General features: G+C 41.3%; 5 protein-coding genes and 1 long non-coding RNA gene across 21 annotated transcripts; 4 read left to right on the plus strand and 2 right to left on the minus strand.

Annotated features, from left to right (window-relative positions):
* The first annotated feature begins 9934 nt into the window (after window positions 1-9934).
* Window positions 9935-34422, plus strand: LOC143484151 (uncharacterized). 4 transcript variants are annotated; one of them, XM_076982730.1, is made up of 12 exons: window positions 9935-10044; window positions 10508-10607; window positions 23361-23420; window positions 24381-24425; window positions 25432-25555; window positions 26551-26753; window positions 28349-28393; window positions 29402-29525; window positions 30338-30462; window positions 30697-30764; window positions 30895-31085; window positions 31432-34422. In XM_076982730.1, the coding sequence occupies exons 3-12, from the start codon at window positions 23403-23405 to the stop codon at window positions 33267-33269; spliced, it is 2781 nt and encodes a 926-aa protein (XP_076838845.1). In that variant the 5' UTR covers window positions 9935-10044; window positions 10508-10607; window positions 23361-23402; the 3' UTR covers window positions 33270-34422. The 4 variants fall into 4 exon arrangements, with proteins under 4 accessions (XP_076838845.1, XP_076838844.1, XP_076838846.1 ...); XM_076982729.1 differs by lacking the exons at window positions 9935-10044; window positions 10508-10607 and adding an exon at window positions 21761-22059; XM_076982731.1 differs by lacking the exons at window positions 9935-10044; window positions 10508-10607; window positions 23361-23420 and adding an exon at window positions 21762-22059.
* Window positions 34423-36989: 2567 nt separating this feature from the next.
* Window positions 36990-74488, plus strand: LOC143484158 (uncharacterized). Of its 6 annotated transcripts, none has more exons than XM_076982750.1 (10): window positions 36990-37190; window positions 44435-44505; window positions 45399-45443; window positions 47429-47552; window positions 48481-48683; window positions 68066-68189; window positions 71763-71887; window positions 72115-72182; window positions 72282-72472; window positions 72819-74488. In XM_076982750.1, the coding sequence occupies exons 2-10, from the start codon at window positions 44488-44490 to the stop codon at window positions 74486-74488; spliced, it is 2568 nt and encodes an 855-aa protein (XP_076838865.1). In that variant the 5' UTR covers window positions 36990-37190; window positions 44435-44487. The 6 variants fall into 6 exon arrangements, with proteins under 6 accessions (XP_076838865.1, XP_076838866.1, XP_076838867.1 ...); XM_076982749.1 differs by lacking the exon at window positions 36990-37190 and adding an exon at window positions 45870-47234 and having other exon boundaries at window positions 44449-44505; XM_076982751.1 differs by lacking the exon at window positions 44435-44505.
* Window positions 74489-75071: 583 nt separating this feature from the next.
* On the plus strand, window positions 75072-101190 carry LOC143484149 (uncharacterized). Of its 8 annotated transcripts, XM_076982721.1 has the most exons (11): window positions 83096-83354; window positions 84528-84587; window positions 91219-91263; window positions 92271-92394; window positions 93199-93470; window positions 95255-95287; window positions 96281-96404; window positions 97194-97318; window positions 97553-97620; window positions 97751-97941; window positions 98286-101190. In XM_076982721.1, the coding sequence occupies exons 2-11, from the start codon at window positions 84570-84572 to the stop codon at window positions 100037-100039; spliced, it is 2754 nt and encodes a 917-aa protein (XP_076838836.1). In that variant the 5' UTR covers window positions 83096-83354; window positions 84528-84569; the 3' UTR covers window positions 100040-101190. The 8 variants fall into 8 exon arrangements, with proteins under 8 accessions (XP_076838834.1, XP_076838835.1, XP_076838840.1 ...); XM_076982719.1 differs by lacking the exons at window positions 83096-83354; window positions 84528-84587 and adding an exon at window positions 75072-75188; XM_076982720.1 differs by lacking the exons at window positions 83096-83354; window positions 84528-84587 and adding an exon at window positions 75072-75188 and having other exon boundaries at window positions 93268-93470.
* LOC143484579 (uncharacterized) lies at window positions 78892-84186 on the minus strand. Its single transcript, XM_076983381.1, has 3 exons — window positions 84179-84186; window positions 81612-82271; window positions 78892-81413 (listed from the first exon to the last, which is right to left on the minus strand). Exons 1-2 carry the CDS (start codon window positions 84184-84186, stop codon window positions 81638-81640), a joined length of 642 nt encoding a protein of 213 aa, XP_076839496.1. The 3' UTR covers window positions 78892-81413; window positions 81612-81637.
* A 2549-nt stretch (window positions 101191-103739) lies between the features above and the next one.
* On the plus strand, window positions 103740-117324 carry LOC143484154 (uncharacterized). The gene is made up of 11 exons (XM_076982734.1): window positions 103740-103958; window positions 105275-105334; window positions 106226-106270; window positions 108262-108385; window positions 109243-109445; window positions 111036-111080; window positions 112071-112194; window positions 112983-113107; window positions 113340-113407; window positions 113540-113730; window positions 114066-117324. The coding sequence occupies exons 2-11, from the start codon at window positions 105317-105319 to the stop codon at window positions 115901-115903; spliced, it is 2781 nt and encodes a 926-aa protein (XP_076838849.1). The 5' UTR covers window positions 103740-103958; window positions 105275-105316; the 3' UTR covers window positions 115904-117324.
* LOC143484232 (uncharacterized) lies at window positions 116664-118329 on the minus strand. Its single transcript, XR_013122577.1, has 2 exons — window positions 116940-118329; window positions 116664-116769 (listed from the first exon to the last, which is right to left on the minus strand). It is a non-coding gene; the product is annotated as an uncharacterized LOC143484232 (long non-coding RNA).
* Between the last annotated feature and the right edge of the window lie 6265 nt (window positions 118330-124594).

Below are 124594 nucleotides of genomic sequence, written 5' to 3' on the forward strand. Positions count from 1 at the left end.
ACAAACTCTCTTGAGGGGCTCAACAAAGAAGTCAACAGTGCTACCACAGCCGAAAAGTTCTTACAGAACCCGCGGTAATAGCCTGCCATACCCAGGAATCTGTGTAACTCGCGGCGAGTGGTGGGCACGGGGAAAGCCTGTATTGCAGTGACTTTCTCTTTTACTGGGCGCACCTGACCTTGGCCCACTTTCTTTCCTAAATATGTCACTGTGCCTTGTGCAAATTCACACTTAGCGAGATTAAGCGTTAAAGACGCTCCCTGCAGCTTGCTAAACACGGTGCGTAAAGTCTCCATATGTGATGTCCAATCGGTGGAATAAATCACTAGATCATCCAAGTACGCCGAACAATCAGGGACCCCAGCGAGCACCTTATTGACGAGCCTCTGAAATGTTGCAGGAGCATTTCTGAACCCAAAAGGCATTACCGTATATTGAAACAACGCGTCGGGGGTAATAAAAGCAGAAATCTCTGATGCTCGTGAAGTAAGCGGCACTTGCCAGTAACCCTTGAGGAGATCTAATTTGGAAACGAACTTGGCCGGACCAAGCTGATCTATGCAATCTTCCATTCTAGGAAGGGGGTATGAGTCTGGTACTGTTACCGCGTTAACCTTTCTGAAATCCGTACACAGTCTAAAACTGCCATCCGGTTTCGGTACAAGTAAACAGGGAGAACTCCACGCACTATGGCTATGTCTCGCGAGGCCGTGCTTAAGAAGGTAATCCACCTCACGACGCAAAGCAGCCCTTTTCTCAGCGTTCACCCTATAAGCATGTTGCCGAATAGGCCGAGACGTGGTGACCTCTACGTCATGCTCCAAAACCGTGGTTTGCGTTGGTACGTCACCAAAGATTAAAGGGAACTCAGCAATGAGGCGGACTAAGTTGGCTTTCTTAGTCTCGGATAAGTGAGACAGGGCATCGGGCAACTGGCGGATCATTTCCGAGTTTGACAATCTGCATGTTACAGCTGGTGTGAAGTCCCTTAGAGACGTTTCGCTCTCTGTTGATGGTACCTGACCGGGACAGGAAACCAGGACAGGTGTCTGTACTGCCTGCGGCTCCTCAGAAACGACTGAGGAGTCCAAACGCGGATGATACGCCTTCAGCATATTAATGTGGCAGACCCTACTTTTACGCCTCCTCTCAGGGGTGTCAATAACGTAATCCGTTTCACTCAGCTTCCTTTTTACGTTGTATGGGCCGGAAAACCGAGCTGTTAACGACGAACCAGGCATGGGCAAAAGTACTAACACCTTGTCCCCTGCCTTCAACTCTCTATACACAGCTTTCTTGTCGAACGTCTGTTTCATTCGACTCTGGGACCGATCGAACGTCGTTCGGGCCGTGTCATAAGCCTTATGTATCCTTTCCCGAAATGCGCTGACATATTCCAACACGTTTTTCTGAGTGCTTTCCGACAATAACATATCTTTTAGTAATTTCAGTGGGCCACGGACTGAATGGGCAAATACTAACTGTGCAGGGCTAAAACCGAGCGATTCCTGCACAGCCTCCCGTACAGCGAATAACACAAAGGGAACACCATCGTCCCAATCACGCTCAGTTTCAAAACAATACTTACGCAGCATTGATTTCAGCGTTTGATGAAACCGCTCCAGGGCTCCCTGTGATTCCGGATGATACGGACTGGCGGTTTGGGGACGTATGCCCAGTGTGTGCATTACCTGTTTAAACAACGTGGATGTGAAATTCGTCCCTTGGTCTGACTGTATTACCTTCGGCAAACCAAACGTGGTAAAGAACTTTATCATCGCTTTCACCACGGCGGAGGCAGTTATTCTCCGCAGGGGAATGGCCTCAGGGAATCTAGTGGCAGCACACATCAAGGTGAGCAGGTACTGGTTACCTGTTCTCGTTTTTGGTAGTGGTCCGACACAATCGATGATAACGTGCTCAAAAGGTTCCCCAATAACAGGAATCGGCCTCAGCGGAGCAAGAGGGATGACCTGGTTCGGCTTACCCGCACACTGACACGTATGACACGATCTACAATAACGCGTGACATCTGCTCTGAGCGCGGGCCAAAAGAAGTGCCTTAAAACACGCGTATAGGTTTTAGACACACCCAAATGGCCAGACCATGGACTATCGTGTGCGGCCTCAAGAATCAGCGGTCGGTAACGTGTAGGAACAACTATCTGGGACACTCCAGCATGGTCGTCCGTGCTGTGTGAGGGAAACCAAGTACGCATTAACACACCGTTTTGTAGCCCATAACGCACCTGTTTTCTCCTCCTTGCGTCGTCTGGCAACGCAGCCTCAGCCTCAGAGCCTGTTACGCCCCTCCCTGGTTTTAGGCTCTCGTCTAGGCTACAGGGGAGGAACAGCAACCATGGCCGGATCTAGGTGGCGAAATATTAGGCATGATACTGGAGAGAACCTCTTAAACCTGGTTTATTTACAACACTACAATGCACAACCACACTTCCACCAGACACAACCCACAACAAAACTCTATGTACAACTCATAAATTATATACACACACACCAACCTCTCACTGGTGCCACACAGGTATGGGAACGGAGGAGGCCGCCCAAGAAAAGAAATAAAAACAAAAACTCTAACTAAATCCCTAACTACTCCCACACATATATACACATACCGCTTTCTTAGTCCTACTAAAAGTACAGGGGTGGCGACCTCCGCTTACCTGATGTTTCTATACAGAGGTAACCTACGTGTTGCACGATGTAAATGCGCGCACGTACTTCCCTGTTCCCCAAACCTAGCGGCACCGCTCTCCCTCTCAAGTGTGGGAAAGGTGATTAAATACGCCCGTGTCAGGCGTAACAGCATCCAATAGGAACCTGGAGAAACACAAGAAAACACCCCCACACGCAGACACACACAGAACTCGAAGAAAACAAAGTTGGGCACGTAACACGTAACAGCCACCCATCTCAGCAGTGTTGCACTCAGTTTGGCAGTGGTAAGCACATACGTTAGAGGATTATTATCAGTATATACTACAAAATTTGGAGCATAATACAGATAATCTCTAAATCGCTCACAGATGGCCCATTTCATTGCTAAAAATTCTAGTTTACCAGAGTGTAGATGGTAATTCTTCTCTGGAGTAGAGAGAGTGCGGGAGCCATAAGCAATGACCCTCAGCTTCCCTTCTTGTCTTTGATACAGCACTGCACCGAGTCCTTCTTGTGAGGCGTCGCAGTGGAGTACGAACGGCTCTTCGAAGTTGGGGTAGCCCAGTACAGGGGGGCTAGACAGGTGATCTATCAGCTGACCAAGAACAATACTATGCTCCTCTGTCCACTTGATACGCTGATGTGAGGGCACCTGGGTTCGCTTGTTCTTTTGTGACACTGCTGTTCGCTTCTTGTGGTCAGCCCTGGCGTCCTGGCTTGACGTGTCAGAGCACAACAGGGCATACAGAGGCTTAGCAATGCGAGAGAAATTTGGGACGTATGCTCTGTAGTATGAGATGAAGCCAAGTAGTTTCCTCAACTCGCCCACGGTAGCTGGTTTTTGTTCCTTCATATCTTGCACTGGGGCCACCTCTGCTGGATCCATGGTGTAGCCGTCTTTTGTCACTATCTTTCCCAGGAATCTGACCTTGTCCTTGAACAGCTCACACTTCTTGGCAGTCAGTTTCACTCCACGTTGCTGATAACGTTGAAGCACTTTCCTCACATCATTCAGGTGGTTTTCAAAGGTTCGACTGTGACACAAGTTGTCATCTAAGTAGGGCTCACATACCTCATCTCGAAGGCCAACCAGGCATTCCTCCATGCTGCGTTGGAATTCAGACGGGGCTGACGACAAGCCGAATGGGATTCTTACCCACTCGTAGAGTCCCCAGGGTGTTATAAAGGCGGTGCGGGGCCTGCTACTCTCCTCCATGAAGCCCTGGTGATAGGCCTTGCCTTGGTCCAACACTGAGAACCAGGAACTACCATGCAAGCTGTCCAGCATGTCTTGGATGCGCGGAATGGGATGGCGATCAGGCAGCGACTTTTGGTTGAGCTCCCTATTATCGCAGCACAGACGGAGAGTCCCATCTTTCTTCCGCACACAGACAATAGGTGACGAGTAGTGTGATCGTGATTTCTGAATCCAGCCCCTGTTCAGTAGGTCCTCCAAGTACTGCTTGACGTCTCTGTGTAGGGGTTTAGGGACAGACACATAAGTACGCCGTACTGGTGTTTGGTCAGTGAGTCTGATTTTGAGTTGCAGAGAAGGGATGCAACCCACATCATTTTCATCTTTCGCGAAGGCTTGACACTCTTCCCTCAACATCTGTTTCACCTTGTGCCGCTGAACGAAGGGGAGGTGAGTGAGATCAATTGGTGGATCATACCTGTCTCTGTCATCCAGCTCCATTTTAGCAGGCTGGAGTTCCTCACTGCTGACTTTTGGGGGCGCCACAAGAGAGGCTGGGGAGACCACAACTGACTGGCTTCTGCAGGATAAACAGCTTTGACAAACTGGACTTGCCCCAGTACTGAGCGTGGGCTCAGGGCGATGTCGTGGCATGTTTTATTGGCGATAGGCAGGGCTAGGCGGGAGTATGTCCCTTTACTAAGTGATATCACATTCTCGGCCATACTGAGACCATCTGGCCAGGGGGCATGTTCGTAAGGCATGAAAATCGCTTCCTTACTGGCTATCAGGGGCCCTGTCCTCACAGAGCACCTCACCCTTTTCACTTGGCCAGCCAGTATCACCTCCCTCTGCCTTCCCATTCTCACCACACCATCGCTGCACTCAGGGTCACTGGCTTTTATTATTTTTACAAACATTTCAGTCTTTTTGCAGTCAAAAGAGAAAGCTGTGCTTACAGCCTGTGTTATTACCTCCTGTTATTACCACCCCACTCTTCAACAGCTGTTCGATGACGTTGTAGCCAAAGATTGGCTCCTCAGCTGCACCCTTCTCACTGGTCACCAGCATAGGCACTTGAAGCATGAACTGCGGGGCTTGCGCTGGCTCAAGTTGGAACTCCACTTCCACCCAGCCCCGAAACGGGATGTCTGTCTGGTTGACGGCTTTTCCTACTAAAGTGCCAGGGCCAAGTAGCTCTTCAGTGTCGCGAACTCTAACCTTTGGGATGTACTTCTTCCTCCAGGCTTCACTGATGAGGCACACTTGCGACCCCGTGTCCCATAATGCTTGAGTCCTGACGCCATTGAAGCAGCAGTTCACCATGCACTTCTTCCCAATGAGACGTAGCAGCTGAGATTGATATCGTGGAGAGATATGGCTGACGTACACTGATCCCGCAAAACGCTCACCTGGTCCATCTGCTGCTTGCAGTCTCTCTTCTAACTGTGGAATGCTGTCCCTCAGGGTCACCTGCGTGTCACGTGACTCATTGAGCGGTTCCTGAATGGCAGGGGCTACGTTTCCTATGCTTTGGCCAGAAATGTTCACAGTGTCACCGTTACCTCTATAACTCCGCTGACCCCTACAGCCTCGAGAGAGGTGTCCAGCTAGGCCACATTTGAAACAGTGGTCACATTGTTCCTCACTACCTCTCTCCTGACATCCCCTGCATGCCCGTCTGGTTCTGGGTTGGAGATGGTTCGGTGGCCGTGGTGACTGGTGAACATTCTTCCTCAGCTCCGCTACTTCCTCCCTCAGTTGCTTAACAGCCTCCATCAGTTCCATTTCCATTTTACTTTTTGCAGCAGTGACCTTTTGACTTTTGACATTGGCCCTGGCTGAGGCGTTCTGTCCGAATAACTCAACGGTGTCTGCTTGTGACTGATCCAGGGCTGTCTCTGCCAATAACTCGTTTACTCTGGCGGGTTTGACTGGGAGACTCCTTTTCATTTTCTGTTCTCTTTCCAAATCAACAGCGGCCGCATCATTCATTTTTTCTATCAGAGTCTCATCAGTCACGCTCTGGTCATCCATGTAACATTTTAGTTGTAGCTTGATATTGTCACTTAATAGCCCGGTGCTAAGTGACCTGAGAAATTTCTTCTGGATTAGGTTGGGGCTATACTGTACATCAGCACTAGAATCAGAAGCAGCTACCATCAATCTTTCTTTGAGTTCAATTGCACGAAATAGAAAGTTCTGAGGTGATTCTTTTGTATCTTGAGTGATATTCACAAGTCTGTGAAACATATCTGTCGTGCTATTTTCTTTGAAGTGAGCTTTCAGAATTATCTTTAAATGTGCCAGTGTCAAATGACTCTTGCTTTCCAGCATATCTCTTAAACTCAGTCCTGGGGAAGCAGCTTTCACTACCGCTTCCACAATTTCTGCATCACTGTGGCCTTTACGTTTTCCCGTATCAATTTGATGCATGAGACTGGTGTATGATAGCTTATCCTTCTGTCCCAGCTCACCTATTTGGCCGCTAATTCTGAATTCACGTCTGATGACCACTTCGGGAGCTCGGGGAGGGGGAGATTGAGGGTCAGTGGGCGAGCTAGTTGGCTTACTTATTTCCTCTCTTAGCTGATTCAATTCTTCCCCGATCATTTTTGTTGACTCTTGGAAGCGTATCTGTATTTTGGCATACCGTTTCTGTAACTCCTGTAGCTCACGCACGCTGGCACCTTTTTCCCCATCCCCTTCCGGTCCACTCTGCCTCAACATTTTAGTGGTATTTATCAATTCTCGGATAAATCGTTCTGCCGCATTTTCATCTTCATTTTCAATTGCTCTCTCCACCGTTTAATTTATTGTACGGATCAACGCATGCCTCTTTGTTGTGTCTGACGAAACTTTAGCTTGGCTACACACCTGCTTTAACTGCTCCAATGTCAACGGGCACAGTAGCTCCGTTAGCTGATCTTGCAGCTGCTCCAGCTCCATCTCGTGTGTTCAAACTTTGTTCCCTCAGACGGCTTTCGTCACGTTGATCCGCCCCACGTTGGGCGCCAAATTTTGTTGCACACTTAACACTAGAACTCCTGAGAATTCAGGATTCTGAGGACATCACCCCTCCTTCTTCTCCTTCTTGCCAGCAATTAGCAAAGCCAAACATCACCCTTTATTATGTTAATTCACAGAGCAAGACTGAGGCAGCAGCCTCACCCAGAAAGTCTCTGATCACAGAGATCACAGATCACAAACAAGCAGAAACACAAATGCTTCTATCAAATGCTTCTAACACAAATATAGATAGATAGATAGATAGATAGATAGATAGATAGATAGATAGATAGATAGATAGAGGTAGTATAAGAAATGTACAAAGAGCAAGATTCAAGCCTGCTGTTTAGATCACAAACAAGCAGAAACACAAATGCTTCTATCAAATGCTTCTAACACAAATATAGATAGATAGATAGTATAAGAAATGTACAAAGAGCAAGATTCAAGCCTGCTGTTTAGATCATAAACAAGCAGAAACACAAATGCTTCTATCAAATGCTTCTAACACAAATATAGATAGATAGATAGTATAAGAAATGTACAAAGAGCAAGATTCAAGCCTGCTGTTTAGATCATAAACAAGCAGAAACACAAATGCTTCTATCAAATGCTTCTAACACAAATATAGATAGATAGATAGTATAAGAAATGTACAAAGAGCAAGATTCAAGCCTGCTGTTTAGATCACAAACAAGCAGAAACACAAATGCTTCTATCAAATGCTTCTAACACAAATATAGATAGATATAGTATAAGAAATGTACAAAGAGCAAGATTCAAGCCTGCTGTTTAGATCACAAACAAGCAGAAACACAAATGCTTCTATCAAATGCTTCTAATACAAATATAGATAGATAGATAGATAGTATGAGAAATGTACAAAGAGCAAGATTCAAGCCTGCTGTTTAGATCACAAACAAGCAGAAACACAAATGCTTCTATCAAATGCTTCTAATACAAATATAGATAGATAGATAGATAGTATGAGAAATGTACAAAGAGCAAGATTCAAGCCTGCTGTTTAGATCACAAACAAGCAGAAACACAAATGCTTCTATCAAATGCTTCTAACACAAATATATATATATAGATAGATAGATAGATAGATAGATAGATAGATAGAGAGCACATGAATTTGTTTTCCTGTCTTTTCCTCTCCTTTTCCAGCCTGCTGTTTAGATCACAACATTTATCAGTGATGCAGTGATGCAACGCGACCATGCTAATTTTCGCTAGCAATGATATGGGATTTCCTATATAACATTAGCATCAAGCTAATTGCGCCATATAATTTCTTAGCTTTTCAAACGCGAATTCAAACGCGGAAACAGAAAGTGTTTGATTACAACAAATATTATATAGTATAGTATATGAAATATACAAAGAGCAAGATTCAAACATTTTTATTTATTTTTATTGTTTGACGGGACTCATTAGAGAAACTGTCGTCTCTACGTGCGATTGAATTGTAACTTTTGAAACACGAGTCTACAAATTTTCTGCCGTTTGTTGTAGTATCGGTAACATACAGTCTGCTTGTAACTTCAACTTTTTCGTGAAGTATCACGTTTGGTGTTTTGGTCATATGAGCTTGGGGGTGAGCCAGCTTGTGCTTTGGCAGGCGTATGAGCTGGGGGTGAGCTGCTTCCACCGCATTACCAAGACAATGGGCGTTAATCCCTTCACAGCAGGGGAGTGGGCTACATGGACCCTACCAAGCCCTGTGAAATTTTTCGCTTCTCTAGGAGCTCTAGTGTTAAATGAAAAAGGTCCTCAAGTGTGTTTAATTTCAAAGGGTTCGTCGTTTTATTTTCATTTCTCACTCAGCAAAATCCAGTTACATCGTTACCACCGCTACCTCTCCCTCGTCACGTCTCTCTTCGTTCGTTCTTCTTCTTTTTACCCGTAACCCGCTACTAGCTACTCGGATCTTAATCTGGTCTTTTACTGCCATCTTCTGGCGATAAAGTGCAACAGCACGATTAAGCTAGATACACATCAACTCATGACATAGCGACTGTCAAAACAAAGAACAAGAATGAGGGGATAACAAAAAGACCACCGTGGGGGGGTTGGGGTCCCACTACACTGGCTTGATCTGGACCGACGTTTCCTGGTCGGAGTAGTCCCAGTAGTTGAAGCTGGGATAGCCTGTTGGTCATCTCCCCTCTCTGTTTCTCGCACGAGACGCCGTTTAGTTCTGTCGATCTCTCGCTGGTCAATAATCCTCCGGTACCGTGTTGGATGGAAAGCCGCATCATCGGGAATTTCATCAAATCCAGTTCAAGAGTGTTTGAAACTTTCTGCTACATCTCTGCACTCACCCCTCAACTCTAGCCACTGCCGAAGACTATTTCGATAAGTATTCCACCTTGTGGTGGTGAAATTCTGTATTTCCTCATGCTTAACAGACGATATATGCATGTAACAAATCTTTTGTTTCGAAGATTTCTTTTTTTGAACACTTTCGGACGAGATTTCCTCTTCTTCGGTACTGCTGGATGAACGCGCTGCTACTACGTCTGCTTGTGTTTACTAGCTCAGCTGACATACCAGCGATCCGATTGGTCCATTCTGATGACGTCTCAACCGTGGCACCTCTCAAGAGCCAAAGTGTTATTACGCCTATCAGGCACTAGTCCTTCCATTAAATGCTGCGAACAAAAAAAGTACTGTATTTTGAGCGGCGAAACCTCAACATAACTCGTTCTTTTTTATGAGCTGAAGCGTGTTTGGTTCGGATAGCGCGGAGCGGAATTTCTTTTCTGAAGGACTTTTCGATGTTCACCTTACGGCCTAATAGCACCGATACTAAGCAAATTGGGTATAGTACCGTTTTTAATGATGAGGTATTGTGATACTACTCTAGTATTGGTATACCGTGCAACACTATTTCCTATGTCTGCTGCCAGTAAGTATAAAATTGATTTAATAAGGATGGCAGTTAGGTTTAAGTTTGAATGGTCTTATGACAAATATTCTAATTTACGTTCCAGAGTTTCAGAAGTGCGTGCTGACAAAACTTGTTGAATTGCTGGAAGAAATCAGACGGCTTGGACGAGCAGAACCTCATGACACTATCACATCAGCAGAATGGAAAAGGAGGAGGACTTCAACCAGTTAGAGGCTCAGCTTCAAAATTCTGACAAAACCGCAATCTTATGGTAAAACACATTTGGCCATTTAAATTGGCACTTTACATTTCAATTCAAAACATAATACATCAATTATTTTATTTAGGTTTGAAAATTAAGTAATTATTTACTTCACAAAAAGTGGGGATCGAGTAGGCATCGATACCCATACTGGTATCAGGTATAATGATAGTTGTTGATCATTTTAAATATTCTTCCTTGATATATTCCCATTGCCTAGTTTCAGTGCACAAGTTAGCGAAGCTGTTGTAGCCCAGTTTCTTGTGTGCAGTGTGTTTTGAATTAAACAGCTTTTCTGATAAGACAGAGCTAATTATACAATAATACTGCGTCTCACTGACATGTAACAAGTCTCTACATTGTAAGTATATAAATTGTAGACTTTGTACATGATGATCTTTACAGACTTAGATGGAGTCACCATGTAAGATTTCAGCTGTTATTTTGATCATCTGCTGTGCTTGATTTTCAGGCTCTTCACAGACTAATGGCAACATTTAACTTAAAGGGCCGCTCCAGAGGGTGTTCAAAAAGGTCATTTGAAGAAACTGCTTTGTACAACATTGTGATTGGTATGTATCACCATGACATGTATCATCTTGGTTAGAATGAACAAACTATTTAAAGGTATACATAGGCATGTGCGATATTCACAAAAATTATATCTTGAAATTTTCTGTAATAAAAAATATTTTGCTTTATTTAAAAATGTGTTTGTAAAAGTATTATATTTTACAAACTTGTACTTCTTAAAGGACATTAATATCCATCCATCCATCATATTCCTTTTATCCTGCTAGTCGGGGAGGAACGTGAAGGGGGGAACCACCCGTTCAATCACTAACACTCATAAATCTCATAAACCACAAAGCCCAAAATATACTCCCCAAAAAATGTCTCTAATTCCTGTTTTCCATTCTTCCTGTAGCCTTGAAACTAAATTTATTGTTCAACTACGTAAGTGTTACAGCACAACTGATCCGTATCTTTTTGTGGTTCAGCTGCTGTCAAGAAATGGGATGGCAAGGCCACAGATTTTGAAATCCGCAGAGCTGTGGGAGACCACCTAAAACAGGGGTCACCAACGTGGTGCCCTGGCTTGTTTTAGAGCTGCATCGTTTATGTTTTTGCTACTATTATAGATTGTCCGCGGGTGCAATTGACACTCGCACCCCCCGCTCAACAACTTTTCGTTAGATTGATGTGAATTCATCTGGTAGCACTCCGCAATAATTGGTCTCCAAGAAATAGCTCCCAGTTTCAAAAAGGTTGGTGACCCCTGACCTAAAACATGCTCCTGGCAGGGCGAGAAGTGAGGGCTACCAGACCACAACACCCTAATTTTACCCTAATTTATTTCTCTTAAGTGTGTTTGGTTGTGCTTTCATGTTAGTTTGTTTCAGTGTTAGTGTTATCGCGTGTTATCTCCTGTTGTTCAGTGTCATATGGTATTGTTGTGTTTTCGCCAATAAATATTATTTAAACTTGCAGTTGTCATGCCCTCCCTTTTCCGAAGTGTTCCGAAGGCGGCGAATATAAGTAATTAGTTTGCGTGGAGAGCAGGCCAATCAGAACCCCCTCTCTCTCCTTCCCACTCGCGATTAGAGAAGAAAAGCACGTTTCTGCGCTTCTGCGTGTGTGCGCGTTTGTGTGGGTCACTCGTTCTGATTTCCGGGAGATTATATGTGACTCGTGGGTATCAGGGAGACACTACCGAAATGCGGGAGACTCCCGCAGCTTCCGGGAGACTTGGGATGTCTGGTTTTTTTTTATGTAATGTACCTTTTTCTTCCATATAAAGTCATAATTAATCTGATTGATTTTTTAACAGCTTTGTTTGGAATGGCTAAGGAGTATGATGGATAAATACGTCTAGATATTGATTCCAATTTAACTAGAAAAACTCTGCCAAACACACTATTGTCCCTCAACAACCACAGTATCTACTTACACTTGTAAATTGCTGGCTCGCTGCTTTCCGCCATTTTGTTTTTCCTAACTTCGAACGTCTCAACTCCTCCGCTGCTCCAGTTGAATCATGGGATAGGACAGTGTGTTGCAATTGTAACCCACTCAAATTATTAATAATTAATCTAATCCACCCAAATGAATAAAATAATTTATTAAACACTACAAACCGAGCTAGTATTAACCTCCTCAGAAAATGATAATAAACTACATTAATTTAAAGAAAATAAATGGATAACTATATATATAAATAAATAAATAGAAAGAAAGAAAAAGAGGAGGGGGGGTATTTTACGCTGTCGCACCACGCTGCAGCACATGTTCAGTGCGAACGGCGAAACCAGGAGACTGGCGGGAGAGTATAGGGCTCATCAGCCAAAACGGTTTTCCTCCATATACCCTCACTAATACTCTGGTTCTGATAGGTAAGCCTTTTAAAGTACGTTTTGTACGGCATTTTGGGAGTTTTGTAACTTTTAAGTGATACGGTTTTGCTGTTTTATCAAGGTTATTAGCAGCATTGCAGGCTGCTGCTTCGTTGGCTGTATGCTAGGTTGTGAACAGACATGTTAAATTGTGCAGAAATTACAGGTTAATTTTAATAATGCACGGTGTTAGTTGCAAAACAATGAATACCTCTTGGTTATTGCTCATGCATTTATTTGAAAGATGTGTCTTTTTGGAGAATTTTGTAAATTAGTAGACAAAAATGTAAGCTAGTTTTTTTTTGTGTGTATGCATTTGTTCATACAGTTTTATGCTACTAACAGCTAAGAGAGTTATGTACTGCACAATTTGTTGTATTAATGAGTTCGGTCATGCAGCTGTAAATTTAGTAATGTATAGCAGTTAATTCATAAAATGTTTACGCTGTCGCACCACGCTGCAGCACATGTTCAGTGCGAACGGCGAAACCAGGAGACTGGCGGGAGAGTATAGGGCTCATCAGCCAAAACGGTTTTCCTCCATATACCCTCACTAATACTCTGGTTCTGATAGATTGGAGAGACATTGTTCTGTGGGACGGTGCCTTACGATGCTGGCTGGTTGCTGAAGACATCCAAACGGACACGTGAGGATTCGCTGTTGCTATTTTTTTTCTTGCCTTGTTCAGAAGGATCCAAGTAAGAGAGAGAGAGTGTTTCATATTCTTAAATTTTTTTAGTTTTTTTTTTTCTGCAGGTATATATATTTTTTAAGGCCTAAGGACTGCAATTTTTACTGATCACAGTAAAAAGAAAAGAGGGACTTCACCAAGGTGACTCGTCTGAATACAACTTAATGCTCATTTCACAGACAAGACTGTAGGGAGAAGGAGTTTATTTTATTTTTTGTATTGTTACATTGAGAGTAAAAAAAAATAATAATAATTCCTACCACGGTATGCTCGGGCCTGATAATTCTTTATTCAGAGTCTAAGGTAGTACATTGCTACCTGACCCACCTAAACAAATTTCTCCTTTACCTTTGTTGTTTACACAAGATGCTTTCAGTGTTCCTTGTGTACTGTTACACAATCACATACTTAAAAATGGCTGCCGATGCAGTACGTCATCCGGGTACGTTTCGAGTACTGGTTTAATGCATGCTGTGTATTCGGACGTACTAGGTTGCTCGCGTACTGCTTCTCGCGCACTATATAGTACTGTAGTAGATTTCGGACGGGACTTCTGACTGTGACGCGGCGAGATTAGTCAACTTTGAGTTCCGGTTCCGCTTCGTGGAATACCCCCCTGTGACTACCCGATCCGTACACCCTGCCCGATCCGTACCGAGCATGCGCGAGAAAATGTGCGCTTGCGCGTTGCGATTGGCCCAGGCACGTATCGGGCAGATATTTTGCGCATGCGTTAACACTTTACGACACTACTAGATGCGAAGTAGTGAACGGAGTGTGTGATCGTACGAGAAGCATTTGTAACACTCTCACCCTCAGTGCGGGGAAAACATGAAACTCCAGGCCTGGAAGTCGTGTGGTGTAGCATTAGCCGTCAGCATTCAGGACACCATACACTCGGAGGTGGGCAGCATGAGGGTTTATTGGCTACACGGACCATACGAAGCCAGGTCACACGGCTGTTACCCAATTACACATAAAAGGATGAAACAGCGTTGAGCCTCACAACAGTGTTACTGTAGTAATAGAGAGTCCACTAATACAGAATAGGAAGGTACGGACTAAAGCCGTTGTACAAGCATACCGTCTTCTTCCCCGGGACTTCTACTATATCTCACTCTCTCTCTTCAGGATCCTCCCCAAAGACACACCCCCTATGAACAAGTTATCTCTCCCTTAAAGGCACAGCGTAGCTGTAACCGTTACATTTCTCCCCCGACAAGAAAGAGGCTGACCCCAGCCGTACACAGTGAGGAACAGACCAACAAAAATTTTCATACATGGACAGGGTGAGAATTGTCAAAGCAATATTGAGAGAATATACACGTTAAAGCATACTCAACTGGCATACATGTCAGTAAATGCCACAAACTAAACAAAAAACATGCAAGCGCTCAAGTAAACCCTCTCTGTGTAATGCCCAATCAAATGTCGAACAGTTAGAACAGATGTAAACCACATTAGAACGTGCTTTTTTGATAAGTGAACATTAATGAATGGTAACAATATCAACAGCCCTTGAGCTCTACCTAGAGCATCACTTGACTAAATGTTCTTTCTGTCAGTATGGTAAGGGTTGGTCCACCTAGACGATGACCAACCTGATGTTACCCTGGGAACCCTTCTAGGCCTAAGGTTGTATGAACTAAAGGCGTCAGGGTCAACCTCACAGTCAGTCAGTGGGTTTTGTTCAAGGTATGGGCTTTCAGTTGTCATGACCGGGTCAGTTAAGGTCAGCTCAGTATTGGCAGAGTCATAGTCAGGTATGTCCTGTGGTTGAGTGCAGAATGAGTCAAAAATGTCCCTAGAGGACTCAGTAGGCATGTTTTCCGGAAAGGCTTGGTCTGGCTCACTGCAGTCAGGGTCCGACGAGTCCTCTTCTCTCTCCAAATCTGGGCACTCAACGTGAGGCTGTGTAAGCTTGTTAGGAGCAGCTGTGTCCCATGTATGGAAGGGCTGTAAGTTGACAACATGGAAGACACCAGCGTCTCGGCCTGTATCCACCTTTTCCAGCCTGTATGTCACGTCAGAAAGTTTTTGGGTTACACGAAATGGTCCGCAGTACACTGGGGCTAGCTTGGCTGTTAAATTTGCGACAGCGTCTGACCTAGGGTGAGTCTTGACTCTGACGAGCTCATCCAGCTGATATGACACAGGTCTACGTTTCTGGTCATAGTAGTGTTTGCGCCTTTCCTGGCTCATCTCCAATGCTTCTCTAGCATGATCATGTGCTTCCCTCAGCGAGGATCTTAGGCCCTCGGGGTATGAGACCTCAAGTTCTTCTGCACCCTCACCGGAAGGCTGTGTGATGAGGTCGAGCGGCGTTTCCAGTTCTCTTCCATAGAGCATCACTGATGGGCTGAGTCCAGTACTTTCATGTGGGGCAGTTCTCAGGGCAAAACAGATCTGAGGGATATACTTATCCCATGAAGAGTGTTTGTCGCCCACGTACGCACGAATGGCTGTCTTCAGGGTGCGATTAACACGCTCAGTTGCGTTTGTTTGTGGGTGGTATGCCGTTGTAAGTCTGTGTTCAGACCCAAGGGCGACCAGCACACGTTCAAAAAGATCACTAATAAAGGGTGTACCTCGATCGGAGATGAGGTATTTGGGGGTACCATGCCGAGCAAAAACTTCACTCACAAACTTACTGGCCGCAACCTGAGATGTTGCCTCCCTCACTGCATTAATCTCCACCCATTTTGAGAAATAGTCTATGAAGACAATGATGTGCACGTTCCCACAAGACGTACGTGGCAGAGGTCCCACAAAATCAACTCCGACATACTCCCAAGGTTTTCCAGGTGTAATGGGTACCATGAGACCAGCAGGCTTCCTCTGACTTGGCTTTGTGAGTTGGCAGACGGCACAGGATACCACATACTTTTTCGCATCAGAGGCCATCTTAGGCCAAAAGAACCTGAGCCTCAGTCGTGCCAGAGTCTTGGTGACTCCCAGGTGGCCCGCTGTGGGATGGTCGTGATAGTACTTGAGCAGTGTGCCCCTAATAGCAGTAGGCGCATACAGCTTGAGCTGTCTCAAAGGATGCAGGCCACAGCGCAATTTGGGGTCAAGGAAGTATAACAGCCCATCTTGCTCAATGTATGGAGTGCTCGACTCACTCGTACTGCCTCCAGGAGCGTTCTCCAAGTCGCGCAGCAGGGTGCCAGTCTCGTGGTCATTTAGCTGTAGTTGTCTCAGGTGGGAGCGGTCTTGCAGTAGCACTGGAGGGAGGGAACGAAGGTCAAGTCCCGCTATGGTGGCATAGTCTGGAAGGATGTCTAAAGGTGCATCAACGCTAGGCAGGGGGTTGCGGGACAGCGCATCGGGAACCCTATTCTGAACTCCTGGCTTGTGGACGATGCTGAAATCGAAGTCTTGGAGCCGGAGGGACCACCTTGCTAGTCTGCCGGAAGGGTTAGGACGGGACATCAGCCATCTCAGGCTACTTTGGTCAGTGATAACGGTCACGTGGAGACCTTCGACGTAGGGCCTGAAGTGCTCCAGGGCCCAGATGACTGCTAGGCATTCCTTTTCAGGTGTGGAATATGGCTTTTCTGCCTTGTGCAGTGTACGGCTTGCAAACGCTACAGCGACGTCTCGACCGTCCAGGTCTCTCTGCATTAGCGCAGCACCCAATCCCGCATCGCAAGCATCAGTGTGTATGAAAAAAGGGGTTGAGAAGTCAGGAAATCTCAAGATAGGTGCGGATGTTAGGCAGTTCTTCAAGGTATCCATGGCAGTTTGGCAGCTGCTGCCCCAAGAGAAAGACACATCATTCTTTGTGAGGTTGAACAGTGGTTCGGCAAGCTTGGCATAACCGGAGATAAACCGCCTGTAGTAGCTCGTCAATCCTAGGAACTGTCTAACCTCCTTCACGTTCTTCGGAGGTTTGAACTCCATCACGGCGCTTACCTTAGAAGGATCAGGCATAATGCCACTCGGTGTGACACGGTAGCCCAAGAAAGAAAGTTCGCTGAGGCAAAACTGACACTTGTTTAGTTTAAGAGACAGGCCAGCTGACTGGAGACGGGAGAGAACTTCGCTCAGGTCTTTCAGGTGCTGGTCAAAGGTTGGGGAAGCCACAACCACGTCATCCAGGTATACTGCGCAAATCTTGTAAGTGAGGCCAGCCAGAACTGTGTTCATGAGCCTCTGGAATGTTGCTGGTGCGTTACTGAGGCCAAAAGGAAGCACCTTGAACTGGTATAAACCCTGATGTGAAATGAAAGCAGTCTTGGGTCTTGAACTCTCCTGAACTGCCACCTGCCAGTATCCACGTGCCAGATCAATAGTAGAAAGAAATTTCCCCCTGGCTAAGAAATCCAGAGATTCATCGATCCTTGGGAGAGGATAAGAGTCTCTTACTGTGAGCTGGTTAAGTCCCCTGTAGTCAACACAGAACCTTGGTTCACCACAAGGTTTTTTCACAATGACCACTGGGGCGGCCCATGGACTGAAAGAGGGCTCAATGATGTCCTCCCCAAGCATCTTCCGTATCTGGTCAATTATTATTTTTTTTGCAGGTGATGTGCGGTAAGGCGGGAGACTGATGGGTCTACAATCACCTGTTTCGATGACATGCTCGGCCAAAGATGTGTGACCAAGGTGGCCATCAAAGAGATCATAGAACTGCTCCAGTAGTTCTTTTAGCTTTACTTTTTGTTCTGGACCCAGTGCAGCCGCCTCCACCTTGTCACTAAGAGCAGGAGCTGAGGCTTCAATGCCCATTATGTAGTCATTTAGGTCAGCTGAGGTACATGTGTCATCAGAATCAGGAGTGGGGTCAAGTTCATCACTGAACGTTACAGTTCTGGATGGGATGTGGATACTCAGTGAGGCGCGTTGCATGAAGTCCATTCCCAAAATCATTGGTGAGGACAAGTAGGGAATAATGACAAACCTGTGGTAAAAGCGTTTGCCCTGGAAACCTATTGAGAGCCATGTTATTCCTGAAGGTTCACAGGCAGCACCGTCAGCTAACTGTAAAGGTGGACCAGCCCATGGTTGAGTTTTGAGGCTGCCCGAGTTGTTAGGTGGGACCAGATTGGATCGCACGGCTGACAGCGAGGCGCCTGTGTCCAAGGTGGCAGGAATCGCTTCCCCTCTAAAGTTGACTTTAGTTTTAAAAGGAGTGTTCCAGAAGGCTTCAGAGGTGATGTCTTCCACATGCCCTAGATATGGCTGAGCTGAGTGAGGCAGGTCTATTGTTTGGGGGGAGGGGTGCCTCTGTGAAACACCCTCCCCCCTCTGAAGTTTCCCTGCGGCCTGCCTGAAGACCTTCTGCCACCAGAAAAGTTGTCGATATCCACGACAGGAATAGGAGTGACCGAGTTGGAGGGGCAGTTTATAGCATCAGATGGTATACTGGGACTGCTGTTATGACTCTTGGAGAAGGAATTACAGCGTGGACAGGTACGTGATGTGAAGCCAGGCAGAGAGCACTTGAAGCAATGTGTATCATCTGAGGGTTTAACCCTTTCCTGAGCACGCCGGCAGTGATGTCCACTGGATCCCAGAGTAGAATGAAGTTCATGGGCTTGCAAGAGAAGGTCCATAACTGATGCAATAGGTGTACCGTGAAGTGCCACTCTGTATCTCTCCAGAGTGTGCTTACATATAAGGTCAATCTGTTCCCGCTCTGGGGGGGGGCTTCGCAGTTTGCTAAACTCGCTCAGCATGTGGGCTACAAACGTGGGAAGTGGCTCATCGGTTGCCTGAATTCGGTCAAGAATCCCTCTCATGACTAGCTCTTGAAAGTCAGTTGGAAGAAAGACCTTCTTAAATAGGTCACAGAACTGTGTCCAAGTGACTATATGTGCTCTAAGGACAGTGAACCATTTTAGTGGCTCTTTGGCCAGAAAGCGTGGAAGTTCCAGGAAAACCTGTGTATCAGTCAGGTCGAAAGACATCCGATAGGCGTTCATGGACTGAAGCCAGTCGTCTGGCTGGACTTTACCATCGGCTGCGAACACAGTGGGCTCCAGCTTCGACTGGTGTAGAACAGACGCCAGGATCCTAGAAGTGTTATTCATTTCTGCAAGACACTGTGGAGAAGTGTAAGAAGCGCCACTAGACTGGGGGTCTTGGGCGGCACATCTATCCGTGGGGGAATGCGTTGGTACAGGCACTGTATAAGGTGTTGAGGATGTGACACACCCAGTATGATGATCAACCTCTACTCTGCTACTTGGGTGGCCCCACTGCTCAAGCATGCTTTTCTGTAACTCCAACGAGTCTGACAAACATTGTTGTAAAAGTCTTACCTCAGACCTCAGTGATTGGACTTGCTCAGTTAGACCTCTGCTGGACTGCCGTGGTAACCTCAGTCTGGGGGCAGTCTCAGGGTCAGGAAGGTCAGTCTGTGGGTCGAGGTCACTAAACATGTTGTATAGTTAAGGAGTGCTAAACAACGTAGAAAAAAAAATAAAAATAAAATAGTACTTTTTTTTTTTTTGAAAATGCAAACTAGGTTAATTACTTGCCCTGTAAACAGAACATTACAACAGTCTGAGTTTACGTTTGACACCGATGCACAACACAATAAGGAACTTAGCTTCTTATGTGTCAGTTCTGAGAAGTCAGCAACACGGAGGAACTCCGGTGCTGCACACAGCGCATGCGCAAAGATAGTGGAGAAAAGTTCAGTTTGCTGTAGCTTGGGAGAGTTGGAGGGAAGTAGTGAGAAAGAAAGAAAGAAAAAAAACGTTGCTCCACCAGGGTGAAATGAGACAGCAAAATTCTGTCTAAACTCTCTCTATAAAGTCAGTCGAAATCCATTCCAATCATAATACGCGAAGTCCGAAAGTCCCACAATAAGAGAGAGGTGCGGGAGGAAAAACCGCTCGTCTCGCGCGTTCCCGCCGATTCACTCGCACACTGCGCGGGAAAGAAATTATGTCCATTCACCGTCAGCGTAACTCCGTGAAACGGTCTCCTTTCTCCCACTCCAACTCAACCGACGGTCTCGTATGAAGGAAGTTCACCACACACACGGATACCTCCACGATATGCTCACGCGGCCGCCAGTCTCTTCGTCCCCAGCAGCAGATCACTCTCGTCCGGCTAACTCGCGTCGCGCCAGCCGTTAGCTTCCCGCTAGCTGCACGGAGGTGCCTCGGTAGTCTTTAGGCGGCGTTACTCACTCACCGAGGGTTCTTGGTTCTTCTAACAAGATGTTCGGGCGCCACTTGTAACACTCTCACCCTCAGTGCGGGGAAAACATGAAACTCCAGGCCTGGAAGTCGTGTGGTGTAGCATTAGCCGTCAGCATTCAGGACACCATACACTCGGAGGTGGGCAGCATGAGGGTTTATTGGCTACACGGACCATACGAAGCCAGGTCACACGGCTGTTACCCAATTACACATAAAAGGATGAAACAGCGTTGAGCCTCACAACATTGTTACTGTAGTAATAGAGAGTCCACTAATACAGAATAGGAAGGTACGGACTAAAGCCGTTGTACAAGCATACCGTCTTCTTCCCCGGGACTTCTACTATATCTCACTCTCTCTCTTCAGGATCCTCCCCAAAGACACACCCCCTATGAACAAGTTATCTCTCCCTTAAAGGCACAGCGTAGCTGTAACCGTTACACATTGTAATAAAAAATGAAGGATTTCAGATTTTATGGCGAGTTAAAGGAGTATATCTCCCACGGTTTATTCAAATCGACTTGTGATAAAAATATGCGACGTGAAATTCGTCGTGTATCTGAAAACTTTATAGTTGAAGGTAAGTTAAATTCAAACCATGTTCCTAAGTTAACAGTCTGTCCTGTCGTGGAATATAAAGTTCTTATAAATATATTTATAAATAACAATGGTGGAACGTTTTCTTTTTATGTTTAGATAACCGAATGTTTTACATCGGACCAAACTAAAATTATATGCGTTTGGTTATGTTGACTGAAGAGGAAAAGAGGTCTGCTCTGATCGAGTGTCATAATAACCCTGGCACCGGTGTTACCATCATGGTGTACGACGCACTAGAGACAGGGTTATTGCCGGTTACTTTTGGCCTACCTTTTGTTTGGTCCGATGTAAAATATTCGGTTATCTAAACATAAAAAGAAAACGTTCCACCATAGTTATTAACTTTATATTCCACGACAGGACCGACTGTTAACACATGGTTTGAATTTAACTTACCTTTAACTATAAAGTTTTCAGATACACGACGAATTTCGCGTCGTATATTTTTGTCACAAGTCGGTTTGAATAGCTCCTTTATACTCCTTTAACTCGCCATAAAATCTGAAATCCTTCATTTTATTACAACACTTCCTGCACCCCAAACCAATGTTCTCCCCAATGTAATCAATGTATAAATCTATATTAAAATGTATGTGTATGTATGTATTAATCCGCAGTTACAATTATAATAAATATAATTTATTATTATTTCTATTATTATTTAATTGTTATTGCTACTATTATTTTTAACTGTTTACAAAGGTGTCGTAAAATGTAACGTTAGTGTCGTAAAGTGCTAACGCATGCGCAAATATCTGCCCGATACGTGCCTGGGCCAATCGCAACGCGCATGCGCACATTTTCTCGCGCATGCTCGGTACGGATCGGGCAGGGTGTACGGATCGGGTAGTCACACCCCCCGGGTTTATTTGTTCCTCTCGCGAGATCTGGAGCAACATCCCGAATCTCCCGCATGCGCATTTAGCCCAACGGATCTAGAGCTGTTTTATCTGTGTTGGTTTTGGGAAGCAGCATCAACGCTGATCAGTCAGAGTTGAACATTTGGTTCACTGTTGGGTTCATACGCGAGTGTGAACGCTAAACCAACCCGGACTAAAACGCCACGGTGTTTAATGTGCTGCTTTGGTCCGGAGGGAACCGAACTGCGAATATAAACGCACCTTAAATCTCGCCGCCAGCACCAGTCACCTCAGTTTTCCTGACCAAGATTTAGCGGACCTGGTAGGTAGCTAGTTAGATAATTCAGCTCATCTACCTGGCTAGCCGTCTTTACACAACACTGTCCTGAAAGGATGTTCAAACAGACATGAGCGCAGTATCAGGAACTAGTCGTGTTTTGTTGGAGATGGGTTCTGCTTAAAGCACCAAGAACATTAATCTGAAGTTAGCGAGCTGGCTCTCCTAGCGCGGTTAGCCGAGTCACAGCTGTTGTGTCAGTAGCTGCAGTTTCCTCAGAACAATAATGGAAGTTGAGTTTCTAATTTGATTCAGCAGATACTGGACTGTCGAGTTCATTCACTAACAGTTGACTACATAACTAAACTATCTTTTCTTTTACCTTAGATGTTAAACGTTTTCTTTAGGATTCTGCCTTATTTGTACGGTATACGTTAATGGTGAACGAACTAGCGAGATACTGAATAAATGTCACTAGTTACTCTAACTGAACTGCTGATTGACAACATGTATTGGTTATACAGTTATACGTTATGATTATAACGAAATCATTTAACATGAAATCATTTACCATGGTTATCATACATCGTTTACATATACAGTAATATTACTGTATCTATACAGTAATAATAACATTACATAACAGTAATAATAATGCACAGCTGCTCCAGAGTCTACCACATCCATTTTCTTGATGGATATTTTCAGTAAAAAGTACATGATTGGTCTTTCTATAGATCCTACGAGCAGATCTCTTTGAACATTTATTGGTCATCCAGACCTCAACATTTCCTCTGTTGTTCCATATTTACTGACATTTCTTAATCATATTAGGATCTGAGTGATCTCCTGCTGTGTGGCCATCAGTTATTTTAAAGTTAAAAGCTCTGTGCAGCTGTCTAAAGGACTACTCATTTTTGGGAAAGGGTGTGTGGAGTCAAAGTTTTTATAAAGCTATGAAATTTAAATCTTTTGACCTTTCTTAACAATTACCGACCAAGCCATAGTCTTAACAAGCTATTTAACCTATTGGTGAAATTATTTATTTTAAATCTCTTGGCCTGTCCTAACTTGAAAATGTTTCACTTTGAAATTATACAGAACAATAATACAGTAATATTGTTGAAATGCGTTTTAGAGATCTACTCCTCTTATGATCACTTAACCATGGAAAATAACAGGAATTGTGACCAGTGGAGTCCAGATGTTTGCATGCCGCTATGTTTGTTCATTGTATGAAGTACTATGTTAATGAAATATGAGCTTGAAATAGAATGTATGTGTTGGTTCTGCATGATGTATTTTGAAATTATTTGTATATTTGATTTATCTATAATAATTTTCAGTTCCAAATAACCTTGGATAAAGAAGGTGGCTTACTTGTGAAGATGAGCTCTTGTGAAGAGGTGAGTTAGTAGATAAAGGAGTCAGTGTGTGTTGATGGGTTTATCAGTATAAAATATCACCCAACCTCCATTCTGCTATTCTATAGGCCTGTTTGTACGCCTTGGAGTCCAGATATTACTCTTTATAGAAGGCGTTTGGATATTAGATAGTAAACACATGTAAACATGGCATGTGGATTTTTAAGTTTTCAGGTTGGTCCATTTTTCCATTACATCATTGTGGCCATATATGACCTATATTACTATAACTCATAAACCATGTAGCCTAAGTGATCAACTCCTAATCTGAAACACTTTTAGAGATTGAGGTTCTTGTGAGGTATGGCGGGGGGCGCTACAGTATACAAAAACCTCTAAAATCATCAAAACTCGTGCTGCAATCCTGTTATGCACAATTCAAACAAGTATTGGATTTTGTAGGATGCCTAACGTAAGTTGTTGGGGGGGGGGGGGGTGGCGAACGTAAGTTGTTGAGCGGGGGTGGCAAACGTAACACTCATGACGGAGTGTTTTTTCAATAGCCCTGAAATAAATGCTCCGGTTTTTTTATTTGGTCAGTATCCAGTTAATCAGGAATGAGATTGGGTCCGGACAGGACTGCGTTCGGATCCGCCAGTTGAGTACCCCTGATCTAGATCAATGATATGAATAATTTTGCCAATACAATTTCTTTTGGTCTTTTGGGCCTTTCGTGCCTCATAAGTAAGCTTGACATTAAAAAGAACAGTTCATGCATTCATATCAAAGGTCAATCATTTGCTCAAAACTACTTATTGGTCTTCTTGGGCTGCTTAGGCCTGTAGGGACTATTCCTGCGCGAACTCGCAATCACCGCTTGCGTCTATATTTTTGAGTGTTGTTTTTAATAAGTAGAGATGGCATTCATTTTATGGGACTTTACCAACTGGAATCACTGAAACAATTAATTATTTATTAATTTATTTATTTTATCTTCTGCAGGTTCATGTTGACTTCTGCCAACAGTTTCCACAACAGTTAACTGAGGTAAAGGAACAGTCTTTGTCAGTTTTTGTACACATTTGTAGTGACAAACCATTGCTGTCTGGAAGTATAGCCTTCTTTATCAACTCTATTGTAATGAACAATAGTTTGGGCTTTTTAGGTCAGAATGATGCCAATTATGTATTACGTATCACTAGATCATTAAATGGAGTGGAAATGCAAGTTATGTTCTGTGTCTTTAGATGCCAGGGCAAAATTGTCTATTCAATATTATTTGCAGCATAGTCATTATTCAAGAGTTAATCCTCTTCCATGTATGTATGATTGTAATTTTCAGTCACTTAATTAATTGAAAACTATTAACACACGTTTTCAACATTCACTGTGCATTATGTCAGTTTTGTTTATCACGTAGGGGCACTTTGTAGTTGCACAATTACACACTGTCCCCCTTTCAGCCATTCAGTACCTCAACAAGACCAGCACAGAGCAGCTGGTGAACATGTTGGTCACCTTGTAGTTATAGTCAGAGAGGATGGCTCGTCTGTTGCTGTACAGTATGTGTTGGTCACTCTGGACTGCATGTTTTTGGGTGGTGAACTTCTCTCAGTCCATCTGTAACAGCTGCACTGCTATCTGATCCACTCACACCAGCATCACATACACTAATACATCACCACCATGTTAATGTCGCTGAAGTGATGAGAATGATCCGCCACCCAAATAATACCTGTCTGTGGTGGTCCTTAGGGTGTCCTGACTATTGAAGAAATGAGGTGAAATGAGGATGAAGTATGTAGAGAAACAAATGGCTACAGTGTTTAATCATAGAACTACAAAGACCTCTTACATGGTAAACAAACTATAAAATGAACAGTATGTGTAGATTAAAAAGGTGGTCATGAAATGTTATTTAATGTATTTGTTTTATTGATTTATTTTATTTAGTTTTCAGAGCTTATTGGGTTTTACAGCGTGCAAACAGCATAATTCAACTCCCTCTGAGTTTGTTTCATGAGTTTTGTTCCTTGATCATTACGTTTATAAGGATGTGAAGACAGAGGCCTGTACCACTGCAGATGAGGGAGGGACATCAGTCTCTGTGCACCTCAGCACCCCTATGGACCACCAGAATGGAACTGTCCAGAAGATGCCCAGATCCCATACGTCAGGTTAGCATATAAATGTGGCGGGTGTGAGTATTGAATCTTTGTGTGTATAGTGTTAATCCAATCTTGGGCTCTGTTGTACTCTCACTGATGAGTGTATATTGCAAGAGGTATCTTATGGAACTGTCTTCTCTCTGTCTCTCTCTCACACACACACACACACACACACACACACACACACACACACACACACATCCAGTTATACATGCTGAAGTTCAGTGGACTGATCAATCTTCCACTAGTTCTGAGCGATAAGTTGTACATTCATCGTGATCTGAACAAGCATGATAAACACGTTGCAAGACTCGAGGAATAAGAAAATATCACGTGTCCATTTTCTTACTTATTTGACCTATGAAATGAAATGTTCACCCTATTTGTCCAATCATATTAAGTCCCGATTGGTCGTTCGCTGCCCTCTGATTGGTCTACTCTTCATAGGCCATTTTAGAATTATTATCATCACTGAATGTTACGTGGCCATCTTACACTCTTTTGTTTTTCTTCATTTCTTGTACAGTAGTATCATAATTTCAGTTTGACTATGAAAATAAAATATCTGCTTCAGTTTGTGCATTTTAAATCTGATGCATCAAATATCAAAAAGTGTTTGAGGGTGTAACTCTTCCTCACTAAAGGAGTGGTGCACCAAAGCAGACATTTCCATCTCATTCTCCTGTATGATGACTTGCACTGAAAACTGTTTGACAAATGCATTTTTTTGTCCAAATTCATCAGACTTTTGTTCTCTTGACAGTCATGTACGATTTTCCAATTATTGTTAGCACATCATATTTTCAGTTTAACTGTACTGTTATTGTGTATTGTAGTGCCCTAATGTTGAAGCTTTAGCGGTCTATCTGTTATAGTTGTAAATGAGGTCTCTCTTGGTTATCAGTTCTTTTCTTTCTTGTCTCCTGCTATTCCAGACTCTCAGGAGCCGAGATCTTTTTTCAATGATACATGTGAAGTTCACAGTTCACCTGTCATCTTCCCAGGTACAACTGTTCCTGTGGGGGTCACAGATCCAGCCAGAGAGACACTTCCCTCTGGTCTGGAGGTTCGGAAGTCCAGTATTCCTGATGCCGGATTGGGAGTGTTTAACAAGGGTCAGACGATTGCGGTCGGTACACACTTTGGGCCCTACCAGAGAGAACTGACGGACAAAGAGGAGGCCATGAACAGTGGATTCTCCAGCATGGTGAGTCTCTTTCATAATATTATGTATTAATTATGTAGTTAATAATTAATACTAATTATTATTAGTAATAATTAATTAATCAGCAATGTATTTGAAATATGTCAGTTAGCATATAACATAGAAACAGCTATGTCATCAGAGCTCCTTTTTAAATGCCTAATATCTGCTGAGTTTCATGTAAATGCTGCAAGCTTGTTATGTTGTAACCAACACATTTTAGTGCTGTTGTCATGGCAAGAGACAGGCAGTTGACTTTGTCATACTGTAGTAGTATAATATTCACACTGAATAAAGTGTGTGTTCTTATACAGTACAATATTCACACTGAAAAGGTGTGTGTTCTTATATAATACAAAATTCACACTGAATAAAGTGTGTTCTTATACAGTACAATTTTCACACTGAATAAAGTGTGTGTTCTTATACAGTACAATATTCACACTGAATAAAGTGTGTTCTTATACAGTACAATATTCACACTGAATAAAGTGTGTTCTTATGTAGCTCCTTTAATTCCCAGACCTATTTCATGCTGTTTTCCTATAGCTTCTGCTCTTCTTTGTTCCTGTAGGACTTCTTGGACTCTGCATGTCTAACCTTGAGTTCCCCCTGTATATGCCTGAACTCTGTACTAGCTCTGTCTCTGAACACCCTCTTCTTTTGGTTGAGGATCTTCTTGACATCGCTAGTAATCCACGGCTTGTTGTTCGAAGAGCAATATACAGTTTTTGTAGGAACAGTATCCTCCATGCAGAAGTTTTAGTAGTCTGTTATGTAGTTTGTCATATGTATTTTGAGATATATAGTTTGTCATGCCATATATGACCTATATTACTATAACTCATAAACCATGTAAGTGATCAAATCTTAATCTGAAACACTTTTAGAGATTGAGGATTTTGTGAGGTATGCCAAGTTTGGTCCAAATCGACCTGGCAGGGGCGCTAAAGTACACAAAAACCTCTAAAATCATCAAAACACGCGCTTCAATCCTGTTATGAAGAATTGACAAGTAATGGGCCTTGTTTGATTCAGAACAATGAGCTAAATAACTTTGTAATTGCATCTTATATCAAAACATAGACTGCCTGACCAGAAATTAACCTTTTAATTCTCTAAGATGTCTTATTTTATTCATGTAATATCGGTATGATGGTACTTGGACTCAATCTACTGACCAAAGACTGGAAATGACTGAAAAGTATTGCTTACATAAAGCACTACACAAACCCAAAAATACACACAAAGCTAATCTCAGCATGTGATCTAGTTCAATGATCTGAATCATTTTGCCAATACAATTTCTTTTGGTCTTTTGGGCCTTTAGTGCCTCATAAGTAAGCTTGACATTAAAAAGAATAGTTCATGCATTCATATCAAAGGTCAATCATTTGCTCAAAAAAACTTATTGGTCCTCTTGGGCTGCTTAGGCCTGTAGGGCCTATTCCTGCGTGAACTCGCAATCACCGCTTGCGTCTATATTTTTGAGTGTTGTTTTTAATAAGTAGAGATGGCATTCATTTTATGGGACGTTACCAACTGGAATCACTGAAACAATTAATTATTTATTAATTTATTTATTTTATCTTCTGCAGGTTCATGTTGACTTCTGCCAACAGTTTCCACAACAGTTAACTGAGGTAAAGGAACAGTCTTTGTCAGTTTTTGTACACATTTGTAGCGACAAATCATTGCTGTCTGGAAGTATAGCCTTCTTTATCAACTCTATTGTAATGAACAATAGTTTGGGCTTTTTAGGTCACAATGATGCCAATTATGTATTACGTATCACTAGATCATTAAATGAAGTGGAAATGTAAGTTATGTTCTGTGTCTTTAGATGCCAGGGCAAAATTGTCTATACAATATTATTTGCAGCATAGTCATTATTCAAGAGTTAATCCTCTTCCATGTATGTATGATTGTAATTTTCAGTCACTTAATTAATTGAAAACTATTAACACACATGATTTCAACATTCACTGTGCATTATGTCAGTTTTGTTTACCACGTAGGGGCACTTTGTAGTTGCACAATTAGACACTGTCCCCCTTTCAGCCATTCAGTACCTCAACAGGACCAGCACAGAGCAGCTGGTGAACATGTTGGTCACCTTGTAGTTATAGTCAGAGATGATGGCTCGTCTGTTGCTGTACAGTATGTGTTGGTCACTCTGGACTGCATGTTTTTGGGTGGTGAACTTCTCTCAGTCCATCTGTAACACAGCTGCACTGCTATCTGATCCACTCACACCAGCATCACATACACTAATACATCACCACCATGTTAATGTCGCTGAAGTGATGAGAATGATCCGCCACCCAAATAATACCTGTCTGTGGTGGTCCTAGTGTGTCCTGACTATTGAAGAAATGAGGTGAAATGAGGATGAAGTATGTAGAGAAACAAATGGCTACAGTGTTTAATCATAGAACTACAAAGAGCTCTTACATGGCAAACAAACAATAAAATGAACAGTATGTGTAGATTAAGAAGGTGGTCATGAAATGTTATTTAATGTATTTGTTTTATTGATTTATTTTACAAGTTTTCAGAGCTTATTGGGTTTTACAGTGTGCAAACAGCATAATTCAACTCCCTCTGAGTTTGTTTCATGAGTTTTGTTCCTTGATCATTACGTCTATAAGGATGTGAAGACAGAGGCCTGTACCACTGCAGATGAGGGAGGGACATCAGTCTCTGTGCACCTCAGCACCCCTATGGACCACCAGAATGGAACTGTCCAGAAGATGCCCAGATCCCATACGTCAGGTTAGCATATATAAATGTAGCGGGTGTGAGTATTGAATCTTTGTGTGTATAGTGTAAATCCAATCTTGGGCTCTGTTGTACTCTCACTGATGAGTGTATATTGCAAGAGGTATCTAATGGAACCGTCTTCTCTCTCTCTCTCTCACACACACACACACACACACAAACGCATCCAGTTATACATGCTGAAGTTCAGTGGACTGATCAATCTTCCACTAGTTCTGAGCGATAAGTTGTACATTCATCGTGATATGAACAAGCACGGTAAACACATTGCAAGACTCGAGGAATAAGAAAACATCACATGTCCATTTTCTTTCTTATTTGATCTATGAATTGAAATGTTCACCCCATTTGTCCAATCATATTAAGTCCTGATTGGTCGTTCGCTGCTCTCTGATTGGACTATGAAAATAAAATATCTGCTTCAGTTTGTGCATTTTAAATCTGATGCATCAAATATCAAAAAGTGTTTGAGGGTGTAACTCTTCCTCACTAAAGGAGTGGTGCAAAAGAGCAGACATTTCCATCTCATTCTCCTGTATGATGTCCTGTCCAAATTCAATAGACTTTTGTTCTCTTGACGTATGATTTTCGGAACATCACATTTTCATTTTAACTGTACTGTTATTGTGTATTGTAGTGCCATAATGTTAAAGCTTTAGCAGTCTACCTGTTATAGTTGTAAATGAGGTCTCTTTTGGTTATCAGTTCTTTTCTTTCTTGTCTCCTGCTATTCCAGACTCTCAGGAGCAGAGATCTTTTTTCAATGATACATGTGAGGTTAACGGGTTTACCTGTCATCTTCCCAGGTACAACTGTTCCTGTGGGGGTCACAGATCCAGCCAGAGAGACACTTCCTTCTGGTCTGGAGGTTCAGAAGTCCAGTATTCCTGATGCTGGATTGGGAGTGTTTAATAAGTGTCAGACTATTGCGGTCGGTACACACTCAAAAACGTTTATTTGAAAAATATCCGTTACCATGTCACACATGGAACCACGAACCAGCTAGTATAAAATTCACTCTGAATAAAGTCTGATCTTATGTAGTACAACGCTGAATAAAGTGTGTGTTTTGAGATCCTTTAATGTGAGTGCATCAGTTGCCAATGATTTATTTTGCTTTTACAAATGTTTTGTGAGCCACATGAATTAAAATTTGTTTTTGCAGATATCCAAGATCAACCAGTGTGATGAGTACATAGATGTGAAGAGAGAGACTCACTCTAATTGGATGAGGTAGAGGATGCCGTACTGAAGTCTGCAGTTCATTGGCTGTTGATTGTCTGTTATAAATATCTGACTTGGTTATAAATCCTCCTGCAATCTTATGCATCCCTCTCATCATGGTGTTTGTGTTTTCTCTCAGATATGTGAATTGTGCTCGTAATGATGATGAGCAGAATCTGGCAGCCTTTCAGTATTATGGAGAGATTTTCTACCGTTGTTGTCGACCCATTGAATCAGGACAGGAGCTCCTGGTGTGGTACGGAGACAAGAACGCTGAAGATATCAACTTCACATTTGACTTCCTCTGGAACAAACAGTGTTCTACAGAAGGTTGTGATTTTGTTTTGCTCATTTTATCTTAAATGTATGATATCAGGTGAGAGTTTGCCCTACTTTAGCACATTTGATTTAGCTCAACATTCTTAATTCAGATATCAAGCTCAAAATGTGAGTTTGGGGCCTTTGACCTACAGAAACTGTCTAGGTCATTGTGTTATCAGGATAAACGTGACTGAAAATTTGCTGAGGTTAAGACATTTACAGGCAGTTTTGAGTTTTTGTTTCATTATTGCACTTAAATTTTATTTGACATAAAATAGTATAAATGTTGATCATTCCACTCCTAAAATTTGTCATAATTATAATACCTTTCACACTGATGTCTTTTTCTCTCTAGAAATGAATGCCGTCCATTCGCAGCTCTTCTCCTGCCCTGTGTGTCCATTTTCCTACACAGCTCAAGTTTACCTCCATAAGCACATCAGGAATTGCCACCATGAGGATTATGTCAGAATGTGGAAATCAGGAGAAATTAAAATTGAAAAGGACAGATTTCAATGCTCAGAGTGTGGGAAGCGTTTCAGTAAACAGAGTTATTTCCGAATTCACCAGCGCATTCACACAGGAGAGAAGCCGTATCAGTGCTCAGAGTGTGGGAAGTGTTTTACTGAACAGGGTAATCTCCGCCAACACCAGCGCATTCACACAGGAGTAAAGCCGTATTACTGCTCAGAGTGTGGGAAAGGTTTTACTCAAAAGAGTAGTTTGTACCAACATCAGCTAATTCACACAGGAGAGAAGCCTTTTCAGTGCTTAGTGTGTGAAAAGGGTTTTATCTTTCAGATTGATCTTGAAATACATAATCGCATTCACACAGGAGAGAGGCCATATCACTGCTCAGAGTGTGGGAAGAGTTTCACTCAACAGAGTCATCTCCGAAGTCACCAGCGCACACACACAAAAAAGAGGCCGTATTGTTGTTCAGAGTGTGGGAAGAGTTTCACTCAACAGTGTTATCTCCGCATTCACCAGCGCATTCACACAGGAGAGAAGCCGTATCAGTGCTCAGAGTGTGGGAAGTGTTTTCATGGAAAGAGTCATTTAAAAGAACACCAGCGCACCCACACAGGAGAGAAACCGTATTGTTGCTTAGAGTGTGGGAAGAGTTTCACTCAACCGGGTAGTCTACACCGACACCAGCGCATTCACACAGGAGAGAAGCCGTATCACTGTTCAGAGTGTGGAAAGAGTTTTAGAGAACAGAGTAATTTCAAACAACATCAACGCTTTCACACAGGAGAGAAGCCATATCACTGCTCAGAGTGTGGGAAGAGTTTTAGTCACCCAAGTACACTTTACATACACCAGCGCATTCACACAGGAGAGAAGCCGTATTGTTGCTCAGAGTGTGAGAAGAGTTTTTCTAAACAGAGTACTTTAAAAGAACATCAGCACATTCACACAGGAGAGAAGAAGCCGTATTGTTGCTCAGAGTGTGGAAAGAGTTTTTCTAAACAGAGTACTTTAAAAGAACATCAGCGAATTCACACAGGAGAGAAGCCGTATCACTGCTTAGAGTGTGGGAAGAGTTTTTCGGCGCAACACAGTCTTTACCAACACCAGCGCATTCACACAGGAGAGAAGCCGTATTGTTGCTCAGAATGTGGGAAGAGTTTTTCTAAACAGAGTACTTTAAAAGAACATCAGCGAATTCACACAGGAGAGAAGCCGTATCACTGCTTAGAGTGTGGGAAGAGTTTTTCGGCGCAACACAACCTTTACCAACACCAGCGCATTCACACAGGAGAGAAGCCGTATCACTGTTTAGAGTGTGGTACAAGTTTCAGGCAACGGAGTCATCTCTGCCGTCACCAGCGCATTCACTCACAAGAGAAGCCGTATCATTGCTCAGATTGTGGGAAGAGCTTTACTGAACAGAGAAGTTTCAAACAACATCAGCGCATTCACACAGGAGAGAAGCCGTATCAGTGCTCAGAGTGTGGGAAGTGTTTCACTCAAGAGGGTATTCTCCGCCATCACCTGCGTGTTCACACAGGAGAGAAGCCGTATCACTGCTTAGAGTGTGGGAAGAGTTTTTCGGCGCAATACAAACTTTACCGACACCAGCGCATTCATACAAGAGAAAAGCCGTATCTCTGCAAACAGTGTGGTAAGACTTTTACTCTGCAGAGAATTTTACAAAGACACCAGCGCATTCATATGGGACCCAAATAGGTAGCAGTCAAAACCACATCCCATGAAGAACTTCAAACCACACGACCTGAAGAGCTTTTAGCCACACCACATTTTTTTTGTCTGCTGAAGTTTTAATGTCTTTTGCACTATGAAATTGTAAAGCATTGGTGAAAAATGTGAAGTAGTCAATAATAAATTTGTTTTTAGTTACTGTTTAACATGGGTAAACATATCTATGTATCACTGCCACAGAAAGTGATGTCTATGATGTAAAAATTAAATATTGTCATTGTAATTGGGGTTTAAAGGATAGTGGTCTATATGATGTAAACTAAGCAGTGTTGTATAAAGTATTAGAGACCCATACTTGAGTAAAAGTACAAGTACACTATCAAAAAACTGACTTGAGTAGAAGTTGAAGTGTTCTAAGTATTGCAAGTAGTTTATTCTAAAATGTATTACTCAAGTACTGAAAGTAAAAAGTACAAGTATTGTGTTTTGAATTTATAAAAGAAAGCAAATTTGTCAAATTTGATTATCAATTGTTTTTATATATCACAATTGTTTTTTGTGTCAAAGACCACAAATACAAGTGTTCTGTAGGCCTATGTACAAACAAGTAGCAACTTAAAAAGGTCTGAACGCCACTTAAAAAGTTTTTGCAACTTTTTAAAACGTCTTTTGAACGTCCATTATTGACGTCAACTGAATGTCAGTAATAGACGTTCAAAAGACGTTTAAAAAAGACGTTGCAAAAATTTTCATTCTGGCTTTTCAGTGGACGTCTTTTAAACGTCTGACGAAGACGTTTAATTGACGTCTTTTGGACGTGTCTTTGCTCAGTGGGCTAGAGCTGTTTTATCTGTGTTGGTGTTGGGAAGCAGCATCAACGCTGATCAGTCAGAGTTGAACATTTGGTTCACTGTTGGGTTCATACGCGAGTGTTAGTGATGGCAAACCGAAGCTTTGTGAAGCACTGAAGCTTTCCTACGAAATGATTTGAAAAAAGGATCCTTACTCGAAGCTTCATGACACAGTGCACAGTACCGTCATCTGGTGGCCAAAACCATGAAGTGCTTCATGTATCTTGTGGTTTGAAGACAAGGGAACTGTTTTTTTTTACAGCATAAACTGTTTAAATGCATTAAAATTTTGACATTTGTTGTTTCAATAAAGGCAACTGATAAAACTACATTGTTTGTTGTGCATGTATTCCAAATCTAACTGCTGGGTTGAGCAGAATGCTGAGAAAAAGGAGTGATGGCTGAATAATAAAAATCCGTGATTTTAAAATTATGAAAGAGAACATTTGATAATGGTGCACATCTTGGTTTCCAAAACAATAAAAAATGTTTTAGTGATTTGATGACATGAAACACTACACACAAATATGATGGATTTTATACATTTAAAATATAATTCATAATTGGTGCACAGCCTATTATCTCACAGACTTACAAAGTGTCATTAATTGCTATTAATAAGGTAATTGTCTTTATTCTTATATATTTTTAATAACCTTATTTGATGGCAAAAGTTCGAAGTGTTTCCAGACTTCAGAACGGCCTCTTTTTGGCAATGGTTCCATTCTACTCGCGAATTTCTTTCTCTCTCTCCCTCTCCCGCTGTCTCTCTCTCTCTATCGCTGTTGCTACGCTCTCTCCCGACCCTCGAAGTGCCCGCGAAGATTTGCTCTCTTGAATCAGTCCCTGAAGCAGGTTGCGTGCCGAAACGAAGCTTCAGACGTCAGCGGTCACGTGATCATTGTGGAATGACTCAAGCATCGATACAGTGGTTCGAAGCAATGGGCTTTTGTGTAGTGATGGCAAAACGAGGCTTCATGAACCAATGGGGCTTTCCATCTAAAAGGTTCACCAAAAGGTTCATTACCCGAAACCTCGTTGACTCGTTCTCACTAGTGACACCTGCTGTGCAAAAGGATATATAACAGACTCAATTAATTCTGAGTCAGAGAAAACTGGAATGTCTGTGTATAAAATAAAATATTTTTGCCACGTCCCAATGAATATAAAAGTGTGTTTTTACATGGAAATATTATTATTTGAGTGATGTGATGTTGAACAAGTAAAATAAATACTTAAAATAAATGCTTGTGGAACTGGGAGTACAAGAGTGCTTATGGAACTGAAAGACAGGAAACTGCAACAGATGGAACAAATAAATTACTGATTTTATTTTTTTTAAAGAAGCTTTTTAACAGTGTTGGGGTTGAGTCGATTCCTTTTCTTAGACGCCTTAGAAGTCTACCTAGCTTACAACTAGCTTAAAGTCTATAATAATATGAATAATAAATAATAGCTGATCTAATCTATTTTATAACAGAACTTTAACCACTAACTCTAACTAATTAACCAATGCACACCTCTCACAACACCAACTTAAAACCCACCAAGGTTCCGCAAGGCTCAAACTAGAGTCCTGCACCGGGTCGGGTACGGGTACAGGCAAATAGATGCTGAAACGGGTGGGTTTTACACGCACCGCAATTTAACGGGTGGGTATGCGGGCGGGTAAGTTAAATACGGGCCATCTAAGGACGAATCGTTCGATGTTCTTTTGTGGTGGAAAGTACACCAAGACGATTTCCCCAACCTGGCAACAACTGCCCGAAGTGTCCTCTCCATCCCCGCATCCAGCGCTGCGAGTGAGAGATTTTTCCTCCGCTGGTTTTGTGATCCAAGAGCGCAGAACGCAGCTCAAACCTGCGACTGTGGACGATATACTGTTCCTGCACAGTAACCTAGGATAGATTTGTGAACCTATACGATTTTATTTAGTTGTTATACTGGCATTTGTTCCCTCCCGTTTTGCATTATGTTATGTGTTATGGCACCGGTTGGCTACATACATTTTCTTGTGTTTTACCAGTTGCTACTTTTAGATAGGAATACTGTTCCAGCACAGCAACCTTAGATTTTATTTTGTGTTGTACTGACGTTTTTCAGGGCCGGCGCTAGAACATATACAGTGAGGGGGCATCAGAAAATTTCGGGGGGGCGAACGTAAGCCCCCCGCACACAGCGAGCAACTAGCTGAGCAAACGGTCACGCGTGCCCGTTTGCTCAGCTAGTTGCTCGCCGTGTGCGGACGCTTGAGACAGAATTCTCTGCCTCTTGAGCCTGTGAGACATTTATCTACGTGTTTGATATTTTCTGGCACGCGTGCCCGAAATCTCACCGTGTGCGCTGGCTCGCCTGAGCAATTTGGCTCAGCAACTTTTCGTCACCAGCCAATTGGAAGCTCGCTTGGAGTCACATGACACTTCGGCGTTAACGCCATTAACGGTGATCACTAATAAAAAGTAAAGAAAGAAGTTGAACAAATAATAAATAACAACCATGAGATATAAGATAGTTATCATGGCTTATTACATCGAGTTACCGTGTCGCCGGCCCTGCGTTTTTTCAGAGGCGCATTGAAAAATAAAGTGCTCTATAGGAATACTTTCGATTTGTGTGATTTTTCACGGGCACGGGTGGGTAACGGGTAGAATATTAACGGTCCGGCCGGGTACAGATTTAACTTTGAAATAGCCACGGGTTCGCGGGTGGGTGGGTGCTGTACTCTGCGGATATGGGTGAGTGCGGGTCTGTGGCTCAAACCCGCTTTATGTGGTTGTGACACTCAAAATGAAACGATGACGTCGCCCACAGAATCCGAGGCCTCGTTTGTCATCAGTCACGTGATTTTTACGGTAACGACACACGCCTCGAACCGGGGCTTCATCTGGCACGCCCCTTTTTGCTCGATACAGGCTCCGATGCGTCGCTTCAAATGTTACATCACTAGTGAACGCTAAACCAACCCGGACTAAAACGCCACGGTGTTTAATGTGCTGCTTTGGTCCGGAGGGAACCGAACTGCGAATATAAACGCACCTTAAATCTCGCCGCCAGCACCAGTCACCTCAGTTTTCCTGACCAAGATTTAGCGGACCTGGTAGGTAGCTAGTTAGATAATTCAGCTCATCTACCTGGCTAGCCGTCTTTACACAACACTGTCCTGAAAGGATGTTCAAACAGACATGAGCGGAGTATCAGGAACTAGTCGTGTTTTGTTGGAGATGGGTTCTGCTTAAAGCACCAAGAACATTAATCTGAAGTTAGCGAGCTGGCTCTCCTAGCGCGGTTAGCCGAGTCACAGCTGTTGTGTCAGTAGCTGCAGTTTCCTCAGAACAATAATGGAAGTTGAGTTTCTAATTTGATTCAGCAGATACTGGACTGTCGAGTTCATTCACTAACAGTTGACTACATAACTAAACTATCTTTTCTTTTACCTTAGATGTTAAACGTTTTCTTTAGGATTCTGCCTTATTTGTACGGTATACGTTAATGGTGAACGAACCAGATACTGAATAAATGTCACTAGTTACTCTAACTGAACTGCTGATTGATAACATGTATTGGTTATACAGTTATACGTTATGATTATGAAACCATGAAATAATTTAACACGGTTATCATACATCGTTTATATATACAGTAATGTATTTCATACAGCAACATGAAAATGTTTGGGTTTCCATAGTTAAAACGTCTATTCCTGTGATTATTTATGTGAGTAAGATGACCAGATATCCAAAATGCATAAAGTTAAAGATGACGTTTAATATTTTATTACTGTGTTCAGGCATCATGCATGGTCAGCACTGAACCTCACCTTTGTCACCACAGCTTGTAAACATTTATTTGAGATGTGTACACTGTAGGGTAGAACAATGCACAGCTACTCCAGAGTCTACTACAGCCATTTTCTTGATGGATATTTTCAGTAAAAAGTACATGATTGGCCTTAACAATTACTGACCAAGCCATAGTGTTAACAAGCTATTTAACCTCTTGGTAAAATTATTATTTTTTAATCTCTTAAGCCTGGTTTATACTTTCGCGAGCGACCGTAGCGCGCGGCTCCGCCCACCTCGCGCGACCCTGCGCGAGCGGTGTAGGCGTTTATACTTTCGCGAACGTCGCGAGCGTCGCTGCAGTGTTCTCCGAAACGATAGGTGGCAGTGGAGAATAAAAAACCCATGCAAAACCACGAGGCTGAAGTTGGTTACTTATTCGCAGTTTGAGATTCGTTTGGTTACTTATTCGCAGCTCCGTATTCGGCGGCTGAAGTTGGTTACTTATTCAAAAAGGTTATGTTCACGATGCGTGTTTGCTGCGCACTTTGTTTAAAAGCGATAGATTAAACGTTACATGAAACGAGCGTAGGAGCAGACGTTTAAGAGGTTATTGTTTCCCATACTGATTTTGTGAATGTAAAAAATAAAAATAAAATGAAAGCATTTCATTTGTAAAATGGTTTCTATTTCAAGTCGTTTCAATTGTATGCAGTTTGTACATGATGATTGAATTCGTCAACATTTCTAACGTAAGGAAACATATTCTTAGAGTTGAAAACTAAAAACACAGTAATGCTGTTCTAGAACACAAATAATCGGAAGAAGAAATACCAGCACACAACATGGCATATTGAGCAGTGGGCAGATAGGTGAACGCATTTTAAAGGGGCAGTTTCAGAGGATTATTGAAAGCCTTATTGATGGTGGGCCAGAGAAATAACAAATGCATCATGAAGAACAGGTCATTCCCTAAGAGAGGAACCTGATTTTAGCCTGATCCAACATCATTTTATACCTTAAATCTAACTGGAAACACGGCATATTGAGTAGATAAGTGCACAGAGAGCGCACTGAAATGGTTCAGAGGGGCAATTTCAGAGGTGTGCTGTATGCCTATAAGGCGTCGGGCCAGACAAATAACACATGCATCATACATAACTAGTGCCTATATGTATGAGCAACCTGATTTTGGCCTGGCCCAGAATCATTTTATGCCTCAAATCTAACTGGAAACATGGCATATTGAGTAGTTAAGTGCACAGGTGAAATGGATCAGAGGGGCATGTTCAGAGGCCTGCTGTATGCCTGTAATGTCTTGGGCCAGGCAAAACTCAATTGTATCATACATAACTAGTTCCTATATGTAAGGGAAACCTGTTTTGAGCCTGGCCCAGAATCATTTTAGCCCTCAAATTTAACTGGAAACACGACATATTGAGTAAAGCGCAAAGGTGAAATGGGTCAGATGGCCAAGTTCAGAGGCCTGCTGTATGCCTGTAATGTCTTGGGCCAGGCAAAACTCAATTGTATCATACATAACTAGTTCCTATATGTAAGAGAAACCTGTTTTTGGCCTGGCCCAGAATCATTTTAGCCCTCAAAATCAGGCCAAAATCAGGTTTCTCTTACATATAGTAAAGCGTTATGTATGATGCATATGTTATTTGCCTGGCCCAATGCCTTACATGTATACAGCAGGCCTCTGAAATCCACCTCATGAACCATTTCACCTGTGCGCTTAGTCAATATGCCATTTTGCCATTTAGATTTGAGGGCTAAAATGATTCTGGGCCAGGCCAAAATCAGGTTCATCATACATAAAGGAACTAGTTATGTATGATACAATTGAGTTTTGCCTGGCCCAAGACATTACAGGCATACAGCAGGCCTCTGAAATTGCCCCTCTGAACTATTTCACCTGTGCGCTTTACTCAATATGCCATGTTTCCAGTTAGATTTGAGGGCTAAAATGATTCTGGGCCAGGCCAAAACCAGGTTCGTCATACATATAGGAAGTAGTTGTGTATGATTTAATTGAGTTTTGCCTGGCCCAAGACATTACAGGCATACAGCAGGCCTCTGAAATTGCCCCTCTGAACTATTTCACCTGTGCGCTTTACTCAATATGCCATGTTTCCAGTTAGATTTGAGGGCTAAAATGATTCTGGGCCAGGCCAAAACCAGGTTCGTCATACATATAGGAAGTAGTTGTGTATGATTTAATTGAGTTTTGCCTGGCCCAAGACATTACAGGCATACAGCAGGCCTCTGAACTTGGCCCTGTGAACCATTTCACCTGTGCTTAACTACCCAATATGCCATGTTTGCAGTTAGATTTGAAGCATAAAATCATTCTGGGCCAGGCCAAAACCAGGTTCCTCATACATATGGGAACTAGTTATGCATGATACAATTGAGTTTTGCCTGGCCCAAGACATTACAGGCATACAGCAGGCATCTGAACTTGGCCCTGTGAACCATTTCACCTGTGTGCTTAACTACCCAATATGCCATGTTTGCAGTTAGATTTGACACATAAAATAATTCTGGGCCAGGCCAGAACCAGGTTCCTCATACATATAGCCACTAGTTATGTATGATACAATTGAGTTTTGCTTGGCCCAAGACATTACAGGCATACAGCAGGCCTCTGAACTTGGCCCTGTGAACCATTTCACCTGTGTACTTAACTACCCAATATGTCATGTTTGCAGTTAGATTTGACACATAAAATGATTCTGGGCCAGGCCAGAACCAGGTTCCTCATACATATAGGCACTAGTTATGTATGATACAATTGAGTTTTGCCTGGCCCAAGACATTACAGGCATACAGCAGGCCTCTGAACTTGGCCGTCTGACCCATTTCACCAATGCGCTTTACTCAATATGCCATGTTCGCAGTTAGATTTGAGGGCTAAAATGATTCTGGGCCAGGCCAAAAACAGGTTTCTCTTACATATAGGAACTAGTTATGTATGATTCAATTGAGTTTTGCCTGGCCCAAGACAGTACAGGCATACAGCAGGCCTCTGAACTTGGCCGTATCACCCATTTCACCTGTGTGCTTAACTACTCAATATGTCATGTTTCCAGTTAGATTTGAGGGCTAAAATGATTCTGGGCCAGGCCAAAATCAGGTTCCTCATACATATGGGAACTAGCTATGTATGATACAATTGAGCTTTGCCTGGCCCAAGACATTACAGGCATACAGCAGGCCTCTGAACTTGGCCCTGTGAACCATTTCACCTGTGCTTAACTACCCAATATGCCATGTTTGCAGTTAGATTTGACACATAAAATGATTCTGGGCCAGGCCAGAACCAGGTTCCTCATACATATAGGACCTAGTTATGTATGATACAATTGAGTTTTGCCTGGCCCAAGACATTACAGGCATACAGCAGGCCTCTGAACTTGGTCATCTGACCCATTTCACCTTTGCGCTTTACTCAATATGCCGTGTTTCCAGTTAAATTTGAGGGCTAAAATGATTCTGGGCCAGGCTCAAAACAGGTTTCCCTTACATATAGGAACTAGTTATGTATGATACAATTGAGTTTTGCCTGGCCCAAGACATTACAGGCATACAGCAGGCCTCTGAACATGCCCCTCTGATCCATTTCACCTGTGCACTTAACTACTCAATATGCCATGTTTCCAGTTAGATTTGAGGCATAAAATGATTCTGGGCCAGGCCAAAATCAGGTTGCTCATACATATAGGCACTAGTTATGTATGATGCATGTGTTATTTGTCTGGCCCGACGCCTTATAGGCATACAGCACACCTCTGAAATTGCCCCTCTGAACCATTTCAGTGCGCTCTCTGTGCACTTATCTACTCAATATGCCGTGTTTCCAGTTAGATTTAAGGTATAAAATGATGTTGGATCAGGCTAAAATCAGGTTCCTCTCTTAGGGAATGACCTGTTCTTCATGATGCATTTGTTATTTCTCTGGCCCACCATCAATAAGGCTTTCAATAATCCTCTGAAACTGCCCCTTTAAAATGCGTTCACCTATCTGCCCACTGCTCAATATGCCATGTTGTGTGCTGGTATTTCTTCTTCCGATTATTTGTGTTCTAGAACAGCATTACTGTGTTTTTAGTTTTCAACTCTAAGAATATGTTTCCTTACGTTAGAAATGTTGACGAATTCAATCATCATGTACAAACTGCATACAATTGAAACGACTTGAAATAGAAACCATTTTACAAATGAAATGCTTTCATTTTATTTTTATTTTTTACATTCACAAAATCAGTATGGGAAACAATAACCTTTTAAATGTGTGCTCCTACGCTCGTTTAATGTAAAGTTTAATCTATCGCTTTTAAACAAAGTGCGCAGCAAACACGCATCGTGAACATAACCTTTTTGAATAAGTAACCAACTTCAGCCGCCGAATACGGAGCTGCGAATAAGTAACCAAACGAATCTCAAACTGCGAATAAGTAACCAACTTCAGCCTCGTTGCAAAACCGGTGAAAGAACATTTTTACCTGACCAGAGACCGTATATATACACATCTGGCATCAAACGTAATTATGGCTTTGCAGTGTTGTCCTAAACGATACGTTAACAAATACGAGCCTCTTGTAATTCCAGGACGAAACATGAGAGAACGTGAAGACGTTAACGTCTGGGCGTTTTGAAAATAAACAACCATTAAATAATGTGATAAAAAAGCGAATTATTTCGATTCATTTCGAGTATATGTATAAATATTTAACTTAATTAAGTTTAACGTGCTGGGAAATATTGAAATGGACCTTTAAAGTGACGTACAAGTGCTTTAATTCCACCTTGTATAGGTGTATGAACCCGGCAAACATGACTTTTGTCTATCGCGCTGAAGCGCGGCGCGCGCGAAGTTACAAAATTCGAGAGGTGCTTGACGGCCCGCGAGGCCCTCGCGCACGGGCGGAGCCACAGCGATTACGTCATTTTCGCCGCGCGGACCCTCGCGCCGCTCGCGGCGCATCAAGTATAAACCAGGCTTTAGCCTGTCCTAACTTGAAAAATATTTCACTTTGAAATTATACAGAACAATAATACAGTAAACTTGTTGAAATACTGTACAAAGTCTTTCATCTTAATTTGATGCGTTTTAGAGATCCACTCCTCTTAGGATCACTTAACCATGGAAAATAACAGGAATTGTGACCTAGTGATGAGAAGATGATACCTCAAGGAGTGTATCGACACTACACAAACTGTGTTGACACAGTATTGACACTGTGTTGGTCACTCAATAGTGACCCCTGCAGTATTTATAATATCATTGCAGGTAAACAAAATGAAAAGTTGAAAAAGCATCCTGAAAACACATCAACTCGTGAAATATTTAATCGACATTCGTTTACTTAAAATATGATCTCATCATTTTATAATTTCATTAGCTCAATTTTTTTAGTCCAAAATTTGCTTAAAACCTTGTGTAAAGGCTAAACCAACTGCAAAGTATAGCAAATTTGTCTAATAAAATTCAGCTAAAATGTGCAACTTATGTAAGGATTTTCATTAATGAAAAAGAAAAATAATATAAAACACAAAAAAATGACTAGAAATTCATTAATTTATGTATTTTTATTGAGGAACAAAAGTTTTTGAAGTGTGTTGGGTCCAAGGCGATTTCTCCTCTTAGATACAAGTTCTCCTGCCTTAGAAAAAACTCTTTCACAGGGTACAGACGAAGATGGTGTGCATAAATATCTATGTGCGATGGAGAGGGGCTGACAGTCTTTGATGATCATGTTGATCACAGCCTAATCCACAGCTTGCTTGTTAGGAAATGTAAGGACATTTTTTTGCCTTATTAAAGTACTGACAAGTTTACAATTTTTAACACACCTGTGGTACTCTCACCAGTATGTGCTGATTCTTCATTGCCATGCCGAGCTCTATAATGCCTCAGCATTGATGAAGTGCTCTTATTGATGTAAGACAGCTCCGTGGAGCAGAGTTGACACTTCACCTACAATAAAATAAAATAAAAAGTAACTTTTTATGAATACAATTAAAAACCCTTACCAGAAAAGAGTACAAACATATTTAATAAAAAATAATGTCCAAAGGAGAAACAATACCTTATTTGGCGTCAAAAGATCAAAATGATTCCAGACAGTGGAAAATTTTCTGGTTCGATCCGTGAGGGCAAAAATACAAAATCTAAAAGTAACAGTAAAACTCCATCCAACAAACCCGCGACATGCCGATACAGTTCGTTTCCTTATAAACACAATTTGGCGCTGCACATCCAAACGATACGCTTCTTGTATCGGTCACGTGATTTTTGTTTAAAGCAATACACGCTCCAATACGGGGTTTCACTCTCGTGCGCTCGGCACAGTGTTTACGCACCAGTATCGTTCTTCCCATCACTATTGTGACCAGTGGAGTCCAGATGTTTGCATGCCGCTATGTTTGTTCATTGTATGAAGTACTATGTTAATGAAATATGAGCTTGAAATAGAATGTACAGTATGTGTTGGTTCTGCATGATGTATTTTGAAATTATTTGTACATTTGATTTATATATAATCATTTTCAGTTCCAAATAACCTTGGATAAAGAAGGTGGCTTACTTGTCTGACACTTGGGAAAATGAGCTCTTGTGAAGAGGTGAGTTAGTAGGTAAAGGAGTCAGTGTGTGTTGATGGGTTTATCAGTATAAAATATCACCCAACCTCCATTCTGCTATCCTATATGCCTGTTTGTACGCCTTGGAGTCCAGATATTACTCTTTATAGAAGGCGTTTGGATATTAGATAGTAAACATGGCATGTGAATTTTTAAGTTTTCAGGTTGGTTCATTTTTCCATTACATCATTGTGGCCATATATGACCCATATTACTATAACTCATAAACCATGTAGCCTAAGTGATCAACTCCTAATCTGAAACACTTTTAGAGATTGAGGTTCTTGTGAGGTATGACGGGGGTCGCTACAGTATACAAAAACCTCTAAAATCATCAAAACTCGTGCTGCAATCCTGCTATGCACAATTCAAACAAGTAATGGACCTTGTATGATTCAGAACAATGAGCTAAATAACTTTGGAATTGCATCTTATGACAAAACGTACACTGCCTGACCAGCAAGTAACCATTTAATTCTCTAAGATGTCTTATTTTATTTATGTCTACTAACCAAAGACTGTAACTGACTGAAAAGTATTGCTTACATAAAATACATGTGATCTAGTTCAGTGATCTGAATCATTTTGCCAATACAATTTCTTTTGGGCCTTTAGTGCCTCATAAGTAAGATTGACATTAAAAAGAACAGTTCATTCATTCATATCAAAGGTCAATCATTTGCTCAAAACAACGTTTGGTCCTCTTAGGAGGCCCTCTTGTAGGGTCTTTTCCTGCGTGAACTCACAATCACCACTTGCGTCTATATTTTTGAGTGTTGTTTTTAATAAGTAGAGATGGCATTCATTTTATGGGACATTACCAACTAGAATCACTGAAACAATTAATAATTAATTATTTTTTTAATCTTTTGCAGGTTCATGTTGACTTCTGCCAACAGTTTCCACAACAGTTAACTGAGGTAAAGGAACAGTCTTTGTCAGTTTTTGTACTCATTTGTAGCGACAAATCATTGCTGTCTGGAAGTATAGCCTTCTTTATCAACTCTATTGTAATGAACAATAGTTTGGGCTTTTTAGGTCAGAATGATGCCAATTATGTATTACGTATCACTAGATCATTAAATGGAGTGGAAATGCAAGTTATGTTCTGTGTCTTTAGATGCCAGGGCAAAATTGTCTATTCAATATTATTTGCAGCATAGTCATTATTCAAGAGTTAATCCTCTTCCATGTATGTATGATTGTAATTTTCAGTCACTTAATTAATTGAAAACTATTAACACACATGTTTTCAACATTCACTGTGCATTATGTCAGTTTTGTTTACCATGTAGGGGCACTTTGTAGTTGCACAATTACACACTCTCCCCCTTTCACCCATTCAGGACCCCAACAGGACCAGCACAGAGCAGCTGGTGGACATTTTGGTCACCTTGTAGTTATAGTCAGAAATGATGGCTCGTCTGTTGCTGTACAGTATGTGTTGGTCACTCTGGACTGCATGTTTTTGGGTGGTGAACTTCTCTCAGTCCATCTGTAACACAGCTGCACTGCTATCTGATCCACTCACACCAGCACCACATACACTAATACATCACCACCATGCTAATGTCGCTGAAGTGATGAGAATGATCTGCCACCCAAATAATACCTGTCTGTGGTGGTCCCAGTGTGTCCTGACTATTGAAGAAATGGTGTGAAAGGAGGATGAAGTATGTAGAGAAACAAATGGCTACAGTGTTTAATCATAGAACTACAACTACATAAACAGACATGGGTCAACTTACATTAAACAGCACAGATATTCACATACATAATCAATAATCACATGAGCATTGACATTACATGACAATCTCGGAGCCGCAGGGGCTCATGGGTAGCTAGCGTCGTCCCCCATTGGACCGACGCTACAGTATAAACGCTTCCACTGTTCGCGCGAGGTGTGCGGAATCACTATGTCACTCGCGAAAGTATAAACCAGGCTTTAGCGGCTCGCTAGGCTTGTAAACAAACCACGCAGCACGAAGATGTATCAGTGTGTCGCCCTCAGAGCTGATGAGGTAACCGGGCCACGACACACACCGTTAGTGCAGGTGAGAGTGGACCGGCTGGGGAGCCGCATGAAACCAGGCAAAGAGCCGCATGTGGCTCACGAGCCGCAGGTTGGCCACTCCTGTACTAGGCCTACATATCGTTTCGGACAACATTGCAAAGAATGTGACACAGCAAGATTAAACACTTCCGCCATTTGCGGAGGTTCACGTGAGGTGTGCGGAATAAACCTGCAAAATAGAATTATTCTGGATTCATTACACAGTAAAAAACAAAACAAATTAACGTGCTGCTGTTCAGAGAGACACTACATTTCTGTATTTTAATCTTAATTTATCGTGGTTCACGACGATATCGGGATATCCAATAATGTTATCGCACATCGCAATTCTAGTCCATATCGTGCACCCCTACTCTGGACACAACTATTTTTGGGTGGTGAACTTCTCTCAGTCCATCTGTGACACAGCTGCACTGCTATCTGATCCACTCACACCAGCACCACATACACTAATACATCACCACCATGTTAATGTCGCTGAAGTGATGAGAATGATCCGCCACCCAAATAATATCTGTCTGTGGTGGTCCTTAGGGTGTCCTGACTATTGAAGAAACTGTGTGAAAGGAGGATGAAGTATGTAGAGAAACAAATGGCTACAGTGTTTAATCATAGAACTACAAAGACCTCTTACATGGTAAACAAACAATAAAATTAACAGTAAGTGTAGATTAAAAAGGTGGTCATGAAATGTTATTTAATGTATTTGTTTTATTTATTTCTTTTACAAGTTTTCAGAGCTTATTGGGTTTTACAGTGTGCAAACAGCAAAATTCAACTCCCTCTGAGTTTGTTTCATGAGTTTTGTTCCTTGATCATTACGTCTATAAGGATGTGAAGACAGAGGCCTGTACCACTGCAGATGAGGGAGGGACATCAGTCTTTGTGCACCTCAGCACCCCTATGGACCACCAGAATGGAACTGTCCAGAAGAAGCCCAGATCCCATACGTCAGGTTAGCATATAAATGTGGCGGGTGTGAGTATTGAACCTTTGTGTGTATAGTGTTAATCCAATCTTGGGCTCTGTTGTACTCTCACTAATGAGTGTATATTGCAAGAGGTATCTAATGGAACCGTCTTCTCTCTCTCACACACACATACACACACACACACACACACGCAAACGCATGCAGTTATACATGCTGAAGTTCAGTGGACTGATCAATCTTCCACTAATTCTGAGCGATAAGTTGTACATTCATCGTGATATGAACAAGCATGATAAACACATTGCAAGATTCGAGGAATAATTTGACCTATGAAATTAAATGTTAACCCCAATCATATTAAGTCCTGATTGCCCATTCGCTGCCCTCTGATTGGTCTACTCTTCATAGGCCTTTTTAGAATCATTATCATCACTGAATATTACGTGGCCATCTTACACTCTTTTGTTTTTCTTCATTTCTTGTACAGTAGTATCATAATTTCAGTTTGACTATGAAAATAAAAATATCTGCTTTAGTTTTTCATTTTAAATCTGATGCATCAAATATCAAAAAGTGTTTGAGGGTGTAACTCTTCCTCACTAAAGGAGTGGTGCACCAAACCAGACATTTCCATCTCATTCTCCTGCACTGAAAACTGTTTGACATGCAATTTTGTTTGTCCAAATTCATCAGACTTTTATTGTCTTGACAGTCATGTACGATTTTCCAATTATTGTTAGCACATCACATTTTCAGTTTAACTGTACTGTTATTGTGTATTGTAGTGCCCTAATGTTAAAGCTTTAGCAGTCTACCTGTTATATCTTTAAATGAGGTCTTTCTGTGTATCAGTTTTTGCCTTTCTTGTCTCCTGCTATTCCAGACTCTCAGGAGCAGCAATCTTATTTCAACGATACATGTGAAGTTCACGATTCACCTGTCATCTTCCCAGGTACAACTGTTCCTGTGGGGGTCACAGATCGAGCCAGAGAAACACTTCCCTCTGGTCTGGAGGTTCGGAAGTCCAGTATTGCTGAAGCTGGATTGGGAGTGTTTAACAAGGGTCAGACTATTGCGGTCGGTACACACTTTGGGCCCTACCAGAGAGAACTGACGGACAAAGAGGAGGCCATGAACAGTGGATTCTCCAGCATGGTGAGTCTTTCATAATATTATGTATTAATTATGTAGTTAATAATTAATACTAATTATTGTCATTAGTAATAATTAATTAATCAGCAATGTATTTGAAATATGTCAGTTAGCATATAAGCAGCTATGTCATCAGAGCTCCTTTTTAAATGCTTAATATCTGCTGAGTTTCATGTAAATGCTGCAAGCTTGTTATGTTGTAACCAACACATTTTAGTTCTGTTGTCATGGCAAGAGACAGGCAGTTGACTTTGTCATACTGTAGTAGTATAATATTCACACTGAATAAAGTGTGTGTTCTTAAAGTTATAAAGTTTTTGAAGCAACAGTAATCTCCATGCAGAAGTTTTAGTAGTCTGTTATGTAGTTTGTCATATGTATTGTGATATTTATACACTGCTCAAAAAAAAAGGGAACACTTAAACAACACAATATAACTCCAAGTCAACCACACTTCTGTGAATCCAACCTGTTCAGTTAGGAAGCAACACTGATTGTGAATCAATTTCACCTGCTGTTGTGCAAATGGAATAGACAACAGGTAGAAATGAGAGGCAATTAGCAAGACCCCCCCTATAAAAGAGTGGTTCTGCAGGTGGGGACCACAGACCACTTCTTAGTACCTATGCTTTCTGGCTGATGTTTTGGTCACTTTTGAATGTTGGTGGTCCTTTCACACTCGTGGTAGCATGAGACGGACTCTACAACCCACACAAGTGGCTCAGGTAGTGCAGCTCATCCAGGATGGCACATCAATGCGAGCTGTGGCAAGGTTTGCTGTGTCTGTCAGCGTAGTGTCCAGAGGCTGGAGGCGCTACCAGGAGACAGGCCAGTACACCAGGAGACGTGGAGGAGGCCGTAGGAGGGCAACAACCCATCAGCAGGACCGCTACCTCCGCCTTTGTCAGTGATGTCAGTAACGCGTTATTTAGTAACGTGTTACTCTAATCTAACCACTTTTTTCGGTAACGAGTAATAATCCAGTAATCAGATTAAAGTTACTTATCCAAGTAACTGTGCGTTACTATTTTTATTTTCCTTAGTAAAAATTAGGGGCGGGCATAGATAATTTTTTTAAAATCTAGATTAGTCTCACTGAAATCTTAAAACTAATCTAGATTAATCTAGATTAATCTATATTAAAATGGCTCATATGCATGCTACCCAAGTAATGACTAAAAGTCAGTTTTTGAGATAGGGTTTCTTAATACAGAGGGTGCATTAGACCAGGGGCTCATCTCCTGTTTCCAAAATGCATCAATGACTGCTTGAGAAAGCTGTTCTACTTTGATACTTGAAGAAAAAAAACATGCTCAATAAAATGTAGGCTACTCGTGTTCAACGGTTTATTCAGTTAAACATGAATTTGTAAGCCTACATACTGTACATTAAAAGGGGTTGATAACATGTTTATTCAGCTCAACATGATATTTGAAATGTAAGCCAACATTTAGTACATTTAACCTCACGGACGTTATTTGGGGGGGACTTTTTCAAAAGCCGGTTTTGGTCCTCTGCAGTTTTAACGGTTAAAAAGAAATATTTAAATAGTGACGAATCTAGCGCTAGGACCATGCAGAAAACGACCGCTCCGAGCTCCGCTCCGGTAACACTTTACGTTCCTAAAAATGAATTTTCCATGAAGCAGACCTGGCGACTTCGTGGCTGCATCCATGTAAACACACGTACGATTTGTAATTCACAGGTTTGAAAACTCGTTCTCGCCCCTACTGTGCAATTTGGTTAGGAATACAGCCGAGCTAAACTATCAAGGTGAAAGTCATCATAGTTTGCTTACCCATTTTGACCCAGTTCCCAACCCAACTTTAAGAATAGATTAACGGCGATAATTTTTATATCGCCCGATAAGATTATCAAATTAACGAACGCCGTTAACGGCCCACCACTAGTAAAAATATATTTTTGCTTTCTTCTTGGTCAGTTCTACTTTTGTGTCTGACCGTAGCGCTTGACTCCACACGCTACGCGCGACCCTGTGAGAGCGCAAGCACATTTTACAAGTCATTTTTTGCAGTGTCCTCCCAAAACGATATGTGATAGTGTAAAGAAACACCCCTCAAATACGGGTGAAGGAACATTTACCTGACCAATTTTAATGTTGTTTTGTGTTCCACGTTTGAAAAGTGCTGGAATTTTGACTAACGTAGCCTACTTTAAAATGCTTGGAAATTGTAATGGTATTTCGACTGAACAGTTCGCTTGTATTACGTTTACAAATAAATTTACAAATAATACTGCGCAGCTACACAAACGTAATGTCAGGAGATACTGTAGCGACTACTACTCCTCACGGTGAATTCCCTAACGGACATACACTTGGCCACTCAAGGTGTCTTAGCCCTTTAAGTGACACTGGGGGGCGGAGCCTGTGCGCGCCAGGGATGCGTTATCAATAAAGTTTCCCTCCTCTGGATTTTTGGATTTCTGCCTCGGTTACCGAACCTGCTTCAATACATTGTTACTGTTAAAAATGCACTTCCAATAAAGTGAGTATTGGAAAAATTCATTTTGCTGCTGAATGTAACTACTAAAGTAACTTGTAATCTAACGTAGTTACTTTTAAAAGGAGTAATCAGTAATCGGATTACTTTTTCAAGGTAACTAAGCCATCACTGGCCTTTGTGCAAGAAGGAACAGGAGGAGCACTGCCAGAGCCGTGCAAAATGACCTCCAGCAGGCCACAAATGTGCATGTGTCTGCACAAACGGTTAGAAACTGACTCCATGAGGATGGTATGAGGGCCCGACGTCCACAGATGGGGGTTGTGCTCACAGCCCAACACCGTGCAGGACGCTTGGCATTTGCCAGAGAACACCAGGATTGGCAAGTTCGCCACTGGCGCCTTGTGCTCTTCACAGATGAAAGCAGATTCACACTGAGCACATGTGACAGACGTGAGAGTCTGGAGACGCCGTGGAGAGCGATCTGCTGTCTGCAACATCCTTCAGCATGACAGGTTTGGCAGTGGGTCAGTAATGGTGTGGGGTGGCATTTCTTTGGAGGGCCGCACAGCCCTCCATGTGCTCACCAGAGGTAGCCTGACTGCCATTAGGTACTGAGATGAGATCCTCAGACCCCTTGTGAGACCATATGCTGGTGCGGTTGGCCCTGGGTTCCTCCTAATGCAGGACAATGCTAGACCTCATGTGGCTGGAGTGTGTCAGCAGTTCCTGCAAGATGAAGGCATTGAAGCTATGGACTGGCCCGCTCGTTCCCCAGACCTGAATCCGATTGAGCACATCTGGGACATCATGTCTCGCTCCATCCACCAAGGTCACATTGCACTACAGACTGTCCAGGAGTGCGGATGCTTTAGTCCATGTTTGGGAGGAGATCCCTCAGGAGACCATCCGCCACCTCATCATACTGTCCTTAAAGAGACAGTAGGCTTATCTGGAGATGAAGATGATAGTTGGTGATAGTTGGGAGTCTGAGAAATGGAAGGCAGAAATAGAAGTTAGAGCTTTAAAAGTAAAAGAACTTGAAATGGAGAGGGACTTGGAGCTTCGTAGGCTTGAACAGCGCTTAGAGATTCAACGTTTGGAGCATGAACGGAAGCGTCAGCAGCATGAGTTCACTTTTAAAAAGCTTGAGCTTGAGGTAGCAATAAAGCGAGCCGAGTCTCCACTCGGTGCTACCCATTCTCCCTTAGTATCCACCTCTTCTGTGTTTGATGTTAGTAAGAACATCCGCCTTGTTCCACCCTTTTTAGAGAAGGATGTTAATAAATATTTTGCACACTTTGAAAGGGTGGCTACTACGTTAGATTGGCCTAGGGAAATGCTACAATGCTACAATGTGGGTAAAGCACAGGAGGTTTTCTCTGCTTTGAGCAGTGATCAGGCTAAAATATATGAGGTAGTGAAATCAACCATACTACATGCATATGAGCTAGTACCTGAAGCTTATCGCCAAAGGTTCAGGAATCTTAAGAAATCAGATTCGTTGAACTTTGTTGAGCTTGCTAGGGAGAAACAGGGCTTGTTTGATAGATGGTGTACAGCACGAAAGGCTGACTCTAGGGAGGAATTAAGACCGCTGGTTCTCTTGGAGGACTTTATGAATTGTATCCCTGAATCTGTTGCTGTTTATTTAAATGAACAGGAAGTAAAGGACTTGGACGAAGCTGCTGCTCTGGCAGATAAGTATGTGCTAACACACAAACGGGTTCCTGATATCCAAAGGGGTAGTTATCAGGGCAGATTGAGAGATTTTACTAGAGGTAGACCACACCCACCCAGTGGGGAGAATTCTCCACGACCATCTTTCTCTTCTGGTAATACTAGCCACACTCCTGCTAGTAAGTCCGACGTGAGGTGTTTCTATTGTAAGTTGAAGTTGGGACATAAGGTGACAAGCTGCGCAGTTCTTATTAAAAACGGGAAAATGACTAAATCTGTGGGGTTGATTTCATCTTGTGACTGTAGTTTGCTTCCCTTAGGTAATGTGGGGGGAGGTTGTTGGGTCTACTTTGACTGGAGTTGGTGACAAGGGTGATACTGATTACACTCCTTTTATGACAGAAGGCTTTGTGTCTTTATTAGGACAACAACAGTGTGTGCCAGTTTGTGTACTGTGAGATACAGGGGCTGCTCAGTCATTTTTGTTAGCTGGGGTTTTGCCACTCTCTGACCATACAGCCACAGGAACTCATGTTTTGGTGAGGGGTATTGAAATGACATCGCTTCAGGTACCCCTCCATAAGATCCATCTAGACTCTAAACTGGTTTCCGGTGATGTTGTAGTTGGGGTGTGGCCGTCACTTCCCGTGGCTGGAGTTTCTTTTATTTTGGGTAATGATTTAGCTGGGGGAAAGGTGTGGGGCAGTACTGAGGTAGTCTTGCTGCCTATTGTAGGGTCTGCACCTTAGCTGCCACAACCACCTGACCAGTGTTCACAAAAATATCCTTATGTTTTCCCTTCGTGTGCTGTGACTCGTGCTATGGCTAGGTGTGGGGGTCTTGGTGCGGATGTATCTTTAGAGGACACTTTTGTTGCTAGACCAGAAATAGTAGACTGGAGTCCCTCACAATTACATGTAGCTGAGATACTACCTACTGTTGACAGTCCTGTAGAGGGCAGTAAAGGTTCCAAACTGCTGGATGAGTCCAGTATGGCTCCTCTTGTGGCAGAAGGGAGCAAGGACCAGCTTCTGTTAGCAGGGGTGGGTTTTGAAGAGATGGACAGTTCTTTGTCTGATCTATTTGAGGTGTCTCGGGAAGAGCTGATCAGAGAACAGTTAGCTGATTCCACCCTTCAATCCTTGTTTGCTTTAGCCGCAATAAGAGATGAAGCATGTGACTCAAAACCGGGATATTACTTGCAAGGTGGGTTGTTGTGTAGACGATGGATTTTCAGGTGTGACACCAACACTGTGTTACAGGTAGTAGTACCCTGTAAATCCAGGAAAGCCGTCTTGGAGCTAGCTCATAATGGTATGGCTGGACACACAGGGGTTAGGAAAACATACGATAGAGTAACATGCAGGTTCTTTTGGCCCAGGCTAAAGAGGGACGTGTCCGTTTTTGTTAGAACGTGTCATGTCTGCCAATTAACTGGCAAGCCTAACCAGAAGATTCCTGTGGCTCCATTATGTCCAATCCCAGTTGTCTCTAGTCCCTTTGAGCATCTGCTTGTTGACTGTGTGGGACCACTGCCTCGATCCAAGAGTGGGCGGTCGTATCTGTTAACTGTAATGTAAGTAAGTAAGTAAATTTTTATTTATATAGCACTTTTTTGAGCCAGTGCTCCAAAGTGCTTTACAAGAACCACTCCTAAAATCCATAAAAACACATAAAGGACAAAAAAGACCAAAAGATACATTAAGAATGGGAACATCCCCACATAACATAAAATAAACACAAAATTACCTATAAGATGTCCCGTATATACACTACAAATGCTAATTATTTAAAAAGGCCTGCGAGTAAAAGTGGGTTTTTAACAATTTCTTAAAAGAAGATGTAGAATCAGAGCATCTGATATTGAGAGGAAGACAATTCCATAGTTTAGGAGCATAGACAGCAAAAGCACAGTCCCCCTTTCGCTTACATTTAGTTCTTGGAACCGTCAGAAACCCTTGGTCTGTTGATCTCAACGACCTTGACCCACCATAGGGAACTAAGAGCTCAGAGATGTATTCCGGCGCCTCACCATGCAAAGCCTTATAGGTTAAAACCAGAACTTTAAAATCCACCCTGAACTTTACTGGTAACCAGTGAAGGGAGGCTAACACAGGAGTGATGTGTTCCCTGTGTCTTGTGCTAGTTAAAAGGCGGGCAGCTGCATTCTGCACCAGCAGAAGCTTTGCTAAAGCTTTTTGACTGAGGCAAGAGTACAAGGCATTGCAATAATCTAATCCTGATGAGATAAAAATATGTACGACTTTCTTCAGATCATTAGCCGATAAAATATGCTTAATTTTTGCAATGTTCCTCAGCTGATAAAACATACCTGAGTCAGCTTTTTAATATGTTCAGTAAACTGTAATTGAGGATCAAAGATAACACCTAAATTTCAAGGGAGTTCATTTATTTTTGAGCTGAGAGGTCCAAGCGACACCTGCACTTCCCTTTTCTGTTTGTCAGGTATGAGGATAACCAGTCATATGCAGAACCTGATATGCCAGCCCATTCATCACCAACAAGCAACACTTTATCATATTCAAGGACTATTGATGCTAGCAGCTCTGATAGTTCAGATAAAAAGCTACCACGTGCTTTAGGTGGTCGATATATAACAGCGAACAGCACATGCTTATGGCTCAAAACTGTAAAAGTTAATAACTCGAAGCTTTCATAAGTACCCAAAGACACATTTGAGCCCTTAAAGCTGGATTTAAATACAGCAGCAAGCCCCCCACCACGCCCCCTCAGTCTTGGACAGTTTAAATAACCATAGTCCGCAGGACACAGTTCAACAAGGGGGGAGTTTTCCCCTGGTTTAAGCCAGGTTTCAACTATAAACATGAAATCCAGGTCATTTGAAGAAATAGTCATTAAGCAAAAATTACTTATTTGACAGTGATCGAGCATTTATTAGTGCCAGACTCACCGCAGGGAATTCCTTCATCTCCGACTGATTTACACAGGAGATAGTCCGCACATTTTTAATATTGACTCCTCGGGATCTGAAGATAGGTTTTACCGGAGCAGAGCAGGAGAGAGTTTCATCGTGAACTGGCCGCAGCCAAATATGACGCGGCTCAAGCGAGCATCCATCCATATGCCTGAGCAAGTCGGCATATAAAGTAGTAGACCCCGGTACACACAGCGGCCATGACCGCGGATTACACCAGAGCTTCAGCCAGACCAGAAAGCCTCCTCTTTTCCCACGTCTCTTCCGCCTTCGTCGGAAAAGCAATTCTCCCCGGTAGGAACACGGCAGATCTCGGCAAGAGCAGCCCGTAGCGATGGAGAAAAGTTTTGTGAATTAAACACACACTTTAGCTCAGATGAAGTTAACATATGATCTCATATGAGCAACAAAGTTTCACGCTCATAACAGATTGTTGAGTATCCATGGGGAAACAACGACGCCAACAACAAAAATACACACAGGACAGGTAGAAACACACCTAAGACGTCGCCACACACCAGCGCCATCTTGTGTGGAATCAACTCCAGAGTTGAATGTGCCAGTCTACACGTTATCCTGCAGCTTAAGCTGGGCGTACACTGTACGATATTTTAAATCGTGTACTCAGCTCCAGCTCAAACTGTACGACTAAATCGCAGGGTTTAAAAGTTCACAGCTCACGATTCATATACTCACACTATACGACCTGACGCTCTCATGCGATCTCACGAGGAGCGATTTGAATTTCAAACATGTTTGATATTCTTGCGACGCTGCGATTTCTGATCGGGAGTTGGTCGTGAGGTGTGAATCGCTCCTCGTTTACCTGTGTAAACTATACAATGCACGACACGCGATTGAGCCGAAACTCGGCCCGATCGCAAAAATATCGCACGAGTGAAAAATCGGCTGAAAATGGGCCAAAGATCGCACAGTGTACGCCCAGCTTTACCCTCTCAGATTACAGCAAAATCTGTGCTTAAGGCACTAACTAGTTTTATATCTATTTTTGGCATTCCCAAAGTCATTCAAAGTGATCAAGGCTCTAATTTCATGTCAAGACAGTTCGCTAGGGCTTTAAGTCAGCTAAAAATCAAAATCAAATCAAATCAACTTTATTTATATAGCCCATTTAAAAAGACAGCCAGTGTCTGCCAAAGTGCTGTACAGGAAAATAAAGTAAGACGAGGTTGAGCAACAATATAAAATCAAGCATATATAATTCTACAGGCATTTTACAAAACTTCAAATGCCTGAGAGAATAAATATGTTTTAAGGTTTGACTTAAAATAATCTACAGTTGGGGATTCCTTTATGTGGGTTGGAAGACATTTCCAGAGTCTCGGCGCTGCTACAGAAAAGGCCCGATCACCCTTAGTCTTCATCCTCGAGCGCGGAACGGCCAGGAGTGACTGGTTTGAAGATCGGAGGGATAGAGTAGTGGAATGGCAGTGAAGCAAATCAGAGATGTAGCACGGTGCCAGGCCATGTAATGCTTTAAAAACAAATAGTAAAACTTTGTAATTGATTCTGTATTTTACCGGTAGCCAGTGTAGTGATGTAAGCACAGATGTAATGCTTTCCCGTTTTTTTGTACCAGTAAGAAGCCTTGCAGCTGCATTCTGAACCAGCTGCAGACGTGCCAAAGTGGATTGACTAATACCCAGGTACAGTGAGTTGCAGTAATCAATACGGGAGGTGATAAAAGCATGAATGATTGTTTCCAAAGTTTTAAAAGACAGGATGCTCTTAAGTTTGGCTATATTTCTCAGGTGATAGAAACTGCTTTTCACAGTGCTGCTTATTTGCTTCTCAAAGGTGAGAGCAGGATCAAAGATAACACCAAGGTTTTTCACACCGCTATGCACGTTGGATAGTAGCGGCCCCATTTCGTTCGCTATGGTTTTTGCCTGTTCAGGATTTCCAAAAATAATAACCTCTGTTTTGTCCTCATTTAATTTAAGGAAGTTCTCAGACATCCAAAGTTTTATTTCATGTAGGCAGTCCAATATATTGCCTAGGGATATCTTATCACTTGGTTTAAGTGGAAAGTAAAGCTGAGTATAATCAGCGTAACAGTGATAAGAGATGTGATGTTTTTGAAGAATAGATCCAAGGGGCAGCATATACAAAGAGAAAAGAACAGGTCCCAGGACAGAACCCTGGGGCACCCCACAAGTAACAGAGGTTAAAGAGGAGGAAGACTGACCTATTTTAACAAAAGATGATCTGTTTTCCAGGTAAGAGGTCAACCATTTTAGTACGGTACCCTGAACGCCAACAGTACGCTTTAGTCGGTCCAGCAAAATAACATGGTCAACAGTGTCAAAAGCTGCACTGAGATCTAAAAGAATTAAAACAGCATGATTTCCAGCGTCAACGGCCAGAAGCAGATCATTAGTTACCTTGAGGAGAGCAGATTTAGTACTGTGATATGTTCTAAAATCTGACTGAAACGGGTCTTGAATATTATGCAAGTTTAAAAATGAGATAAGTTGAGAGTAGACAACCTTCTCCAAGACTTTTGATAAGAAAGGTAACTTGGAAATTGGTCTGTAATAGGGGTGCACGATATGGACTAGAATTGCGATGTGCGATAACATTGTTGGATATCCCGATATCGATGTGAACCACGATAAATTAAGATTAAAATACAGAAATGTAGTGTCTCTCTGAACAGCAGCACGTTAATTTGTTTTGTTTTTTACTGTGTAATGAATCCAGAATAATTCCAAATATTTTGCAGGTTTATTCAACAATAGATTCAATCTAGGTTTATACTTTCATGAGTGAGCGACTCCGCACACCTCGTTAACCTCCGCGAACGGCGGAAGCGTTTAATCTTGCCGTGTCACATTCTTTGCAGTGTTGTCCGAAACGATATGTAGGCCTAGTAGTATAAAAAAAACACCCCTCAAATACAGGGGAATGAACTTTTACCTGACCAATTTTAATGTTGCTTTGTGTTTCAGGTTTGAAAAGTGCTGGAATTTAGGCTATGTATTTGAAAAGTGCTGGAATTTAGGCTAGGTATTTGAAAAGGCTTGAAATTGTAACTACTTCGTTTCACAACAAATATCTGTCTGACTGAACAATTCTCTTGTATTACGTTAACAAATACGAGCCTCTTGTAATTCCAGGACGAAACATGAGAGAACGTGAAGACGTTAAGATTGGGCGTTTTGAAAATAAATATCCATTAAATAATGTGATAAAAAAGCGAATTATTTCGAATCATTTAGAGTATATGTATAAATATTTAATTCAATAACGTGCTGGGAATTATTGAAATTGACCTTGAAAGTGACGTACAAGTGCTTGAATTCCACCTTGTATAGGTGTATGAACCTAAACATGACTGTTCTCATTGCGCCGAGACGCGGCGCGCGCGAACTTTAAATAAATAATAACATTAAATAATGTGATAAAAAAGCGAATTATTTCGAATCATTTAGAGTATATGTATAAATATTTAATTCAATAACGTGCTGGGAATTATTGAAATGGACCTTGAAAGTGACATACAAGTGCTTGAATTCCACCTTGTATAGGTGTATGAACCCTGCAAACATGACTGTTCTCATTGCGCCGAGACGCGGCGCGCGCGAACTTACAAAATTCGAGAGGTGCACGACCTCGTGAATCGACAGCGCGCGAGGCAATTGCACACGGGCGAAGCCACCGCGATTACGTTATTTTCGTCTCCCGGACCCTCGCGCCGCATCAAGTGTAAACCAGGCTTAAACCAAATCGCGTGTCTGATGAGCGTGTTCACCTCACTCCAGTTGCCAGGTCCTACAAAAGTTTTCCGCACAAAATCTGCGAGTGTAAGTTGTCGGCGGAGGGGGGGGGGTGTTGCGAGTGTGAACTGGAGACAAATTAAGTATTATATCGCGATCGATTCTTAGTGTTGACTTGTAACTTCCGCAGTAGCCCAACTCAAAAGTAGCCCAAAAACCGCACCCCGCGGCCCCAGAATTTTTACCCGTGGCTGGATTTTCAAACAAGCCCAATTTGGCGTGAAAACCGCGAACCTGGCAACTCTGCCTCACTCTGCCTCTTGCCTACTTACGTCACGTGATCATAGTCTGCAGCGCGAATAGCTCCCTCTATTGCTGGACGAGGATACCGCAATTTGAGTTTGCTGTTATTCAAGGAGTTATCGTGGCTCTTTCGATGTGTTTATCGTGAAACTTCACATCGCGATAACGATAAAAATACGATTAATCGTGCAGCCCTAGTCTGTAATGAGTGAGAATGGCTGGGTCAAGGCCAGGCTTTTTCAAAAGTGGCTGAATCACAGCTTGTTTAAAACAAGTAGGAACAACCCCATTGATAAGGCTACTATTAATTATAGATAAAATATCTGGGCCAATTGATGACAGCACATCTTTAAGAAGTGGTGTGGGAATTACATCCAACGAACAGGTGTTTGGTCTCGTATGCATAATAATATCAGTTAGGTTTGACAGTGATACTGGTTCAAACAAGTTAAAACTTGCAGAATGTACAGATAGGACATAAATGTCATGGGTTGGAGATGTGATATTTGCTCTCAGGTTCTCAATTTTACGGATAAAAAATGTTTTAAAATCTTCACACAAATCAGCATTTCCTTCAGGAGAGGATGTAGAAGCAGGATGTAATACAGAATTAATTGTTTTAAAAAGGACTTTAGGATTATTGGAGTGTTTGTGGATTATGTCAGAGAAGTGTTTAGCTCTAGCAGCTTTAACTGTATGCTGATAATTTGATTTATGCTGATAATTTCTTAGAAGCTGGATGGAGATTTGAAGCTTGTCTTTTTTCCACTTCCGTTCTGCTTTCCTGCACTTCTGCCTAAGAGCACGAACATCACTAGTGAATCAAGGCTGTAACTTTTAGTTTTGTGGAGTTTAAGTGGAGCAGTTGAGTCCAGAATTTTGGTACATGAAGAACTAAACAAAGTAGTTAACTGATCAATATCAGTATCAGTTTCAGTACATTGAGAAGAATTCACCGCATTACAGTTTACAGGTAGAGTAGTATAGACAGCTAAAAACGGACTGGCTGTGTGAGGTGTGATAGCCCGTTTATAGTATGAAGGCTGACTCGGCTTAGGAGGAGGACAGGGAATGGTAACATCAAATAAGATGGGTTTGTGATCAGACAAACATGCATCTGCTACCTCTGGGTAGCACACAGAAAAACTGTATGTCAAAACAAGGTCTAGTGTGTGACCTAGCTCGTGTGTAGGGTCAGTAATATACTGAATCAGATTAAAGGAATCAAAAAGCTGTAAAAGTTCAGCAGACAGGGGTTTGGAAGGACAGCAAACATGGATATTAAAATCACCAAGAATCAAAATTTTATCTGACATAGGTAAAATAACTGATAGAAAGTCAGAAAATTCCTGAAGAAAGTCCTTATTGATCTTTGGGGGTCTGTATATTAGAGCACATAGCACAGAGCATGATAGCTCCACTTTACATAGTTGTACTTCAAAAGTTGAGAACTCTCCCGCCGTGAACAGACAGCATTTAAAACGATCTCTAAAAACAGCTGCAAGACCTCCTCCTCGACCAGAGGCTCTAGGTGTGCTGAAGTAGATGTAATTACTGGGAGACATCTCAACAAGTGGGCTTAAGTCATTGATAGATAACCATGTTTCAGTCACAAAAAAAAAAAAACCAATCCACGGGAGACGACAAAGTCATTCAGTATGAAAGTCTTGTTTACCAGTGACCGATAACAAGCGCTATCTTGACTGGTGGCGAGTCTGCAGCAGGTTGATTAACATGACCAGGTAGCGGAGATCTCAGGGATGTATACTCCAGCTGACGGAGGATTCTGATAGTGACATCGCGATTTCGGCCCTCTTGTTGATCAGGACGGCGACGAGAAGTTGATTAAATAGAAGGAATAAAATCGTTGGTAACAGTATGTCCGAACGTACACAGGCGACGATGGGATCCCCGATGGATGTAGCGTGGGCGTCGGGCTATCCCCATAACAACACATCGTTCATAAACGTGGGGAGGGAGGTGAGTCTTAGCATTTAACCTCTGCAGCTCTGATTTCGTGTAGAAAAGCATCTCAGACGTTATATGAGACGCACAGAGCAAAGCATATAGAAATCCAATGAGTACTAGAGTTGTCAGATTTATTAAGGCACGCATCGCGACTTGTACACGCAGTCAAATTAAAAACCACGTTAGCCAACAAGCCACTGAACCAGTCCGTAAACTGTCTAGGAGAGGCAGGTGAAACTACCTATCCGACACATTACACCACTGACTAGCAATTTGCGAGAGTGAAAGCTTCACAACTTACAGTAGCAGACAGAGTGGAGCAGAGCAGCGAGGGCTCGTGTTAGACAGGTGACAAAGTCCGGTAAAATCCAAAGAGACTCGGGGCTCTGTTTTGTACAGTATCAAATTATACTTCCTTATTCAGCCCGGATTGTATAGTGTCAAACCAACGACAAAACGATAAAACAACAGCAACAATGTAACGACTGGAGCAGCGGCAGACAAACACGCCAGCGTTCACTCCATCGGAAGTCAACACTCCAACAACTCTACTAACATACCAAACAATATTTCAAGTGCTTATCATCCTCAAAGTCAGGGTGCCTTGGAATGCTTCCACCAGACCCTGAAATCTCTTCTAAGATCTTATTGCGTTGAGCTTGGGGTTGATTGGGAGGAAGGTTTACCTTGGTTACTCTTAGCTATTAGGGAGGTTGTACAGGAGACCACTAGTTTTAGCCCTAATGAACTTGTCTTTGGACATACAGTGAGGGGGCCAACAGTTGTTTTAGCTGGTGAGTGGAGTGCTACAAAGGTTCCAGTTAATGTCTTGGATTATGTCTCTGGTTTCAGGTATCATCTGTATGAGGCCAGAGCGGCTGCCAGGTGCAGGTTGGGGAAAATACAGTCTAAAATGCAGAGTTTATTTAACTGTAAAGCGGAACACCGGCAGTGTAAACTTGGTGACCAGGTGTTGGCGCTGATACCATTGCTGACCAGTCCATTTCAGGCTGTTTAGTGGCCCTTATGAAATCCTTAAGTGTCTCCCTGATTATAATTATTTGCTGAGTACTCCTGATCGGCGTAAAAAGGGGCAAGTTTGTCACTTAAAGCCTTACTTTACATCTGTTTTGCCAGCATCTGGTGGATTGGCTCCTGTTGTGCCTGAGGGCTCTAAGGAGGGTGAGTCCGCTGTGGTGAGGGATTGCTGTCTGAGTATTGTCAGTAAAGAAGTAGATGAAGGTGTTAGTGGACCACCATATGAAATTGTGGTCGGGCGCCTTCAGAACTCTGAGGTTCTGGCAGATTTGTCTATGTATCTTTTAGGGCTGCACGATTAATCGTATTTTTATCGTTATCGCGATGTGAAGTTTCACGATAAACACATCGAAAGAGCCACGATAACTCCTTGAATAACAGCAAACTCAAATTGCGTTATCCTCGTCCAGCAATAGAGGGAGCTATTCGCGCTGCAGACTATGATCACGTGACGTAAGTAGGCAAGAGGCAGAATGAGGCAGAGTTGCCAGGTTCGCGGTTTTCACGCCAAATTGGGCTTGTTTGAAAATCTAGCCGCGGGTAAAAATTCTGGGGCCGCGGGGTGCGGTTTTTGGGCTACTTTTGAGTTGGGCTACTGCGGAAGTTACAAGTCAACACTAAGAATCGATTGCGATATAATACTTAATTTGTCTCCAGTTCACACTCGCAACACCCCCCCCCCCCTCCGCCGACAACTTACACTCGCAGATTTTGTGCGGAAAACTTTTGTAGGACCTGGCAACCCTGGAGTGAGGTGAACACGCTCATCAGACACGCGATTTGGTGTCCGGGAGACGAAAATAACGTAATCGCGGTGGCTTCGCCCGTGTGCAATTGCCTCGCGCGCTGTCGATTCACGAGGTCGTGCACCAATGAGAACAGTCATGTTTGCAGGGTTCATACACCTATACAAGGTGGAATTCAAGCACTTGTATGTCACTTTCAAGGTCCATTTCAATAATTCCCAGCACGTTATTGAATTAAATATTTATACATATACTCTAAATGATTCGAAATAATTCGCTTTTTTATCACATTATTTAATGTTATTATTTATTTAAAGTTCGCGCGCGCCGCGTCTCGGCGCAATGAGAACAGTCATGTTTGCAGGGTTCATACACCTATACATATAGTTTAACGTGCTGGGAAATATTGGTACAAGCGCTTGAATTGAACCCTGCAAACATGACTTTGTTCATTGCGCTGAGGCGCGGCGCGTGCGAAGTTACAAAATTCGAGAGGTGCACGACCTCGCGTGCGCCGCGCTTCAGTGCGATGAACAAAGTCATGTTTGCAGGGTTCATACACCTTGTGGAATTCAAGCACTTGTACGTCACTTTCAAGGTCCATTTCAATAATTCCCAGCACGTTATTGAATTAAATATTTATACATATACTCTAAATGATTCGAAATAATTCGCTTTTTTATCACATTATTTAATGGATATTTATTTTCAAAACGCCCAATCTTAACGTCTTCACGTTCTCTCATGTTTCGTCCTGGAATTACAAGAGGCTCGTATTTGTTAACGTAATACAAGAGAATTGTTCAGTCAGACAGATATTTGTTTTCAGGTATATTTGTTTATACCTGAAACACAAAGCAACATTAAAATTGGTCAGGTAAAAGTTCATTCCCCTGTATTTGAGGGGTGTTTTTTTTATACTACTAGGCCTACATATCGTTTCGGACAACACTGCAAAGAATGTGACACGGCAAGATTAAACGCTTCCGCCGTTCGCGGAGGTTAACGAGGTGTGCGGAGTCGCTCACTCGTGAAAGTATAAACCTAGATTGAATCTATTGTTGAATAAACCTGCAAAATATTTGGAATTATTCTGGATTCATTACACAGTAAAAAACAAAACAAATTAACGTGCTGCTGTTCAGAGAGACACTACATTTCTGTATTTTAATCTTAATTTATCGTGGTTCACATCGATATCGGGATATCCAACAATGTTATCGCACATCGCAATTCTAGTCCATATCGTGCACCCCTAGTATCTTTCCCACCTCTCTAATGAGGAGAAGGACGATATTGTTGGCCTCATTAGTGCATTTCCATCTCTCTTTCCCGATATCTCAACTCGTACCTCGCTGGTTGAGCACGATATTGATGTGGCTGGGGCATCCCCCATTAAACAACATGCCTACCGTGTAAATCCAAGCAAGAGGGAGTTGTTGTGTAGGGAAGTGGAGTACTTGTTGGCTAATAATCTTGCTGAGCCTAGTTTTAGTGCCTGGAGCTCTCCTTGTCTACTTGTTGATAAACCGGATTGTACATATCGCTTCTGTACTATCGAAAATTAAATGCTGTTACTAAACCAGACTGTTTCCCTTTACCCAGGTGTGATGATTGTGTGGACTGGGTAGGATCTGCAACGTATGTAAGCAAGTTTGACCTTTTGAAGGGGTACTGGCAGGTTCCTTTGACTGCTAGGGCAAACAAACTAACTGCTTTTGTAACACCTGACAATTTCCTGCAGTACCAAGTGATGCCTTTTGGGGTCAGAAATGCCCCATCAACTTTCCAAAGGCTTGTTAATCGTGTTTTAGCGGGTATGAGAGGGTGTGATGCTTACCTGGATGATTTGGTAATCTATACAACCACCTGGAGTGATCATGTGAGTAAGATAAGAGAACTGTTTACCCGTCTTTCGGAAGCCAATCTGACAATTAATTTAGCTAAATGCAAGTTTGGGATGGCCAGAGTTACATATCTGGGTAAGGTTGTTGGAGGTGGACAGGTTCGGCCTGTCGAAGCAAAGGTTGAGGCCATCTGTAATTTTCCTCTGCCAAGAAACCGTCAGGAACTCCGGAGGTTTTTGGGAATGGCTGGTTATTACAGGGCTTTTTATAAGAACTTTGCTTCTGTTGTTGCACCTTTTAACTAACCTTCTGAGTCCTAAGGCTCGGTTTCAGTGGTCTAGTAATTGTCAGGAACCCTTTGATAATGCAAAATGTCTTGTAGCTACTGCTCCGTTGTTGCAGGCCCCAAACTTTAGTACTCGCTTTTGTTTGGCTGTAGATGCCAGTGAGCATGGTGCTGGTGCTGTTGATGCAGAGTGACTTGGGTGGGGTAGAGCATCCAGTATGCTACTACTCTAAGAAATTTAATAGTCACCAACGAGCTTACTCCACTGTGGAACGAGAGGCTCTTGCCCTGATTCTTGCTGTGCAACATTTTGAAGTTTATTTGAGGTCTTCATTGGTCCCCATAACCGTTTACACTGATCACAACCCACTGGTTTTTATTGATAAAATGAGAAACCAGAATCAACGCATCATGCGGTGGAGTTTAATTCTCCAGTGTTACCCGCTCCTAATTCAGCACATCAGGGGTAGGGATAACGTAATAGCTGATGCATTGTCCTGAGTTTAGGAATCGTTTTTCTTTGTTTTTGTTTTTTCCTCTTAGACATATTTTCTTTCTCCTAGGCGCCAGGATTAAGGAAGTTGTGTTTCTGAAGGGAACACAAGTGGTCATTTATTTAGGGTTTTGTTGAGCTTGGCTTGTACCAACCCTCTTTTGGGGAGGGAGGTGTTACGACCCCATGGGTCCCCTTCTGATTGGTCTAATTAGATCATTGAGTATACCTTGGTGGTATTGTTTATAAGGTGGGGCTTTTTCTTTCTGGGGGAGGGGGGCATTTATTTTCTTTGTTTGGGCATGTTGTGTTGGGCTCCTTGATTTCTCCTTCTCTCCCTCTCCTACTTTTATCAAACCTTATCCTTATTCTTCTTTATTCCTCTACATTGACCACCTACTGACGCACTCAGATACACCCACTTAACCACCACTATCATATATTCATACCCTAGACATTTTTTAAATTGACTTATTAAAGATTTTTTTTGAGAATTGAACCCTGTTGTTGTTCCCTTCTTATGTTGCGGCGTGTGGACGAGCCCTGTGGACGAGTAAAACACTACACAAACCCAAACATACACACAAAGCTAATCTCAACATGTGATCTAGTTGAATGATCTGAATCATTTTGCCAATACAATTTCTTTTGGTCTTTTGGGCCTTTAGTGCCTCATAAGTAAGCTTGACATTAAAAATAATAGTTAATGCATTCATATCAAAGGTCAATAATTTGGTCCTTATTGGTCTGCTTAGGCCTGTAGGGCCTATTCCTGCGTCTTTAGATGCCAGGGCAAAGTTGTTTATTCAATATTGTTTGCAGCATAAAAAAAAATGTAAATGTGCCATATTTTGTCAATTGTGATTTTTTACACCGCAATTGAAATTTGTCCTCCGCTTTTTACCCATCTGTGCAGTTAGAACACACACACTAGTGATTACTAGGGGGCTGTGGATGACACGTGCCCAGAGTGGTGGGCAGCCCTAGCCCGGCGCCCGGGGAGCAGTTGGGATTAGGTGCCTTGCTCAAGGGCACCTCAGTCATGGCCTCAGGTCTGGGAATTTCACAAGACCAGTTCCCTACCACCAGGCCATGACTGCCCCAATTATTCAAGAGTTAGTCCTCTTCCATGTATGTATGACTGATTGTAATTTTCAGTCACTTAATTAATTGAAAACTATTACCACATATATTTTCAACATTCACTGTGCATTATGTCAGTTTTGTTTACCATATAGGGGCACTTTGTAGTTCCACAATTACACACTGTCCCCCTTTCACCCATTCAGTACCTCAACAGGACCAGCACAGAGCAGCTGGTGGACATGTTGGTCACCTTGTAGTTATAGTCAGAGAGATGGCTCGTCTGTTGCTGTACAGTATGTGTTGGTCACTCTGGACTGCATATTTTTGGGTGGTGAACTTCACTCTGTCCATCTGTAACACAGCTGCACTATTTGATCCACTCACACCAGCACCACATACACTAATACATCACCACCATGTTAATGTCGCTGAAGTGATAAGAATGATCCGCCACCCAAATAATACCCGTCTGTGGTGGTCCTTAGGGTGTCCTGACTATTGAGGAAATGAGGTGAAATGAGGATGAATTATGTAGAGAAACAAATGGCTACAGTGTTTAATCATAGAACTACAAAGAGCTCTTACATGGTAAACAAACAATAAAATGAACAGTAAGTGTAGATTAAGAAGGTGGTCATGAAATGTTATTTAATGTATTTGTTTTATTTATTTATTTTACAAGTTTTCAGAGCTTGTTTTTTTACAGTGTGCAAACAGCATAATTCAACTCCCTCTGAGTTTGTTTCATGAGTTTTGTTCCTTGATCATTACGTCTATAAGGATGTGAAGACAGAGGCCTGTACCACTGCAGATGAGGAAGGGACATCAGTCTCTGTGCACCTCAGCACCCCTATGGACCACCAGAATGGAACTGTCCAGAAGAAGCCCAGATCCCATACATCAGGTTAGCATATAAATGTGGCGGGTGTGAGTATTGAATCTTTGTGTGTATAGTGTAACTCCAATCTTGGGCTCTGTTCAACTCTCACTAATGAGTGTATATTGCAAGAGGTATCTTATGGAACAGTCTTCACTCTCTCTCTCTCTCTCTCTCTCTCTCACACACACACACACACACACACACACACACACACACACACACACAAACACATCCAGTTATACATGCTGAAGTTCAGTGGACTGATCAATCTTCCACTAGTTCTCACCGATAAGTTGTACATTCATCGTGATATGAACAAGCACGATAAACACATTGCAAGACTCGAGGAATAAGAAAACATCATGTGTCCATTTTCTTTCTTATTTGACCTATGAAATTAAATGTTCACCCTATTTGTCCAATCATATTAAGTCCCGATTGGTCGTTCCCTGCCCTCTGATTGGTCTACTCTTCATAGGCCGTTTTAGAATCATTATCATCACTGAAGGTTACGTGGCCATCTTACGCTCTTTTGTTTTTCTTCATTTCTTGTACAGTAGTATCATAATTTCAGTTTGACTATGAAAATAAAATATCTGCTTCAGTTTGTGCATTTTAAATCTGATGCATCAAATATCAAAAAGTGTTTGAGGGTGTAACTCTTTCTCACTAAAGGAGTGGTGCACCAAAGCAGACATTTACATCTCATTCTCCTGTATGATGTCCTGTACTGAAAACTGTTTGACATGCAATTTTTTGTCCAAATTCAACAGACTTTTGTTCTCTTGACATGTATGATTTTCCAATTAATGTTGGAACATCTCATTTTCAGTTTAACTGTACTGTTATTGTGTATTGTAGTGCCATAATGTTAAAGCTTTAGCAGTCTACCTGTTATAATTATGTTGGCTTGCGAAGCAGCCAACATACTGTTCTCTCTATTCTACTTATTATTATGTTGGCTTGCAAAGTCCCTGCAGCAGTATTAACTGTATAACTGAACAACTCAATTTTAACTAACCCACAACCAATTACCCCTCAACAGTAATTGCCCCATAACAGTAATTACCCCACCACAGGTAAAAAACCCCTCAACAAAAAATCTCACATCTAAACAAGATTTTAACAGAAACTAAACAGTAATCTTAAAAGCCATCAACAACAATAACCCCAACAGGTCAATAACCCCTCAATGTCAACTACCCCACAGCTAATTACCCCTCAGCAATAATTGCCCCAAACAGCTAATTTACCTCTTAACATCAACAACCCCATTAAACTAATAGCCTTCAACAATATCATATACATCAGCATTAACTACCCCAATGGCAATAAGCCCCTCAACATTAATTGCCCCACCACAGGTAAATACCCCCTCAACAAAAAAAATCACATCTAAACAAGCTTTTAACATAAATTACACAGTAATCTTAATACCCATCAACAACAATAACCCCAACAGGTCAATAACCCCTCAACATCAACTACCCCACAGCCAATTACCCCTCAGCAGTAATTGCCCCAAACAGCTAAATTACCTCTTAACCTCAACAACCCCATTAAACTAACAGCCTTCAACAATATTAAATACATCAGTATAGTGTTGTCAAAAAAATTGATATATCGATACGTATCGATACTGAACATTCTGAAACGGTACAATACTCGTTTCCCTTAAGTATCGATTCTTTTTACATAAAATGCGCTTTCGTTTGACCCACCCAAGCTGCCGTAATGCACAGGACAGTTTGTAATGCTAATATGGCAGCTAAAGCAAACGCAGTGCTGTTGGATTTGAAGCAGATACAGATGGAAAACCGAAGGACATGAACAAGCCCGTTTGCAAGCGGTGCTTTTGGAACATTTCAGCGCAGGGCGCTAAAGCCTGGTTGAGTGACCATAGCGCTCGACTCCGCACGCACCTCGCGTGAACCTCCGCGAGCGGTGGAGGCTTTATACTTTCCGCTTTGCAGTGTTGTCCGAAACTATATGTGGTAGTATAAAAGAAACACCCCTCAAAACAGGGGAATGAACACTTACCTGACGAATTTTAATGCTGCTTTGTGTTTCAGTGTGTTTCAGGTTTGAAAAGTGCTGCAATTTAGGCTAAAGTACTTGAAAATGTTGAAATTGTAACTACTTCGTTTCACAACAAATATCTGTCTGACTGAACAGTTTTCTTGTATTACATTAACAAATACGAGCCTCTTGTAATTCCAGGATGAAACATGAGAGAACGTGAAGACGTTAAGATTGGGCATTTTGAAAATAAACAACCATTAAATAATGTGATTAAAAGCGCAATATTTCGAATCATTTCGAGTATATGTATAAATATTTAACTTAATTAAGTTTAACGTGCTGGGAAATATTGGTACAAGCGCTTGAATTGAACCCTGCAAACATGACTTTGTTCATTGCGCTGAGGCGCGGCGCGCGCGAAGTTACAAAATTCGAGAGGTGCACGACCTCGCGTGCGCCGCGCTTCAGTGCGATGAACAAAGTCATGTTTGCAGGGTTCATACACCTTGTGGAATTCAAACACTTGTATGTCACTTTCAAGGTCCATTTCAATATTTCCCAGCACGAGCAAAAACACTTTGTCAGACGTTCAAAAGACGTCCACTGAAAAGCCAGAATGAAAGTTTTAGCGACGTCTTTTTTAAACGTCTATTACTGCCGTTCAGTTGCAGTTTTTGCACGTCCTGACATCCAATAAAGGTCCTAGTCAGACATTCAGATAGAAAACTCGTCATAGACGTTCATGTTAAGTTAAAAGGTTAAGGTCCTGTCAGATTTTGAACCAGTTTTGAACGTCCACCAGACATGCAAAAATGGGTCTGGACTGACCGACGTGATACAGACTTGATTTTAACGTCTTTCTGACGTCGCATGTTTGTTGGGATAAGTTAAATATTTATACATATACTCGAAATTATTCGCTTTTTTATCACATTATTTAATGGTTGTTTATTTTCAAAACGCCCAATCGTAACGTCTTCACGTTCTCTCATGTTTGATCCTGGAATTACAAGATGCTCGTATTTGTTAACGTAATACAAAAGAACTGTTCAGTCAGACAGATATTTGTTGTAAAATGAAGTTACAATTTCAAGCATTTTCAAACACAAAGCAACATTCATTTGTTTGTTTATAAAAAAAATAAAAAGGCTTTAAAACAGAAATTGGCACCGTATCTGACTTTGGTATCAAAAATGGTATCGAATTTCAATTTTTTTAAAGTTGTATTGTGTATCGTGACAAGCCTACATCAGTATTAACTACCCCAATGGCAATAGCCCCTCAGCAGTAACTACCCCAAACACCTAAACTTCCCCTTAACCGCAACATAATTTAACAATGATAACATTAAAACAACCTTTAACAATAGGTCATCAACATTCAAAACAGCGTTTTAGCTGCTTTGCAAGCCAACATAAAGTTTGTTCACAAACTTTGCCTATCTAGCTGTAAACGAGGTCTCTCTTGGTTATCAATTCTTTTCTTTCTTGTCTCCTGCTATTCCAGACTCTCAGGAGCAGAGATCTTTTTTCAATGATACATGTGAGGTTAACGGTTCACCTGTCATCTTCCCAGGTACACCTGTTCCTGTGGGGGTCACAGATCCAGCCAGAGAGACACTTCCCTCTGGTCTGGAGGTTCAGAAGTCCAGTATTCCTGATGCTGGATTGGGAGTGTTTAACAAGGGTCAGACTATTGCGGTCAGTACCCACTCAAAAACGTTTATTTGAAAAATATCAGTTACCATGTCACACATGGAACCAGCTATTATAAAATTCACTCTGAATAAAGTCTGATCTTATGTAGTACAACGCTGAATAAAGTGTGTGTGTTGAGATCCTTTAATGTGAGTGCATCAGTTGCCAACGATTTATTTTGCTTTTACAAATGTTTTGTGAGCCACATGAATTTAATTTTGTTTTTGCAGATATCCAAGATTAACCAATGTGATGAGTACATAGATGTGAAGAGAGAGACTCACTTTAATTGGATGAGGTAGAAGATGCAGTACTGAAGTCTGCAGTTCATTGGCTGTTGATTGTTGGCTGCAATCTTATGCATCCCTCTCATCATGGTGTTTGTGTTTTCTCTCAGATATGTGAATTGTGCTCGTAATGATGATGAGCAGAATCTGGCAGCCTTCCAGTATTATGGGGAGATTTTCTACCGTTGTTGTCGACCCATTGAATCAGGACAGGAGCTCCTGGTGTGGTACGGAGACAAGAACGCTGAAGATATCAACTTCTCATTTGACTTCCTCTGGAGCAAACAGTGTTCTACAGAAGGTTGTGATTTTGTTTTGCTTATTTTATCTTAAATGTATCATATCAGGTGAGAGTTTGCCCTAATTTAGCACATTTGATTTAGCTCAACATTCTTAATTCAGATATCAAGCTCAAAATGTGAGTTTAGGGCCTTTGACCTGCAAAAGCTGTGTAGGTCATTGTGTTATCAGGATAAACGTGAGTGAAAATTTGCTGAGGTTAAGACATTTACAGGCAGTTTTGAGTTTTTGTTTCATTATTGCTCTTAAATTTTATTTGACATAAAATAGTATAAATATTGATCATTATACTCCTAAAATTTGTCATAATTATAATACCTTTCACACTGATGTCTTTTTCTCTCTAGAAATGAATGGTGTCCATTCGCAGCTCTTCTCCTGCCCTGTGTGTCCATTTTCCTACACAGCTCAAGTTTACCTCCACAAGCACATCAGGAATTGCCACCATGAGGATTTTGTCAGAATGTGGAAATCAGGAGAAATAAAAATTGAAAAGGAGAGATTTCACTGCTCAGAGTGTGGGAAGAGTTTCAGTCAACAGTGTTATTTCCGAATTCACCAGCGCATTCACACAGGAGAGAAGCCGTATCAGTGCTCAGAGTGTGGGAAGTGTTTTCATGGAAAGAATCATTTCAAACAACATCAGCGCATTCACACAGGAGAAAAGCCATATCTCTGCTCAGAGTGTGGGAAAAGTTTCATTCAACAGGGCGGTTTCCTCCGACACCAGCGCATTCACACAGGAGAGAAGCCCTATCAGTGTTTAGAGTGTGGGAAGTGTTTTACTGAACAGGGTAATCTCCACCAACACCAGCGCATTCACACAGGAGTAAAGCGGTATTACTGCTCAGAGTGTGGGAAAGGTTTTAGTCAAAAGAGTAGTTTTTACCAACATCAGCTAATTCACACAGGAGAGAAGCCTTTTCAGTGCTTAGTGTGTGAAAAGGGTTTTATCCTTCAGATTGATCTTGAAAGACATAATCGCATTCACACAGGAGAGAGGCCATATCACTGCTCAGAGTGTGGGAAGAGTTTCACTCAACAGTGTCATCTCCGAAGTCACCAGCGCATTCACACAGGAGAAAGGCCGTATCACTGCTCAGAGTGTGGGAAGAGTTTTAGTCACCCAAGAACACTTTACATACACCAGCGAATTCACACAGGAGAGAAGAAGCCGTATTGTTGCTCAGAGTGTGGGAAGAATTTTTCTAAACAGAGTACTTTAAAAGAACATCAGCGAATTCACACAGGAGAGAAGCCGTATCACTGCTTAGAGTGTGGGAAGAGTTTTTCGGCGCAACACAATCTTTACCAACACCAGCGCATTCACACAGGAGAGAAGCCGTATTGTTGCTCAGAATGTGGGAAGAGTTTTTCTAAACAGAGTACTTTAAAAGAACATCAGCGAATTCACAAAGGAGAGAAGCCGTATCACTGCTTAGAGTGTGGGAAGAGTTTTTCGGTACAACACAATCTTTACCAACACCAGCGCATTCACACAGGAGAGAAGCCGTATCACTGCTTAGAGTGTGGTACAAGTTTCAGGCAACGGAGTCATCTCTGCCGTCACCAGCGCATTCACTCACGAGAGAAGCCGTATCATTGCTCAGATTGTGGGAAGAGCTTTACTGAACAGAGAAGTTTCAAACAACATCAGCACATTCACACAGGAGAGAAGCCGTTTCACTGCTTAAAGTGTGGGAAGAATTTTACTGAACAGAGAAGTTTCAAACAACATCAGCGCATTCACACAGGAGAGAAGCCGTATCAGTGCTCAGAGTGTGGGAAGTGTTTCACTCAAGAGGGTAATCTCCGCCATCACCTGCGCGTTCACACAGGAGAGAAGCCATATCACTGCTTAGAGTGTGGGAAGAGTTTTTCGGCGCAATACAATCTTTACCGACACCAGCGCATTCATACAAGAGAAAAGCCGTATCTCTGCAAACAGTGTGGAAAGACTTTTACTCTGCAGAGAATTTTACAAAGACACCAGCGCATTCATACGGGACCCAAATAGGTAGCAGTCAAAACCACATCCCATGAAGAACTTCAAACCACACGACCTGAAGAGCTTTTAGCCACACCACATGCTTTTTTTTGTCTGCTGAAGTTTTAATGTCTTTTGCACTATGAAATTGTAAAGCATTGATGAAAAATGTGAAGTAGTCAATAATTAATTTGTTTTAGTTACTGTTTAACATGGGTAAACATATCTATGTATCACTGCCACAGAAAGTGATGTCTATGACGTAAAAATTAAATATTGTTATTGTAATTGGGGTTTGAAGGATAGAGGTCTATATGATGTAAACTAAGCAGTGTTATTAGAGACCCATACTTTATTTTTTTTTGTATCTAATATTGCAAGTAGTTTATTCTAAAATGTATTATTGTTGCACGGTATACTGATACTAGAGTAGTATCGCGATACTTCGTCATTAAAAACGGTATAATACCCAATTTGCTTAGTATCGGTGCTATAGGACTGAGTGCGGTTTTTTTTAAAGAGCAGTATTTCCAAAGAGTGCCACACGGGGGCAGTGTGCGCGTACAGCAGTGCAGCGCTTGCCTCCTCTCTGCAGAATAAGAAAACGTGTAAGATGGCTGCTAATACAAGCAATATGCGGACTGTCCTCAGCTTGTGCACGAAGCGAAATATGGAATTATTTGCATACATTTCAGACAGTCATGGCAACCCCGTGGACACATCAAAACCGGTCTGTAAACAGTGCTTTAAACCTGTACCAACCAAAGGAGCCAATCTATTCTTTTTACATAAAATGCGCTTTCGTTTGACCCACCCAAGCTTCCGTAATGCAAAGAACAGTTTGTAATGCTAAAATGGCAGCTAAAGCAAAAACAGTGTGTTCGCAGCCCGTCTTAATAAACAAGGAAAGCAGCAGAAGTGCTGTGTGGAAATACTTTGTATTCGAAGCAGATACAGATGGAAAACCGAAGGACATGAACAAGCCAGTTTGCAGGCGGTGCTTTCGGAACATTTCAGCGCAGGGCGCTAAAGTCTGGTTTAATTATACTTGACGCGCTGCGAGCAGCGTGAGGGTCCGTGCAGTGAAAATGACGTAATCGCGGTGGCCTCGCACGCTGTCGATTTGTGAGGTCGTACACCTCTAGAATTTTGTAACTTAGCGCGCACCGCAGCGCAATGAACAAAGTCATGTTTGCAGGGTTCATGCACCTTTACAAGGTGGAATTAAAGCACTTGTATGTCACTTTCAAGGTCCAGTTCAATACTTCCCAGCACGTTAAACTTTAGTTAAATATTTATACATATACTCGAAATAATTCGCTTTTTTTATCACATTATTTAATGGTTATTTATTTTCAAAACGCCCAATCTTAACGTCTTCACGTTCTCTCATGTTTCGTCCTGGAATTACAAGAGGCTCGTATTTGTTAACGTAATACAAGAGAACTGTTCAGTCAGACATATATTTGTTTCAAACATTTTCAAGCACTTTAACCTAAATTCCAGCACTTTTCAAACCTGAAACACACTGAAACACAAAGCAACATTAAAATTGGTCAGGTAAATGTTCCTTCCCCTGTTTTTGAGGGGTGTTTCTTTATACTACCACATATCGTTTAGGACAACACTGCACAGAATGTGAGACGCGGGGAGTATAAATGCCTCCACCGTTCGAGCAGGGTCGTGCGAGGTGTGCGGACTCGCACACTACGGTCACTCGCGAAAGTATAAACCTAGCTTAACACAACGAATCTGGCCAAACACCTGAATGCACGCATATTTGTACAAAACATTCCAAGAGGTTGGATGTGTCCGATTATGGTATCCTAGCAAATGTTTGTCATATTCTTGGTTTAAGAGCCATAAGTGCGACAGCATACAGGGAGAAAAAAAGAGTGATTGTACTACAACGGATCAATCATCTATGAATACTGAACTCTACTCTAATATTGAAGTTTTAGTTACTTAAAGACTTAAAGTTAATGTTGTTTAAAGTATACTTAAAATACACTTTGCACTAGCCTTTTTTAACTTCTAAATGTGAATTCCAGAGTGCACTACTATTATTTATGTTAATTTATATTAATGTGCAATTATTTATTTTTCTGTTTTAATATGGTAGGGACTACACCTTTTATTTATTTGACATTTGTGAAACAAAATACAATATTAATTTGTTTGTTTATAAAAAAAATAATTAAAAGGCTTTAAAACGGAAATGAGCACAGTATCTGACTTTGGTATCGAAAGTGGTATCGAATTTCAATACTTTTTAAAGTATCGTATCGAAGTTGTAATTCTTAGTATCGTGACAACACTAAAATGTATTACTCAAGTACTGAAAGTAAAAAGTACAAGTATTGTGTTTTGAATTTATAAAAGAAAGCTGTCAAAGTTTGATTATCAATTGTTTTTATTAGTGGTGGGCCGTTAACGGCGTTCGTTAATTTGATACTCTTATCGGGCGATATAAAAATTATCGCCGTTAATCTATTCTTAAAGTTGGGTTGGGAACTGGGTCAAAATGGGTAAGCAAACTATGATGACTTTCACCTTGATAGTTTAGCTTGGCTGTATTCCTAACCAAACTGCACAGTAGGGGCGAGAACGAGTTTTTAAACCTGTGAATTACAAATCGTACGTGTGTTTACATGGATGGAGCCACGAAGTCGCCAGGTTTGCTTCATGGAAAATTCATTTTTAGGAACGTAAAGTGTTACCGGAGCGGAGCTCGGAGAGGTCGTTTTCTGCATGGTCCTAGCGCTAGATTCGTCGCTATTTAAATATTTCTTTTTCACCGTTAAAACTGCAGAGGACCAAAACCGGGTTTTGAAAAAGTCCCCCCCAAATTACGTCCGTGAGGATAAATGTACTAAATGTTGGCTTACATTTCAAATATCATGTTTAGCTGAATAAACATGTTATCAACCCCTTTTAATGTACAGTATAGGCTTACAAATTCATGTTTAACTGAATAAACCGTTGAACACGAGTAGCCTACATTTTATTGAGCGTGTTGAGAAAGTAGAACTGCTTTCTCAAGCAGTCATTGATGCATTTTGGAAACAGGAGATGAGCCCCTGGTCTAATGCACCCTCTGTATTAAGAAACCCTATCTCAAAGACTGACTTTTAGTCATTACTTGGGTAGCACGCATATGAGCCATTTTAATATAGATTAATCTAGATTAATTTCAAGATTTCAGTGAGATTAATCTAGATTAAAAAAATTAATCTATGCCCACCCCTAGTTTTTATATATCACAATTGGTTTTTGTGTCAAAGACCACAAATACAAGTGTTCTGTAGGCCTATGTACAAACAAGTAGCAACTTAAAGGGGGGGGGGGGGGGGGGGGGGTGGCAGTGGCGACATAAACTTTTATTTGGACACAAATTAAGTATTATATCATGATCGATCGATCGCCAGTGGTTTGCGCCAGAGCGAACTAGTAACTCATTGAATCATAGATATGGATCAGAAGTAAATAAACTAGATTTTTTTTTTCAGCGTGAGAAATCGGATGTGTGAGCGTGTGAAGACAGTCAAATGCGTGTGTCTCACGCTCAGTGCGTGAGAGTTGGCAACCCTGCTACATTGATGTGTTTCTTCAAGTTCGAAGGTGAATTTTTGAAGGCCAATATTTCATCCTCTTTAGGGAGGCAGAGATGGCACTTCATCCTATAGGAATTTACTTTCACTCCAGCAAACGCAAACACTGTTTGCACACTTTGACTGCCTCAATCATAATACATGTACAGTCATTGAGATTAGAATTGCCACTCTGTTCCATTCCACTTCATTCCAGGTTTCTCTGTCTCGCAAATTATTCACGTCCTTCTCTTCAAATCTATCTACTTTACATTGTGTGGGTGTGAAGAAGAAAGCGTGGGCCTGCCAGTCTATCCCCGAGTGTTTACAAGCGAAAGCACATGTGTCCGCCGGTTCTACGACAATGCTGAAACGAAAGTGAACATTTACGGAGGAGTTAAAGAAAAAAATTTCCGTGCTTTTTCCAGGGTCGTGATTCGTATGAGGCAGAGTCCTAGACGTCTATCTTGAATCACATGTCTGTGGATTCACTGAAAGGGATTTTGTGCACCCAGTACAATTTCAGGAACAGAGGCTGTCTTTGCATAGAGGCATGGCTAGGCAACTGCCTTGGGCCCCTCCCACTGCAGCCCACTTATTTCTCGTATAATAATGTTGATGGGCCCCCTAGCTAATTTCGCCTTGAGCCCCCAAATTGCTAAGTCCGCCACTGTTCAGGAACATGACCTGCAAAGATTTTTATACTTAATGCGTAATCGTAAACTATTGAAAGAGATGCAGTCTTCTGACAAACACACCCCGCAAGAGGACTGAAGAGGAGCATTTTCTTTTTTAAATTATTTTTTACTTAGACTATCACTATTACACTCAAAACATGTCGGTGTATGTTTTTGTTGGTATACATATCAAATCAAAGTTTATTTGTATAGCACTTTTCACAACACGTCACAAAACGCTTTACAGGATTTACAAGGTTAACAATACTATGGGTCCAGAACCCTAATGAGCAAGCCAAAGGCGACAGTGGCGAGGAAAAACTCCCTAGATGGTGGGGAAAAGGAAGAAACCTCGGGAGAACCAAGACTCAAAAGGGAACCCATCCTCCATTGGGCGGCCCATTAACACACAAATTACACAAAATACAGACAAATACACAAGTCACACACAAATCACACAATCAGACTAAGTAAAAGATAAAAATGAAAGTTCTGGTTTTGATATTGTCACTGTAAATGTCTGTTGATGAACGCCAGGCTTTCATTCCGTGTCGGAGCAGTGATGCTGTTATTGTAGGCTCCGACTGCAGTGTTACTCCTGTTAGAAATTCGGCCTTCAGGAATCAGATTCAGGAGTCAGGAGACTGGACGGCTTCAGTGTTGACAAGTTTACTGACACACAGAGCATGTAACATAAGGTGGAGCACGACCAGATCTACTGGGGTCTATGTGGGAAGCCTTTTATACATTGTGGAATGAAAAGAGGAAGAAGACGAGGAGTTTAAGGGGGGGGGGTAAATTGGGGATGAAGGTGCAATCTACATTTGGTTGGGTAGTTGCACCTTAAGGTTAAGACATCAAAGGATATACAACAAAGAACAGAGGATATACAAATAAAGGACAGAGGTGCTGGGCATGCAAATGTGGGCAACCATCACACTGGTTGCCCCACCAGGGGTTGACAGACAGGAGACGATTAAGACAATGCGGTGAGATCTGAAAGAAGCATATTTTCTCTCACTCCCCAGGTGAACCATGGGGAAAAGATACGTGATGTGGTAAATATGTAACAGATTAATCAAAGGCTAAAGTAAACAGATAGGTTTTTAGTCGAGATTTAAACATTGAGACCGTGTCGGAGTCCCGAATAGAGGCAGGAAGATTATTCCACAATTGTGGAGCTTTAAAAGAAAAGGCTCTTCCACCTGCTGTGATCTTTTTGATTCTAGGAACAGTTAATAACCCTGCGTCCTGTGAGCGAAGTGAACGTGCTGGGTTATATTGTTCAATAAGATAGTCTAATTCATTACTAGTGTGTGTAAGTGCTGTATTAGAACTAGCGTCATTGATATTTCTTGTTAGTTTAGTTACAGTCGCGAAGAGAAATTTAGGGTTATTTTTGTTGTTTTCTATTAGTGTCGAATAGTATGCGGCTCTAACTTTTATCTTAGGGCATGTTTATATTTGACTATGGCGTCTTTCCATGTGATTCTAAACATTTCTAGTGAGGTGGATCTCCATTTGCGCTCCGCTGCTCGAGCTGTCTGTTTTAGAAGACGAGTGTGGTCGTCATACCATGGAGAAAGCTTTTTCTCCCTAATTAATTTTGTTTTAACTGGAGCTACACTGTCTAAGGTATTGCTGAGTGTGGAATAAAACTGTTGTGTTGCCTGTTCCAATTCATTGGGCTGCAGTGGCATAGTGTTCGGTAGCTCCGGCAGTAAGTTTATAAATGTTGCTGCAGTGTCGGATGTGATAGTGCGCGTGGTTTTTGTATGGCGCATCTGATGTACATCGTATAAAGCTATTTCATATATTAGTAGGGAATGATCTGAAATGGCGTCATTTTGGGGGATGACTGCCAAATGTTCTATGTTTAATCCGTAAGTAAGTATTAAGTCTAAGGTGTGTTTACAGCGGTGGGTAGGCCTTGTCACATTTTGGGCTATACCTACTGAATCTAGGATGGAATCGAACGCGATTTTCAGTGGGTCTGATTCATTTTAATAATGAATGTTGATCACTCACAATTACAAATCTCTCGATGGTTAAGACTAGTTCGGGAAGAAACTCAGCAAATTCCTGAAGAAATTCTGAGTAGGGACCCGGCGGTCGATAGATGGTCACTAATTTAAGCTTTGTTTTATTGCCTATAAGATTATTGCCTATTTCACCTATCAAGGCCTCGAATGAGTTAATAGAGGTGGTTGGTTTTACAGTAAAACCTATTTCTGTGTCATATATTGTGGCTACTCCACCTCCACGCCCTGTGATACGGGGCTGATGAACATAACTGTATCCAGGAGGAGCTGCTTCATTAAAACTTACATATTCGTCTACTCTAGCCCATGTCTCTGTTAAACAGAGTGCATTTAGTCTGTTATCTGAGATTTTTTCGTTTACTATCACAGCTTTTGATGCAAGCGATCTATTGTTTAGAAGTCCTAGCCTTAGCTTAATATTGCTGCTCACTTCATGTTGATTTTCGATTCTGAAGTTTCGATTTGTTAAGTTTCGATAACTCCCCAATCCTGGCTGCTCTCCATGGAAATTCACCTGCTCCTCTTCTCCCAGCCTGTGTGCCTGGTTATCTAAAAGCTGCTTGCTACACATTCTGCACTGAATAGGCACCTTCTGTTCTCCTCAAGGCCACTGAGGCCTCCTTACTTCTGCTTTCCCACAGTCTCCCTGAAAAACATTAAATTGATACATCAAGTTATTAGCCTTTAAATTTCTCTTTTTCTTACACTGCTCACTTCATGTTGATTATTTAATTAAATTTTAATTAGATTTTTAAAACATATCGTCCTGTTATTCCTATACCTGCCACGGCTAGCAGACACATTCTCAATGGTTTGGTAGTTAGGAAAGTAAGTTCTACTTAGCTGATTTGCGTGGTTTGTTGTGGCTGGTCAGGCCCGGCGTAGCACGTCCTCGATGTTCCTGGAGAGGACTGCCGAGCCTAGGCGACTGGGGTGAAGTCCATCTCGGCGGTAGAGTGATGGACGCTCTCGGAAACTCTCCCAGTTGTCGACGTAGTCCACGCCGACGCTGCCACATGTGTCCCGGAGCCAGCTGTGGAGACAGAAAAGATGACAAAATAACTCGCACCCTCGCCGGAACGTTGGAAGCGGCCCGGAGACGACGAGTCTGGCCGACGTCTTCTTCCGTGCGGTGTCCAGAAACGAGTGGTAGTGCTCCTTGAGGATCTCGGTGTCGACAGCCCCCACGTGAAGGACGACGGTGCCGAAATCGTTTCGCTGCTTCAGCACCGAGGGAAGCCGCCTGGCCACGTCCAGGACACGAGCACCTGGAAAACAGGACACAGTGGGGGTTCTTTTTGCGCCTGGCAGGTAAATCTTTAAGTGTCGTGTTATCGAGTCTCCGATAACAAGGATACCGCCCTTATTCTTCTTCGGTGCCAGCGCTGGTGAGGGTGGTGTCGGACGCAGGGATGAGGGCGAGGTGGAGGACCCGGAGCTGAGCACCTCGAACGGGTTAGCAGAGGAGAAGTCTTGCTGAGGTAGGGGTGACGACGTCGGCTGCCTTCCGCATCCTCACTGGCGCTCCCAGCCTGGTGTCCAGGTCAAGATGGCGGTCGCGCTGAGCCGCGGTGACGAGGGAGTGGAGACGGCCGAGTAGGCAGCGTCGCGGGGGGCCTCGAGCCTGGTCTTCTCCTGGGTGAGCTCCGTTTTTAGCCACTATGGCCCAAAGCTCTGGAATTCTCTTCCTGAAGAGCTCAGAGGCATTTCATCCCTGCATAGTTTCAAGAACAGTCTCAAAACATTCCTGTTTAGATCTGCTTTTAGTTAACAAACTCTCAATCTTATTTACTTTTACATTATGTTGTCTATTATCTTCTAAATCTAATTAGCTTAATAGCTTTATCTTATTTACTTTACTTTTTTATTATCTTATTTACTTTACTTTTTTACTATTTATGTTATTTTAATATATTTATCTTTAATTTCTTTAAAAATTTTCTTTTTGTCTTATCTCCTTTTAATGTTTCTTTTATTTATACTGTAAAGCACTTTGAGTTGCATGTATGTATGAAAGGTGCTATACAAATAAAGATTATTATTATTATTATTATTATTATTATTATTATTATTATTATTATTATTATATCATACACCGATGACCCCCCCCCCCCCCGGCAAAAAAGGTGTCCTCCTTTTCAGAAAATCTGAAATCTGGTCACCCTACTGCATGTCCTGTTGATTTGCTATATTTTCTAATGTCCTGCATGTTTACATTGAATATAAGAACATTTCACAGTGATCTTTGTTTAGAATATTTGACAGAGCGGGTTTATTTGTTCCTCTCGCGAGATCTGGAGCAACGTCCCGAATCTCCCGCATGCGCATTTAGCCCAACGGATCTAGAGCTGTTTTATGTGTTGGTGTTGGGAAGCAGCATCAACGCTGATCAGTCAGAGTTGAACATTTGGTTCACTGTTGGGTTCATACGCGAGTGTGAACGCTAAACCAACCCGGACTAAAACGCCACGGTGTTTAATGTGCTGCTTTGGTCCGGAGGGAACCGAACTGCGAATATAAACGCACCTTAAATCTCGCCGCCAGCACCAGTCACCTCAGTTTTCCTGACCAAGATTGAGCGGACCTGGTAGGTAGCTAGTTAGATAATTCAGCTCATCTACCTGGCTAGCCGTCTTTACACAACACTGTCCTGAAAGGATGTTCAAACAGACATGAGCGGAGTATCAGGAACTAGTCGTGTTTTGTTGGAGATGGGTTCTGCTTAAAGCACCAAGAACATTAATCTGAAGTTAGCGAGCTGGCTCTCCTAGCGCGGTTAGCCGAGTCACAGCTGTTGTGTCAGTAGCTGCAGTTTCCTCAGAACAATAATGGAAGTTGAGTTTCTAATTTGATTCAGCAGATACTGGACTGTCGAGTTCATTCACTAACAGTTGACTACATAACTAAACTATATTTTATTTTACCTTAGATGTTAAACGTTTTCTTTAGGATTCTGCCTTATTTGTACGGTATACGTTAATGGTGAACGAACTAGCGAGATACTGAATAAATGTGACTAGTTACTCTAACTGAACTGCTGATTGACAATATGTATTGGTTATACAGTTATACGTTATGATTAAGAAACCATGAAATCATTTAACATGGTTATCATACATGGTTTACATATACAGTAATATTACTGTATCTGTACAGTAATAATAACATTACATAACTAATAATAATGCACAGCTGCTCCAGAGTCTACTACATCCATTTTCTTAATGGATATTTTCAGTAAAAAGTACATGATTGGCCTTTCTATAGATCCTACGAGCAGATCTCTTTGAACATTTATTGGTCATCCAGACCTCAACATTTCCTCTGTTGTTCCATATTTACTGACATTTCTTAATCATATTAGGATCTGAGTGATCTCCTGCTGTGTGACCTTTCTTAACAATTACCGACCAAGCCATAGTCTTAACAAGCTATTTAACCTATTGGTAAAATTATTTATTTTAAATCTCTTGGCCTGTCCTAACTTGAATATGTTTCACTTTGAAATTATACAGAACAATAATACAGTAATCTTGTTGAAATGCGTTTTAGAGATCTGCTCCTCTTATGATCACTTAACCATGGAAAATAACAGGAATTGTGACCAGTGGAGTCCAGATGTTTGCATGCCGCTATGTTTGTTCATTGTATGAAGTACTATGTTAATGAAATATGAGCTTGAAATAGAATGTATGTGTTGGTTCTGCATGATGTATTTTGAAATTATTTGTACATTTGATTTATCTATAATAATTTTCAGTTCCAAATAACCTTGGATAAAGAAGGTGGCTTACTTGTGAAGATGAGCTCTTGTGAAGAGGTGAGTTAGTAGGTAAAGGAGTCAGTGTGTGTTGATGGGTTTATCAGTATAAAATATCACCCAACCTCCATTCTGCTATCCTATAGGCTAAGGCTGGGCGATATGGAGCAAAAATAATATCTCGATATTTTTTAGCTGAATGGCGATATACGATATCAGGGTGGCCGCGGGTCCTTAAAAAGTCTTAAATGGTATTAAATTTCATTTTTGTCAAATAAGGCCTTGAAAAGTCTTATTTTGTCTTAAATTTTCAACCACAATGTCTTAAATTTGCGGAGCTAAATTTAGGGATGAATAATTCCGTTAGCGGTGTGTTGAACTTAAATATTGCTCGCAAGTATTTCGGGCTTAACGAGCACCGGTAGTTGTTGGACTGGCGGGATCATAATTTCATGCGGGCTGTATGTACGTTAACGTCTGTTCGGAGAGATGGGGAAATGCAAACTTAGCCAGAAATGGTTGGAAGACCCGACATATTCTTGGTGGCTCAGAGCTGTCACAGATACCAGCGAGGCTCGTCAGCAGCAGCCTGCAATATCTACGTTTTGCCCAACAAGAGAACCATTCAGTCGAGCTCTGCTCAACGTCGCATTCACGCTGTAGGCTATGCGGCTCTACCAATACTTTGAAGGCTTAGGTAATATGGGCGCTAAAAACAGTTAAGAGTCACCAGTCATACAGATCCAACGAAGGAATTGACTCATTGTTTAAAACCATGTTCCCTGATGCCGCCTTCAAGTCTGGTTTATACTTTCGCGAGTGACCGTAGCGCGTGAACCTCCGCGAACGGCGGGACCGTTGCAGTGTTGTCCGAAACGATATATGTGTTAGTATAAAGAAACACTCCTCAAAAACAGGGGAAGGAACATTTACCTGACCAATTTAATGTTACTTTGTGTTCCAAGTTTGACAAGTGCTGAAATTTAGGCTAAAGTACTTGAAAATGCTTGAAATGGTAACTGCTTCATTTCACAACAAATATCTGTCTGACTGAACAGTTCTCTTTACGTTAACAAATACGAGCCTCTTGTAATTCCAGGACGAAACATGAGAGAACGTGAAGACGTTAAGATTGGGCGTTTTGAAAATAAACAACCATTAAATAATGTGATAAAAAAGCGAATTATTTTGAATCATTTCGAGTATATGTATAAATATTTTACTTATTTAAGTTTAATGTGCTGGGATATATAGAAATGGACCTTGAAAGTGACGTACAAATGATTTAATTCCATCTTGTTACGGTGTATGAACCCTGCAAACATGACTTGGTTAATTGCAAGCCGCTCGCGCATGGGCGAAACCACCGCGATTACGTCATTTTCGACGCAGCGGCTGACGAGCGGCTCGCGCGCTGTCGTACACCTCTCGAAATTTGTAAAAACTTCGCGCGCGCCGCGCTTCAGCGCAATTAACCAAGTCATGTTTGCAGGGTTCATACACCTTAACAAGATGGAATTAAATCATTTGTACGTCACTTTCAAGGTTAAGTATAAACCAGTTATAATAATAATTTACTTGCTGAACAAGCCGAAGGGAAAGCAGGAACCCTGATGGCCAAAGTGATCACAAAATCACACATCCTTAGAAAGAGTTTCAGAGAAAAAGTAGCAGAACTGAAAGGGGTTGAGCGTGAGCTGGAGTGTGGATCAGAAAAACAGGAAAATGGCCTTGTGTGTGTGTGTGTGTGTGTGTGTGTGTGTGTGGTATGATGCTGTTGTCAGTGTTTGAATTTTGTTTTGTATAAAGTTTCATTGTGTATACTGTACAGTGAAAAAAAATGTAATGTTTGTGTCTTGTATTGTCCGTCTTGTGCATTAACATTTGAAGTTTTCAAGCAGCTAGATTAATTAATGTAAATAATCAGTTGGTTTTTGTGCTTTATTTTAACGTGTATGATCTTGCGAGTTGGTCTTAATTTTATTTGGAAAACGGTATTAAAAAGTCTTAAAATGTCTTAATTTTCCCTTGGTCAAACCTGTAGACACCCTGGATATGTATCTCGATATTTTTTCTTCCCAAAAGGTAATAACAAAGAGGCAGTAATAAGCCAAATCTATGTCCCAAATGAGTTGCGCGAAGAAGAGAGGCAGGACAGGGCGGAAGTTGTTAAAAGAGAAACTCAAGTAAATTCACTATTCACAGTGTTGTGCGTGAACGAGTTCAAAAGAACACGTTCATTGAACACGATCATTTTTTTGTGAACATTGAACTGAACAAACACACATTTTTTAATAACTTGAACGTGAATTAGCTCACATTATGTGTCATGAACGGTAGACATCAATGTAAATGAACGTTGGAATTTGTTTCCATTGAAAACTGAGTGACATCTGTTTTCTCTTTTGAAACGCAACGAGAGAAATTTCCTCCCTCCTGTATTCTCGCTGGTGCCGCTTAAATCATGCATCACCAGACAGAAATGGTTTTGACGGTGTGTGCGCAATGCATTGTGGGCAACGTAGTGTCCGCATGAGAATAGTTAACATACTGGCTAGTTAATAACATACTGGCTTCCGCACGACGTTACCCGTGATGAATTGCAGCAGAGCGGGGTAGGCATAGCACGTATAAGAACATATACTGATTTCTAGCTTGTACTTGTCACGTCTGTCTCCGCCCCCTTCTAGTCTAGTCGTTTTTATGTTTTCCTTGTTCTTTTTACGCCCCTCTGTTTCAGCTGTTCCATGTTAGCTCGTCTTAGTTTTACAAGCGTGTGTGTGTATTGCCTATGTCCAGACTATACCTTCAGGGATCATTGTCGTTTCTTTATCTCCTAGTTGGTGTGTATATATCCAGACTATACTTTCGGGGATCATTGTCGTTTCTTTATTTCCTAGTTGGGTGTGCACGTTTAGGTTTTCAGTTCATGTTTGGTCTCCGTGTAACGTGATATCGTGCCTGGCAATTAGGGCTGAACGATTTTGGAAAATAATCTAATTGCAATTTTTTATCTATAAATTGCGATTGCGATTTAAAATCGCGATTTTTTCCCATTGTTCCACTTCAGGAAACTCTGTTTCGGCATTTTTTATACAGCTCAGATACAGGGTTGCGGGGCGAGGGGGGGGGGGGGGGGGGGGGGTGTAAACAGAGGCGGTCTTTGCATAGAGGCGTTGCTAGGCAATTGCCTTGGGCCCCTCCCACTGTAGGGCCCCCTTGTCTAGCTAAAGCCAGGTTCACACTACACGACTTTTCAGTCATCAGGTTTTTGTGCCGTTCGCACTACACGACTGGTTGTGCTGTAATCGCAAGTCTTTCAGTTGTTGTGGCTTTCACACTACATGACTGATCGGTGACGTGGGCTCACGAATTACACGACTGGGGAATCGCCGACTCATCTGGCTGCCCTCCAAAAACACGAGAACACAAAAATGAAACACTCGCGAGAACCAGCAACACCACGAAGAAAATAAAAACAACGTACATGTGCTCCACATTTTCGTTATTATTTTTATTATTTTTTTTTTACCGTTTAACCACTCCATAGTCCCAAATTTCCAGAATTATTTCATCTCTCCGTTTCAGTGAACATATATATAGTCAATCGCACTATTTCTCCAGTGCTGTCACAATAACTTAAACACAGTGTTGTAGTAAAGTTGTATGAAGCTAGACGCTGCTGTTGACTCACAGTCGCCGACTGGGCTAGATATGAAACATGCTAGATATTAAACATGCTAGATATCTGCCGGTTGTCTGCGATGAGTTGGCGGCCACTTGGCGACGGCTCGGCGAGCGTCTTTCAGCAGTTCACACTACACGACTGAGCGAGCGCCGAATGATCCCCGATTTGCCTCCGACCACAGTTTCTGTCGGCGATCTACAAAAACAGTCGGCGACTGAAAAACCAGCCTAAAATCTTGTAGTGTGAACCTGAACTTATTTCTCGCATATTAATGTTGATGGGCCCCCTAGCTAAATTCGCCTTGAGCCTCCAAATTGCTAAGTTCGCCACTGGGTGTAAAATGGACTAAATTTAAGTATTATTATTATATCGTGATCGATCGATCGCCTGTGGTTGGCGCCAGAGCGAACTACTAATTTTTTTGTCTAAGACGCTCAATGCGTGAGAGTTGGCAACCCTGCAGGTATAGCAACTTGGCTAAAATATGTGCGTGAGGGCGTTTGGTAGCGCATATCCAGTGTGTTTAACAAAGCCATGAAGCCGGGCTTGTTCACTATATTAACGGGCATCATGTCTTTCACTATGAACTCCGTTACTGCCCGAGTTATTTCAGCGTGCCGCTTCGAATTACATCCATAAGGAGTTACACTTTCAAACGGTTCGGTCAGTGAACCCTGTCTGCTGGACCGCGGTCAAGCTATGCGCACTTTTGCGATTCATCCGTGCTTTAAATCTTATTGCGCCTATCTGCGTGATTTTACGGTATTTCGCTGCTCACCGCATACTAAAGCTGTATAAGCGCAGAGAAACACTTTGGCGTATTGGAAGATGCAGCACTGGTCGTTGGCATTTTAGCCTTACAAATATCATACGAGGCTTTGTGGTGTTTTTTTAATGCTGAAGGTTTGTAGTGTTTCCTCGCGTAGTAGCGACAGTAGCAAGGCATGTTTTGCAGGGTACCTGACGTTGAGCAGCATCTTTTTAAAAGCCAAAGTAATTTCACACAACTTATGTGCTGCCCCTCTTTGGTATTAGACTTTCAGTTGTGTCAGCTTCTGTCGAGCCTGAAGCCATTGTGCAACAAGTTAAAGTGCGCTGTGTTAACTTCACTTCTCCACCTCCCTGCCTCCTGCTCGGGTTTGCTCCGTTCGTCCTCGGCTCGGCTCGCTCCCAAGTCACGTGACCAGTTTAAATCGCAGCCTGTGCGATTAGACAATCGCGTTTTTAAAAATCGCGAAATTATCGCAAATGCGATTAATCGTTCAGCCCTACTGGCAATACATGTATGTTCTGTTAGACTTCATGTTCATGTATGGCCGTTACTTGCTTTCCGTGTGTTTGTTCATGTCAGTGTATGTAACAATTAGTTGTACTCTTGTTTGGTCTAGTTTTGTGCCCTTGTCATTTCTGCTGCCTTTTTGTGTATTAAGCGTTAGTTCTCTATTCATCATGCCACGTCATTCGCGGTCCACTCGCGTGTCGTCTGCAAATGTAAGATGTGAAATAAAATCTAATGAGATTTTCGCAAGTTCGCATTTGTGTCCGCCCCTTGATTGCCCAACAGCCAAATCGTGAAAAAAGTATTTGAATATCTCATGAAAAAAAGTAAAATGAACTGAACTTTGAACTAGTTCATAATTAAAATTGTGAATTTTGAACGTGAACTGTTCATGAAATACTTCCACACTACTGATGTAGCTCCTCGTTTAGGAACTAAATCATTCACAGTGTGAGCACTGCTGCTCTCTCCGCTGTTGGCCATGTTTATTTTGCGCGCTGCACGCACAACCTGCGTCCTTGCGTCATAATGTCGCGATATAGCGAAATCCTATCGAATAAAGAAATGTAACGGTATTTTTGTGAACGATATTATATCGCCCACCCCTACTATAGGCCTGTTTGTACTCCCTGGAGTCCAGATATTATTCTTTATAGAAGGCGTTTGGATATTAGATAGTAAACATGTAAACACATGTAAACATGGTATGTGGATTTTTAAGTTTTCAGATTGGTCCATTTTTCCATTACATCATTGTGGCCATATATGACCTATATTACTATAACTCATAAACCATGTAGCCTAAGTGATCAACTCCTAATCTGAAACACTTTTAGAGATTGAGGTTCTTGTGAGGTATGGCGGGGGGCACTACAGTATACAAAAACCTCTAAAATAATCAAAACTCATGCTGCAATCCTGTTATGCACAATTCAAACAAGTAATGGATCTTGTAAGATTCAGAACAATGAGCTAAATAACTGTAATTGCATCTTATATCGAATTATACACTGCCTGACCAGAAATTAACCATTTAATTCTCTAAGATGTCAGTCAGTTCTAAGACTGGAACTGACTGAAAAATATTGCTTACATAAAATACTACACAAACCCAATCTGAACATGTGATCTAGTTCAGGGGTACTCAACTAAATTTGTCCGCGGTCCAATTTTGGCAGATACCTGTGACCAGAGGTCCGGTGTGGCAGGGGTGGCGAATGTAAGTTGTTGAGCGGGGGGGGGTTTGCGAACGTAAGTTGTTGGGTGGGTGGCAAACGTAACACTCGTGACGGAGTGTTTTTTCAATAGCCCTGAAATAAATGCTCCGGTTTTTTTTTTTTGGTCCTTATCCAGTTAATCAGGAATGAGATTGGGTCCGGACAGGACTGCGTTCGGATCTGCCAGTTGAGTACCCCTGATCTAGTTCAATGATCTGAATCATTTTGCCAATACAATTTCTTTTGGGCCTTTCGTGCCTCATAAGTAAGCTTGACATTAAAAAGAACAGTTCATGCATTCATATCAAAGGTCAAAACTACTTATTGGTCTTCTTGGGCTGCTTAGGCCTGTAGGGACTATTCCTGCGTGAACTCGCAATCACCGCTTGCGTCTATATTTTTGAGTGTTGTTTTTAATAAGTAGAGATGGCATTCATTTTATGGGATGTTTCCAACTGGAATCACTGAAACAATTAATAATTAATTATTTTTTTAAATCTTCTGAAGGTTCATGTTGACTTCTGCCAACAGTTTCCACAACAGTTAACTGAGGTAAAGGAACAGTCTTTGTCAGTTTTTGTACTCATTTGTAGCGACAAATCACTGCTGTCTGGAAGTATAGCCTTCTTTATCAACTCTATTGTAATGAACAATAGTTTGGGCTTTTTAGGTCAGAATGATGCCAATAATGTATTACGTATCACTAGATCATTAAATGGAGTGGAAATGCAAGTTATGTTCTGTGTCTTTAGATGCCAGTGCAAAATTGTTGATTCAATATTATTTGCAGCATAGTCATTATTCAAGAGTTAATCCTCTTCCATGTATGTATGATTGTAATTTTCAGTCACTTAATTAATTGAAAACTATTAACACACGTTTTCAACATTCACTGTGCATTATGTCAGTTTTGTTTACCACGTAGGGGCACTTTGTAGTTGCACAATTACACACTGTCCCCCTTTCAGCCATTCAGTACCTCAACAAGACCAGCACAGAGCAGCTGGTGAACATGTTGGTCACCTTGTAGTTATAGTCAGAGAGGATGGCTCGTCTGTTGCTGTACAGTATGTGTTGGTCACTCTGGACTGCATGTTTTTGGGTGGTGAACTTCTCTCAGTCCATCTGTGACACAGCTGCACTGCTATCTGATCCACTCACACCAGCACCACATACACTAATACATCACCACCATGTTAATGTCGCTGAAGTGATGAGAATGATCCGCCACCCAAATAATACCTGTCTGTGGTGGTCCTTAGGGTGTCCTGACAATTGAAGAAATGAGGTGAAATGAGGATGAAGTATGTAGAGAAACAAATGGCTACAGTGTTTAATCATAGAACTACAAAGAGCTCTTACATGGTAAACAAACAATAAAATGAACAGTAAGTGTAGATTAAGAAGGTGGTCATGAAATGTTATTTAATGTATTTGTTTTATTTATTTATTTTACAAGTTTTCAGAGCTTATTGGGTTTTACAGCGTGCAAACAGCATAATTCAACTCCCTCTGAGTTTGTTTCATGAGTTTTGTTCCTTGATCATTACGTTTATAAGGATGTGAAGACAGAGGCCTGTACCACTGTAGATGAGGGAGGGACATCAGTCTCTGTGCACCTCAGCACCCCTATGGACCACCAGAATGGAACTGTCCAGAAGAAGCCCAGATCCCATACGTCAGGTTAGCATATAAATGTGGCGGGTGTGAGTATTGAATCTTTGTGTGTATAGTGTAAATCCAATCTTGGGCTCTGTTATACTTTCACTGATGAGTTTATATTGCAAGAGATATCTTATGGAACAGTCTTCTCTCTCTCTCTCTCACACACACACACACACACACACACACACACACACACACACACAAACGCATCCAGTTATACATGCTGAAGTTCAGTGGACTGATCAATCTTCCACTAGTTCTGAGCGATAAGTTGTACATTCATCATGATATGAACAAGCATGATAAACACATTGCAAGACTCGAGGAATAAGAAAACATCTCGTCCATTTTCTTTCTTATTTGATCTATGAAATGAAATGTTCACCCCATTTGTCCAATCATATTAAGTCCCGATTGGTCGTACGCTGCTCTCTGATTGGACTATGAAAATAAAATATCTGCTTCAGTTTGTGCATTTTAAATCTGATGCATCAAATATCAAAAAGTGTTTGAGGGTGTAACTCTTCCTCACTAAAGGAGTGGTGCACCAAAGCAGACATTTACATCTCATTCTCCTGTATGATGTCCTGTACTGAAAACTGTTTGACATGCAATTTTTTGTCCAAATTCAACAGACTTTTGTTCTCTTGACATGTATGACTTTCCAATTAATGTTGGAACATCACATTTTCAGTTTAACTGTACTGTTATTGTGTATTGTAGTGCCATAATGTTGAAGCTTTAGCGGTCTGTCTGTTATAGTTGTAAATGAGGTCTCTCTTGGTTATCAGTTATTTTCTTTCTTGTCTCCTGCTATTCCAGACTCTCAGGAGCAGAGATCTTTTTTCAATGATACATGTGAAGTTCATGGTTCACCTGTCATCATCCCAGGTACAACTGTTCCTGTGGGAGTCACAGATCTAGCCAGAGAGACACTTCCCTCTGGTCTGGAGGTTCAGAAGTCCAGTATTCCTGATGCTGGATTGGGAGTGTTTAACAAGGGTCAGACTATTGCGGTCGGTACACACTTTGGGCCCTACCAGAGAGAACTGAAGGACAAAGATGAGACCATGAACAGTGGATTCTCCAGCATGGTGAGTCTCTTTCATAATATTATGTATTAATTATGTAGTTAATAATTAATACTAATTTATTATTAGTAATAATTAATTAATCAGCAATGTATTCGAAATGTCAGTTAGCATATAACATAGAAACAGCTATGTCATCAGAGCTCCTTTTTAAATGCTTAATATCTGCTGAGTTTCATGTAAATGATGCAAGCCTGTTATGTTGTAACCAACACATTTTAGTACTGTTGTCATGGCAAGAGACAGGCAGTTGACTTTGTCATACTGTAGTAGTATAATATTCACACTGAATAAAGTGTGTGTTCTTATACAGTACAATATTCACACTGAATAAAGTGTATGTTCTTATACAGTACAATATTCACACTGAATAAAGTGTGTGTTCTTATACAGTACAATATTCACACTGAATAAAGTGTGTTCTTATACAGTACAATATTCACACTGAATAAAGTGTATGTTCTTATACAGTACAATATTCACACTGAATAAAGTGTGTGTTCTTATACAGTACAATATTCACACTGAATAAAGTGTGTTCTTATACAGTACAATATTCACACTGAATAAAGTGTGTTCTTATACAGTACAATATTCACACTGAATAAAGTGTGTGTTCTTATACAGTACAATATTCACACTGAATAAAGTGTGTTCTTATACAGTACAATATTCACACTGAATAAAGTGTGTTCTTATGTAGCTCCTTTAATTCCCAGACCTAATTCATGTAGTTTTCCTATAGCTTCTGCTCTTCTTTGTTCCTGTAGGACTTCTTGGACTCTGCATGTCTAACCTTGAGTTCCCCCTGTATATGCCTGAACTCTGTACTAGCTCTGTCTCTGAACACCCTCTTCTTTTGGTTGAGGAGCTTCTTGACGTCGCTAGTAATCCACGGCTTGTTGTTCGAAGAGCAATATACAGTTTTTGTAGGAACAGTAACCTCCATGCAGAAGTTTTAGTAGTCTGTTATGTAGTTTGTCATATGTATTGTGATATATATAGTTTGTCATGCCATATATGACCTGTATTACTATAACGTATAAACCATGTAAGTGATCAAATCTTAATCTGAAACTCTGTTAGAGATTGAGGATTTTGTGAGGTATGCCAAGTTTGGTCCAAATCGACCTGGCAGGGGCGCTACAGTACACAAAAACCTCTAAAATCATCAAAACACGCCCTCCATCCTGTTATGAAGAACTGACAAGTAATGGGTCTTGTTTGATTCAGAACAATGAGCTAAATAACTTTGTAATTGCATCTTATATCAAAACATAGACTGCCTGACCAGAAATTAACCTTTTAATTCTCTAAGATGTCTTATTTTATTTATGTAATATCAGTATGATGGTACTTAGGCTCAGTATACTGACCAAAGACGGGAACTGACTGAAAAGTATTGCTTACATAAAGCACTACACAAACCCAAAAATACACACAAAGCTAATCTCAGCATGTGATCTATTTCAATGATCTGAATCATTTTGCCAATACAATTTATTTTGGTCTTTTGGGCCTTTAGTGCCTCATAAGTAAGCTTGATATTAAAAAGAACAGTTCATGCATTCATATCAAAGGTCAATCATTTGCTCAAAACAACTTATTGGTCTTCTTGGGCTGCTTAGGCCTGTAGGGCCTATTCCTGCATGAACTCTCAATCACCGCTTGCATCTATATTTTTGAATGTTGTTTTTAATAAGTAGAGATGGCATTCATTTTATGGGACGTTACCAACTGGAATCACTGAAACTATTATTAATAATTTTTTTTTTAATCTTCTGCAGGTTCATGTTGACTTCTGCCAACAGTTTCCACAGGTAAAGGAACAGTCTTTGTCAGTTTTTGTACACATTTGTAGCAACAAATCATTGCTGTCAGGAAGTATAGCCTTCTTTATCAACTTTATTGTAATGAACAATAGTTTGGGCTTTTTAGGTCAGAATGATGCCAATTATGTATTACGTATCACTAGATCATTAAATGGAGTGGAAATGCAAGTTATGTTCTGTGTCTTTAGATACCAGGGCAAAATTGTATATTCAATATTATTTGCAGCATAGTCATTATTCAAGAGTTAGTCCTCTTCCATGTATTTATGAGTGTGATTGTACTTTTCAGTCACTTAATTAATTGAAAACTATTACCACATATGTTTTCAACATTCACTGTGCATTATGTCAGTTTTGTTTACCATATAGGGCCACTTTGTAGTTCCACAATTACACACTGTCCCCCTTTCAACCATTCAGTACCTCAACAGGACCAGCACAGAGCAGCTGGTGGACATGTTGGTCACCTTGTAGTTACAGTCAGAGATGATGGCTCTTCTGTTGCTGTACAGTATGTGTTGGTCACTCTGGACTGCATGTTTTTGGGTGGTGAACTTCTCTCAGTCCATCTGTGACACAGCTGCACTGCTATCTGATCCACTCACACCAGCACCACATACACTAATACATCACCACCATGTTAATGTCGCTGAAGTGATGAGAATGATCCGCCACCCAAATAATACCTGTCTGTGGTGGTCCTTAGGGTGTCCTGACTATTGAAGAAATGAGGTGAAATGAGGATGAAGTATGTAGAGAAACAAATGGCTACAGTGTTTAATCATAGAACTACAAAGACCTCTTACATGGTAAACAAACAATAAAATGAACAGTAAGTGTAGATTAAGAAGGTGGTCATGAAATGTTATTTAATGCATGTGTTTTATTTTACAAGTTTTCAGAGCTTTTTTTTCACAGCATAATTCAACTCCCTCTGAGTTTGTTTCATGAGTTTTGTTCCTTGATAATTACGTCTGTAAGGATGTGAAGACAGAGGCCTGTACCACTGCAGATGAGGGAGGGACATCAGTCTCTGTGCACCTCAGCACCCCTATGGACCACCAGAATGGAACTGTCCAGAAGATGCCCAGATCCCATACGTCAGGTTAGCATATAAATGTGGCGGATGTGAGTATTGAATCTTTGTGTGTATAGTGTAAATCCAATCTTGGGCTCTGTTGTACTCTCACTGATGAGTTTATATTGCAAGAGGTATCTTATGGAACCGTCTTCTCTCTCTCTCTCACACACACACAATCGCATCCAGTTATACATGCTGAAGTTCAGTGGACTGATCAGTCTTCCCCTAGTTCTGAGCAATAAGTTGTACATTCATCGTGATATGAACAAGCACGATAAACACATTGCAAGACTCGAGGAATAAGAAAACATCACGTGTCCATTTTCTTTCTTATTTGATCTATGAAATGAAATGTTCACCCCATTTGTCCAATCATATTAAGTCCCGATTGGTTGTTCGCTGCTCTCTGATTGGACTATGAAAATAAAATATCTGCTTCAGTTTGTGCATTTTAAATCTGATGCATCAATTATCAAAAAGTGTTTTAGGGTGTAACTCTTCCTCACTAAAGGAGTGGTGCACCAAAGCAGACATTTACATCTGTCCAAATTCAACAGACTTTTGTTCTCTTGACAAGTATGATTTTCCAATTAATGTTGGAACATCACATTTTCAGTTTAACTGTACTGTTATTGTGTATTGTAGTACCATAATGTTAAAGCTTTAGCAGTCTACCTGTTATAGTTTTAAATGAGGTCTCTCTTGGTTATCAGTTTTTTTCTTTCTTTTCTCCTGCTATTCCAGACTCTCAGGAGCCGAGATCTTTTTTCAACGATACATGTGAGGTTAACGGTTCACCTGTCATCTTCCCAGGTACACCTGTTCCTGTGGGGGTCACAGATCCAGCCAGAGAGACACTTCCCTCTGGTCTGGTGGTTCAGAAGTCCAGTATTCCTGATGCTGGATTGGGAGTGTTTAACAAGGGTCAGATTATTCCGGTCAGTACACACTCAAAAAAGTTTTTTTGAAAAATATCAGTTACCATGTCACACATGGAACCATGAACCAGCTAGTATAAAATTCACTCTGAATAAAGTCTGATCTTATGTAGTACAACGCTGAATAAAGTGTGTGTTTTGAGATCCTTTAATGTGAGTGCATCAGTTGCCAATGATTTATTTTGCTTTTACAAATGTTTTGTGAGCCACATTAATTAAAATTTGTTTTTGCAGATATCCAAGATCAACCAGTGTGATGAGTATATAGATGTGAAGAGAGAGACTCACTCTAATTGGATGAGGTAGAGGATGCAGTACTGAAGTCTGCAGTTCATTGACTGTTGATTGTCTGTTATAAATATCTGACTTGGTTATAAATCCTCCTGCAATCTTATGCATCCCTCTCATCATGGTGTTTGTGTTTTCTCTCAGATATGTGAATTGTGCTCGTAATGATGATGAGCAGAATCTGGCAGCCTTTCAGTATTATGGGGAGATTTTCTACCGTTGTTGTCGACCCATTGAATCAGGACAGGAGCTCCTGGTGTGGTACGGAGACAAGAACGCTGAAGATATCAACTTCACATTTGACTTCCTCTGGAACAAACAGTGTTCTACAGAAGGTTGTGATTTAGTTTTGCTCATTTTATCTTAAATGTATGATATCAGGTGAGAGTTTGCCCTACTTTAGCACATTTGATTTAGCTCAACATTCTTAATTCAGATATCAAGCTCAAAATGTGAGTTTGGGGCCTTTGACCTACAGAAACTGTGTAGGTCATTGTGTTATCAGGATAAACGTGACTGAAAATTTGCTGAGGTTAAGACATTTACAGGCAGTTTTGAGTTTTTGTTTCATTATTGCACTTAAATTTTATTTGACATAAAATAGTATAAATATTGATCATTCCACTCCTAAAATTTGTGATAATTATAATACCTTTCACACTGATGTCTTTTTCTCTAGAAATGAATGGCGTCCATTCGCAGCTCTTCTCCTGCCCTGTGTGTCCATTTTCCTACACAACTCAAGTTTACCTCCACAAGCACATCAGGAATTGCCACCACGAGGATTATGTCAGAATGTGGAAATCAGGAGAAATTAAAATTGAAAAGGACAGATTTCACTGCTCAGAGTGTGGGAAGCGTTTCAGTAAACAGAGTTATTTCCGAATTCACCAGCGCATTCACACAGGAGAGAAGCCGTATCAGTGCTCAGAGTGTGGGAAGTGTTTTCATGGAAAGAATCATTTCAAACAACATCAGCGCATTCACACAGGAGAAAAGCCATATCTCTGCTCAGAGTGTGGGAAGAGTTTCATTCAACAGGGCGGTTTCCTCCGACACCAGCGCATTCACACAGGAGAGAAGCCCTATCAGTGTTTAGAGTGTGGGAAGTGTTTTACTGAACAGGGTAATCTCCGCCAACACCAGCGCATTCACACAGGAGTAAAGCCGTATTACTGCTCAGAGTGTGGGAAAGGTTTTAGTCAAAAGAGTAGTTTGTACCAACATCAGCTAATTCACACAGGAGAGAAGCCTTTTCAGTGCTTAGTGTGTGAAAAGGGTTTTATCCTTCAGATTGATCTTGAAATACATAATCGCATTCACACAGGAGAGAGGCCATATCACTGCTCAGAGTGTGGGAAGAGTTTTAGAGAACAGAGTCATCTCCGAAGTCACCAGCGCACACACACAAAAAAGAGGCCGTATTGTTGCTCAGAGTGTGGGAAGAGTTTCACTCAACAGTGTTATCTCCGCATTCACCAGCGCATTCATACAGGAGAGAAGCCGTATCAGTGCTCAGAGTGTGGGAAGTGTTTTCATGGAAAGAGTCATTTCAAAGAACACCAGCGCACCCACACAGGAGAGAAACCGTATTGTTGCTTAGAGTGTGGGAAGAGTTTCACTCAACCGGGTAGTCTACACCGACACCAGCGCATTCACACAGGAGAGAAGCCGTATCACTGCTTAGAGTGTGGGAAGAGTTTTAGAGAACAGAGTAATTTCAAACAACATCAACGCTTTCACACAGGAGAGAAGCCATATCACTGCTCAGAGTGTGGGAAGAGTTTTAGTCACCCAAGTACACTTTACATACACCAGCGCACTCACACAGGAGAGAAGAAGCCGTATTGTTGCTCAGAGTGTGAGAAGAGTTTTTCTAAACAGAGTACTTTAAAAGAACATCAGCGAATTCACACAGGAGAGAAGCCGTATCACTGCTTAGAGTGTGGGAAGAGTTTTTCGGCGCAACACAGTCTTTACCAACACCAGCGCATTCACACAGGAGAGAAGCCGTATTGTTGCTCAGAATGTGGGAAGAGTTTTTCTAAACAGAGTACTTTAATAGAACATCAGCGAATTCACAAAGGAGAGAAGCCGTATCACTGCTTAGAGTGTGGGAAGAGTTTTTCGTTACAACACAATTTTTACCGTCACCAGCGCATTCACACAGGAGAGAAGCCGTATCACTGTTTAGAGTGTGGTACAAGTTTCAGGCAACGGAGTCATCTCTGCCGTCACCAGCGCATTCACTCACAAGAGAAGCCGTATCACTGCTTAGAGTGTGGGAAGAGTTTTTCGGCGCAATACAATCTTTACCGACACCAGCGCATTCATACAAGAGAAAAGCCGTATCTCTGCAAACAGTGTGGTAAGACTTTTACTCTGCAGAGAATTTTACAAAGACACCAGCGCATTCATATGGGACCCAAATAGGTAGCAGTCAAAACCACAGTCCATGAAGAACTTCAAACCACATGACCTGAAGAGCTTTTAGCCACACCACATTTTTTTTGTCTGCTGAAGTTTTAATGTCTTTTGCACTATGAAATTGTAAAGCATTCGTAAAAAAAGTGAAGTAGTCAATAATGAATTTGTTTTTAGTTACTGTTTAACATGGGTAAACATATCTATGTATCACTGCCACAGAAAGTGATGTCTATGACGTAAAAATTAAATATTGTCATTGTAATTGGGGTTTGAAGGATAGTGGTCTATATGATGTAAACTAAGCAGTGTTGTATAAAGTATTAGAGACCCATACTTGAATAAAAGTACAAGTACACTATCAAAAAACTGACTTGAGTAGAAGTTGAAGTGTTCTAAGTATTGCAAGTAGTTTATTCTAAAATGTATTACTCAAGTACTGAAAGTAAAAAGTACAAGTATTGTGTTTTGAATTTATAAAAGAAAGCTGTCAAATTTGATTATCAATTGTTTTTATATATCACAATTGTTTTTTGTGTCAAAGACCACAAATACAAGTGTTCTGTAGGCCTATGTACAAACAAGTAGCAACTTAAAAAGGTCTGAACGCCACTTAAAAAGTTTTTGCAACGTCTTTTTAAAACGTCTTTTGAACGTCCATTATTGACGTCAACTGAATGTCAGTAATAGACGTTCAAAAGACGTTTAAAAAAGACGTTGCAAAAATTTTCATTCTGGCTTTTCAGTGGACGTCTTTTAAACGTCTGACGAAGACGTTTAATTGACGTCTTTTGGACGTGTCTTTGCTCAGTGGGCTAGAGCTGTTTTATCTGTGTTGGTGTTGGGAAGCAGCATCAACGCTGATCAGTCAGAGTTGAACATTTGGTTCACTGTTGGGTTCATACGCGAGTGTTAGTGATGGCAAACCGAAGCTTTGTGAAGCACTGAAGCTTTCCTACGAAATGATTTGAAAAAAGGATCCTTACTCGAAGCTTCATGACACAGTGCACAGTACCGTCATCTGGTGGCCAAAACCATGAAGTGCTTCATGTATCTTGTGGTTTGAAGACAAGGGAACTGTTTTTTTTTACAGCATAAACTGTTTAAATGCATTAAAATTTTGACATTTGTTGTTTCAATAAAGGCAACTGATAAAACTACATTGTTTGTTGTGCATGTATTCCAAATCTAACTGCTGGGTTGAGCAGAATGCTGAGAAAAAGGAGTGATGGCTGAATAATAAAAATCCGTGATTTTAAAATTATGAAAGAGAACATTTGATAATGGTGCACATCTTGGTTTCCAAAACAATAAAAAATGTTTTAGTGATTTGATGACATGAAACACTACACACAAATATGATGGATTTTATACATTTAAAATATAATTCATAATTGGTGCACAGCCTATTATCTCACAGACTTACAAAGTGTCATTAATTGCTATTAATAAGGTAATTGTCTTTATTCTTATATATTTTTAATAACCTTATTTGATGGCAAAAGTTCGAAGTGTTTCCAGACTTCAGAACGGCCTCTTTTTGGCAATGGTTCCATTCTACTCGCGAATTTCTTTCTCTCTCTCCCTCTCCCGCTGTCTCTCTCTCTCTATCGCTGTTGCTACGCTCTCTCCCGACCCTCGAAGTGCCCGCGAAGATTTGCTCTCTTGAATCAGTCCCTGAAGCAGGTTGCGTGCCGAAACGAAGCTTCAGACGTCAGCGGTCACGTGATCATTGTGGAATGACTCAAGCATCGATACAGTGGTTCGAAGCAATGGGCTTTTGTGTAGTGATGGCAAAACGAGGCTTCATGAACCAATGGGGCTTTCCATCTAAAAGGTTCACCAAAAGGTTCATTACCCGAAACCTCGTTGACTCGTTCTCACTAGTGACACCTGCTGTGCAAAAGGATATATAACAGACTCAATTAATTCTGAGTCAGAGAAAACTGGAATGTCTGTGTATAAAATAAAATATTTTTGCCACGTCCCAATGAATATAAAAGTGTGTTTTTACATGGAAATATTATTATTTGAGTGATGTGATGTTGAACAAGTAAAATAAATACTTAAAATAAATGCTTGTGGAACTGGGAGTACAAGAGTGCTTATGGAACTGAAAGACAGGAAACTGCAACAGATGGAACAAATAAATTACTGATTTTATTTTTTTTAAAGAAGCTTTTTAACAGTGTTGGGGTTGAGTCGATTCCTTTTCTTAGACGCCTTAGAAGTCTACCTAGCTTACAACTAGCTTAAAGTCTATAATAATATGAATAATAAATAATAGCTGATCTAATCTATTTTATAACAGAACTTTAACCACTAACTCTAACTAATTAACCAATGCACACCTCTCACAACACCAACTTAAAACCCACCAAGGTTCCGCAAGGCTCAAACTAGAGTCCTGCACCGGGTCGGGTACGGGTACAGGCAAATAGATGCTGAAACGGGTGGGTTTTACACGCACCGCAATTTAACGGGTGGGTATGCGGGCGGGTAAGTTAAATACGGGCCATCTAAGGACGAATCGTTCGATGTTCTTTTGTGGTGGAAAGTACACCAAGACGATTTCCCCAACCTGGCAACAACTGCCCGAAGTGTCCTCTCCATCCCCGCATCCAGCGCTGCGAGTGAGAGATTTTTCCTCCGCTGGTTTTGTGATCCAAGAGCGCAGAACGCAGCTCAAACCTGCGACTGTGGACGATATACTGTTCCTGCACAGTAACCTAGGATAGATTTGTGAACCTATACGATTTTATTTAGTTGTTATACTGGCATTTGTTCCCTCCCGTTTTGCATTATGTTATGTGTTATGGCACCGGTTGGCTACATACATTTTCTTGTGTTTTACCAGTTGCTACTTTTAGATAGGAATACTGTTCCAGCACAGCAACCTTAGATTTTATTTTGTGTTGTACTGACGTTTTTCAGGGCCGGCGCTAGAACATATACAGTGAGGGGGCATCAGAAAATTTCGGGGGGGCGAACGTAAGCCCCCCGCACACAGCGAGCAACTAGCTGAGCAAACGGTCACGCGTGCCCGTTTGCTCAGCTAGTTGCTCGCCGTGTGCGGACGCTTGAGACAGAATTCTCTGCCTCTTGAGCCTGTGAGACATTTATCTACGTGTTTGATATTTTCTGGCACGCGTGCCCGAAATCTCACCGTGTGCGCTGGCTCGCCTGAGCAATTTGGCTCAGCAACTTTTCGTCACCAGCCAATTGGAAGCTCGCTTGGAGTCACATGACACTTCGGCGTTAACGCCATTAACGGTGATCACTAATCAAAAGTAAAGAAAGAAGTTGAACAAATAATAAATAACAACCATGAGATATAAGATAGTTATCATGGCTTATTACATCGAGTTACCGTGTCGCCGGCCCTGCGTTTTTTCAGAGGCGCATTGAAAAATAAAGTGCTCTATAGGAATACTTTCGATTTGTGTGATTTTTCACGGGCACGGGTGGGTAACGGGTAGAATATTAACGGTCCGGCCGGGTACAGATTTAACTTTGAAATAGCCACGGGTTCGCGGGTGGGTGGGTGCTGTACTCTGCGGATATGGGTGAGTGCGGGTCTGTGGCTCAAACCCGCTTTATGTGGTTGTGACACTCAAAATGAAACGATGACGTCGCCCACAGAATCCGAGGCCTCGTTTGTCATCAGTCACGTGATTTTTACGGTAACGACACACGCCTCGAACCGGGGCTTCATCTGGCACGCCCCTTTTTGCTCGATACAGGCTCCGATGCGTCGCTTCAAATGTTACATCACTAGTGAACGCTAAACCAACCCGGACTAAAACGCCACGGTGTTTAATGTGCTGCTTTGGTCCGGAGGGAACCGAACTGCGAATATAAACGCACCTTAAATCTCGCCGCCAGCACCAGTCACCTCAGTTTTCCTGACCAAGATTTAGCGGACCTGGTAGGTAGCTAGTTAGATAATTCAGCTCATCTACCTGGCTAGCCGTCTTTACACAACACTGTCCTGAAAGGATGTTCAAACAGACATGAGCGGAGTATCAGGAACTAGTCGTGTTTTGTTGGAGATGGGTTCTGCTTAAAGCACCAAGAACATTAATCTGAAGTTAGCGAGCTGGCTCTCCTAGCGCGGTTAGCCGAGTCACAGCTGTTGTGTCAGTAGCTGCAGTTTCCTCAGAACAATAATGGAAGTTGAGTTTCTAATTTGATTCAGCAGATACTGGACTGTCGAGTTCATTCACTAACAGTTGACTACATAACTAAACTATCTTTTCTTTTACCTTAGATGTTAAACGTTTCCTTTAGGATTCTGCCTTATTTGTACGGTATACGTTAATGGTGAACGAACTAGCGAGATACTGAATAAATGTCACTAGTTACTCTAACTGAACTGCTGATTGACAACATGTATTGGTTATACAGTTATACGTTATGATTATAACGAAATCATTTAACATGGTTATCATACATGGTTTACATATACAGTAATATTACTGTATCTGTACAGTAATAATAACATTACATAACAGTAATAATAATGCACAGCTGCTCCAGAGTCTACTACATCCATTTTCTTGATGGATATTTTCAGTAAAAAGTACATGATTGGCCTTTCTATAGATCCTACGAGCAGATCTCTTTGAACATTTATTGGTCATCCAGACCTCAACATTTCCTCTGTTGTTCCATATTTACTGACATTTCTTAATCATATTAGGATCTGAGTGATCTCCTGCTGTGTGGCTATCGGTTATTTTAAAGTTAAAAGCTCTGTGCAACTGTCTAAAGGACTACTCATTTTTGGGAAAGGGTGTGTGGAGTCAAAGTGATTATAAAGCTATGAAATTCAAATCATTTCACCTTTCTTAACAATTACTGACCAAGCCATAGTCTTAACAAGCTATTTAACCTCTTGGTAAAATTATTTCTGTTAAATCTCTTTGCCTGTCCTAACTTGAAAATATTTCATTTTGAAATTATACAGAACAATAATACAGTAAACTTGTTGAAATGCTGTACAAAGTGTTTCATCTTAATTTGATGCGTTTTATAGATCCACTTCTCTTATGATCACTTAACCATGGAAAATAACAGGAATTGTGACCAGTGGAGTCCAGATGTTTGCATGCCGCTATGTTTGTTCATTGTATGAAGTACTATGTTAATGAAATATGAGCTTGAAATAGAATGTATGTGTTGGTTCTGCATGAAGTATTTTGAAATTATTTGTATATTTGATTTATCTATAATAATTTTCAGTTCCAAATAACCTTGGATAAAGAAGGTGGCTTACTTGTGAAAATGAGCTCTTGTGAAGAGGTGAGTTAGTAGATAAAGGAGTCAGTGTGTGTTGATGGGTTTATCAGTATAAAATATCACCCAACCTCCATTCTGCTATCCTATATGCCTGTTTGTACGCCTTGGAGTCCAGATATTACTCTTTATAGAAGGCGTTTGGATATTAGATAGTAAACATGGCATGTGAATTTTTAAGTTTTCAGGTTGGTTCATTTTTCCATTACATCATTGTGGCCATATATGACCCATATTACTATAACTCATAAACCATGTAGCCTAAGTGATCAACTCCTAATCTGAAACACTTTTAGAGATTGAGGTTCTTGTGAGGTATGACGGGGGTCGCTACAGTATACAAAAACCTCTAAAATCATCAAAACTCGTGCTGCAATCCTGCTATGCACAATTCAAACAAGTAATGGACCTTGTATGATTCAGAACAATGAGCTAAATAACTTTGGAATTGCATCTTATGACAAAACGTACACTGCCTGACCAGCAAGTAACCATTTAATTCTCTAAGATGTCTTATTTTATTTATGTCTACTAACCAAAGACTGTAACTGACTGAAAAGTATTGCTTACATAAAATACATGTGATCTAGTTCAGTGATCTGAATCATTTTGCCAATACAATTTCTTTTGGGCCTTTAGTGCCTCATAAGTAAGATTGACATTAAAAAGAACAGTTCATTCATTCATATCAAAGGTCAATCATTTGCTCAAAACAACGTTTGGTCCTCTTAGGAGGCCCTCTTGTAGGGTCTTTTCCTGCGTGAACTCACAATCACCACTTGCGTCTATATTTTTGTGTTGTTTTTAATAAGTAGAGATGGCATTCATTTTATGGGACATTACCAACTAGAATCACTGAAACAATTAATAATTAATTATTTTTAAAATCTTTTGCAGGTTCATGTTGACTTCTGCCAACAGTTTCCACAACAGTTAACTGAGGTAAAGGAACAGTCTTTGTCAGTTTTTGTACTCATTTGTAGCGACAAATCATTGCTGTCTGGAAGTATAGCCTTCTTTATCAACTCTATTGTAATGAACAATAGTTTGGGCTTTTTAGGTCAGAATGATGCCAATTATGTATTACGTATCACTAGATCATTAAATGGAGTGGAAATGCAAGTTATGTTCTGTGTCTTTAGATGCCAGGGCAAAATTGTTTATTCAATATTATTTGCAACATAGTCATTATTCAAGAGTTAGTCCTCTTTCATGTATGTATGATTGATTGTAATTTTCAGTCACTTAATTAATTGAAAACTATTAACACACATGTTTTCAACATTCACTGTGCATTATGTCAGTTTTGTTTACCATGTAGGGGCACTTTGTAGTTCCACAATTACACACTGTCCCCCTTTCACCCATTCAGGACCCCAACAGGACCAGCACAGAGCAGCTGGTGGACATGTTGGTCACCTTGTAGTTATAGTCAGAGATGATGGCTCATCTGTTGCTGTACAGTATGTGTTGGTCACTCTGGACTGCATGTTTTTGGGTGGTGAACTTCTCTCAGTCCATCTGTAACACAGCTGCACTGCTATCTGATCCACTCACACCAGCACCACATACACTAATACATCACCACCATGCTAATGTCGCTGAAGTGATGAGAATGATCTGCCACCCAAATAATACCTGTCTGTGGTGGTCCCAGTGTGTCCTGACTATTGAAGAAATGGTGTGAAAGGAGGATGAAGTATGTAGAGAAACAAATGGCTACAGTGTTTAATCATAGAACTACAACTACATAAACAGACATGGGTCAACTTACACTAAACAGCACAGATATTCACATACATAATCAATAATCACATGAGCATTGACATTACATGACAATCTCGGAGCCGCAGGGGCTCATGGGTAGCTAGCGTCGTCCCCCATTGGACCGACGCTACAGTATAAACGCTTCCACTGTTCGTGCGAGGTGTGCGGAATCACTATGTCACTCGCGAAAGTATAAACCAGGCTTTAGCGGCTCGCTAGGCTTGTAAACAAACCGCGCAGCACGAAGATGTATCAGTGTGTCGCCCTCAGAGCTGATGAGGTAACCGGGCCACGACACACACCGTTAGTGCAGGTGAGAGTGGACCGGCTGGGGAGCCGCATGAAACCAGGCAAAGAGCCGCATGTGGCTCACGAGCCGCAGGTTGGCCACTCCTGTACCAGGCCTACATATCGTTTCGGACAACATTGCAAAGAATGTGACACAGCAAGATTAAACACTTCCGCCATTTGCGGAGGTTCACGTGAGGTGTGCGGAATAAACCTGCAAAATATTTGGAATTATTCTGGATTCATTACACAGTAAAAAACAAAACAAATTAACGTGCTGCTGTTCAGAGAGACACTACATTTCTGTATTTTAATCTTAATTTATCGTGGTTCACGACGATATCGGGATATCCAATAATGTTATCGCACATCGCAATTCTAGTCCATATCGTGCACCCCTACTCTGGACACAACTATTTTTGGGTGGTGAACTTCTCTCAGTCCATCTGTGACACAGCTGCACTGCTATCTGATCCACTCACACCAGCACCACATACACTAATACATCACCACCATGTTAATGTCGCTGAAGTGATGAGAATGATCCGCCACCCAAATAATATCTGTCTGTGGTGGTCCTTTGGGTGTCCTGACTATTGAAGAAACTGTGTGAAACGAGGATGAATTATGTAGAGAAACAAATGGCTACAGTGTTTAATCATAGAACTACAAAGAGCTCTTACATGGTAAACAAACAATAAAATGAACAGGAAGTGTAGTTTAAGAAGGTGGTCATGAAATGTTATTTAATGTATTTGTTTTATTTATTTATTTTACAAGTTTTCAGAGCTTGTTTTTTTACAGTGTGCAAACAGCATAATTCAACTCCCTCTGAGTTTGTTTCATGAGTTTTGTTCCTTGATCATTACGTCTATAAGGATGTGAAGACAGAGGCCTGTACCACTGCAGATGAGGGAGGGACATCAGTCTCTGTGCACCTCAGCACCCCTATGGACCACCAGAATGGAACTGTCCAGAAGATGCCCAGATCCCATACGTCAGGTTAGCATATAAATGTGGCGGATGTGAGTATTGAATCTTTGTGTGTATAGTGTAAATCCAATCTTGGGCTCTGTTGTACTCTCACTGATGAGTGTATATTGCAAGAGGTATCTTATGGAACAGTCTTCTCTCTCTCTCTCTCATACACACACACACACACACACACACAAACGCATCCAGTTATACATGCTGAAGTTCAGTGGACTGATCAATCTTCCACTAGTTCTGAGCGATAAGTTGTACATTCATCATGATATGAACAAGCATGATAAACACATTGCAAGACTCGAGGAATAAGAAAACATCACGTTCATTTTCTTTCTTATTTGATCTATGAAATGAAATGTTCACCCCATTTGTCCAATCATATTAAGTCCCGATTGGTCGTTCGCTGCGCTCTCATTGGACTATGAAAATAAAATATCTGCTTCAGTTTGTGCATTTTAAATCTGATGCATCAAATATCAAAAAGTGTTTGAGGGTGTAACTCTTCCTCACTAAAGGAGTGGTGCACCAAAGCAGACATTTACATCTCATTCTCCTGTATGATGTCCTGTACTGAAAACTGTTTGACATGCAATTTTTTGTCCAAATTCAACAGACTTTTGTTCTCTTGACATGTATGACTTTCCAATTAATGTTGGAACATCACATTTTCAGTTTAACTGTACTGTTATTGTGTATTGTAGTGCCATAATGTTAAAGCTTTAGCGATCTGTCTGTTATAGTTGTAAATGAGGTCTCTCTTGGTTATCAGTTCTTTTCTTTCTTGTCTCCTGCTATTCCAGACTCTCAGGAGCAGAGATTTTATTTCAACGATACATGTGTGGTTCACAATTCACCTGTCATCTTCCCAGGTACAACTGTTCCTGTGGGGGCCACAGATCCAGCCAGAGAGACACTTCCCTCTGGTCTGGAGGTTCGGAAGTCCAGTATTCCTGATGCCGGATTGGGAGTGTTTAACAAGGGTCAGACTATTGCGGTCGGTACACACTTTGGGCCCTACCAGAGAGAACTGATGGACAAAGATGAGACCATGAACAGTGGATTCTCCAGCATGGTGAGTCTCTTTCATAATATTATGTATTAATTATGTAGTTAATAATTAATACTAATTTATTATTAGTAATAATTAATTAATCAGCGATGTATTCGAAATGTCAGTTAGCATATAACATAGAAACAGCTATGTCATCAGAGCTCCTTTTTAAATGCTTAATATCTGCTGAGTTTCATGTAAATGCTGCAAGCTTGTTATGTTGTAACCAACACATTTTAGTACTGTTGTCATGGCAAGAGACAGGCAGTTGACTTTGTCATACTGTAGTAGTATAATATTCACACTGAATAAAGTGTGTGTTCTTATACAGTACAATATTCACACTGAATAAAGTGTATGTTCTTATACAGTACAATATTCACACTGAATAAAGTGTGTGTTCTTATACAGTACAATATTCACACTGAATAAAGTGTGTTCTTATACAGTACAATATTCACACTGAATAAAGTGTGTGTTCTTATACAGTACAATATTCACACTGAATAAAGTGTGTTCTTATGTAGCTCCTTTAATTCCCAGACCTAATTCATGTAGTTTTCCTATAGCTTCTGCTCTTCTTTGTTCCTGTAGGACTTCTTGGACTCTGCATGTCTAACCTTGAGTTCCCCCTGTATATGCCTGAACTCTATACTAGCTCTGTCTCTGAACACCCTCTTCTTTTGGTTGAGGAGCTTCTTGACGTCGCTAGTAATCCACGGCTTGTTGTTCAAAGAGCAATATACAGTTTTTGTAGCAACAGTAACCTCCATGCAGAAGTTTTAGTAGTCTGTTATATAGTTTGTCATATGTATTGTGATATATATAGTTTGTCATGCCATATATGACCTGTATTACTATAACGTATAAACCATGTAAGTGATCAAATCTTAATCTGAAACTCTGTTAGAGATTGAGGATTTTGTGAGGTATGCCAAGTTTGGTCCAAATCGACCTGGCAGGGGCGCTACAGTACACAAAAACTTCTAAAATCATCAAAACACGCCCTCCATCCTGTTATGAAGAATTGACAAGTAATGGGTCTTGTTTGATTCAGAACAATGAGCTAAATAACTTTGTAATTGCATCTTATATCAAAACATAGACTGCCTGACCAGAAATTAACCTTTTAATTCTCTTAGATGTCTTATTTTATTCATGTAATATCGGTATGATGATACTTGGACTCAATCTACTGACCAAAGACTGGAAATGACTGAAAAGTATTGCTTACATAAAGCACTACACAAACCCAAAAATACACACAAAGCTAATCTCAGCATGTGATCTAGTTCAATGATCTGAATCATTTTGCCAATACAATTTCTTTTGGTCTTTTGGGCCTTTAGTGCCTCATAAGTAAGCTTGACATTAAAAAGAACAGTTCATGCATTCATATCAAAGGTCAATCATTTGCTCAAAACAACTTATTGGTCTTCTTGGGCTGCTTAGGCCTGTAGGGCCTATTCCTGCATGAACTCACAATCACCGCTTGCATCTATATTTTTGAGTGTTGTTTTTAATAAGTAGAGATGGCATTCATTTTATGGGACGTTACCAACTGGAATCACTGAAACTATTATTAATAAAAAAAATTTTAATCTTCTGCAGGTTCATGTTGACTTCTGCCAACAGTTTCCACAACAGTTAACTGAGGTAAAGGAACAGTCTTTGTCAGTTTTTGTACACATTTGTAGCAACAAATCATTGCTGTCTGGAAGTATAGCCTTCTTTATCAACTCTATTGTAATGAACAATAGTTTGGGCTTTTTAGGTCAGAATGATGCCAATTATGTATTACGTATCACTAGATCATTAAATGGAGTGGAAATGCAAGTTATGTTCTGTGTCTTTAGATACCATAAAATTGTATATTCAATATTATTTGCAGCATAGTCATTATTCAAGAGTTAGTCCTCTTCCATGTATTTATTAGTGTGATTGTACTTTTCAGTCACTTAATTAATTGAAAACTATTACCACATATGTTTTCAACATTCACTGTGCATTATGTCAGTTTTGTTTACCATATAGGGGCACTTTGTAGTTCCACAATTACACACTGTCCCCCTTTCAACCATTCAGTACCTCAACAGGACCAGCACAGAGCAGCTGGTGGACATGTTGGTCACCTTGTAGTTACAGTCAGAGATGATGGCTCGTCTGTTGCTGTACAGTATGTGTTGGTCACTCTGGACTGCATGTTTTTGGGTGGTGAACTTCTCTCAGTCCATCTGTGACACAGCTGCACTGCTATCTGATCCACTCACACCAGCACCACATACACTAATACATCACCACCATGTTAATGTTGCTGAAGTGATGAGAATGATCCGCCACCCAAATAATACCTGTCTGTGGTGGTCCTTAGGGTGTCCTGACTATTGAAGAAATGAGGTGAAATGAGGATGAAGTATGTAGAGAAACAAATGGCTACAGTGTTTAATCATAGAACTACAAAGACCTCTTACATGGTAAACAAACAATAAAATGAACAGTAAGTGTAGATTAAGAAGGTGGTCATGAAATGTTATTTAATGCATGTGTTTTATTTTACAAGTTTTCAGAGCTTTTTTTTCACAGCATAATTCAACTCCCTCTGAGTTTGTTTCATGAGTTTTGTTCCTTGATAATTACGTCTGTAAGGATGTGAAGACAGAGGCCTGTACCACTGCAGATGAGGGAGGGACATCAGTCTCTGTGCACCTCAGCACCCCTATGGACCACCAGAATGGAACTGTCCAGAAGATGCCCAGATCCCATACGTCAGGTTAGCATATAAATGTGGCGGATGTGAGTATTGAATCTTTGTGTGTATAGTTTAAATCCAATCTTGGGCTCTGTTGTACTCTCACTGATGAGTTTATATTGCAAGAGGTATCTTATGGAACCGTCTTCTCTCTCTCTCTCACACACACACAATCGCATCCAGTTATACATGCTGAAGTTCAGTGGACTGATCAGTCTTCCCCTAGTTCTGAGCGATAAGTTGTACATTCATCGTGATATGAACAAGCACGATAAACACATTGCAAGACTCGAGGAATAAGAAAACATCACGTGTCCATTTTCTTTCTTATTTGATCTATGAAATGAAATGTTCACCCCATTTGTCCAATCATATTAAGTCCCGATTGGTCGTTCGCTGCTCTCTGATTGGACTATGAAAATAAAATATCTGCTTCAGTTTGTGCATTTTAAATCTGATGCATCAAATATCAAAAAGTGTTTTAGGGTGTAACTCTTCCTCACTAAAGGAGTGGTGCACCAAAGCAGACATTTACATCTGTCCAAATTCAACAGACTTTTGTTCTCTTGACAAGTATGATTTTCCAATTAATGTTGGAACATCACATTTTCAGTTTAACTGTACTGTTATTGTGTATTGTAGTACCATAATGTTAAAGCTTTAGCAGTCTACCTGTTATAGTTTTAAATGAGGTCTCTCTTGGTTATCAGTTTTTTCTTTCTTTTCTCCTGCTATTCCAGACTCTCAGGAGCAGAGATCTTTTTTCAATGATACATGTGAGGTTAACGGTTCACCTGTCATCTTCCCAGGTACACCTGTTCCTGTGGGGGTCACAGATCGAGCCAGAGAGACACTTCCCTCTGGTCTGGAGGTTCAGAAGTCCAGTATTCCTGATGCTGGATTGGGAGTGTTTAACAAGGGTCAGATTATTCCGGTCAGTACACACTCAAAAACGTTTTTTTGAAAAATATCAGTTACCATGTCACACATGGAACCACGAACCAGCTAGTATAAAATTCACTCTGAATAAAGTCTGATCTTATGTAGTACAACGCTGAATAAAGTGTGTTTTGAGATCCTTTAATGTGAGTGCATCAGTTGCCAACGATTTATTTTGCTTTTACAAATGTTTCATGAGCCACATGAATTTAATTTTGTTTTTGCAGCTATCCAAGATCAACCAGTGTGATGAGTACATAGATGTGAAGAGAGAGACTCACTCTAATTGGATGAGGTAGAGGATGCAGTACTGAAGTCTGCAGTTCATTGGATGTTGATTGTCTGTTATAATTAACTGAGTTGGTTATAAATCCTCCTGCAATCTTATGCATCCCTCTCATCATGGTGTTTGTTTTCTCTCTCTGAGATATGTGAATTGTGCTCGTAATGATGATGAGCAGAATCTGGCAGCCTTCCAGTGTTATGGGAAGATTTTCTACCGTTGTTGTCGACCCATTGAATCAGGACAGGAGCTCCTGGTGTGGTACGGAGACAAGAACGCTGAAGATATCAACTTCTCATTTGACTTCCTCTGGAACAAACAGTGTTCTACAGAAGGTTGTGATTTTATTTTGCTCATTTAATCTTAAATGTATGATATCAGGTCAGAGTTTGCCCTTCTTTAGCACATTTGATTTAGCTCAACATTCTTAATTCAGATATCAAGCTCACAATGTGAGTTTGGCGCCTTTGACCTACAGAAACTGTGTAGGTCATTGTGTTATCAGGATAAACGTGACTGAAAATTTGCTGAGGTTAAGACATGTACAGGCAGTTTTGAGTTTTTCTTTCATTATTTTATTTGATGTGAAATAGTATAAATATTTATCATTCCACTCCTAAAATTTGTCATAATTATAATACATTTCACACTGATGTCTTTTTCTCTCTAGAAATGAATGGCGTCCATTCGCAGCTCTTCTCCTGCCCTGTGTGTCCATTTTCCTACACAGCTCAAGTTTACCTCCATAAGCACATCAGGAATTGCCACCATGAGGATTTTGTCAGAATGCGGAAATCAGGAGAAATTAAAATTGAAAAGGAGAGATTTCACTGCTCAGAGTGTGGGAAGAGTTTCAGTCAACAGTGTCATTTCCGAAGTCACCAGCGCATTCACACAGGAGAGAAGCCGTATCAGTGCTCAGAGTGTGGGATGATTTTTACTCACATGAGCAATTTCAAACAACATCAGCGCATTCACACAGGAGAAAAGCCATATCTCTGCTCAGTGTGTGGGAAGAGTTTCATTCAACAGGGCGGTTTCCTCCGACACCAGCGCATTCACACAGGAGAGAAGCCCTATCAGTGTTCAGAGTGTGGGAAGTGTTTTACTGAACAGGGTAATCTCCACCAACACCAGCGCATTCACACAGGAGTAAAGCCGTATTACTGCTCAGAGTGTGGGAAAGGTTTTAGTCAAAAGAGTAGTTTTTACCAACATCAGCTAATTCACACAGGAGAGAAGCCTTTTCAGTGCTTAGTGTGTGAAAAGGGTTTTATCCTTCAGATTGATCTTGAAATACATACTCGCATTCACACAGGAGAGAGGCCATATCACTGCTCAGAGTGTGGGAAGAGTTTCACTCAACAGTGTCATCTCCGAAGTCACCAGCGCACGCACACAAAAAAGAGGCCGTATTGTTGCTCAGAGTGTGGGAAGAGTTTCACTCAACAGTGTTATCTCCGTATTCACCAGCGCATTCACACAGGAGAAAGGCCGTATCAGTGCTCAGAGTGTGGGAAGCGTTTTAATGAAAAGAATCATTTCAAAGAACACCAGCGCACCCACACAGGAGAGAAACCGTATTGTTGCTTAGAGTGTGGGAAGAGTTTCACTCAACCGGGTAGTCTACACCGACACCAGCGCATTCACACAGGAGAGAAGCCGTATCACTGCTCAGAGTGTGGAAAAAGTTTTAGAGAACAGAGTAATTTCAAACAACATCAACGCTTTCACACAGGAGAGAAGCCATATCACTGCTCAGAGTGTGGGAAGAGTTTTAGTCGCCAAAAAACACTTTACATACACCAGCGCACTCACACAGGAGAGAAGAAGCCGTATTGTTGCTCAGAGTGTGGGAAGAGCTTTACTGAACAGAGCAGTTTCAAACAACATCAGCGCATTCACACAGGAGAGAAGCCGTATTGTTGCTCAGAGTGTGGGAAGAGCTTTACTGAACAGAGCAGTTTCAAACAACATCAGCGCATTCACACAGGAGAGAAGCCGTATTGTTGCTCAGAGTGTGGGAAGAGTTTCACCATCCGGAGTACTCTCCTCAAACACCACCGCATTCATACAGGAGAGAAGCCGTATCACTGCTCAGAGTGTGGGAAGAGTTTTAGTCAAAAGAGTCATCTCCAACAACACCAGCGCATTCACACAGGAGTGAAGCCATATCACTGCTCAGAGTGTGGGAAGAGTTTTACTAAACAAAGCAATTTAAAACAACATCAGCGCATTCACACTGGAGTGCAGCCATATCACTGCTCAGAGTGTGGGAAGAGTTTCACTCAAGAGGGTAATTTCCGCCATCACCTGCGCGTTCACACAGGAGAGAAGCCGTATTGGTGCTCAGAGTGTGGGAAGAGTTTTTCGGCGCAATACAATCTTTACCGACACCAGCGCATTCATACAAGAGAAAAGCCGTATCTCTGCAAACAGTGTGGAAAGACTTTTACTCTGCAGAGAATATTACAAAGACACCAGCGCATTCATACGGGACCCAATTAGGTAGCAGTCAAAACCACATTGCATGAAGACCTTCAAAACACACAACATGAAGAGCTTTTAGCAACAGCACATGCTTTTTTTGTCTGCTGAATTTCATATTATGTCTTTTGCACTATGAAATTGTAAAGCATTGGTGAAAAATGTGAAGTAGTCAATAATGAATTTGTTTTTAGTTACTGTTTAACATGGGTAAAAATATCTATGTATCACTGCCATAGAAAGTGATGTCTGACATAAAAACTAAATATTGACATTGTAATTGAAGGATAGTGGTCTTCAGGGGCGTTGCCTGGGTATGTAAAGATCCGGGGCTCAGCCCAATTTTATATATATATATATATATATATATATATATATATATATATATATATATATATATATTACAATGCGTACCCTGATATATAATGTTTAACACTATAATATGGAGTTTTTTTTTTTTAACAAAGGGTGCACAAAATCTGCAGAATGACTGTTGGTGACCTAAAGATAGTGAGCTTGTACTAAAGGACATGGACCAGGTATATTCCATTAGTAAATCCATTCCTCAATAAAGTATGCAAATCAGTATGTCAACAATGGATTTCATGCAACTGTGTAATAATGTAAACAATTCACTTGTTTCTAAATTGTTCTTTTACCTTTTATGACACACAAACAAATTATTGAAAGAAACATTAATAATTATTAGTGCTAAGGGGTCTACACAATTAATACTCTTTAAGAATTACTTATTATCTATCCTGTATGTTTTTGCACAGTCTTTCTTCTCCTAACCTGTTCTTTCTTTAGATCAGTCCAGTCCTGATCAGTTCATTTCAGGTCTCTCCACATTTCATATTTCCTCTCTCTCCACCCTCTCTTCTACCCTGTTAAATAGTAATTCAAGAAAGTATGCTTAAAATAAAGCTGGAAACAATATTTTAAATACAAAAGACTGTGCTAAAACAAACTACATCTGGCATTATTTTGCTAGTCTTCATACTAAAAACATGTGTATTTTATTAATAATGTGTTTATTAGACATTGTTTTCCATACCACTTGTATTGTCTTCTCCCATCTCCCATCTCCTCTCCTCTCCAGTTCTCTCCTCTTTCCTCTCTTGTTGTCTGTTCTCCTCTCCTGTTGTCTGTTCTCCTGTTGTCTGTTCTCCTCTCCTGTTGTCTGTTCTCCTCTCCTGTTGTCTGTTCTCCTCTCTAGTCCTCTCTAACACTTCAAATTCCTCAGGTTGTTCTAAGTCACTTTGCTTTTCTCCCTCTTCTGTACTCCCTTTCTTGTCTGTGGTATTAGGAAATAAATTACACCACAATACTTGAGATTTGAACAAACTCTAACAAACCCTAACCCTCAACTATTAAAAGTAAATTATTTTTTGTGATATGCTGTGCTGTGTAAACTCAATAAAGGATTGTTTATTAGCTGATCAGCTGGCTCCAGTGGAAAACACACAATTTTAGGGCAGTGACCAGGGTTAAGAAACTGCTTTAAACTACCATCATAAAGTATTGTACTAAATTCTGGCTATCCACAACGTCTACCTTCTAGCTAACTAGTTAGCTAAATTGAATTTCATTCATTATAGCTTACAGTCCTACAATCCTAAATTATTAAACACAATTTGAAAATGAAATAGTTATTAGCTTATCAGGTACATCAGGGCACGTTGAACATACTAACTATAACTATAACTAGCTATAACATAACTAGCTATATAAGTTTTTTTTTCCACAAACCTTCACTACCTAAGCTACCTAGGTTAACTATCTATGTCGGTTAACTAACTAGGTTAGCTAACTAATTCCGAAGCTGACTAGTGACAAGCTGCATTTTATTAAGCACACAGTGGGTTTGATCTGTGTTTTGATTCGGAGACGTGTGTTTTTAACCAGCTATCAGATAGCTCCACAAACAATGTCATCACAGTTTACATAGTTCACTACCGTTACCTTTCTCCAAAATGTCATCACAGTTTACATAGTTACCTTTCTCCACAATGTCATCACAGCTTACATAGTTCACTACCGTTACCTTTCTCCACAATGTCATCACAGTTTACATAGTTCACTACCGTTACCTTTCTCCACAATGCCATCACAGTTTACATAGTTCACTACCGTTACCTTTCTCCTTGAAAAAACGCCGTATATCCATTTTCATTCACCCTCAGCTACCTGCAACCTGCTGCCAAAAATGGCTAGAGCGCATGTGCGCTCCCCCACGGGGGTGGGGGTGGGCTCTCCTCCGCGCCCGCAAAACCAGCAAGCTGATTGGCTGTTTCTCCTGAAAGGCGGAACTTTATCCTTGAAGCGGCACTGTGATTGGCGTTAAGAGATTTCCTATTCTCACAGCAGCACTGGCCTCCTCATTAATAATACAGCTGAGCGAAAAGGTTCGGGGCTACAGGATAATCATTCGGGGCTGAAGCCCCGGAAGCCCACCCCAGGCGACGCCCCTGGTGGTCTATATGATGTAAACTAAGCAGTGTTGTATAAAGTATTAGAGACCCATACTTGAGTTAAAGTACAAGCTACATGTCAGTAGCTTTGAAGGTTTATATTTTTATTGAAAATATGATAGTGATGTTGAGCTCATCTTTATTACATTTACATTTATGGCATTTGGCAGACGCCCTTATCCAGAGCGACTTAAATTTTTATCTCATTTTTATACAAGTGAGCAATTGAGGGTTAGGTGCCTTGCTCAGGGGCACCTCAGTCATGGCCTCAGGTCTAGGGATCGAACCCACGACCCTCCGGTCACAAGACCAGTTCCCTAACCACCAGGCCATGACTGCCTCTTTATAATAAAGGGGACTACTTTCCAAAGGCAAGAATGTGTGTTGGGTAATTGAACAGACCCTCCAGAAAGTCGCGATGTTGCGATTTGCAACTTCAACGCAACTTCAAGCAAACACCGCGAATTCAGGGCGGTGTTGCAACTTCAGCCAATCACCGCAACTTTCCCGCAAATTTGACCAATCACTGATGTCGTCTTGATGTGACGTCGACAAACTCCCGCCTTACTTCCGTATATACGTTCAAGAGGAGCAGACTGAAAGCAGCATGAGCAACGAAAATAACGGCAAAAGATCGGGAAAAGCAGTATCCCGGTACACTACATGAAAGCGGGGATAAACTGTCCAGATCCGACCCGCGAATTGATTATCTATGCCCCCTGGATGATATTTAATTACTATTAGAACCGGCAGGCCACAGCCGCCCGATGGTGTTTTGCACGCACAAACACTACATTCCCCACAATGCAACGGTAGCCCGCGAAGTCACTGCAGCGCACACAAGCGGCGAGGGTCTGAGATAAAGTTTATAAGTTTAAACTTTAAACTGAGATAAAGTTTAAAGTCAGAGATAAAGCTTATTTATCTCTGATCCATATCTATGAGTTACTAGTTCGCTCTGGCGCCAACCACTGGCGATCGATCTCGATATAATACTTAATTTGTGTCCATTTTACAGGCCGCCCGGTAACAACTTACGTTCGCTAACCCCGCTCCCCCCCGTCAACAATTAATGTTCGCCACCCCCTCCAGGTTCAAATCTCACTCCAAGCGATCTTGAAAAGTTGGCAACCCTGAATAAATAGGTAAATAGATAATTAAAATGGACTACTAAATAGAGGAAACCATACAACATTTACTCCCTATTGTAATGTACTCACAAAAAAGCAAAAACACACCGCAACTTCCATCGCAATTTTTTTGAAAAACACCCGCAACATCAAACATTTTAGCCCGCAACAATCACAAAAAAGGCCCGCGAAATCCTGGTGGGACTGATTGAATCAATGGCAACAGAAATGTTTTTAAACAAAAACTGCCAACCACAAATAGAGATAAAAGTTATTAATACCAATTCAAGAGGTTGTTGTTTAGGATGCACGTAATTTAATACAACTTGTTTGGTGGTCTTATGATAGACGGTTTAAAAACTAATGAAAGGTTGTTAAGGTTTATGCAAAGAAACAACGTAAATCGCAAATATCATGTGTAGCGTCTTTTAGTGCAAACGAGGGGAGTCGGACTCTGCAGAGGAGTATGAATTCGGCACAACATCGGCATCATCTAATATGGTCCTGACTGAGGCAGGGTTGCCAATTCTCACGCAATGAGCGTGAGACACAAGCATTTGACCGTCTTCACACGCTCTCACGCCACACATCCGATTTCTCACCCTGAAAAAAAATCTAGTTTATTTACCTCTGATCCACATCTATGATTCAATGAGTTACTAGTTCGCTCTGGCACCAACTACCGGTGATCGATAGATCGCGATATAATACTTAATTTGTGTCAATTTTACGTTTGCCACCCCCCCTCCCACAAAGACAAATGACACAGGCATAAGCACATGCCAGCGTCTGAAAACATAATGTCGTAAGATGCCGATGTCAATGGCACATGCCAGCGTAACCTTTATGTAAGATGCCGATGCCTTTCCGTGTTAATACCGCTACTGGACATCGGCATCTTACGTTTAGGTGACAGTGTGACATCAACATATAATGTATGAAAACGTTCTGAAAAACTGCGGTAAAGTTGGTTTCACACTTACATTTTCAGCATTTAGCAGACACTCTTATCCAGAGCGGCTTAACAAGTGCTTTGCTTCTGATCACAGAATACATCCTAGGAAATAGTACGGATAGGCCAGAATTCAAGACACCATTGAGTGAGACTACTACTAAACTACAGGAGTCAGTATCATTACCTAGTGTTTTGCAAGTTAGACGTTTGCCAAGAAGCACAAGTAACCATAGACAGACATACAATTTAAGAACAACGGCAAGTGGTATCAGCTGAGTTAGTGCTCTGGTAAGAACTCAACAAACAGGTGAGTCTTCAGTCTACGCTTGAAGATAGCAATAGACTCTACAGTCCTAGCAGCTAATGGAAGATCGTTCCACCATCTTGGAGCCAGGTCTGGAGCTTTTTCTTCCATGAGACTTTATACATGGAGTTTCGAGTCGAGCCAAGCTTGAGGTTCTAAGTGTTCGCTGTACAGATCAGCTTTTTAACATGGACATCATGTAGGGAGGGGCCAGTCCATTTTTGGCTTCGTAAGCAAGCATCAAGGTTTTATATCTGATGCGTGCCGCTACTGGAAGCCAGTGAAGAGAGCGTAGCAGAGGAATCACATTTGATAACTTGGGTAGATTGAAGACCAGTCGTGCTGCAGCATTCTGAATTAGTTGTAGAGGTCTGATGACCCGTAGAGGAAGACCTGCAAGTAGAGAATTGCAGTAGTCCAGCTTAGAGATTACTAGAGACTGCACAAGCACTTGAGTAGCTTCCTGTGTAAGGAAGGGTCGTATTCTCCATATGTTGCAGAGGAGAAATCTGCAGGATCTGGTCCTCTTTGAAACGTGTTGAGAAGGACAATTCATTGTCCAACGTTACACCCAGGCTTCGAGTGGTTTCTGATGGTGTTAACAAGATGTTCTCAAAGGAGACTGAGGTCATTGTGTGGGTTTGGGATTCCTGGAATGTACAGAAGCTCAGTTTTGCTAGGGTTGAGCTTCAAGTGGTGAGTAGTCATCCATGAAGCAATATCTGCCAAGCATGCTGAGGTACGCCTAGAAACCTGGGTGTCAGAATGAGGGAAGGAAAGAATTAGCTGGGTGTCATCAGCATAGCAATGATAATAGAAACCATGAGACAAAATAATGTCACCAAGGGAACAAGTATATAAAGAGAAGAGAAGAGGGCCTAGGACTGAGCCTTGGAGGACTCCAGTGGAAAGTTTACATGGATTGGATGTAGATCCTCTCCATGTTACCTGATAGGTCTTCAAGATATGACTGGAACCATTTCCAAGCAGAGCCAGTCACACCGAGGCTAGAAAGAACAGAGAGGAGGATGTTGTGGTTGACAGTGTCAAAGGCTGCAGAAAGATCTAGAACAGGGGTAATCAATTATATTTTTCCGCGGTCCAATTTTGGCGGATAGCTCTGACCTGAGGTCCAGGGCGGCATTGGCGAACGTAAGTTGTTGAGCGGGGGTGGCGAACGTAACACTCGTCACGGAGTGTTTTTTCAGTAACCCTGAAAAAAATGCTCCGGTTTATTTAGTCTCCCGTAGAAATAAAAAAATATATTTTTTTGTCCAGTTAATCAGGAATGTGATTGGGTCCAGACCGCGGTCCGCCATTTGGTGACCCCTGATCAGTGTTGTATAAAGTATTAGAGACCCATACTTGAGTAAAAGTACTCTATCAAAAAATTTACTTGAGTAGAAGTTGAAGTGTTCTTTAAAAACTTTACTTAAGTAGAAGTACAAAGTATTCAGCATTTTTTGTACTTAAGTATTGCAAGTAGTATTGCAAATTTATTACTCAAGTACTGAAAGTAAAAAGTACAAGTATTGTGTTTTGAATTAATTAAAGAAAGCCATCAAAGTTTGATTATCAATTGTTTTTATACATCACTTACAAATCAAAGATGTCAAAGACTACAAATACAAGTGGTCTGTATGTACAAACAAGTAGCAACTTAAAAAACTGGGCTTAACACTTCGTACACAAAAAACAGGTAACCTATATCCCGCTACGTCGTAGGTTTGACACAGAAGTACAAGTTCGCCTTAATTTGGCTGAGAAAACGAGGTGTATTTTGGACATAAAATCCGTCCGTCGTAATCTAAGGGTTAGCCTACTGCGTTTACCCTCAATAAATGCCCTTACCCTATAAAAACACTACACTATAAAAATGGGCACATGATTAGTCAGCATGAAAAGAGACACGGATTACTGTTGCTAAAAACACAACTCAGCATGACATTGCCAGCTAATGTTAAGTGAATACTGCAGCGCGTCATGAACATAATTAGTTAGCTAAGATATCTAACCTAACGCTTACTGACAGTTAAAGCTGGTGTGTCTTCTGTGCGTTATATTTATAACTTACATTGATGTGGGGTGGTCTCCTTCCTCACCCTCAACGTCACGATCACTCGATGTTGAAGGTGCCAATATATGTACATTAAAACGCCAACAAGCTTATTATGCAGCACTTATGCTGCTCTTCTGCTGTTACCAAACACGGTACCATCTCTTTTAATGAGAGACCATCCTGAGCAAATTATTTGGAATAATATCGAGTATATGTGGATTTGTATAAATATGTAAATTAAGCTGAAGGTGCTGGAAAATACTGCAAATGGACCTTCAAAGTGCCGTACATGTGCGTGAATTCCACCTTGTAACTTCGCACGCACAAAAATCGAGAGGTGCATGTCATGATCTCGCGACGCGACCGCGCGTGTGGCCAACGCTCATTTTTGTCTCGCGGACCCTTGTGGCAGTCACGACGTGTCACGTGATCCTAGATTACGAAGCTCAAGTGTTCAATGAAGGCAGCAGCAGAGTAAACGAGACGCGACCGGAGCATGCACAGTTTTCTCATAAGACAGCCTGATCGCTTGACCCGGTGACAGCGCCAGCTAACGTTTATAATTGTAACGAGTAACTATACAGCACGTTAAAAATGTATCGGAGTAAAAGTATTAAACTGATGGAAAATATGTAGTGAAGTAAAAGTGGAAGTAGAAGAAAAAAATTGTACTCCAATAAAGTACAGATACAGCTGTACTTAAGTACTATTAGTACTTAAGTACAGTAGTGAAGTAGTTCTACTTCGTTACTATACATCTCTGCCCCTGATCTAGACGAATTAAAACTGATGACAGCTTGTTAGCCTTGGCAGCATGGAGCTTCTCGGTCACTGCTTTGAGGGCAGTTTCTGTTGAGTGTGCCCGTTTGAAGCCAGACATTCGCACATTCGGAATTCTTTCGGAAGATTAGTAAAAGTGCCAAAATATGTACATTTTTATTTCTGGCAACCAAAACAAATACAACTTTGTTTAAGTCAGAAACGGACACATTTAAAATAGTTAACACGTTTTAAATGCATTACTTTGGCTGCTGCAACGCATTTGGTGGCCTCCAGACACGGTCTACAAATGACCTTAACACGCATGAAAGTGGAGGTCATAAAGGTTCCAGAGCAGTCTGTGTACGTTCCGTCCAAAGCATTTTTGTTTTTTAACGAGGTATTGGGAAATGGAAAAACAAGTATGTTTTCATAATCGAAGATTATTAACCATATTAATAAAACAGAAAACTCATGCAAATCGGTAGTAAGAATATAAAATGATTTAAAAAAAAATCTAATTTTAAAATACCTGTTTTAGATTTCCCATTTGTGAGTTCTGAGACTGCGGATGTTGAGTGTCTTCTGCAACATCATGGAGCAGCACAGCTACATTCTATTTAGAGGAAATAAGGGAGTTTCCCTCAGAGAAGAGGATATGAGAGCAGACAAAATGAGTTTAATGGTATTTCACCTGAAATGTTAAAGTTGTGTTAAAGTTATAAGTTAGATTATAATGAAGACTGCATAAAGTTTAGTATACACCTTTTATAAGGTGGAATTCAAGCACTCCCAGCAGGCATTTCAACATTGAATCGACGTTGAATCAACGTCGAATGTGATGGTTGAATCAAGTTGGATTTTGTGTCGATTTTGAAAGGTGAATCAACATTAATATGCCAATGTCGTTTCAACGTCATACATTCAACCTTGAATATACCACAAAACTCACGGTCATGATGCTCAAAATTGCATGGGAGAGAGGAAAAAAAACAACTGTATGCCATAATGAAAAAAGAACAATTTTATTT

This window comes from Brachyhypopomus gauderio, chromosome 20, assembly GCF_052324685.1.
Source record: "Brachyhypopomus gauderio isolate BG-103 chromosome 20, BGAUD_0.2, whole genome shotgun sequence".
Classification (NCBI taxonomy): Eukaryota; Metazoa; Chordata; class Actinopteri; order Gymnotiformes; family Hypopomidae; genus Brachyhypopomus; species Brachyhypopomus gauderio.

Excerpts from the sequence above, each read along its gene's own strand:
- LOC143484151 (XM_076982728.1), top strand. The coding sequence starts at position 25,165 with ATGAGGATGAAGTATGTAGAGAAACAAATGGCTACAGTGTTTAATCAT. Across the intron at positions 30,463-30,696 it reads ATAAGTGTCAGACTATTGCG|ATATCCAAGATCAACCAGTG; the intron begins GTCGGTACACAC and ends TTGTTTTTGCAG. Across the intron at positions 30,765-30,894 it reads ACTCACTCTAATTGGATGAG|ATATGTGAATTGTGCTCGTA; the intron begins GTAGAGGATGCC and ends GTTTTCTCTCAG.
- LOC143484158 (XM_076982749.1), top strand. The coding sequence starts at position 47,169 with ATGAAGTATGTAGAGAAACAAATGGCTACAGTGTTTAATCATAGAACT. Across the intron at positions 48,684-68,065 it reads ACAGTGGATTCTCCAGCATG|GATGTGAAGACAGAGGCCTG; the intron begins GTGAGTCTTTCA and ends TACGTCTATAAG. Across the intron at positions 71,888-72,114 it reads ACAAGGGTCAGACTATTGCG|ATATCCAAGATTAACCAATG; the intron begins GTCAGTACCCAC and ends TTGTTTTTGCAG.
- LOC143484149 (XM_076982719.1), top strand. The coding sequence starts at position 75,072 with ATGGCTGCTAATACAAGCAATATGCGGACTGTCCTCAGCTTGTGCACG. Across the intron at positions 93,471-95,254 it reads ACAGTGGATTCTCCAGCATG|GTTCATGTTGACTTCTGCCA; the intron begins GTGAGTCTCTTT and ends AATCTTCTGCAG. Across the intron at positions 97,621-97,750 it reads ACTCACTCTAATTGGATGAG|ATATGTGAATTGTGCTCGTA; the intron begins GTAGAGGATGCA and ends GTTTTCTCTCAG.
- LOC143484154 (XM_076982734.1), top strand. Across the intron at positions 106,271-108,261 it reads TTCCACAACAGTTAACTGAG|GATGTGAAGACAGAGGCCTG; the intron begins GTAAAGGAACAG and ends TACGTCTATAAG. Across the intron at positions 108,386-109,242 it reads GCCCAGATCCCATACGTCAG|GTACAACTGTTCCTGTGGGG; the intron begins GTTAGCATATAA and ends TCATCTTCCCAG.